The sequence below is a fragment of the Lygodium microphyllum genome, chromosome 1, assembly GCF_053477565.2.
Source record: "Lygodium microphyllum isolate KBCC chromosome 1, Lygodium_microphyllum_v1.1.10, whole genome shotgun sequence".
NCBI lineage: Eukaryota > Viridiplantae > Streptophyta > Polypodiopsida > Schizaeales > Lygodiaceae > Lygodium > Lygodium microphyllum.
The window spans coordinates 10,501,056-10,642,128 of record NC_141135.1 but is presented as its reverse complement, the minus strand read 5'-3'; the positions used below and the strand labels follow the sequence as shown (position 1 = coordinate 10,642,128).

Here is a 141,073-nt window from a genome sequence, read left to right as displayed (position 1 = left end):
CATGATTGTGCCCATTTGTTGGTGTAGCACTACTATCAGTGCCATCATTGGAGTGTGAGACTATTGCGTTCTGTGACATTCCATTCTATGTGGCTGTCATGCTTTTTGATTTTTAAAGCATTAGTTCATGTGCATTTAGATATGTGGTTGTTTCAATAGTGTTTCTTGCATCTTGATCCCGTCTCATTCATGTTCTGACTTGAGATGGGGTTTCTTCAGTGTTGATTAAGTGCTATGACTGAACTCTGTGTGATGTTGAGCCTATTCTTATTGTATGTGTATAATAACTAAATAAGGTCTTGCCTTGTTTGACATGCTGTTTTCATTAGGATTGCTGAAAAGACAGTTGAGTGTTGGCTCATCATGGACATCTCAATGGCTGTCTTTGAAAGCTAAAAGTTTGTTCAGCATAATGTGGTCTTAAGGTGCCAATGCTCTTCCTTTTACTTGGACCAGGGGTCTTGACTTTACAAATCTCTTCAGCATCTTTATTGTTTTTAGAGGCTTTCTTGAAGGGTGTTGGTTTTCAATACAGGAAATTGAGGCTTTTTGATGATGCTTTTTCAATCATATTGGTGGGGTACCTAGGCTATGGTGATGAGTTGTTCCCTTGCTTTGTTTCTAATCATGCAACTAGATCAACAATGGTGATCTCTCTATAGAGCATCACTGGTTTTCTTAGTTTTGTGTAGATGGTGGATAGATTATTGCTACATCAAGCATTGACTTCTCAGTTGGACTTGGGTGCTTCTTGTTCTATGTTAGTGCTTTGTGTCGTGGTGGCTTCCGTGATGGTACATCTCCTATGGCATGTCGATGTGTGTTAGGAGCTTGGACATCTTGGTGCTATGGCGAGCATGCTTTCTTGATATCCTGTATGATGACTTTAATTCTTGTTGGATTGGTCCCTTGGATGGAGGGGATGCTCTAGTCCTATAGTAATCAAGTTGTGCATTTCCAAGCCAGTGAGCGGATGGTGGGTGCATCTATTGGTGTGGTCCTATATGCTATGATGTTGATGGTTTCTAGTGGCTATTGTGGTAAAAGACATGGTGAATATTTTGAGGATCTTCTTTGGTGGCTTATCTTGAGTGTTACATCATTGTTTGTTCTATTATATTAATCACCCATGACTTGAGAAGCGATACAAGTAGTGGGCATATCATGTGTACAAGGTTCTTTGTTCACTTGTGCTTGGCATGGGTGTGGCTACCTTATGGACGGCCTTCACTAGGCTGACCATGGGTCTTCTTAAATGGCATCCCATTCTTTCACACACTATATGTGTGCACTCCCTTCTCGATCCATCTATCGGCACCGCTCCAATGCCAAAGGGAGAATAGAGGAGGAGGAGAACTAGGCGAAGGAGAAGAATAATAAGAGGACAAAGCTTCTTTAATTGGTCCCTCAGTCTCAATCTCTCTCTCACTTTTTCATGCTGTCTTAATCCTTGACTCACATGCTCTCACCTTCTCATTGATTGGATAGCAAGAGGAGAGAAGAAGAGGAAGAATGATGCCTAGCTTGTTTTTTTTAGTCTTGCACCTACTTCCTTACATTCCTGGACTCTTAAGCTTTAGTAAAGCAAAGCAACCATGAAGATAGAGAAGATAAAGAAGAAGAAGCTCTCAATAGCTTACGCACATAGGAATGAACTTACATATTTTCACACACTATATACATAGGGTTTCCTTTTGTGTGGGCATCCTCAAGCCCTTGGTCTTCCATTTGTCCATTTACAATACACAATCTTTAGGCTAGGCCTTTGTAGCTTACTTATAAAACACACCCACAAAGTTTTCCTTTTTAGCCTATGGGATACTTTGCACATATACATGCATGTTGGAATTTTAGTGCATTCTCACATTTTTATAATTTCCATGGAAGTTAGCCTAGTGCTTGGACTTTAGAATGACCATTCTTAGCATGCATGTATGTATTCTATGATTGATTCTAAAACATATTGGACTTGTCTCACATATGCAAAAATGAGTAGATATAGAGCTTTAAGAGACTGAGGACTCAAATAACTTTGAAAGTTACTTGACCATTTTTCTAGGGACTTTCTTGATCTCTTCTTACTATTATTGGCTCTTCTAATCATGAAATATGATGTGGTAGTTACTATTATGGCAGTTGCTATTTTTGGTAGATTTTAAATTTGATACTTTAATCAACTCCTAATCTTCTTGGTATGTCAGAGAGCTTTCCTCCACAAAGCTATGTACATGCAATTAAAAATCTAATGTACAATTACTTATTAGGGTGAGTGTTGGTCTCATTAATGTTGAATTGGGAGATGGGTTGAATTGCAAGGGAGCTTAACTTGCCTTCCCACACGAGGGCTTAATTTGTATATAGGTTATCGTATAAATAATACCTAACTACACATGCTTATGTAGGTAGTATGAGTATTTCCATTTGTGGTTTGTCTTGGTGGTTGTTATTCTAGATGAAGCAAGGGGATATCCTTAGTTGAGGGATAGGAAAAATTGTTGCGTGTAATGAATCATGGATCCTTCCCAATATACTTGAGAATGCATATATGCAATTTGATGTAATCTACTTCTCCTTGGGACCTTTATGTATCCTTTATTATCATAAGGACATGCATTTTTAATGCTTAGATTTGGCATAACTAAGATGTGCACATGTGAGTTGCACGTGTGAAGTGTAGTTCAATTAAGTCATGTTGACAAATTAAGTACCCCAAGTGATAATGGGTGACATTAGCAAAAGTTGTACAAAGTTATTTTGGATAAGTACTTGTGGGTGCTTGGAAACAATTGGGGTATAGGCCATTAATTGGACCATTAAAATGTCCCATGGTGACATTAGGGGACTAGTCATTAGTTAATGTTGGCATAATTAAATGTTCTGTGGAGGCTAGCACAATAGTTGTGAATGGACACTAGCCAATTCTTAGGTAGGGTCAAATTAACTAACACTGAAAATGAAATTAGAGTACTACCAAGTGGTAAAACAAGGTACCACTTGTCAAAATTGCCTATGCAAAATGGATGAGGAATGTTTGGGGATGCAGGCCGTTATCCAACCATTCAGTGCATTGTGGAGAGAAATGAAAATGAAATGATATACTAACGTCTACAAAAGGCCAAAATGACCTATGAGAGCATGAGTTACAATCATGTGTATGATGGTACAACTGTTTGGGCAAAATATGTAGCACAAAGCAAAATAAGAAAGGAAACTAACTATGGCTATGTGTAAAACATAAAGCTCTATCTAGTAACAATGAGCTCCAAATGGTACAATCTCATGTGGGTATGGAGGGCTTAGCTCTAGCCTGAGAAATAATCCCATTTATCCACCTATGAAGGTGTCATCCGTGTCCGTGTGGAGGCCTAGGACGTTTGGATGGGCTAAGCTAACAGCTCAATCAATCAGTACTCCTTGTTTGTGTGTGGATTGTGGCGGTGAGAGAGGCTCTCGTGTGGACTGTGGCTGTAATTGTATTGAAGTCCTTCGAGTCTCCTTTGCAAAGAGGTCTGTGAGCTACCTCTGTGAAGGGCCTTGATGTCCTAGAGCAGTTGTACTCTTGAGGCACATGTCATGAAGTTGTCGTATCTCAAGAAGAAAGAGGCCAAGGCATCGCTGATTGGTAAAATCCATGGCTTTGGATAGTGGTCCAAATCCGTCTCTAAAGAGACAGTGGAAACGACCACGGACCTCATAATACGCTGGCCAGCGGCAAATATAATGCTCCTCTATCTCTGGCTCTAATTGGCATATTTGACATGTGCACTTCTCTGGTGGGATGGATCTATATCTGCCAGTCTCAATCTCTAGCTGATGTGAGTTGCGCAACTGGCCAATAGTACATCTGATTCCATGGGAAAGGTGGGTGTCCATGTATCTCGGGCGAACAATAAATCCGTCATCTGTAGTATGAAGGAAATGCTTGCGGTAGAAAGCCATCTTTGTCCCTAGCTCCTACCATGGCATCAACCATGTCCGCTTGATATCCAATTGGGTAAGATCCATCTTGATGATCTTGCGGATCTCTAACCTGCTCAGATCAAGGGATGGTGCATCAAGGGAGTACTGGAAGGGGGGTAACTTGTCCATGCTAAAGCCATGTAGCTCAAACCAGGCCGACATCTATGCATACCAACATGAAGTATCACCCTCTTTGGCAAGCTGCCTCGAGGACTCAAGGGCCAACCGTGCATATTTATGTTTGGGTAAGTCCCATAGGCTATGTATGTATGCGATCGATTGAGTGAGGGCCTCTACCACAATCGGTGTAGCTGCTAGCTCCGACTCTGATGATCTCATGTGGCACTGAGGTCTTACATCTAATCATCCTAGATATCATGGACACTAGGGGTTTCTCCATCGACCTCCATCCGTCATAAGTGCGCCCTAATCTACTATGGTGGTCAAGATTGGGCCCCCATATATGTACTCCATAAAGTAGTGTGGATGTGACTGTGGATGTGACCGGTGTATTGAAGAGCCATAGCTTGGTGCAGGGTTCTTGGAATTGCACCTATGAGCACATCCTCTCCAAACCACCTAGTGCTGTGTATCCGCGAGTCAGCAGTCTAGTGTTTGCTACCTCTTGCATAGAAAAGGTCGGCCCTGTGAATAATACTACCATGTATGTATAAGAATCCACATACTCCAACTCCTCAAAGCCATATGTGAATTTAGGTGCTGATCTCATGACCCATTGTGGTGTAGTATTAAATACCATCACCTTGGTTTTAAGTATAGGAGTGTAATTCATCCAAGTGTCTCTGTAGACCCTCTGGAGAGTCAATTATCAATACAATGCCATTTGCATACAATAGGAAAGGTATCCAAGTGCTAGCTAGTGGAGCTCCTCTATCTCCTTCTTGTGAAATGTAATTAGCAATCCCATCAACGTACATGCCAAATAATGTCGAAGAGAGGGGGCATCCCTGCTTCACCCCAATGGTGGAGTAAATAGGCGCCAAAAGGCGCTCAAGTGTCCGGAATCTGCCCACAACTCTCTCATACAGTGCCAAAATACCCCAATCGAGCTCTTTCGGTACTCCCATGGCATGCAATCTATTTATCAGCCTGTCTCTCGGAACTGTGTCAAAGGATTTGCGGAAGTCCACAAAGCAGCAGTAGGTCCATCAGCCATGGGCCCTTCCCTCCTCAATGATCGCTCTGAGTGTGAGGATGTGATCCAATGTGGAGAAGCCTCTCCTAAAGCCAGCCTGTCCCTGTGCTTTAAGCCCCCACATCTCTGCCCACCTGCTTAACTCATGCTCGAGGATGGAAGCATATAACATAGCCAATGTATGCCCAACCATGATCGTCCGATAGTTGATGGGTAGAGTAGAGTCCCCTGACTTGAGGATAGTCACAATAGTGTTCATGCTCCAGCTTTCTGGTAGGCCTTCACATATGGCTCTGTTAAACATGTAAGCTAGGAATTGTGCCACCAAATCTTTAGCATGTATCAAGTGCTTGGCTAGTAATCCATCATGATCTTGTGCCTTTCCTTTGCTAAGTCTGTCAATGGCCTCTTGGACCCTACTTTTTGTAAAGAAAGTGGTGGTCTCTGGACAAGGCTCAAGTGGGTCAAGAAGAGGTGGTTGACCCTCCACAATATAAAGACTAGTTGCATACTCCTCCCATACAGCGGTGGACGTAATAGGATGCTCTCTGAAAAACCTCCAAGCCTCTCTAGAGTCCTGGCTCAAGAATAACTGATATAGGTCTCGCTCTAGCTGAGGCCAAGAATGTTCTCTTCTTCCACTGTGTGAGGCGTCTAAAGAGTATCTGTGCATGTCTGTGGGTAGTGGACCCCAGTGCTATCTCTCTATGTAGCCATGCTCTGGTCTCACGGCACTCATCATCATACCAGTTGTTCTGAGGTGTCACCTCGATGGAGGCTCTCTGTGTGGGTCGTGAGTGTGGGAAGGCTACACCTGCAACGATGTGTAGGGCCTTGTTGAGTCAGCTTCTGTAATGGAACGTTAGGTTCTACATCATGTAACAATCTAAGGATCTCCGCCTCATAGGTATCCTCTGTCTCTTTGGAAAAGAGGTATCTCGAGTGTCGGTGAGCTGCATGATGGGTCTGTGTGTCAGTGAATTGGAGGTCGATGGTGAATGATAGGTAGGCATGATCCACTGCAACTCTGAGAAGGCGTGGGGATACTGAGAGGTCCTAGATGTGAGACATCAGCATCAGTGGGGCAAGAACATAAACTACTGTGATGGCACCGTGTCGGTGAGGATAACATGTGAAGGCGTCGGATAGGGGGTATCTAGCCACGCCATTGAGAATGGCCAACCTGTGTGCTGCGCCCATCTCCACAAGGTATCTCCCATATTCGGTGACTTCCCCCATATCCTGAGATGTCCTCTCCAGCTGTAGCTCTAACACATCCTGCTCTTGTAGCATCTCCTCAGATGCATCAAAGAAAGACACCTGATGGGAGGCTGTCCTGGCATTAAAGTCTCCTAGTAAGATAACCTCTCCCTCCTTTGAGAACTCCCAAATATCCTCATCCAAAGCCACATATGGTGATTGCCCCTTGGGTGGGGCATATTAGGACATCATAGGGGGGAAATAGCATATGGCAACATATAAAGTGCGTTCCTTACCACACACTCTCACCCACATGTATCTGGCCTGCTCATCTCTACGGACTACCTGGATCATCTGTTGTAGCTCCTCCCCGAATAACACTGCCACTCCTCCTAACCCATGATTATTGTGGTATGTGCATGTCTCCTTCTTGCAAGCTGACTCCCACCTATAGCCTGTCACCTGTGGAAGTGTAGTATGTGGTCCCTGATGTGTCTCTAAGTAGAACGTTATATCTCTCCCTTTGAATATCTCCTCAAAAGCTTCCACATCCAATCGGAGGGCTCCATTACAGTTTCAGACTACCACTGCAAGGTTGGTCCCATAGGTCTCACACTGTCATTTGTGGCACCTCTCCATGACTACCACTCTCCCTCCTCTATAGAAGGTGAGTTTGCCCTCCTCCCTGCCTTAATTTTTGGCATGCACTCCCTCACCCAAAAACACACCGGTCCCCTTCAATGTATGCCGTTGAGCTAGGAAGTCTCTCCTAGCCTCCATGGTGGGGAAGCGGAGAATGAAACTTCTCTCCCTACATGTTTCTCTATCATCTTGTGACAATTCCTCAATTGTTCTTAGCCATTTCTAGCTTGGGGTGAAGAGCAATTGATGAAATTGCTGTTGAAGCCCTAATTTATAGGAGACATTAGGGTTTACCATTTCAAGATCCTACCCAATTTTCGAGACCCAATGTTTGATGTAATAGTTGGGGCAAGAAATTTACAATTGAACCAATGGGTAGTCCATTCTCAAATTTATTGTGGCTCACAAGTGCCCATGTTGTAGTACAATCATTGGGTGAATTGATTTTTATGAAGTGTGAGTCATTCTTGATAGAAATTGTGTTGAATAACAAAGGACATCAACCCATGTCTCAATGTACTTCAACCTTATAGTAATATAAGATAAAGGAATGCCACAAAGGGGCACTAGTTGTTAGGGCCAATCTGGTTTGGGTATCAAAGATTAAGTGGTAAAGTTCACATTTTCATATTTGTATATTTATTGCATGTTGTGACTTGTGGTGAATTAAGTTATTTACCACATGTTCCAAGAAGGAAGGCTAGTTTCATGATTACATTGCTAGGATACATCAACGTAAGTAGTGGGCTCGAGATGCTTGTGTGCAAGCTAGATAATTTTCTTTCTTATTGAAAGTGTGAGTAGCTAAGTATATTATAGCAAGCATACCATCGTAGAATGGTTCATGATCATGTTTCACAATCTCAAAGTGCACAAATCAATAGGAAATGCAATGCCTAATTTTGGCACAAGCTCTTTGCATGGGCAATAAGGAGAGAATGTGGGTTTAGAGCAAGAAGCAGGTCCATCAAGGCACAAAATATTGATGGACCAACAAGGAGTTGAGGAATATGATGACCAATATAAGGATCAGTTGAGGACAACAATTGATATCTTTACTTAATTAGCCAAGGATCCTCAGTTTACGCATTTCGTGAACTCCTCAAGAAGAAGGACAACAAGGGCAAGAAGATGAGTGTGAATGAACTAGAGGGTAAGGGAAACCCTAACCCTCGACATCCAGAGGCTATTTTTAAACAGCCCTAAGGGTCACTCTCAGTGTGTGTGAGAGTACCCTAGTTGTACTTTAGAGCAACTTATTAAGTAAAATTTTCTTCTTGTACTTTGAGCTCTCTTCCCACTCTTTTACATAATTTCCCATGCTATTGCTGCAATATTCTAACATGGTATCAAAGCTATCTTTGATCAACAAGCTTCCTTCAGCTCCATCTCATACTAAGTGCACATGAGTGTGTCATTTCTTCATCATACCTCTTAACCTCCATAGCTACCTGTCATACCACCCTCTATTCGAGAACTTGGGGAGAACAAAAGAGAGCATATCTTGCCTAGCTTTCTTCTAGAGAGTTGTTTCCCAACTTAGGGCACTTCAACTTGTCACATCAAACCCCAGCATTGGGCAACTAAGAAGACGACATTACATGTTCTCCAAAAATGTCACAGATTTGGACAATGTGGGGTTTGGTCAGTTGTTGCTAACTGGGGAAGGTGCAATCATGGTAGCGATCATGGGGTTTCATAGCCTCCCATGAGGGCTATCTACACTTGAAAGGGTGTAAAGAAATTCCCTCTCTATTACTCATACAAAGCAAAACCCTAACTGCGGTTTTTTAATGGTAGCCATAGCCAAAGCTTCAAAGCTTGGTTTTTTGAGTTTTTTTAATTCACTGAAGTCATCAACAATGATTTTAATCACTAATTAAGATTTTGTGCAGTTGATTACAAACATGAAAGCTCTAAACTTAGAGTATCTTCAACCAAAAGTGACTCCTCAAGCCGAGTACAATCCTAATAATATAAGTGCTTCACCTATGCTTGGCAATGAGTGCTTCTTAGCACTAACAATAATTTTTTTAATCACTATCTATTGATTATTTTCAAAAATTTAAAAGTTTCAGACCTTAAGCATGATTCCGTAATTGCTTAAGTATCACCATCCAATTGACCACTATAGGGCTATGTGTTAGTTATAAACATATAGACCATTGTCATAATCTCTTATCTCATATTGTAGAGCATCACATTGAGCCTGGTACTTATTAATGTAAAGGTCATTTCATTTGCTTCCACACTTATTGGCCATTGTGTAAAGACATTGTCATTGCCTAGTGCAATCAGTAAAACCTTAGTATTATGGCGATGGCTTATGTCGATGTTAAACATCAAATTCATAAGTTCAATGGAAAAGACTTTTATCCATGGCAGGTATTACTGAAGTACAAAATGATGGAGTGGGGTTATTGGCCCTTTATGATGCCAGGAGGCATATTCCACGGTGGATTCCGTGATGTTTTGCAGTGGATTGTGTAAAACTACATTTATTTGCTGGGGCTCGTACACAAGGTGGATTCCTTGTGTGAGAAGTTGACGGGGATGCTTCTCCTTTCCGGGCATCATATTAATTCAATGTGCACGTGGGTGATTTCGCAAAATACATATTTAAATTAATGGATGTTTGTAAGTTTAGAGTGCATTTGTATTAAATTAAGATTAGAATAGAGTTCCAATCTATTTATTTATTTTGTAGTTGAAGATTGCTAGGTATTCACTTTTGTCAATTTAATTTTATTATTTTTTAACAATTGTGAATGCTTCAATTTTTTATGTGTAGAGTAGGTAGCGGTGGCATTGGGAAGCACTAGGCGATAGCATGTATTCACATTATCTAGAAGAAATTATCACTTTTTATGGGCGCATGTCTTATCATTAAAGACGTGACATTAATATTTATTTAAGCATGTTTATTTATTAAAACGCTTGATAGACATTTATTATTTTGTATGCTCATAGACGCTCGGTTTAAATATTTCATTATTGGACATTGTATTTGGGTACATCCTGACTTTTGGACTACCCAACTGCTTTATTCTTTATTTGGGCAAAAACAAACACAAAAGCTAAAAGCATGCTAATTGTAAATTGGGCTATTTTTTAGCTTTGAGATGAATAAATTTATAAATGCATGCCTTGTGAAGGGCTCACACAAGGTATGGGGGGAGATTGTACCCAATTGGTCTCTTTTCTTCATGTTATGCAAATCTTTCTTCTTGTTTTATGAGCTTTACTAGAATTCTTTTGTTCTTGGGGACCTTCCGGCACTTGCTATGCGTGCATTCTTTTGTTCTTGGGGACCTTCCGACACTTGCTATGTGTGCATTCAACATCCGATTTGTGCACCAGTGGTATCAGAGAGAAGCTGAGATCAAGGGCTTCCAATCGCTTATCATCTTGCACGAAGGCGAATCTCTTAGAATGAATGGGCTCTATAGTCCATCTTGTGATGAACCGTCAATACCAGTGTGTTCCTCGCGGCGAAGGACCCTCTGCTGTGCTATTGGATCGCGAAGGACCACTCTCTGGCGATGGAGGACCACCTTCCAAGCTTCCTTGCAAACTAGTCTTATTGATAGAGAACAGTTGATTAAGTGTGGGATTATAAAGCTTAATAAGATTAATAAAAAGCTTAATCTTCCTAATTTCAACGAATCATTGCGAAAGGATATACTCATCGCAATCAACGTCGTCAAAAAGCCACCACCGTCCTATCGCTCAGTTAATGATTACCTTAAGCTTTTTAAGCTTTACTAAGGCTTAAAATTTTCAAGCTTAAATCTCCTCCTTAGCGGGCATTCACACCGAGCTTACCCCAAACTGCTCTTGAAAGCTTCAGCAAGCCCCTATTCGTACCTGCACCTTGATAGAGACAATTTCCAGCAAGCAAATTGACACGCTATAGTGATGTTATGTGGACACAGTGTGAAAATGCATGGAATGCATCATCATCTGACTTTCTTATTGATCAAGAGAGTCAATGTCATTTGAGTGATTAGTACTAGTGTGAGTGGTATAAATGATCTAAAAGTACTAGATTTTAGGGCAATTTTAGTAGTTTTTTATATTATTTATTGTAAAAATCTAAAAAAGTTAAAAAAGCTTCTATATTAGGATGGCATGCAAAAAGCAAGTTGCTTTTTCAATCAGTTATGAGATTTTTCATAAAAAGGACAGATTGGCAAAATCGTGCGTGTCACGATCACTGTTGACAGGCTCAAAATTGCACTTTGAACTGGAAGAAGAGGAAGGAGCGAACTAGGAGATCCTGGGTTAGGCATCCTGGAGTTTTACCCCTCTTCGAAAGCCAATGGAGCCATCAGATTTGGGTTCCAAGCAGCAAAGAAGGAGCTGTTTTTTTTAATGCACGTTTTTTAATCTACGAAGGAGCACGTCAATACATATTGATTCAATTCATTGTGCTTTTTCTTTGTTATGTTTACCTCTTGTCTATTCTTTTTCTTCTCTTTTATCTTCCATCTCCTATCTCTACTTCCTTCTATCTCTGATCCCCGGTGGATACAACCTTTCAACAAAAACCCCTCCGACATAGGTAAACTTGACATGAAAGGTCATCGGGAGAAGGAAAGACAAGATGGGAGAACCTTCAAACACAATCTCCAATGATGTTTTGCAACAGTTGGTGCAAAATATGAATATGCTTATGCAAGTACAACAACAACAACAGGTGATGCAAGCTTTTGCTCAAACAGAAAGTGTTGTGATGAATGCTCTGCAAGCAGTTGAGCATAATATGAAGTTATTCAATGGCAAGAATGTATCTGCATATGTACATACCTATGCTCATAAGATGGAATTCTTTGGGGTGGTTCAACTTGCATGGAGCCGGTATTTTGTATGTATTATTGTACATGAACTGAAAATGTGGATTACTGAATTATACATGGAGGATGCTGACTGGGTAGCTTTCAAGAAGACACTTAGGGAAGAATTTTACATTGAAGATACCAGTTTGATTACACGCAAGACTTTTCAAGAGTGGGTTTTACAACCCAATAAGGGTCTTGTGGCTACATAATTATTAAGAGAATTTGAAAGTCGATTTGAGCAGTTGGATCTTGTAGAACATCAAGCTCTTGCAAGCCAAAAAATTGAATTGTTTTTACAGGTTGCTGATCCTGAGCTTCAAGAGGAGCTTGATGATTTGCTAGAGGATCAGACTACAGAGACACGTTTGAAAATAGAGTGGAGACATGTCTAGGAAGCTGTTATTGCACTCGTAAAAAAGCATAGAAGAAGAGAAAGATTGCATGTCTCTAGCTTGCCCAATATTACGGGCAAGACAATTGATGTATCTAGTAAGCCACCCACTTCTGTGGTTAACCCTATGATTGTACCTACTATTATTCCCTCTGTTAGGGAAGATGTCTTAGATGAATTGGTCAAAGGTATGCGGGATCTTCAACTGAAGGTTGCAAAATTGGATGAAAAAGGACAAGAGAAAAGGGATGGGCAGCAGCCCCTAAGCCAAGAAAAAGATGTATATGGTATGATAGTTTGCAGCATGAGAGAGGATTGTGCTGCCTATTAGGAGGCCTTGGCACGACAGCTCATCTTTTGGAAAGATGGCAAGATCCATGCACAAGAAATGGGATTGTGTCTTGCTTTGAATTTTGGAAAGGGAGGCATGCAGAAGTTGTTGGAAGACTTGGCTATTCGAAATGCTTTTGCGGTGGTACATGCTTCTACTTGTGGTCTACAATTGGATAAATGCATGGCCAAGTGATCCAAAGGCTGAAAGATGGACACATGCTTTACATGCAACTGAAAAGAGAAAGATCACTGATAGTGAAATGTCTCATGCATGGCAAGACATTTCTGACATAACTGGTTGGGAATCACCGGTAGATGCACATTCAATGTATGAATATTTAGCAAAGGTACAAAACATGGATGTACTTGTGGAAGGAAAACGAAAGAGAGATGAAGATAATGTAGGGATATCTAAAAGAATGACAAGAAGGTGTGGATCATCCTAAAGCTACAAATCAACCACCTCCCGAGCATGTTATGGAAGGGAATTCAAAGACCTGGATTTTCATTAAGCACTATTGTAATGCAGGGCTACAGTAGTGCTGTTTAGAGGATATACTCGCCTCTTGATGGAATGAAGCATGTATTTACTATTCGTTATTCTTAGTTTACAGTAAACAGTTCATGTTGGTTTAAGCCTATGGAAGCTATGTGCAAAGCTGAACACATATATATGAAATGGGCTACTAAGGAACTGAAAGCATTGGGACTATTAGCTAAAAATGAAGGTATATCATGCATCTTTTATGGGTTGAATATTAATGACACTATGGCTGAAATTTCAACAACTCTACATGCAGAAAACGAGGCTAAAAACAGAGTGTTATCAGTGTGTTCTTTGGACATGTATGATGTTATAGCATTGTTTGCCCAGCAGGAAGGATTACAATGGGCTGAAGTACTTGTGGTGACAAAGTATAAGACACTTGACAAAAAGGTGAAAACAATTGCTTTGCCACTTCCACCAGAAAGTGAGGGTTTGTATGAAAAAGTGTCAAGACAGCCAAGCTTACGGGATCCTAAAGATATAGGTCATCAGTTTACATCTGAAACATTACAGGGATTGAAAGTTGGTGCAAAAGGATTTATTTTGCATGCTGAAAGAGACTGTTTTATGCAGATGTTAGCTAGGCATGGAAAGGAATTTGCATTTCAGCCTACTAAAATATGTTGTGTGGATCCAAATGTTGTCTCTCCTATGGTAATATTTACTGTGCCACATGTACCATGGAACTTGAGGCCTATTCCAGTGCCTAAAGCTTACTTTCCAAAGTTGATGGATTTGCTAAATGAAAAGATTTGCATGAAGATCTTGGAGCCCTCTTCAGCCCTATACTCAAATCATTGGTTTACTGTGCCCAAAAAGAATGGGGCTTTTAGATTTATTCAAGACATGCAACCGGTCATAAAGTGACCATAAGAAATGTGGGTGCAACTCCTGTGGTTGAAGAATTTGTAGAGGCTTTCTTTGGGTGATCTTTACTCGGGGTATGATAAGTTTCAGCTTGCAATTGAAAGCAGGGATATCACAACTATGAAGACACCTTTGGGATTAGTACGAATGTGTACTCTCCCACAAGGTACAATGAACTCAGTGGCACACATGACAAATGCTATAAATAGGGTACTCATGGATATTATACCACAATTGATAATGCCCTTCTTGGATGATGTTCCAATCATAGGTGCAAACGTTAAACCCAAACATGCTTGCTCCCATGTGGAAGCGTGTCAATAAGGTTGACAATTGTAGATGCAAGTCCATAATGCATGGAAGGCAATCACCTTTAAGGGCATGGTCATAGTTCTGCTCTCGCAATTACCACCCCAATTTAGTACTTTTTACTTTGCCTTGATTACTTCAAGGCAGATAGAAACCCTTAAATGGGAGTTGGTTCCTATGGTTTTGGAGTAAGAGGAATAACTAAAGGGTATGGGCCCAACAATTTTGTGAGTGAGTTGTGGATAGTGGTGCTTCTTGCCACATGACTCCATCTCCATATGGTATTGCCCATATGCTACCAATGCATGGGCATATTTTGATTGGTGATAGTTCTTTGATTCCTATACAAGGTAAGGATGATATGTAGATGATTTTGGATGGGCCCAATGGTGCTCACTTTGAAGATTCTTCATATCCTTGGTTGAGATTGACAAGGGCTCCTTTTGAGTTCTTCATGGTGGAAAGTTGAGACAAGTGATTTTCCAGGGGCATAAGGAGAATGCTGTCTATAAGGTGCAAAGTAGTAGAAGAATTGGAGCGCAATCAAGATGATGCAAATAATGATGGAGCATTGACGAACACCATAGTGTCTCTACACAGAGGCAGTGGTCATTGTGGTCCACATCTTGAATCACTCATCTACATTTTTCATGGTTGCTATGACACCCTTTGATTCTTACTTTGGTCTAGAATTGGATATTTTTGGTTCAGGGTGTTTGAGTGTGATGCCTATGTTCAAATCCCAAAGAAATAGAGAGATAATTTTGAGGCAACTTCCAAAAGATACGTCTTTGTGGAATCTAGCTCACAATCACAGGGATAAATGCTTTATGGTCGTGTTTCATGGAAGGTCTGCACAAGTTGAGATGTTTGGTTTGGGGAGTTTCCAAGTAGAGGGGGGTGAGGAGCACCCTATACTTGGAGATACGGGTGATGATTGGGCACCTAAACCAATATCTTTGGAGCTGATGTCTCTTAATGCTCCACTATCAATAGAGGAGGAGATTGCTTCACCATTGGATTCACCCATAGAGTCTTCTCATCAGTGGAAGTTCTTGAGACTTCAACAAAGGCAAAGTGAAGAAGGGAGTATCAGCCTCCCCCTCATTGGGCACGTGAACACTTTGTGATGCAGAGTTTGAGGGAATTCCTAAGGAGTGGTATTTGTAGGATGGCATGTGGCAATCTCAAAGAAACCATGCACACTTCACCAAGCTTATTTGTACTCACAACTTTTTATTAATGACTCATGCCATATAGGATAAGGATCCAATCTTCATGAATGAGGCCTTGCAATCAAAGCATTGGTGGAAGACTATGAGCATCCATTGCTTGGAATGGCACTTGGGATCTTGTGCCCTGATCCATTCATAAGAAGGTGATTGGAGTCAAGTGGGTCTTCAAGACCTAATACCACATTGATGGCACCTTGTGTAAGCACAAGGCACACTTGGTTGCTAAAGTGTTCATGTAGTGGCAAAGAGTGGATTTCCATGACACCTTTGCATCTATAGCTTGGATGGTTTGTGTCACAGCTAATCTTGCCTTATCCAGCCATAGGAGATGTCAACTAGATGTGAAGTGTGCCTTCCTTAATGATGACTTGAAGGAGGAAATCTATGTTGAGTTTCCTCCTAGCTTTTCCTCATCATATGGCAAAGTTTATAGAATAAAGAAGGCCCTTTATAGGCTTTGCATGCTTGGAATAAGAAGATAGACTCATTCCTCCAAGGGAAGTTAGGGTATCAGTGCTCCACTTTTGATTCCTAGTTGTACATCCATTTTAGCTAGAGGGTACACTTTGTATGTGCTTTACATGGACGATGTCATTTTGATAGGTGACCATGCCTAGATGGTCAAGTAGAGAAAGGAGGTACTACATGAGTAGTTTAAGATGATGGACATGGGACTTCTCCACTTCTTTTAGCTATTTGGTATACTCTGAGGGGGATTTTCATCTCTCTATAGCAGTATGTGTAGGAGCTTTTGAACACCTTTGAAAATGGAGGGATGTTAGTCTATTTTCTACTCCCATGGATCTGAACTGAATGGCCATGGCCCACCATACAGATTCGCCGGTGTGGTAGATACTACCCACTACAGGCAATTGATTGGGTTGTTGATATGGCTCCTAGAAAATTGGATTGCTTTGTGCTTTGCTACTGGTTTGCTTATGGGATTCATGACTGAACCAAACCTAGTTCATTGGCATGTTGCTACAAGGATTTTGCAATTATCAAGGGGGACCCACGGCCAAAGCCTTTTATCCAACTCAATAGGAGGAATGATTGTGCTATCAAAATCAAGAGGAAAGGGGACCCATTGGAGCAAAAGAACAATACAAAGGTAAAAGAATAGTGAATTTGATAGGTGTGGAAGAAGAGGAACCAATGTAGAAGTAAAAAAGGACATAGGTAGGTGAATGAGAATCTAGTGGGAAGAAAAAGAGGAAACCCAAAAGAAGTCAATACTGAAGATTTTCTTGTAGGAGAGGGTCAAGAGAGGTATGACTTGAAGAAGAATGGATTGAACAAGAAAGTGAATGTGACTTATCAGCAAATAATGGAACTATGTATAGACTACACATGGCATGGAAGTAACTAGTAAATCAACCAAGTCTTGAACCAAAGAAAGGGGAGGTGCATGTGTACAACATAAAGATCTTCTAGATATATGTCCCATTTTAGAGGCCCAACATTTCAATAAGAACATAGGACAATCATACATCGATGGTGGAGCACAAGTATGATAATAACTCAAGCTTGCATATAAAGGCTAGATCTACAGATGAACAATATCTTAAGTTTCAAGATCAAGGTTGCAAATCATGCAAATATATGATGTTTGGGGATGATCCAAGAATTGAGGTAAAAGTTTTTATACGTCTATTAAAGCAAATTGTCATGTAATAATTGTAGATTTGGAAGCTTTTTGGCTAATCCTAGAAAGGCCTTGTTTGAGGGTCTATAATTGCTCCATAATGTAATGTACCCACCTAGATACCTTAGATATTATGTAATAGTTAGTCTAAGAAGTCAATCAAAGAGGAAAATGTTGAAAAGGAGGAAGGAAAGAAGAGTGATTCAACCTTGGCATACACAGCTGTACTGCCTGCATGAGCCCAAAAGCTCTGTGGTAGGCCTGCATGGCTAAGCATACTGCATACATACTCCTAGATGGTTCTATTCATCCGCTCAGCCAAATTTTCTGGGGGGGTGTAGGGGGCGGTCAACTGATGCTTAATACCCCTCTCATCACATAACTACTCAAAAGAAAATGAGACATACTCACCCCCATTATCTATCCTTAGGCATTTTGGCCTATACCCAGACTAGTTCTCAACCAATGCAAGCCATCCCTGAAACACAGGCAAGACATCGGATTTCAGCTTAATGGGATAAGCCCAAACTTTCCATGAAAAATCATCTATGAAAGTAATAAAATACTTGGCACCACCCATAGACTAACAAGGCATAGGCCCACAAACATCTAAATGTACCAATGCCAAGGGCTCACTCATGCGTGGCCTACCAGACTTCTTATGCGTAGACCTAGTCTGCCTACCATAAAGACAATGCTCACATGAATCAAAACATACATAATCAAGGGGCGGTAAGTACTGCAAACTAGAAAGCATTTTCATTCCCTTCAAAGACATATGGCCCAAAAGGGCATGCCAAAGAGATACATGTGGGATACAACCCACACACAAAACATGATTAAGGGAAGAAGCGGATACAATCAAGGGATAGAGGCTACCAGCCTTGGCACCTCTCGTTATCACAAGTCTACCACAAGTGATCTTCCATGCAGAGTCTCCAAAAGATACGTGATAACCTGCGTCATCAAGCTGTCCAACTGACATGAGACTGCGTGTCAAAGCAGGTACATGATGTACATCCTGCATAACAAAACTGCTGCCAATAGGAAACTGCAGTCTAACATCACCAATGCCCACAATATCAAGAGAGTTGTCATCACCCAAGCGCACAGAACCTGAAATAGTACGGTATGAATGAAACCACTCTCGGCAAGGTGTCACATGGAAGGACACACCTGAGTCCAAGAGCCAACACTGTGCATACATAGAGTGTATCTTTGTCATCTGTGAAGCACTAGAAGAAGTTGCAAGGATATAATCATCATCAACATTCTCAGGCTGCATAACATTGATCTCTTCAATTTTAACACTGGACTTTGCAAGCACTATGCTGCGATCAGAAGACTTATCTTGCACTTTGTCTTTCCCCTTATCTTTGCGCCTTTCATTGCGCAGTTCATTGCATTGTGGCCTAATATGGCCCTTTCTTCCACGATGGTGACAAGTAACATATGTATTCCTGCCACGGGATTTGCTACGTGACTTCCCACGAGACTTGGACCGAGATTTTTGAGAATCCCGTCCACGGCCTACCATTGCCATGCTTTCCATATCCATCATTCCTGCCTCTAACTCTCATAGCATGCGACACATGAGAGGCTTCCAAATTCTTACGATTAACCTCTTCCTACAGAAGAGCACTCTCAACATCAGATAATTTCAAGGTAGCAGTAGAGGCACATAATGCAGTGCGGAATACATCCCATGACTCATTAAGAGTACCAAGCAAGAAAAGAGGAGTGACATCCTCTACAAAAGTGATGTACTGCGAAGTCAAGTTCTTGAGTATAGCATGGAACTGACTCAAGTGAGCAGACATAGTCACATTCTTCTTCATGTGCAGATCCATAAGCTGCTTCAGCCACAATACATCTAACTCATTGGACTTTTCTTGTCATAGAGATTCTTGATTTTATCCCACAACTGTCATGCACTGTATTCTTCCTCAAATACATTGTAATGAACATATTCTGTGAGAGATAATACAATATTGGACTTGCATAACTCATCAAGCTCAAGCCATTCCTTATCTGGCATAGTTGTAGGCGGATGCCCACTCAACCTCAATGGTTTGATCTGCAATTTCTGCACCAACACCTGCCAAATCTGGCTCTTCCAATAAGAGTAATTCGTACCATCAAACTTAGTGATGTTGAAAATAGCATGATCAGTGGACGAACTCGCCATAACGTAGGCTGGAAGACTGTAGACAGTTCAAAATTGCTTGCTATTTAATGCAGAAAATGACCAAAAAATCACCAAAATCGAGAGAAAATGGCGAGAAAAGTGTAACCAAAGCTGTTGCCCGCCAAGTACTAGTGAAAGTACATCATTTCAGAATATTTAAGCATGAAAAATCCATGTCGATCCGAAGTTATATGCTTGCTGTAATAAATGACAGCAGGGTACTGTGAGAGGCAATTGCTGACCAAATTACTGCATAAAGTCAAGAAATGACAGCCAAGACATGACCAGCCAATGAGTAGGCATACCCCCTGGACAGTAGGGCAAAGTATACATAACACTGGCAAGACCTGACACCAGTAGGTGTATGCTCACTAGAGTGCAAAGCCCAAGCTCACGTCAAAAGCTATTCCAAGATATCAGTGCTGCATGAACCATACAACATGTAAGTGTAAGAGATCCCAATGTCTCAAGTATTTGCAAAAATGCTCAAAATAGCATAAACCTCCTGCTCAATGTCGGTAAAGCATACAAGATGCTCCCATTGGCACAAAAGGCAGATAAACAAGCTCAACAGCTCAATCAAACCAAGTCAGAGTACCAAAGACAGGTGACCAAGACAATGCCTCAATAGCATCCAAGGTCATAATGGAAAAAGCCAAGTCGTAATGGAAAAATCCAAGTCAATGTCCAACTTCTAAAGGGAATACTCAAATAAATATCAAGACGAGCTCAAACAACTGCCATCCATAGCCAAAGCATAAAGCATTCACCAAGATATCATAACCCGTACTGGGTAGCCTAGTTATAAACCATGTCATAGATGAAATGCCAGCTACAAAGAAGTAACAGTAAAACCCAAATCAAGCTCTAATCTCAGCTCAAAAGCATTCTAGAGCATAAACAATACATGTGATATAGTCCAAATACATCATGACATCATACCGAGTAGCCGAAAGCACCCCGTCAATAGGCATAACCCAACTGTAGCATAAATAGCTTCAGCCCTGAAGTTTCCAGCAGCATATAACCTCTGTAAACTAAGCAAATCAGTGCTCAATCCAAGCTCAAATCCATAGGAAAACCATAGGCATACATTCCCGTATGTATTGACACCAACCGGGCATAATTGGGCATCAAATGCCAAGACCTGTAAGCATAAAATTGAAGTAACAGGTGGCTACCCTATTTTGGAAAAATCTAAGATTATTCAAAATAGTCAATGGCTAAGCTAAATCAGCTCCAAATACGTCTCACATAAGAGGCATAACATCCACAAGTGATCCGGTATCAGTAGACATCAGTAGAAGCATCACATAAGCCATAGGCATACAAATACATTCTGTCTTAGACCTGAAATCTATTGCAAAATATTCTGACATTAGAATTTGGCAAATCTGACATCACCATCACATCTGAAAAGTGCCAAAACTCCAACTTAGACTCTTACCTTGCTTGAATCGGATTCCGAATGCCCGAGATATGACAAAAATAGTGATTTTTGGGCCAGATTTTGAAACAGCCGTAAAAAAAACGTGAGCTAGCTGGGGGGTCTGCTGTCCCATGTGTCAACAATGGGGCCCAAAGGGGGCACAAATGGGGGCCAAAGAAGGCCTACACCAAGCCTCAGCAAGCATTGATAGGCTGGAAGCAAGATCCAAGTGAAGGAAGCTCCAAGAGGTGTGAGCTATGGCTGCCCACAACCTGTAAAAACCCTATTTACCTAGACCTGTGGACTGAAGTAAAACTCTGAATTAATGAAGCAATACCTCAATGTCAATGCCCTGATGGTGCCTCAATAGGTTGGGAAGAAGCTCGGGAAGCCGGGGAGTGATGGGAGCTCAAGAGAATGAGCTATGGCTACCGGGAAGGAGACCCAATGCGAGTGGGGAGTCAATGGGAAGTTGAGAATGCCATAAGCCAAGCTCAAGAGTTGGGAAGCCGTGCTCTGATACCAGTTGAAAGGTGAGAAGGATCGAAGCTCGCACTTGAGAGCTATGGCGGGAGAGCAAGAGCAAGAAAGAGAGAGACAAGAAATGGGAACTCTATGGGAGCTTTCGCTCAACCACCAAGACCCACGGACCGCTTATTGTTTCAAGCGTTCCAAGCGAGCTCTAATGACTATTTCTCACCTAGCCGACGCACCATCGATCCTACAAGTGTAGTGAGCTTACCTTGATGCTTAATCGAGTACCCTCCTCTCTCTTGCACTCCGGTAGCTCCACGATTCTTGATGCTAGCTCAAGCATCCTCAATCCTCCTCCATCTCCAAGCTCCATCCTCCATAGCCGTGCGCGTAAGAGAAGAGAAGAGAAGAGAAGAAGAGAAGAGGAGATGGTGAAGAGCTTCACCCTCTTGATCCCTCACTCCCACACACTCACTCCCTGACACTCTCACGCTCCCTCTCTCAAGAGCACACACAAGCAAGAAGGAGAGAAGAAGAGAGGAAGAAGAAGACTCCTTTTGCCACACACCAAAAGAATGAGCTTCTCATTCACTTTTCAACTTTATATACAAAACCCTAAATCCCTTTTGGGTAGTCATCCCCTTTTTCCCTTTTTTACATGGCCGGCTGTAGCTAGGCCCTTTTTCCCATTTTCCACCATTCTAATTTATCCTATTCCCAACTAATGCGTACAATGTGCACAGGAGCGAGCCTAGCGCTCTTTTACAAGGATTAGGGAGTGCTTCCACATTTAATGGTGCGCCTTTTACTCTTTTGTTGTCTCGAGGCGACATTGAGACTTTCTGAGGGTCGTGCCTGAACATTTAAATTTTTCAGGGTCTGGTTGCCGGTCAAGGTGCATTTTTTTGCTTTTATCCTGCGCCTTTTTTGCTATTTTCTTTTTTTCATTTTCTCGCTCCTCTGTGCTACGATAAACACGATAAACATTACCCCCCTCCTAGCCAAGTGCCAGTCCCATGGCACTGCGGTGGGAAGTAGTGGCTAGTTAGGTCTGCTGCTAGGCGGAACTAGTAGAGAGGTGATGGAGTTTAATGACGATGACCAGGAGAGATTCCGGCGTGCTTTAGGCTTCATGAAGATCCTCGGCATTTCTCACATAGTTGTGGCTTCCATTCTGCGACGGCTGATTGGGTTCCAGTTGGCTGGTGGAAAATATGTAGCCGGTCATCCCTTGAGCATCAGAAACGCTTGATCAATAAGCAATCCCTTAAGAGGATGGTATTGGAGGGATTTATCTTGGAGAAGCCCCCCCGAAATCTGCCTTGACAAAGATATGCTTTGTCTTTGCATTGAAGATCTGTGTCTTTGATTTGAAGATCTTTGTCTTTGAGTTGAAGGTCTTCAGTGCTGTGTTGAAGATCTTCAACCTTGCATTGAAAATCTTCAGGCTTGTGGAATCAATAAGCAATCCGTAGATCTTGAGGCATTAGGCATGCATCTTTGGAAGATGAGGTTCCAAGATCTATGCCAATGTCAGATCTATTACTGAGTACTCCTTTTTCTTGATTTGCTTCAATCATGGTAGCCATCAGCAGGCAGATGGTTGGCGACATGAAGCACGTTGGTCCGTCCACTCCAATGCAGAAAAGCTCCTGAAACAGCAGCAATGGTGTCATGTCCAGCACATGAAAAGAATTTTGGTCATTAAAGGATGCTGTGGGTGATCTTCTTCAGCTGAGTAGCCAGTTCTTGAAACTCAAACATAACCTGCAAGAAAAGTTGTGCACTCCCTAAGGGGTGTGTCTGCCTCTCCGTGTAGTGCGTGGTACCTGTGGCAGTGGAATTGGGAGATGGATCGAACCTTAGGCAGAACCTTAGGCAAGCCCTTGGTAATGTCCCACACTTGAGGACCCAGTTCATGTGTCATTGGAGGTGTGGTGCAAGTCTTAGGGCGATAGGTCTAAAAGTCGTGCCCTTGATGTGCCCTAAGTGTGAAGTGGGGAAGGGGCTAGGGAGAACCCTAGGTGTAGTGACTGTGGTGCACAACAAGGTGAAGGGAAGTTGCAAGCGGGTCATGTGAAGTCCTCTGCATTCTTTGACCCTAACACTATTGACAACTGCGCCATGGCTAGTTGTCAATAGTGTTAGGGTCAAAGAATAGTGTTAGGGTCAAAGAATAGGGTCAAAGAATAGGGTCCTACTTAAGGAGTAGCCTAAGTAACCTAAGATAATTACAGGTTGTTACAAAGGCAGGGTCAGGGCATGAGGAGAAATCTCCAAGAAAGCGTGTCATAGAATCATCTAGGCTTTTGGAGGTAAAGAGAAGGCTGAGCATACTGATGTCGCATACTCGTCTCCTCCACAGGGGTTGGCTTTTGTAGCCCTATACAGTGTGTGGGACTTCGAAAACTTTGTTCTACTAGTAATCAGCCGCTTCTATGCCCCAAGAGGTCGGGGTTTTTTCTCACTCTTCTAGCCATCTTTGCCCCAACTGGCCACTGACCGCGATCACCTCATCCATCACCTTGAGCGGCAAGAGCCTCCGCAGACTATTGGGTAGGAGAAAACTAAAGGTGAATGGATCCTTTCCTTGTTCTTGTATCTCCCACAACACCAGTTCTGCGTGGAATCCCGCGGGGAGATCATCAGGGCACGGTGGGAGGGGTGCGGACGGCAGCACCACTGGTTTGGCTCTCAGCTGTTTCCTGGCTTCCTTCACTAGCTTTCAATGTCTTTCCCTAGATGTGGCTTTTCTTTCCGCAAATGGGTCCTCTTGTGGTGGCTCTTGAGACTGCGGCGAGGGGGGTTGTGGGACTATATCCTCCCTGAATTGGTTCATGTCGATTTCAAGTTCTGCTTCCTCCCCCTACCGTTCTCCCTGTGGTGCTTCTTCTTCAAATTCGAGGGTGTCGATTTCCTGGGGGGTTAGGCTAGCCAGCAATAGGTATTTTCGTTGCTCGTCTAAGCTCAGCCTAACCTTCGTAGGTAGGGGTGGCATCTGCAATCCAGTGTGTAAGGCTCTACATGCTATGCCGAGCTTTCTTTGCATCACCTCCAACGACTCTCCTTGCGCTGAGTGGGTGGTGTCCAAGATGGTGTCGAGGAAGGCCTTCTGTTGAGTGCCGAAGGCCACTTGGGCAGCTTCTGTCTTGCTCTCTGCAATGATTTTCTCTTTCTCTACCAGAGCAAGGCACCGTGCCAATGTCTTCACCCTCTTTTCATTGTGCACAGCCCACTCCTCTGCTCTTTTGTTCATTTCTTCCAAGCTCTCTCCTTGCTTTAGGGTTAGTATCATGAGTTTCTGCTCGTGGTCTTCCAACTCCTTGACCAGCCTCTCTTGCTCTTCTTTTTCAGAGTTTAGCTGATCTGTCAGGTGCTCGATCTTCTCTTGCTGCTCCTTTATGCCTTGTTTCCTCTCCTCGTCCCTAGCATTCAGCTCGGCCACAAGCGCATCAACCTGAGTAGATTTCGTAGCGAGCTCTTGGTATTGCACTATCAGGAGCTTGTGCTCTCTTTGCATTTTCACTAGCTCCTATGTCTCGTTTTCAAGCTGCTGCCTCCAGTGCTCCTCCCTATCGTCCTTAGCCTTCATTTCTTGTTTGAGATCTGCGATCTCCCTCTGTTGCATGGCTATCAACCTCGTTTTATCCAGCTGGAAGGCGGCCATTGATTCCTTCTCAGTTGCCAACTCAGCCATGGCTATCTTGCGTTCCTCCTTAGCTTTCTCCAATTGGAAGAGCAACTCGGCGATGTACTCGTCCTAATTAGTTGATGGCGTCATCGTTGCGTGGATGGGTGAGGTTGAGGCTTCTACCTTCTGCCTTTTAGGCTCTTGCTTGGATTCCGCATCAGTAGCTAGCCTCTTTTGTCCTGTGGCCATGGTTTCTGTGCTCTATCCCTGGCCCATCTCTTTGTTGATGAAGTATTGCATCCACGCCACGAAGTTTGATACATCGGCACTAGTCGGGATGCTAGGGGTGATGGTGGTGGGTTCAGTGGAAGGCACCAGGAGGGTAGGAATTGGATGAATCGGGGCCTTGCCCTTGCCCTCAGGGACTGGAGATGGCACAAACTTCGGCACCTGTGTGCTAGACCATGGCCCTTCTTCTCTATGCGGGCTTCGGTTCCCCAATCATCTGCTCGGCTTTGTTGCTCAATGGACCGGCGTGTGACTTCCGCCAGGTCCTCTTCCTCCTTCCTTCGTAGCTCTTCCTCTTCCTTATCCGCCTTTCTTTTCCTTTCCTCCTCCGCTTTTCTCTCCTCTTTCATCTTTTTTCCTTTTTCGTCTTTTTCCTTTCTTTTATTCTCCTCTGCTTCCTGTTTCGATGCCTTCTTTGCTTTCTGTAATTCTTCTTTTTCCTTCTCCTCCTCTTGTCTCTTCATCCTCTCTCTCTCCTTGGCCTCTTTTAGGGACTCTTTCTTTGCCCTTTCCAATTCTTCTCTCTCCTTCTTTCTGCCTTCGTCATCCTTCTTTTTTCTCTACGTTGTTTTCTTCTTGGGTTTCTTGGTTGTCTTTTTGCTTATCTGTCCCTCCCCTTCTTCTTCTGTCTCAGTTCTATCGGTGAACCTATCCTTGTCCTGGTGAGGAGGTGACCTTTCTGGAGTTTCTCCTTCTCCTTCTTCCGCATCCTATGCTTCCTTCACTGCCTCCTGGATGAGCGCAGTCAAGACACCTCCATCGCCGATGAAGGAGGCTTTGGAGGAGGCTTTCTTTCTTTCTGTAACCTTAGAGGCTGGAGATTCTCCTCCTGCTGGTACACTTCCTAGGGCCAATGCTTTGGCTGCCTGATCGATCATTTTTCGCACGTAGTCGTTCCAATCTACTTCATCTAGGGTATGGGCTGCTACATTCTCCAGCACTGGTATGCTAATTCGATGCATCAATGAATTGTAGCGTTGGCTGGAGAAAAGCACATGTATCAGCTTGGCCTGCATCCTGGCTTCTGCGTTAGGGATATCCTGGATGCTTACGCCGTCATTTGTGAGCACATCTTTCTTCTTCATTTTAAGCATGGCATAAACATCCCTTTTTTGTTTCCTCTCCATCTTTGGTACCAATCCCAAAGCCTTCTCCACCAAGGCTGGGTCTAAACGGACCTGTACCTGCTTTGCATCTTCTCCTCTGCCCAGTGTCACAGTACCACATTCTTGATCTGGGTTGTATGTTCCGAGGAACTCCATGCACTTCAGGTGGTCCGGCTCCTGCGAGAACTTTTCAAGATACTTCGTGAGGTTGCATTGTTCAACCACCCTCTTGGCTGCTTCCTCCTTGGCCACCACAATTTCTATGTTGTGGATGGTTCGAAATTTGAGCTGGCTGAAGGCGCGGTTCTCTAGATGGATGTGGTATTGCTCCCTTTCCTCGTTTGTGAACGGGAGTCGATGGGCGCGGTCTTGCTGCGACATTTTATGCTCCTGCCATAAATCGTAACTTTCATTAGTACTTTCCACATATCAATTTGCTGATTGCTGGAAAAGAAAAACTCTATGCTTTTTGAATGAATTCATTAGGAAGCCATGTAGATTTTCCTTTTTAGACTTTGACTTTTTGCCCTTTACTTCAAAGTTTTCCTGCCCATTTTTCTACCCCATCTGTTTTTTCATACTACATGTTTATGCTTTTCACTAATTTTATTTTGGTTTATCCCCTTTGATTCATTTCTCATCTGATTCATTTCACCTTACCCCCTCCCCTTCCATCTTGAGAAGAATCCTTCCTAGGATTGAGGGTCAAAAGGTTAAGGGCTTTCAGCATGTTGGGGTAGGAGTTACTTGTGAAGGAGCCAAGTATAAAAATTTGGATTGTATTCCAGTTGAGCTGTGCGGTCCAAATCAAAGTGTCGAATTCCCACGTGTGTGATGTATGTGAGAACATCTGTGAGGAAGTCACCAGAGTCGACACAGCTAGCAATGTGTAGCTCTTCCTCGGTCAACAAGCAATCAAGGTAGGGGTGTCCTCTGAGGTGTTCTTCCATGGGTCGGCCCCGAAGAGTGGTTAACACTCTATACGAGGTGGATGTGACGTAAGTGGGATCATACTCTGCTGTTTTGATGGCGCGGTGTTGCTCGGTGGCGTTGGTCATTATGCGACATCCTTCAACTTCCCATTGAAACCTAAGAGCATACCACTGCCTCAAGAAAGGTGATCCAGTATCAGCGATGTGTGATAACTCCGCGATTTCTTGGTCAATGATAGTAGAAGTGGTTCATGGATCATATGACGTGATAAGGCGCTGTTTAATGGCTTGCTCCTTGGAGATTTCGTTGTTAATCAACTCAACAGCGAAGCGAGAAGCTTTTGTGAACGCAAATTCAAAGGTTTTCCAAGAGCAAGGCATATTTTGTACTTCTGTTGCAAAGGATTCTTCTAATAGACCTAGGTCCAAGCGGTCATAGCTTAGCGCGAGTAACACAAAAGTGTCATCTAGTCATTTAAAACAATCCACCACGTCATCCCCAGTGTCCTCAGCAAGGTTAGCAGCCAGCGCTAGGAAGAATTTTTGTTCATAGGAGAGCGTAAGGCCGACCAAGTGGTCGAGATTTGACAGAACAAGAGCTTTTGATAACGAAGATGGGCGGTGGAGGGGATTTGGAAGTTTGTGGTTGGGCCGCTTGGATGTTAAGTGGATTAGGAGCAGCCACGACGGACGGGCTGCTGCATCCAGGTTGGAGTTGGGGAGGTGGATTGACTTCAGCAGGTGGTGACTCTTGTGGCGGAGCCGACGGTTCGGTAGCTTGTGGGACTCTCTTGGGTCTAGGTGTGGATGAGGCGGATGGTTGAGGTTCAGGAGAGCACTGCGGCTTGCGGTTTTGAGGGTTGATGGAACATGGTTTGATCAAGCTTGAGGGTGGTGTATGAGTGGTGCCTCTGGCCGTGGGGGCCTTAGGGATCCACAACCAGGTATTTCCCTTGTAGTAGCCTTGCGCACGTAAGAGGACTTTAGGGACCCATCTTTGCTTGATCATGCGGCGCTTCCTGTGATTGTGTCTTGGCCTCCTAGGTTTAGAGTTTTGGGTCTTATGAGAATAGGAGCGTCAACTCCTAGGCGGTGGTTGCGGATGTTTAGGCACCCATTGAAGGTGAGGCTGTTGGGCCTTAGCTTTGGCTACTCTGGGTTGCGGTTTATGGAAGTCTGGGTCTTATGAGAATAGGAGCGTCAACTCCTAGGCGGTGGTTGCGGCTGTTTAGGCACCTATTGAAGGCGAGGCTATTGGGCCTTAGCTTTGGCTGCTGTGGGTTGCGGTTTATGGAAGTCGGGGAGTGGTGGCCGCGCACTACCCCCCTCCTTAGTCTTGCCTACGGATGTTTCTACCGGTGGCTTTGCGGACGGTGATGGTGTCGCGCAGCCCTTGCTGAAAGCTGTGACAATGCACACGTTGCCTACTGCTAGGTGGATGCGCTGCGACCCATAATCAACATTGCAGTGAGTCTGCTTTTTGAAGGTTCGCCCCAGCAGTGACTCCGTGCCTACGTCTATAGCACTTGGCAATACATAAAAAAGCATTGGAACAGTCTCAGACTCGATAGAAACGGTGACTCTGCACTTGCCGAGAAGTGCGTATGAGTGGGCCCCATATGGGTTTAATTTGGCAGTTGTGGGTTGAAGTAGTGGTTTGCTAAGTTGGATCCAATGACTGTGGGTGAAGATATTGAAGTCTGCTCCCTCATCGATCAAGGCGTTGAAAGCGCATGCTTGCTTGGTAGTGACCGTGATACGGAGGTAAGCGGGTTCTACGGCTTCCTCCTCCTCTTCGTTGATTTCAGTGATTGTAGCTACTCATACTTTGACCGGCAGTTCTAACAATGGTGGCTCATGCAAAGGATGCGTTGGGAGGGTAGTACTTCTTGACACGACTGCCATTGAAGAAGCCTACTCCCTCACCGTCTAGTGTCTCAAGCTCGACATTGCTGGTTCAGTTGATTGCATGAACCTTGAAGGGTCCGAGATCTCTGAATTTCATTTTTTGCTTATGCTCCTTAACTGAGTAAAGGAGCACTAAGTCACCCTATTCGAATTCGCGCTGCTTGACATGCTTGTCGAACAAGCTTTTGCGTCGGGCTTTCTCACAGATAAGCGCGTGGGTGGCTAGAAGACGAGTCTCTGATAGGCGTTCAAGTTCGACCAGGCGTTGCTTCCATGCCTCCTTCCCTTCCCATCGTTCTTGAAGTGCTATTCTCAGGCTAGGAACGAAGAATTCTAATGGTAGAATTGCCTCAGTTTCATAGGTTAGCCTAAAGGGGGTTTGGTCGACAGCCGTTTTATAAGCTGTGCGGTAGGCCCACAAGGCTACCATCAGCTTGTTGTCCCAGTCGCTGCGTGAGGCTGAGACTACTTTAGTCAGGACATTGATAAGAATCTTATTAGTTGATTTTGACTGGCCATTCGCCTGAGGGTAATATGGTGAGGATTTGCGATGGATAATGAGAAAGGTGGACAGGAGATGTGCTATCACTTCGTCGATGAAGTGTATGCCTTGATCACTAACCAGTTCGATGGGGCAGCCGAATCGCGAGATCACTTGCTCCCATAAGAACTTGGCAGTCATCCTAGCGTCGTTTTTTCCTGTGGTTCTTGCCTCTACCCATTTTGTGAGGTAATCCGTGGCCACAATGATATACTTGGCTTGTGAGTACTGCGTCGTAGGACTAATGGGTCCTACGAAGTTGATTCTCCATTTTTCGAAGGGTTGGCGAGCAATAATTGGGATCAACTCCATTTGATCTTTGCGAATTGGGACTTTTGTCCATTGGCACTCGTCACAATGCTTGACGAATCGCTTGGCGTCGCGAAAAAGCATGGGCCACCATAGTTGAGACTACAACACCTTCCGTGCTGTCGTGTCTCCACTAAAGTGTCCTCCCGCAATGCCACTGTGCGCCTCTAAGAGCACATCGTGCATCTCATGCTCACACACGCATCTACGCAGCAATCCGTCTTACCCCAGCCTATAGAGTTGGCCTGCAATCAGCTGGTAGGGCTGGATCTTCAGGATCAAGCGCCTAAGTCATGCTTTTTCTATTGGTCGCTCAGGTAGTCCGTGCTCAAGCACTTGGACTATGTTGTCCACCCAATATGGCTTTAGATCAGCCTTAAATAAATCTCTCTCCTCGCTGGACAAGTGGAATAGGTGGATGTCGGGTAACTCATCAACAATGCCCTTGTCTAGCAGCTTCTCCCGTGGGGATGCGTGACATGTGATCAGCCATGTAATGTTGTTTTTCCTTTCGTACTACCACGAAGAAATCGAACTCTAGAAGCAGGAGGAGCCATCGAGCTATGTGTCCTGTAGCACAAGGTTTGTTTACTAAATAGAGCAGGGCTTGATGGTCCACGAAAAAGATGGTGTGGCCAATAGATAATGCCGGAATTTCTTCACAGCGAACACCATGGCTAATCCCTCTCTTTCTGTTGTCGAGTAGTTCATCTCCGTCTCAGTGAGTTGTCTGCTAGCAATGCTCACTGGATAATCTAAGTTTTGCTCACCAGGTTGGCACAATACCGCCCCCACGGCAAACTTAGAAGCATCGATGTGCACGTGGAAGGTAATGGTCCAATCTGAGGCTCGTAGAATTGGTGCCGTTGTTAGAGCCTTTTTCAATTCTTCGTACGCTCATTAGCATGCCTCGGTCCACTCGAAGACAATCAGTAGCTTGTACAATGGTCTAGCGATCAGCGCATAGTTCAGTATAAACCACTGATAGTATCCTGTATGGCCTAAGAAGCATTGAACTCCCTTGTAATTAATTGGGGGTGGAAGGTCAACAATAACCCTAACCTTCGAGAAGTCAGTGGCAATGCCGTTCTTCGACACCATGTGTCCTAAGATGCATCCATGCTTTACCCCAAACTGGCACTTCAAGGGGTTCAAGGAGAGACGATATAAGAGACACCATTCAAAGACTGCGCGGAGTTTGTCTAAGTGTTGTAATTGATGCACACTTGGATTTTTCCGTTCTTCTTCATCACAATGACTATGGGCGATACCCAGTCTGTGTGCTCAATTTCGTAAATGAATCTAGCTCTCATCAACTTGTCAATTTCCTCTTTGATAGCATGAGCTGTTTTGGATTCATAGGGTACAGTCGTCCTGCTTGACCAGCGTTGCGTTCGGCATCATGGGTATGTTGTGAGTCACGACACTCGAATCTACCCCCTGAAGCTCCTCTAAGGGCCAAGCAAACACGTCTATATACTCTCGCAAGAGAGCGACAAGACTCGTTTCTTCTTTACCAGTCAAGTCGTCGGTAATGAATACTGGTCGGGGTGTTTCCCCTTCCTGGGCTAAGTCTACCTCCTTGACTTTGGTTGGTCCCTCGATTGGTTCGTTTGTCTGCCCTTGATGTTTGGCACCTAACAGAACTACCACCCTATCCCCTTTTTTGAATTTCGTGAAGCGTTTACGGAGGTCCTGCGGCCTTCACTGTTCTTCTGTTCGTGTATCCCTGGGTTGTTGAGAAATAGACAAATGATGTATGCTCCAAGAGGAGCTGTCCTGAATCCCATATGCACAGTGAGGAGAGTGGAACAACTCAAAGCCTATAAAGCATTGTACTTGACTATGAAATGAATACAATATCATGATGCTTTGTACTTTCAGTTAAGTGTCTGTCATTGTCAATTCTACACAAGATTTTGTTTATGAGTCCAAGCTAATCTATCTTGGAACCTAATTCACTTGTGTAATAGTTTATCTCTACTTGTCCATGTCATTATGAACTTGGTCTTCATCTTTGATCCACCATAGCTTGTGTTATGTCCTAGATCCGCATCATTTAACATGGTATCAGAGCCCAGTTGGGCATGGCACAGCTCATACTCTGAATCTCTAGTCTCTCTTCACCTCTGGTGTTCTCTAACTAGCTCACATTCAGCTCACATCTTCAGCTTCAACTTCAAATCTCAGTTGGACCTTGTGGCAACCATAGCCAGACTGCACGTACCCACCTTGGAGCTCTTAGATCTCTCTCTACGGGCCATATCTTCAGGTGATTCCTTCTGGAGGTATCTTCCCTTGCTCAAGACGCTTCATCCAAGCACTTCAATCAATGACATTACTGCTTCCTAGCTCCAGCATTATACAAATCGAAACGCGCTGTCCTGTCTGCGCATGTTCACGATCGTACTGCTGACGCGAATCTCACGGTTCGAAATCGACCCTGTGAGCATAGGGCTTTTGAAGCTCACTATGCAAGCCTACTCCCCATACAATATATTGGGCAATGGTGAACTCGTTGAGCTGCACGAACTGAAAGAACAGTCGGCTGTCTGAAACCCTAGAGGAAGCCATATCCAGAAATTTGAAAAGCTTGGTAACCTTGTTCTGTTTCTCATTACCATCATCAACAGTGATTTTGATCACTGAGGAATAATCTCTGAAGCTCATTACTAGTCTGGAAGTGTCCAAGGAAGCTCAGAAGCCACCCACGAAGTTCCTGAGAGGAAGTAGATCAAGTACCGACTAGTATCCATTAACACTCAACTAGTGTCAATTTGACACTGATTCTCTTGTGTCTCTTGACACATTAAAATACAATTTTTTACTGGTTAACTGAAGATTAGCAACATGGCAGAGCTTGAGCAAATAGCAAAGTTCAATGGAGAAGGCTTCCATGCCTGGAAGGAAAAGACCATGTATCACCTAATGCGGAAAGACTTGTGGGACCTGTTTGAAGATGATGCAGATAACAAGAAGGAAGATGATGAAGACGGGTTTGTTGAAGAAGACCAGTTCAAATCCAAAGAATGGAAGAAGATGAATAATAAGGCACTAGGCATCATTGCCTGGGGATTAAGTGATGATGTGTTACATCATATATCTGGCATTAGAAATGCTAGAACCGCCTGGGAGGAACTTGATAAAATGTTTGGTACTCAAGCAAAGAATTCAAAGGTAAAACTTCTCATGCAGTTTTATAAACTGGATATCAAAGACAGTGCTTCTATGACCATACACATTAATAAGTTTAAGAGTTTAAAAACTCAGCTTGCATCTCTTAAAAAGAATATTGAGGAAGATGAAGCAGTAGCCGTACTGCTTGCAAGTGTAAACAAGGATCCATATGAAAATCTTGTGTCCACTTTGAGTAATGTTCCAGGCCTCACACTTAAAGATATTGAGCACTCACTACTCGATGAAGAAGGTAAAGTAAAAACCAAGAATGCAAAAGACAATGTCTCATCATCTAGGGAAAATCTTTTGTACACCAAAGGAGCTGTTGGACCTAAAGGAAGAGGTCGAGGATTCATCAACAACAATAACAAGGATCGGATTACATGTCACTATTGTGGTAAGACTGGTCATGTAGCCAGTGAATGTTTCCACAAGAAGAGAGCCCAACAATTGCAAAGTGATCATCACCAGAACCAATACATGGAAGAAAGAGAAGAAGAAGAATATGCTTCCACTACCATCAACAACTCTGACAAATTGTTTTGAAGAACTTTCATTGTATCCTTCATATGTTTTTTCCCATAGTGGATCTTTCTTAGTGAATTTGATTTATATAACCCTTGCCAAGATGTAAAGTCTCAAGCTTTAAACTTGACTAGGCTGCCTATGAGCTAGTCTTCCCGGCCATGTCATCATGAAGGGGGGGCAAAAGCCAGCAAGTGTAGGGACTCATCATTTGAGGGGGGTGTTGAGAAATAGACAAATGATGTATGCTCCAAGAGGAGCTGTCCTGAATCCCATATGCACAGTGATGAGAGTGGAACAACTCAAAGCCTATAAAGCATTGTACTTGACTATGAAATGAATACAATATCATGATGCTTTGTACTTTCAGTTAAGTGTCTGTCATTGTCAATTCTACACAAGATTGTGTTTATGAGTCTAAGCTAATCTATCTTGGAACCTAATTCACTTGTGTAATAGTTTATCTCTACTTGTCCATGTCATTATGAACTTGGTCTTCATCTTTGATCCACCATAGCTTGTGTTATGTCCTAGATCCGCATCATTTAACATGGGTTGCTTTGCCTTTTCCTGCCTTCACCGTCTGTGCCGCAGGTGGACGGGTAGGTCCCCCTTGGTACGTCTGGTCATGGGCGGCCTAGGGATCTCTGGGTCACTATCCGAACTAACTTCCGATTTAGAGTCAAACCCTCTGTCTTCGCTAGAAGAGGTGGTCTCCCCTGGTGGCCGCAGTTCAGATGGTGATTCAGTCCTAAGTATTGATGTCGTTCCTGGCTAGGCTAGGCCTGCTTGCTCAAGGTCTATGGCTCCTATGCGTTCCAACCAAGCGCGATTACATTCCATGAGCATGACTCCTCGCTCTAGTCTAAAGGTCTGCCTTTTCTGCGGCTTGGCGTCTGCTCGTATCTGCTCAATTTCTTGTTCTTCAGTGTCGTATTCTACGGTATCTACTTCACCCTCGCTCTCATCACTGAAGGATTGGCAGTCTTCGTATTCGTCTCTAGAATCTTTGTCATCCGACTGCTCGTCGTCTCCTAGGGTTTGGTATGTCTCATGTCATTGGTCAGGAACTAGGGCCTGGTTATACATGAGGTTTAAATCATGCACCCTGGTCCATTGCTACTTGGATTCCTCTAAGAGATCCTGGAGTGGTTTGAAGTTTGCAGCTGGATTACCAACTAGCTTGTCCGTTAGGTATTCCAGTATCCCCTGGAGTTCCTTTTGTTGGATAGTACTTGGAAGGTGACAGGCTTAGGCTTTCCACGAAGGCTTCCTGCCATCATGGAGACTGGTGTATAGAGTGTTTCGTTAGACTTGCCGATCGTTTTGATGGCTTGCCCATATGCCTCATGATCTGAGAATGGTAGGTCCATTGTAGCAAGAATGTGCATCCAATCTCGCTCATCCTTTGGGCATGGGATATACTTGGTCAAGGGCCCATAGGACTTCTTGACCTGAGTATTCCCCTTGAGCATAGCAGAGATGGCGTCTAGGTCGACTGGTGAGGTCTTCCAAGTGTCCATCTCTATTCTTACGGCATCCATTCTATTGCCAAGGAAGATCAAGCCGTTACCCCAATCTTCGATGACTCTAGCATTGCACATCCAGGGTCGGCCTAATAGGATATTGTAGTCCACTCCCTTCATGACTATAAAGTCAACAGAGAACTAGACACCTGCGATCTTCATTGGCCAATTCTTAAGTACCCCGAATGGCTTCACTCTCATACCGTTTGCTAACGTGACATTAAACCTAGCAGTTTCGATAGGCGGGTTTCCCCAAGTCTGGAGCACTGCGTGGCTAAGCACACTAACCCCAGCTCTCGTGTCTACGATTCCCTTTCTTGTTGTGTCACCTAGGGCTAAAACTGGCAAGACCGCATGCATCTCGGAACCTTTCTAGAAGGCATTGACGTGTAACGATTTAGACACAGAGTGCAGCGTCAAACTCGGTATTTGTGTTTCTGCATCATGGTCTTAAGGGTCTGTCGTGACCTGCTCTCGTGATCCTTCGACCCAATGCTTAAGATTTTGCCATAGGGCAAGATGCCGCCTAAGCAGATCTCCCAAGCTAAGTGTTACAAGGGTAGTCACTAGCGTGGTCAGGAGATTGTTGGATACTCGCCTCTCCCTTAACCTGGATTGTCCTGGCCAATGGCCGTGACTGATTTGCGGCTTTGTAGCATCAAGGCTTGGTCTTAGTGGCACTACTTGTGGCGCGGTTGCTTCTGCCGACTGAGGTTGAGGCGGTGATATCGCAGTGCTTACACTGGAGAGATCATCGATCTCGTCCTCTATGATGGGCTCAGTGTCCTTGAGATGCTCTTGAGCCTCCTTCGCCCATTCCTTCACCTTTTCTATGGCCTCTAACTATCGCTTTGGATGCGGGTATTCCCCTACCTTAGCACTTCCCTTTTCGACTGTCTTAGGGGCTGAAGTCTCTGCCTCTGCGTCTGAAACCTTCTTTCCAGCAGGCAATGTCGTAGCACTCTCGGTTTTTAGTGCGACCTTAGCTTTCGATCTCTTCTTTTTCCACGTGCAGCTTTTCTTCCCTATCGAGGTTGCGTCAAGATTACTAGGTCCTGGCAGAGAGATGCCGACCTGTTTTGTTTGGGCTCGAGTCATGACTCGCAACGGGATAGATGTGGCCTCCCCATCGATGGTACGCTGGCTGAGCTAGAAGATGGCTTTCGCTTTGGGCAGTCTACGAAGAGATGGGTGATTCTGCACTCTGCGCACCTTTGATCAACCTTGTCTCTGTTTTGCTGCTCTTTTTCAGGGCAGCGTGATGAGACATGACCGCGGTGACCACAAGTCCAACAAGTGACTGGATCTTGTGGTTGCCCTCCTAGGCCTCTACCTCGTCCTCGTCCTAACGCCATCACCAACACGGGTCGATGAGGACCGCGTTGCCCTCGTCGTCGTGCGAGACGTAAGGGTATATGTAGGTCTCTTCATCATTCGACTCCTCCACGTAGTGGACTGGAGCGTCGCTCGGTGGGTGGTTCACGCAAGGACCAGGCGGTCTAGGAATGCCGGTAGGGTTTATGTCCATTCTAGGGACAGCTGGTTTCATATCGTTAGGCGTGGGACGAGCCAATGGGGCTCCCCTTCCGAAGAATGGCTGCGGCCTGTTCGCTAGGTAAGGCTGGCCGTAGGGTTGCGAATACGGAAGTCTTCTGGATAATCTGCATTGTGCGACGTCATGGCCAAACCTACCACAGTTAGCACAAGGTCCTGACCTAGGGTCTTGACACTCGGCCGGTAAGTGGTTTTCGCCACAGTACACGCATTGGATGTGCAGGCGCGTTGGTCGTCTCAACATGTCTTGCAACTTGGCTAACTCCATCTTAACATCAGCCAAGCCTTGGTCTGTCTCGGTGGCCTTCCCCTTATCTTGGGGTGATGTGATTGATCGCTTACTAGAGGCTGATGTTCTCTCTGAGCTTCACGAGTTGGTCTCCTCTAGATTCGAGCTCCTGGAGCTCCGCTCTTTCAGCTGATCATCGACTCTGATGGCTTCCTCAAACACTCTAGCTACCGCATCTCACTGCAAGCTTGAATTGCCTGCCAAAGCCTTATATAACTCCTCGTCTCGAATTCCGCTGATGAATACAATCAAAACTGCTCTTTCAGGTCACTCGCCCAGAGGGATTCTCTTGAAGAGACTCCTCACATGGGTTATGTAGTCGTGGATGTCCTCCTTCTCTTTTTGCTTGATATTCACAAGCGTACTAGTAGGTTATCGGAGTATCTGGGCTCGGCGAATCTCTTGACGAAGAGATCCTTGAGGTAATTGAAGTTGGCTCGCTCTACAGCATCTAGGCTCGTGTACCATGTCCTACCCTTGCCACCTAGGCAAAGCCCGAACGCTTGCGAGCGTTGAGTTAGGTCGTTGAGGCCGTTGGATTCGCAAACTTGCTCAAACTGCTCAACAAAGCTGTATGGGTCGTCATAGGGTTGGTACTTGTCGAGTTGCTTGGCAACGATCGGTATTTTGGACTGGCTCTTTGAGCCTTGGTTCGCCCCTAGTCCTGCGAGTAGCGACGTCGCTAGTGCGGTGGCACTCTGCTAGCTATTGTTGCATTATCGAGCAGCCCCCCTTCATGAGAAGCTCGCTCAATGTCAAGTCTCCCTCTAGTGCTCTCTCCTGGTTCGTTTGGTTTCGGCCAGCTAAGTTCAGCACTCGCTGCACCTCATGCAGCTCCATGCTTTGCCTTTGGCTCTAGCTTGCTGCTTCCTATTGTACTCGGCTATGCTCTGCAATGCTTTGCGGGCTAGCCTTCTCTCCTCTTCTAGGTCTGTGATGATTGCGTCTGATGTCCTGCCGCAGTGCTCGTACCGGGCATGCGTGTCGTAACTGCTCACCAACTGCTGAATAGCATCTGGGAAGACGTTCAAATCGAGTTCCTCATTAGACCCGTGGTCTGAGCCTTCCTCTGCCATTGTCGCGTTGTCTTGCTCCACTAAGCTGTCGCTTAGGTTCAGTAGACTTGTTAAATCCACGTCGTTGGCGCCCCTTGCTTGGTCCTACTCTGATCTTTGATGGTTTGTCTATATCTTGGGTCCTCCCCTATTGGTGGGTTCCTTGAGTGGTTTATCTAAGTGAGCTCCTTTGGTTATTGAATACAGACCTCAATTTATGATCACTCAGTGCATGTGTCGTTTCTCGTGCACTTGTGCCCAATCAGGCTTTCAGCTTTCTTAAGTGTACTCCAAGTGCGAAAATTCAATGTGAGTGCAGCAAGCAATTCCTTAGCGTCTTACACACTCTCGCTTGTTTCGGGCCTAATAGGGTTGTAGATCCACTTTCTGGCCATTTTGTCAGGGTTTAGGATTTTCTCATGTGTCGCTTTGTTCATTTTCGATCAATTAGGTTTTGCAGCTCAGCGATTTGCGTCTAAGACCTTGGGTCTCGCAACTGCCCACTTCTAGCTGCCAAGCAGCTGCGCACTATGATTTCTCCTATTACGTGCGCTAGAATCAAGTTCTAAGCGCCCGAAGGGTTTCAACAGTTTGCGCTGCTGCGTATTTGCCGGGTCGGGTCAAATTTCTGAAAATTTTGATAAAAAGTTTCACTCGGACCAACTGGTCCGAATTGTAGGGTCCAAGTAGGTCACTCGAACAGGCCGAGGCACAGGGCTGAGGGCCGAATTTCAGGGTTAGACTCGGATGGTTTTGACTCAGACGGGCCGAGTAGCAAATTCGGACAAGGTGACTCGGACAGGCCGAATGGCACTTGGGCCAAGGGCCGAATATGGAGAGTGGCCGAGGACCGAATTGGAGGCTCAGATGGGTCGTTCGGACGGGCCGGAATCGACGGGCCGGGATCAAATGTGCCACATGGCAAAAGTTTTGACTCCGATGGGCCGAATGGGCTCACTCGGACAGTTTTGTAGGGCCGGTCCAAGGGCCGGGGTCCGAGGGCCGACCAAGTGGCCGGCTGGCAAGGGCCGAGGGCCGATTCTAGGACTCGGCCCAAGCCACTCGGATGGGCCAAATGCGGCGCGCATAACCCGCGCGAACACGATTTTGATCGATTCACCAGATGTAGGCCAGCACCATGGCCATGCACTTCCAGATCCTATCTACTGGAGTAGAGGTAGAGATTCATATACTTGAACGGGCCGGTAAGTGCATCGGTGATGCGATCGAATCGATGCGGGCTGGAGCTCTATCTCTCTCTCTCTCTCTCTCTCTCTCTCACACACACACACACACACACGCACTCACGCACGCACACTGAAATGGCACAAATGAGCTTTCCCTTGGCCTCTTGGCTCTTATACCCCCTCCCAAGTGTGGCGTTGATGCCCCCAATCACTCACTTGCCGATCTTAGGCATTACTAGCGAGCATTTTACCCATTTTTGCATAATTTTTGCCCTGTTTTGAAACAGTAAACCCTACCCTTCTCTGGTTCGATTTCCTAATTCTAACCTACGCTAAATGCAATAAAAATCGAAGGCAAAAAACTAAAATAGATTCTCCATGCTTTCCCATCATCAAACAACCAAAATATCCCAAAATACTTACTATTTGAAGATCAAAAACACCCAAACTTCCTACCTATCTCAAGCTCCGTTTCGGGGATGAATCCTCTACTTTGGTGCTTGATATGAGGAGCGCAAGTGATCAAGCTTGAATCCGTTGGTCCCGGCAAAACGGAACCAAAATGTGAGAGCTTTTGCTCAACTGCCAAGACCCACGGACCGCTTATTGTTTCAAGCGTTCCAAGCGAGCTGTAATGACTATCTCTCACCTAGCCGACGCGCCGTCGATCCTACGAGTGTAGTGAGCTTACCTTAATGCTTAATCGAGTACCCTCCTCTCTCTTGCACTCCGGTAGCTCCACGATTCTTGATGCTAGCTCAAGCATCCTCAATCCTCCTCCATCTCCAAGCTCCATCCTCCATAGCCGTGTGCGCAAGAGAAGAGAAGAGAAGAGAAGAGAAGAAGAGAATAGAAGATGGTGAAGAGCTTCACCCTCTTGATCTCTCACTTCCACACACTCACTCCCTCACACTCTCACACTCCCTCTCTCAAGAGCACACACAAGCAAGAAGGAGAGAAGAAGAGAGGAAGAAGAAGACTCATTTTGCCACACACCAAAAGAATGAGCTTCTCATTCACTTTTCAACTTTATATACAAAACCCTAAATCCCTTTTGGGTGGTCATCCTTATGGAATACAAACAAAAGAATGGAATAGAAACAACAAAAATGTAATGTATTGGTTGTTTGCAATCATTGAGAACCCTATGCTAGGGCATATCAAAAATGTAAAAAATTCACATGCAACTTGGACAACCTTAGAGAATATGTTATCAGTAAATACAAACGTATGGAAAATTCAACTCAAGCAAGAGTTGAATACTTTGAAGAAAGGGAAAATGTTTGTAAATGAATACATTTTAAAGGTGAGGACCATTATAAATGCCTTATCAACTACTATCGATTCAATGCTTGATGATAATGATTTGGTTTTTTCTACTTTGGATGGCCTTAATAATGAGAAGGCTTAGAAATCTTTTGTTACTTCTATATATGTACGAAAGTCATTTCTAGATTTTGGTAAGTTAGTCTTTCTTATGATGACTAAAGAGATTACCACGTAGGGTGAGTTATTTGAAAGAAGCAGTGAACAAGTCCAAGCCTTTTACTCAAGTTTAGGAAGGGGACATGGTAGATTCTCTTCGAGAGGTTGTGGCATAGGTTGTGTTGGTAGTAACTAGCAAAATTGGTTAAACCAATGGTTTGGTGACATGCAAATTTTGGAAGGTTGTGGTAATGTTAGAGGTAAGAAGAGCTCTAGAGGATGAGGTGAATGACAGAACAAACATTCTAGTAATTTTGGTATTGCTTGCCATTATTGTGAAAAAACAAGTTATATTGCAATCCATTGTTTTGATAAGAAGGATGAAATTCGCAATGGCAAATTGCAGCAAGGAAATTATGTATTGTCTTCAAGACAGAATGATGATAAAAATGAGTGTTTGCTTGTCATATAGCATATGCTGAATGTTGTTATAGGAAATGCAATATAAGGTAATGTATGGTATGTTGGTTCATATGTTTCTAATCATATGACTAGCCATGCTGAATGGTTTGTTGAGATATAAGATTTACAAAGTCCAAGTTATGTAGATACAGGTGATAATTTGTGTCATTTGATTTCACACATTGGAAAAGTTATTTTGTCTTTACATGATGGTTATGAAAAGTATTTGTTAGATGCTTTACATGTGCCATCCATAATTAAAAAGTTAGTATCTATTGGTCAAATGGTAGAGCAAGGGATGCAAGTTAGACTTAATGTGAAGGGTTGTTTTGTTGAAGACTTCATCAATAAGTGCAAGTTGGTTGTAAAAGGACGTAAAGTTAATTACATGTTTACTTTGGATGTTGGAATTATTGTTATAAATGCTACTATATATGCTAAAGGTAAAGGTGTGGTTTTGTAGACATTGAAATATGACACAAATGCATTGGATATGCAAATTTGCAAAGGTTGAAATTAATGCAATTGAAAGGGTTGGTTACACATTTGTCTACATTCACAGTTGTAGAATTAAAGTTTGTGAAGCATGCAAAGCAATCATTTTTGCATGACAAAGATGTAAGCAAGAATATACTTGATATTGTGCTACATATATATATTTAGGGGCTTACACAAAAAATATCTCTTGGTGGCAGTACGTATTTTGTTACATTCATTGATGCTTACTCTAGGAAACTGTAACTATGTATCACGAAGGACAAGAGTGAAGTGTATGAGCACTTCAAAACTTTTAAGATTGTTGTTGAAATATAACCATACTTGAAAGTTAAGTGCTCAAGGTTAGACGAAGGTAGAGAATACATCTCTAATGAATTCACCGATTTTTTGAGGTCTCATGGGATAAAGTGACAGCAACTCTTCTTAAACATGGCAAGAGGCCTCTCCTCTCTTAGTGCTTTGATCCATAGATTCCATAGGGCTTCAAACCCTTGGTTAAATTGTTGCATGGCTAAATTCTATTTTTGCATGTCGAAGAGTAGCTCCCTCCAGACCAAATTGGCATCAGTTTACTGGCTAAATTCTATTTTTGCATGTTGACGAGTAGCTCCCTCCAGACCAAATTGGCATCAGTTATCTTTGTAAACTTTTTGATCAATGTGACCTTCATATCTTTGTAACCCCATTTGTTTTTTTGCTAGTTTGCAACTTTTTGTGCCATTTACTCTACCAACCATTTTATAGCTACTCCTTGCACCTTGTTACAAAAAATCTTTAGGTACTTGTATTTCTTCAAATCACCACACATGTAGTCTCAAAGTCTTCAACAAACCAGATTACATCCTCGTCTATGTTTCCATACAATAGCTTGAACTTTGTGGCCATACTTTTTCTCTTTTGAGTCTTACAAGAAAGTTCTTAGACAAGGGTACCAAAAAGATGTAAAGCTAAAAAGAAAGGAGAACAAATGCACTACCCTAGGTTGTCATACCCATGAGAACATTAAATTCAAGATAAACACACAATGCATTGAGATAAAATAATTATAGACTAAGACCAATGTATGAATACTAACATACATACAAGCAACTTGGATATTGTAGAAGGATTTAGTATCACTTTTTTATGGGCAACTCCTGTAGACCCAAAGTTGTCATTGCAAGAACCATTTTATGTTCTTCGGTCTTAGATATGTAAAACCATATTCACTATCTCTTACCATGGCTAAGTCCATGAGTTATTTTTGGATCCGCGGTCCCAATTAAGACTCTCTAAAAAGTCCTCAAAGTACTTTACATATTGATTTGATCACATAGCAAAAGTGGTGGCAGTAGTTGACCAAATCTTTACAACATTGGCATCATTTAGTGCATGGCTCTTTAAAATTGAGCCACGATGAAAGTGCTTATTACCCTTCCCAAGTGGCAAGAAAACTAAGGAGGGAACTCATTGTAGTTGTTGAGCTTTTTGTTAGATTAGTTTTGTATTTTGGACACCTTATTAGCACATGTTCAAATAAATAGAATAAGGATGTTGCTTGCCAACCAAGTAGATGAAACCAATCTATTTGGCATTTTTGTGTTAAGTGTTTAAGAGTTTAGTACAACACCAACTAGGTCTATCTAGTTATTACATTTCTCGTGGAGTTTATGAGTGCACGCAAAGGAATGTTGAGTTAATAATTTGATACGAGGGATGGTAGATGCTCATAGACAATAAAGGTTGCCTATAACTTTTATCGACTTGTAGTAAGTACAAGTGAACTTATTTGAATTTACAACACAAAGACCTTTACTGGGCTTCTAGCTCATTGCTTGTAGGTCATAGTTTGTTGACATGGAGTCCATTCCCATGGGGTGAATGTGAACTTATTTGAATTTACAACACAAAGACCTTTACTGGGCTTCTAGCTCATTGCTTGTAGGTCATAGTTTGTTGACATGGAGTCCATTCCCATGGGGTGAATGTTGTGACCCATTGCCTCCACATTGCAACAACAAAATTAGAAGAGCTCAGTAGAATGTGATGCTTGATAATCCAACTACTAAGTTTGCCATCAAGTTCAACCTCCCCAAACAACACAACTGCGTGACCCCAAAAGGACAATGCTTGCATGCACTAGTGTGCCCTTGTTAAAAAACTTTATGTCACCATAAGTCAAGCATTTTAAGTTGCTTTTGTAATGCAATTATTTGCTTTTCAACGATGATTATTAATGGATCTCTTGTCTTTTCACCCAAAGGTAGTGCACCCTAGAGTTGTCTAGATGCGGGATTCGATATTTAGACCTTCCACAACTCATGTATATTAAGGTGGGAGTATTCACGTGATGGTTTGCACGTAAACAGGATTCGAACGCATGTGATGGTTTTGCAGGAGATTTCGCAGCTTCTGGGAATTCCCGGGCGCCGGAAGCTGGAAATTGAAGTCTAATAAGAAATCTCTTTCGAAAAAATTGTTTGACACCAATCGCAATTTATTCACGTAATGTTTTTCTCTTTCTTTCCTTTCCAGTATTTCGGCATAACTTGTGTAGTTCGAATTCCAGTTCCGAATTGTTGGTGCGTATTTTCATCAGCGTACAGAGATGGAAGATATGGCGATGGGAGGTGCAGAAATGGAAGAACGGACTTCTTTCGCTCCTTCGTTCTCATCTCCACCATCATCCTCGTCATTGTCCTCGGATGATCAAGCTAAGCAGGCTTTTGCACTCCTCCAGCCTCTTTGCTCCCGCCTGCTGGAGCTTCCTGCCCGTGCCAAGGATTCCAGTGCGGAAGACGTCTCTCTCCTCTTCAAATCCCTGCTTCAGGCCCTGCACGACGCTCCCGTTCTTGGTCTACGCATCTGTATGGAGTAAGGATCAAATGCCTTTGCACCTGCTGATGGTTGTACTCTGTTTGGATAGCATAAAAACGTGAAACTTTTAGTGGATGCTTGGTGTTATAAACGCTTTATAGCTTATGGTCTCACTTGCTGCTCGACAAGTTGAACTGCAAGACTTGTACCTGCGCAAGTAACGTGCTCCATTCCCATCACCAGCTTTCTTTTTGTGTGTGCATGAGTGTGTGCATGCATTACATCTGTTGAAGGTGACAAGAATAACATCGTGTGTTCTTGGGGAAGAAAAATAAATAATATTTTTAGTTTACTTAAAGCCAGAAGAAGATGGAAGTTGGGCGTGGTTTACAGATCAGCATGGCAGGTCATTAGAACACATAGCTAAATTGGAAGAGTTTGCGAAAATTTGAGGCAAAGAGTATTTCTGTAGCAATGTACCCAGAGCTACTCTTTGTTCGATTTAAAAGTATTTCTCTAGCAATGTATCGCTGGGCTACTTTGTTCAAATTAAAGAGTATTTTTCTAGCAACGTATCATAAGGCTACTCTTTGTTCAAATTGACTGCAAGACTCATAACTACAAAGGCTACACAAGGAATGTGTTCCATCCGTATCATCGCCATTCTCTTCATGTGTGCACAAGCGTATGCATGCATTGTGCGTTTTTGTTTGAAATGATCAAAATGCTAGTGTTAATACTAACTTGGATCTCTTGAATTAAGAGTGTGCCATGAGAAAATGGAACCATGAGAGAGAGATCAATAAATGCACACATATAGCTTATCCCATGGATAAGGATGCCTAGAAATATGTAGAACATAGATTTGTAGGTGTTTCCAAAGGGTAGCCTGCAATCACTTTTTGTCCTCCCTAAAGTGGGTATGCCCCTCTTGATTATTTGAATCTCTTGGTGACTTTATAGTGTCTTATTTTGGCTGAAACTCTTCATTAGTTACATCATTGGCTTAGCATGCTAGTGTGCTTTGGGACTTAAATCGAGCTTAAATCTTAATGAACTCTAAATGGATGTATCAAACCCTAGTTTACTCTTGTAGTTTCAACATGAAAGAGGGATAAGATCTATTAAGGATGTCAAGAAATAACTTGACGTTCTTGGGAAAGAAAAAGAAGTAAATAGTTTCTTGAAGTTGGACAAATATGCAAATTGGGGATGCTTGCAAATCAACATGGCAGGTCATGTGCAATCCAAAGAGTTTTTAGAACTATCTTTGAAGCAAAGAGTATTTTGTAGCAATATATCATAGGGATACTCTCTTTGTTGAGAATTTTTGGCAAAATGAAAGGTAGTAATTGCTTGCACTTAGCAAGTTTTACAGTCGTTACAAGGGATAAATGCTTTTCTTACATTAGTTTTAAAAAAGCCTTTGTATCATCATAGAGATCAACATCAACTCAGTTTATAATCAGAATTGGTTACTTGAAAGTAAGATACGAGATGATGGTTTGTGGGACTATGCTTACATGCATGTGTACTTGTATGGGTGTATTTGTGAGAGTGCACAACGGAAGAAGAACACGAACACAGAGGAGGAGAGAGAGAAAGCAGGGAATGAAGGAAGAAAATCTGCACTGACTGAAATGAATGCTGAATACACTGAAATGGACTGATTAGTCCCTGCACGCAGCCCGAAGAGTCAGTGAGGGCACCAGATCAGGCTGATGATGATGGTAGCACCGAAGACGGAGGAAGATGACGGAGTCGGAGTGTGCACCTGCCAAAGAAGGAGGGAAGATGATAATACAACTGACTGCCAAGTGGGAAATGGCTATAAATAGCCAAAAAACCCACAAATTGGCCGACCTGAAATTTGAGGCCATAAATATGTCCGACCAGCATTTAATGCTGGTAAAAATGCCAGGAATGCTCAGAAAAATCTCGGAAAGGGTGGACAATGTCCGGCAGGTGAGGCAGGCTGAAGAATGCAGAAACTGCCCTGGGAAATGCACATAAAATCCTGACTGGAGGAGAAAATGCACTGAAATGCAATAAACTGAGTGCTCTAGAATGAGCTACCTCCTCCGTCAAAACAAGTGATAGACAAGTCAGGGCTCCTAAAGTCCTCGTCTGACTCAGACTGAGGCTCACAGGCAGGAGATGACAAGGCATGACAGACATGACTGCTAACACCCCCTCTCAGATCCTGGATGTGGCAGAAGGCCAAGGGAGAAACGGATCCTGGGGTGGCAAGAGGAATGCCAAGGTCAATGAAGTCCGTCGATGTAGACTGCTGCTGAAGGAGCTCCTCACGATCTTGGGAATCCCCCTCTAAAACACTAGGGAATCCACAGCCGCATCACCGAGATCGTCCCCCTCTGAAAGGGATGGGGGGTACGAGGGAACCACCGAAGGAGAAGATGGGGGATGGGAAGGAACCTGTGGAATAGAAGGTGCACAAGCGGGAACGGGTGTAGCAATAGACTGCCTCGGAGGGCCCTGCATCAAAGAAGGGGAATGGAGCCTGTAAAGCCCGCTCTCCTGCCAACCTGTAGATAAGACAGCTCCTGTAAGAGAATCCTCAATAACAACGGCATGCTCGGTGAAGATCACGCGTGTGCCAAGCCTCGTAAGGCCATAAACTGAGAGGAGGGGAAGGCCCAAATCCGGAACATGTAGGGCCTGGGAAAAGGAGCTTGAAGGTCAGTCGGTAAACAAAGGCAATGTGCCAACACCACTAATAGGCACCGATAAAATGTCACCAACAGTGTGACTGATGTGAGAGTGCGCAACGGAAGAGGAAATACGAACACGGAGGGGGAGAGAGAGAGAAAGCAGAAAATAAGGAAGAGAAATCTGCACTGACTGAAATGAATTCTGAATACACTGAAATGGACTGATCAGTCCCTGCACGCAGCCCACAGCGTCAGTGAGGGCACCAGATCAGGCTGATGATGATGGCAGCACCACCACAGGGGAGGAGTGTCGGAATCTGCAAGAAGACAACTGACCAAGTGGGGAGGGGGGCTGCCAATAAATAGGCAACAGATAAACCCTAACCCTAACCCTAAAATGGGCGCAAACCCTAAAAGTGCCCTAAAATGGGTGCCCCACAACAGTGACCAAAAAGTGGCCGGGCAGCCAGTGGCTGCCCACTAAAAGAGGCCAAAAAGAAATACACATCCTAAGACAGCCAATCAAGAGTGACTAGCCTCCCCCATCATAACACATGACAGACATGTCAAAGCTCCTAATGTCCTCGTCTGACTCAGACTGAGGCTCACAGGCAGGAGATGACAAGGCATGACAAACATGACTGCTGACACCCCCTCTCAGATCCTGGATGTGGCTGAAGGCCAAGGGAGAAACGGATCCTAGGGCGGCAAGAGGAATGCCAATGTCGATGAAGTCCATCGATGTAGACTGCCGCTGAAGGAGCTTCTCACAATCCTAGGAATCCCCCTCTAAAACACTAGGGGCCAGGGAATCCACAGCCGCATCACCGAGATCGTCCCCCTCTGAAAGGGATGGGAGGTACGAGGGAACCACCGGAGGAGGTGGGGGATGGGAAGGAACCTGTGGAATAGCAGGTGCACAAGCGGGAACGGGTGCAGCAATAGACTGCCTCGGAGGACCCTGCATCAAAGAAGGGGAATGGAGCCTGTAAAGCCCGCTCTCCTGCCAACCTGTAGATAAGACAGCTCCTGTAAAAGAATCCTCAATAACAACGGCATGCTCGGTGAAGATCACTCGTGTGCCAAGTCTCGTAAGACCATAAACTGAGAGGAGGGGAAGGCCCAAATCCGGAACATGTAGGGCCTGTGAAAAGGAGCTTGAAGGTCGGTCGGTAAACAAAGGCAATGTGCCAACACCACTAATAGGCACCGATAAAATGTCACCAACAGTGACTGAACCCTCTGATGAACGGAGATCCTGTAACAAATCACCTCGGGGAGTCATATGACTCGAAGCACCACTGTCCACTAACCAAGGCTGCGCAGAAAACACTGCAGCCACGGAAGAAGGATCCTCCTCCAAAGCATGGATATGAAGGAACACTGACTCATGGGTAACAACTGGTGTAGAGGTAGAAGAAGGCTCCGATGTAGATCCATCCTTCGCGCTCGGACGAAGGTGAGGGTACTTCTTCCAGCATTTCTCCTCGGGATGTGTCCCTTTCCCACAGTGTGGGCACTTCAGTCTCTTTGAATCTGAGTCAGAGCCTGAAGAACTGTCCTTCGTCTTAGCCTTAGCCTTTGACTTCGTCTTCTTCTTCTGCTGTCCTCCCGAACCTGCAACAAAGGCTCTAGTGGAGTCGGATCCACTAGCACTGACCTCTCTGAGTCGCTCGTCATGCTCCAAGACAAGCGGGGATAGCTCCTCCCATAGAAGCTTCTCACAGGTCCTCGATGTAAGAAGGTTGGTGTAGAAGACATCAAACCGAGGCGATGGCAGCTGAGTCAAAAGAATCATAGCCATGTCTTCGGAAGATATCGTCCGACCGAGGGATGCAAGCTCATCCCTCATATCCTGTAATCTGTTGATGTGGTCCTTCATGGAAGGACTATCATCAATAGCGAGCATCCGCAACTTCTTTTCAAGAGATATCTGGTGGGCAAACGTCTTCTGCTGATAGAGAGACGCTAGCTTCTGCCACACGTCCGCTGCAGTCTTCAACCTGTGAACATGAACAAGGACAGAATCCTGCAAACTCAGAAAGAGGAAAGATCGGGCTCTAGAATTGAGTCGATCCCATAAGGCTGCACGATCCATAGATGTCCCATCTGCGGGATCCACCATAGGCCGGGGAATAGGAACAGAAACAAGCTCCCAAAGATCGAAGGAGTCCAAGATACACTCCACCTTGCAGGACCATAGAGAAAAGTTGGAGCCATCCAACCGGTCCTCTTTGGGCAGCTGAGGAAGTACGGGTACCTGTACAAGGGGTACCAAAGGCTGCATCTTCGGCCCACTGGAAGGGGATCGCCGAGATACATGAATAGAAGGGGGACGAGAACGAGGAATAGACTCCGGACGACGGTCCTCGTGATAGAAATCACGCCTCCGTTCAGATGAATGTCGAGATAAAAGCTCATCATCTGAGTCATCAAAGCCTATAAACTGATGATAAGACATCTTCCAATCTGCAAAATACCAAACACCAAAGAAAACTGTGCTGATGCCGAAGAATGACCACGAGAAGGGTCACCAACCACCAGAAGAACCACCAAACTCCAGGAAATCAGGTCGCCTATCACCAGGAGGTGAAAACGCAGCTGTGTAGGGCACAAAATCCGGAGGGAAAGTTGCCAGGCACCAAAACGCAGCCAAGAAGAGAAGCGCCAGCTGGAGATGAGCCGCCAGGAGGGTAGACGACCAGTGTGGATGCAAAACGCAGCCTGTGTTGAAGTCGCCCAGCTGAAGAGAAGGCCGCCCAGCTGAAAACGCAAGGAAACAGGGCTGGTTGATGACGTGGCAGCCTCTGGAAGGGGCTGATGCAGCAAACGCAAATATTCAGACCACCTGGAGGGGCCGCCTGGCTGTTGGAGAGAAGGGGGGCAGCAACAGATGATAGGTGTGGTCTCTCTCCAGTCGATGAAGACCTCAGTGCTCTCAGTTTGGCGATGATACCATGTGAGAGTGCGCAACGGAAGAGGAAATACGAACAAGGAGGGAGAGAGAGAGAGAAAAAGCAGAAAATAAGGAAGAGAAATCTGCACTGACTGAAATGAATGCTGAATACACTGAAATGGACTGATCAGTCCCTGCACGCAGCCCACAGCGTCAGTGAGGGCACCAGATCAGGCTGATGATGATGGCAGCACCACCACGGGGGAGAAGGAGTGTCGGAATCTGCAAGAAGACAACTGACCAAGTGGGGAGGGGGGCTGCCAATAAATAGGCAACGGACAAACCCTAACCCTAACCCTAAAATGGGCGCAAACCCTAAAATGGGCGCAAACCCTAAAAGTGCCCTAAAATGGGCGCCCGACAACAGTGACCAAAAAGTGGCCGGGCAGCCAGTGGCTGCCCACTAAAAGAGGCCAAAAAGAAATACACATCCTAAGACAGCCAATCAAGAGTGACTAGCCTCCCCCATCATAACACATGACAGACATGTCAGAGCTCCTAATGTCCTCGTCTGACTCAGACTGAGGCTCACAGGCAGGAGATGACAAGGCATGACAAACATGACTGCTAACAACTGAACCCTCTGATGGACGGAGATCCTGTAACAAATCACCTCGGGGAGTCATATGACTCGAAGCACCACTGTCCACTAACCAAGGCTGCGCAGAAGACACTGCAGCCACGGAAGAAGGATCCTCCTCCAAAGCATGGATATGAAGGAACACTGACTCATGGGTAACAGCTGGTGTAGAGGTAGAAGAAGGCTCCGATGGAGATCCACCCTTCGCTCCCGGACGAAGGTGAGGGTACTTCTTCCAACATTTATCCTCGGGATGTGTCCCTTTCCCACAGTGTGGGCACTTCGGTCTCTCTGAATCTGAGTCAGAGCCTGAAGAACTGTCCTTCTTCTTAGCCTTTGACTTCGTCTTCTTCTTCTTCTGTCCTCCCGAACCTGCAACAAAGGCTCTAGTGGAGTCGGATCCACTAGCACTGACATCTCTGAGTCGCTCGTCATGCTCCAAGACAAGCGGGGATAGCTCCTCCCATAGAAGCTTCTCACGGGTCCTCGATGTAAGAAGGCTGGTGTAGAAGACATCAAACCGAGGCGATGGCAGCTGAGTCAAAAGAATCATAGCCATGTCTTCAGAAGATATCGTCCGACCGAGGGATGCAAGCTCATCCCTCATATCCTGTAATCTGTTGATGTGGTCCTTCATGGAAGGACTATCATCAATAGCGAGCATCCGCAACTTCTTTTCGAGAGATATCCGGTGGGCAAACGTCTTCTGTTGATAGAGAGACGCGAGCTTTCTCCACACATCTGCTGCAGTCTTCAACCTGTGAACATGAACAAGGACAGAATCCTGCAAACTCAGAAAGAGGAAAGATCTGGCTCTAGATTTAAGCCGATCCCATAAGGCTGCACGATCCATAGATGTCCCATCTGCGGGATCCACCTTAGGCCGAGGAATAGGAACAGAAACAAGCTCCCAAAGATCGAAGGAGTCCAAGATACACTCCACCTTGCAGGACCATAGAGAAAAGTTGGAGCCATCCAACCGGTCCTCTTTGGGCAGCTGAGGAAGTACGGGTACCTGTACAGGGGGTACCAAAGGCTGCATCGTCGACCCACTGGAAGGGGATCGCCGAGATACATGAATAGAAGGGGGACGGGAAAGAGGAATAGACTCCGGACGACGGTCCTTGTGATAGAAATCACACCTCCGTTCAGATGAGTGTCGAGACAAAAGCTCGTCATCTGAGTCATCAAAGCCTGTAAACTGATGAGAAGACATCTTCCAATCTGCAAAACACCAAACACCAAAGAAAACTTTGCCGATGCCGAATAATGACCAGCAGTCTGGTCACCAACCACCAAAACGCAGGCTGTGATAGCCTACAAACACCTGGAGCTGCAAAACGCAAGGGTATCTAATGAAGATCACCAGAACAGAAGCCGCCAGCACCAAAACGCAGCCTGGGAGTGGGTCGCCAGCAGGAGATGAGCCGCCAGGAGTGGAAACGATCACCAGATCAGGAAAACGCAGCCTGATGATGTGTCGCCCAGCTGAAGGAGGGGCCACCTGATGGTAAACGCAAGCAGGAGGGGTCGTTTGATGACGTGGCAGCCTTTGGAGAAGTCGTCTGCAGCAAACGCAAGAAGAATGGCCACCTGGAGGGGCCGCTTGGGCAGTTGGAGATGAGGGGACAGCAGCAGAAGAGGGGTGAGGTATCTCTCCACAAGGTTAGGTCCTCCGTGCTCTCAGTCAGGCGATGATACCATGTGACAGTGCGCAACGGAAGAACACGAACACAGAGGAGGAGAGAGAGAAAGCAGGGAATGAAGGAAGAAAATCTGCACTGACTGAAATGAATGCTGAATACACTGAAATGGACTGATTAGTCCCTGCACGCAGCCCGAAGAGTCAGTGAGGGCACCAGATCAGGCTGATGATGATGGTAGCACCGAAGACGGAGGAAGATGACGGAGTCGGATTGTGCACCTGCCAAAGAAGGAGGGAAGATGATAATACAACTGACTGCCAAGTGGGAAATGGCTATAAATAGCCAAAAAACCCACAAACTGGCCGACCTGAAATTTGAGGCCATAAATATGTCCGACCAGCATTTAATGCTGGTAAAAATGCCAGGAATGCTCAGAAAAATCTCGGAAAGGGTGGACAATGTCCGGCAGGTGAGGCAGGCTGAAGAATGCAGAAACTGCCCTAGGAAATGCACATAAAATCCTGACTGGAGGAGAAAATGCACTGAAATGCAATAAACTGAGTGCTCTAGAATGAGCTACCTCCTCCGTCAAAACAAGTGATAGACAAGTCAGGGCTCCTAAAGTCCTCGTCTGACTCAGACTGAGGCTCACAGGCAGGAGATGACAAGGCATGACAAACATGACTGCTAACAGTATTGAAGGTCTTTGAGGTGTATAAATGAAAGTAGAGACAATAAGGTCTCAAAGACTTTAGCACACCGATGCGAAATCCCTTCAACAGAGAACTATACTGCCTAATGATTACATTGAAGTCATTGATGCCAAGACCATTTTTATGGTAGCTTGAGGTGAAGTATAGCCTAATGGCCTCTATTGATGGCCCATTTCTATTTTAGTTAACTGGCGAGCACTCCAAGTTTTAGCGCATATATTGCTTGATTGTGGCCAAGCCAGACTTTGGCATTTTAGGTTAGGCCACCTTTGGTTATGACTTTCTTGATGAGTTATCGTGACATCAAATGGTTGTGGGCCTTCCATGCCTAAAACTATCAAATGATTTTTGTCAAGCTTGTGAATTGGGAAAACAACATGGCATATCCTTCCCTTAGCACTCCACTCATAGAGTTGAGGAGCCACTTCTTTCTCATCATAGATGATTGTTTGAGATATGTGTGGATGTGCTTTCTAAAGGAAAAATTTGAAGCATTTAAGCACTTCTCCATATGGGTGCATCTTGGCACGTATAGGGACAATGAGGAGCAAAAATGGTGGTGAGTTAGTCTTCAACGAGTTCTCATAGCTCTTATAAGAGCATACATCTAGCACAAGCTCATCTCCACCAACTTCCCTGCCAAAATGGATTAGTGTAGGAACAAGGATATCATCAACATGGCACACTCCATGCTGTTCATAGCTAAGCTACCTATTCACTTGAGTTTAGTGGAGTGCAGGAACAAGGATATCTCGCACACTCCATGCTGTTCATAGCTAAGCTATCTATTCACGTGTGTTTATAAGCTATCAATGCTTTAGTATACTTTCTCAGTTGGTGGTCCCTAGAAGGACCTCCTTTGAGGCATTTAATTGCACTTGACCTTCTATCTCCATCTTTGAGTCTTCAGGTGTTTGTGTGTAGATACACATGCCAGATGATAAGATAGGTAAGCTCGAGTATAGAGTGGAGCTTTTGATTTTCGTAAGCTACTCCTTTGAAGCCAAGGTCTACCATTTTTATGATCCCCATATGAACAAGATCTTGGTTAGGGGGGACATTGTCTTTGGAGTGGGAGATTGTGTAGCTACCTATGCTTTTTCCTTAGGTCCCTCTCCATCCACATCGATGCTACACCATCACTTATTGTGGTGTCTAAGCTTGGTTTGCTTCCAACTTCTAACAGATCTATAGAGTCTTCAATTCCAAGACAACCTTCTAGGGACCCGTTACTTGGGTGGTACTAGTAGATTATGCAAAATTTGTGATAGTGCATGGTAGAAAATAACAAGAACTCGGAGTGAAAAGAGAAGATTGAGAACTGACTTATCGTGAAGGTACACGGTTGCAACTAGTCAGCCCCTTCACATAGTATGGAGTATCAGTGAGGGTGCTAGATACAAGGTAGGAGATGGATGATAAAATGATGAGGGAAGCTGGACAGAAAGGTGACTGACACGGTGGATAATGGGGTGGGCATCAATAGCCCAAAGTTGAAAAAATGGCTGGCTGACCAACCTACATTTAATGCAGGTCAGGCTGGTAAAAATGCAGCCGTCTAGAGAAAAAATGATGCCGAGGTCTATTGGTTCATGAAGTGCTTGCCCTGCCATGTGGCATAGATGTTGGCCCACAGCACGATGAAATAGTTACCCTGCCATTTTATTCAGTCGGTCATCTCCTGCTTGTGAGCTCTATTTGAGTCTAACAGAGACATTGGAGCTCTAACTATCATTTCCACTTAGTTTTGTGCACATTTCTTTCTTGGTCAGTGTTAGGTGTGTTCACACCACATAGGCAGTCACTTTTTCCTTGCCCTGTTGGAGAACATGCAGCCTCAAATGATTGCAATTTGCCTAGCATATGCTCAGCATTTTGGTTGCCAGACTAGGCTGATCGGCCCAATGTTGACCAGGCCAACTGCATATATGTGATGCGAGTTAGCTGGTTGGCCAGATTTGGGGGCAGTTGGCTATATATAGCCCACACTTGGGACTAGACAATGGGAAGGATACTTTGTGAAAGTGTGCAACGGAAAGGAAAGTGAACACGGAGAGGAGATAAATAGAGAACATAGGTGAGAGAGAGAACAATTTAGATTCAGTGCAGAGTATCACTTCATTCTCATCTCTCTTGCTTTGTCTCTTTTCTCTTTCCTCTCCATGTTCCTATTTCCCTTCGGTTGTGCACTCTCACATGGTATCATCACCTAAGTGAGGATGCGGAGGATTCTATTAAGGAGACCACAGTTGAGTGATCTGTCAAGTGTAGCCTCAATGCTTTTGAACAGACTAACTGGAGCTGAAAACACAGATTTTCAATGTCCTATTTTCAGAAAACACAGGTTTTTTGCATTGTTCAGGGTGGTTTCGACAAAGACAGGCCTTCTACGACTGCTGCTTTGCAGGTGTAGCTGTTTATTCCTTCCATTTGGGCTTCGCAGCATTCAAATGTAGAGATTCAAGTGTGTTTGCAAGTTTATAGGAGTGATGGAGTACCAATGGTTCAATGGTTTTGATGACTTAGAACCAAGAGTCGGTCTATTCTTTTGAAAACAAGCGTTTCTAGCTATCAAATCGGCACAATGGTTGCAATGAAGATAGATAAGTAGAAGTAAGAGTAGGTCTCAAAGATCAAAGAGGAATTCTCCCCCTCCTGCTTCTCTCCATGTTTCACATCGACGCATTGCCATGATGGCACCCTCTATACAGGTGCTAGTTCTTCCTTCTTTATCCAAAGAAGATCGACTTGATGGGTGTCATGCAAAGTGGAGTGTACTCAACACCTTTGGGATTTTGTTACCACTCTTGTTCTTCAACTTGTGGAGGATCTTGCCATTGGTTCTATGATGGACCAAGTAGCTCTATGGGATCGGCTCAACTCTTGAGCTAGGTCCCTTCTTTTTATGAATCTATAGGATTTTGTCCTTGTTCATGTATGCATGGTACAATAGTAGAGGAGCTATGAATGAAGCTCTCCTCCCTTTACCATCAGAAGACAATATCATCCTAGAGAAGAAACTCAAGATGCTCTCAGTTGATGACTCGCCTTCCATGAAGGATCACATCAACAAGATGGAGGACATGCATGATAAGCTTGCATCCCTAGGTCGGAGGTCGTATTCGGAGGACCTAGTTGCCATCTCCAAAGTACAATGTCTTTTAGATGAGCTTGCTTACCTCTAGGGTATGTGAGACTCTTTTTTGCAAAGAGCTAGCTCTGCTTGTCTTAGAGCATGATGAGTGACTCAAAGAGATAGGAGCTAGTGGATTTGGCTCTATAAAGGCTTTTACCTTAGGTGCAAGAGGAGGGATCAAGAAGGCTAATAACAAGAAGTAGGATAAGAAGGATGAGACGAAGTGCAAGTCCAAATCCCCACATTGTGGGAAGGGTACTCGTGTGGAGAAGTGTTGCTAGAAGTACCTCCATTTGAAGCCAAAGGACGGTTCCAAGGGTTCGAAGGCCATCATGGCTACTATAGAGTCAATCTTCATGCACTTTTTTGAGGTTAAGGCTGTACTACTTGCTTCTTCCACTAAGAAGAAGACATGGCTCATTGATAGTGGAGCCTCTTCACATATGATCTATCGATAGGATTGGCTTTAGGCTTTGTTTTAGAGGGGATTTGTCACCATTGGTGACAACTCTTCCGTACTAGTTCGTGGAGTGGAAACTATTTCCTTGTTGCTTGATAGGCAAATTTTTTTGCCAAAGTTCTTTATGTATTGGATTTGGGTTCTAACCTCCTTTTGTCCATGGTTTGATAGAGCTAGGTACAAGCTCACTGCCCTTGCTGCGTGGACTTCTCATGAGCTTGGGCTTCTTTGGCATGCCCATTGCCTATTATGGGCATCTGAACATTGACTCCATTAGACAAGCTTTTCAGAAGAAGTTAGTGAAGGGGCTTCCACATTCCATCATCCCCCCCACCCCCCCCAAAAGAAAAAAATCCACATATTATGCCTTAGCTGCTTACAAGGACAAGTAGCATAGGGAGCCTCACCCACAAGTTGCGTCTCAGGGGGCTATTACTCCACTAGAGTTGGTGCATGCTGACTTGTGTAGATCTATGGGCATGGTCTCCATTGGGAAGGTCAAATTTCTAATGCTTATTGTCGATGACTTTAGGAGGTAGATGTGGCCCTACTTTTTGGAGTACAAGAGCAAGAGCAAGGCATATTCCAACTTTTGTGAGTGGAAGGCATTTTCTGAAAAGCAAACTTTTTTCAAGATTTGAGGTATACAAGTTGATCATGGTGGAGAGTTTTGCTCCAAGGCTTTTGATAGGTTTTGTAGGGAGTATGGCGTTTGGATGGAGTACTTCCATCTAGACACACCGTCGAAGAATGGTGTGATGGAGGGTGCCAACAAGATCATGGTTGAGATGGCCTTGAGCATCATGGTCTTTGTCATTCTCTTTGGGGTGAGGTGGATGCTACAATGACTCATATCTACAACAGGTCTTTTGACTTCGGCATTATAGGACACGACTTTGTATGGGGCTTTCTTTAGGAAGAAGCCTTCCATCTCCGAGTTTCATATCTTTGGGTGTGTTGTCTATGTGCATGTGGACGAGAAGAAATGGGGCAAGCTCAACTTGAAGTCGAAGAAGCTTATCTTTGTTGGTTATAGCATGACCACGAAGGGCAATAGGCCCTATGACTCGAGAAAAAGAAAGATGCAGGTGAGCAAGGATGTGGTATTTGACAAGTTATAGCCGTGGATGTTTCGATTGATGGTGATTCTTGGTCATGGACCGATCTTCTATCCTCCCCCCTTCCCCCACTCTTTTCTCAACAACCATTAGTCCCTTCCCTTCCTTCTAGGTTACCCATTGGCACCCCTTCGTCGTCAGTGATCCCTCCCCCTCCTTCTCCTCCACCTTTTGCTTCCCTTCCATTCTTCACGACTCCTTCCTCTTTTTCTTCCTCGAGTATTTCCACTCCTTCCCTATTCCCTTAGGTTTCTCTAGGGGATCTTGAGTCGTTCGAGGGGGAACCCTCTTCTTCTGATGAGCAGAGTGTACCTTTACTTAGTGAGGGAGAGTCCCTATCCTAGATAGGTGCATTATAGGTATTGGAGGCTTCTTGATCTCCCTCGCAGTAGGATCAGCCCATTGTCGTTCCGCGGTGGTATCGACAGCTGTGCAAGATTCGGGAGTGCTTCACTTTCTTGAGACACCACTAAGACTTACATAGATCAGCCAAGATGCAGTCCGAGCAGGGTGGTTCACTATGGGTGAACCATGCTCTTATGTCATGCATTTTACAGGATTGTGAGCCTACCACTATTGATGTGGCTCTTGCATAGGACAGCACAAAGTGAGGCTTTTTGCCAAGGGATTTGCACGTAGGACAGGTTTGGACTATTCAAAGACCTTTGCACCTACCACTCATATATCTACTATTTGGATTATTTTGGCTCTTGCAGCCCATGACTGATGGCTGGTTTACTAGATGAATGTGAAGTTTGCTTTCTTGAATGGCGTTTTAGAGGAGGAAATTTATGTCCCGCTTGTGGCTGGTTATTACTTTGTCTTGCAGGTGGACAATAGACTTTGTCTTTGGCCTCTTGTCCATCTCGGTGTTGCTGTTGTCATCAGCGTGATCAGGTGCCCTCATTGATGCCTTGGGCTGCACATAGGGAGTCGGGAGTGATCGGTCCACCATTGTATTCATCTTTCCATTCAGATTCAATGCCATTCAGATTCGGTGCATCTAGTGCACATAGTCTTAATATAGCATTAAGTGCGGTGATTGTCCATCTGCATGGATGGTGCGAGTGAAACCTTTGTCAAGCAAAAAGATGCTTTATGGCTGATTAGCATTTTTAGACAGTCCCAAAACATGCTTAATTAATGAAAAATGCAAATTTGGTGCGCAGTTCAAGAGATTTACAGTGGTCCCCCAAAACCCTAATTTTTTGGGGCACCTTTCAACATCTATAAATAGACATGCTGCCCACCATTTACCCTAATCCTTTTGTGCAGGTTTCTCACTCTATTATGCAGATTTCAGCCATTAGCCACCTACCATCTGCTGTCTAACCATCATCGACTGCAGCCCATCCCTATCTAGCCCTAGGTGGCCTGTTTTCAGTTGTTGCCCTACTATTTCGAGGTCTCCATGTCTTGTGTCATCATAGCACTTGATCAGCTTGCGTCTTCAGCATTTGGTGCTAAGCAAGAGGCTACTGCTATCTCTCCCACCGAGCGATTGGTGTGGTGTCAAAAGTAATAGGTATGCTTTGATACCATGTCAAAATCAGGGACCATGCAGAGAAACAATAGGGTTTGCACGGAGTAACATAGAGTGTGTATGACAAACACTAAGAGAGGAGAAAATTAGAAATAAGAAGAGCATAGTGATGATGCATTGAATCATGCTATGAGAAGAAAAGTTGATACAACGGAGCCGAAGCTCAAAAGATAACTGCACTTTTGAATTAGGTGGGAGCACCTATGGGAAATCTACACAGTGAAGGGAGCGAAATGGAAGTAATCATTGGAAGGTGAAGGACAGCTGTCAAGGGAGCAAACTGTAGTCCTTTGATGCTGTCAAAGATGTGGAAGATGATCACTAGCTATCGAGGGAGCGAACCATAGTCCTCTGATGCCGGGGAGTGACCTAGGTAGCAAAACGCAAATCCGAGTGTCGGAGCTGTCAAATGTAGGGAGAGCAGCCTAAATATTGATGCCAAGTGGATAATGATGACGCTAGATGATGGAGGATGAGCCAGGTTGCAAAAACGCAGGTCCTAGCAGTCTTTGTGATAGATGAATGATACTAGGTGATGGAGGAGGAGCCAGGCTGCAAAAATCTAGGTCCCAGCAGCCTTTATGATAGATGAATGATGCCAAGTGATATAGGAGAAGCCAGGTTGCAAAAATCTAGCAGCCCTTGAGATAGACGAGTGACACCAAGTGATGGAGGAGGAGCTAGGCTTGCAAAAAGGCACGTCTCAGCAGCCCCTATGATAGTCGAGTGATGAAATCATTGACGCTCGGTGATGTAGAGTGTCGCCAAAGGCTAGGATGCTGATGCCAAGCTAGAGATGATGATGCTAGGCAAGGAGAAGATCTCCACATTGAAAAACGTAGGTGAAGGTGGAGCCTGATGGAAAAGGGTGTTGATACCAAGCAGGTGATGGTGACGCTAGGTGGAAAATGCTCCAAACGCAAGGCGTGATACTGGAATAGGATGCCTGAAGCAGAAGAGGAAGGATGAAGGCAACTACCAAGCATGAACCGCAATGTCCTTCTAAAGGGGTGTGAGGACAGTGGAAGGGGCTGGTGAGAGAAGTGAAGGGTGTTTGATGACGGAGGAAGAGGGGTGAAGAATGATTGAAGAGTGGTGGGGTGGTAAAGAGTGAATGAAGTGACTGCCTACTGATAGGCATAAGCTATCTCGGGTGGTGTACCACTATGTGGGCGCCCACTGAAAAAGTGGCCAAAATGTGAACACTTGCCCTTTTTGGGGCTGTCAGTATGAAACCCTAAATGAAGTGTGTGAACTAGAGAAGTGGTTTCTCAACATGTAGTACCCGTGTTTTTGCTGCCCAGTAGGCCATCTACATCAGCAAACCCCTCTCTTATTGCTGTTTGACTGTTCTTTACCTCGGGTGATCAGTTTTTACCCTTCCTCTGGTGGTACACTGTTGTGTTTACTAGATTTCAGCCTTCGACTGCTGTGTTTTGGTGACCAGCCTGCTGCCCTTCATTATTCAGCACTCTCTCATCTCTTACTGGTGGTTACTGCACTTGGGATCCGTCTCTAGTGGACATCACTCTTCGACATTGCATTGCTCTACCCTTGGGCATTCTATACACTCTTACATTCATTTACAACATTCATTCACTTCAGAGTTTCTTCTCTTTGTGTTTGTCTGTGTGTTTGAGTTTTTGTGTTTTGTGTTTACGGTTTGAGTTTTGCTTATCTTTGTCTAACTCTTTGTGTTTCAGCCTTGGTCGTACATGTTGTGTTTCCTTAGTGAAAACCCTAGCACATCTTCACAACCTTTAGGCGCAAAATACATATGGGCATATAGATGTCATGTGGATGTTAAGTGTGTATGTAGATTCACATTAAGTGAGCATCCTCATCTCTCTTTACAACTTGTACAACAAGCATTAGATCCTCCTTGTAAAGGACTGTGATCTTCTAGTATCTATTGGTGATCAAGCTTGAGAGCTACAAGTTAGACTTCCATTTGTAGCCTCTCACCTCTAGTTAGTGGGTTAGTGGGGCTTGGTTTATCTTTGTATACAATATGATGTATTTGCCTTTGAGAGTGTCCTTCGACAAGCCTACATTTGTCCTCATTGCTCCATTGCAGTTTTAGACTACTAATCATCAGACATGTCTCATAGGCCATTCACATTGAGTGTTTTCTTCTTTAAAAAATAAAAGGTTTATAGTTCTTCACTAGGTAGTCAAGGATACTAGATTGGCATGTTCGCCTCTTCTTAAGGTTTATGGTTAGACTGCCTTTTGTACTCTTGATTCTTCTTCAGTATGTCAAATATTACACAAACAAAAAGGCTTTTCTTTCTGCAGGTATATCCTCTTTCCATTGCAATTGCTGTTAGATGCATCTGTACAGTGCAGATTTGATCGGTCATCTACATCATCAACCAGTGGGTTACTAGAGCTTCGAATTAGTGACAAAATTGCTGAGAATGTGCTATTATGCTTGGAGAAGATTTTACAATCCTGCCCCCTATCATCTGCTAGCCAAGTAAGAAATTCTAGTTTTTGGGGCAGTGCAAGGGGATGGATTATACATGTTTTTATACAAAATCTCTTAGTGTTTCAGTTCAGCGAAACATCTATTTGAGTACTACAATGTGGGACTAAATCTTTAGTTGGCTATTGAGAACTTTATATTGTCATTTGTTTTTAATACCAATGGAAGTATCTTTTGTTTGTACATGTATGGAGTTTTATACAATAAATTATACTTCAACACAACAAGTAGGAAAAGGGTACTTTTGAAGTTTTAATTATTTTTAACATCTATGCATGTTTATATTGGCAACCATGATATCAAAGCTTGATTCAATGTGTGCGTGGCACCACAAGTTAGTGGAGTTGTGGTAGGGAAATTGGGAGATGATATGCTATTGCATGTCAAGAGAGGACATGATAGAGTGAGGGGGAATGTTTGATGCTAGGGTGTGGTGCACATGCGGAAGTGGAAACACAATGTTGAGAGAGAGAGAAAAAAAGAAAGAAATATTAACGTCTGTTGAGACCAAAAACAGCCTATGAAACAAAACCGTGTACCATGATAATAGTCTTTTGCATATCATAGTCTGATGTGCTAAATGGTAATCAATGATATACAATGCAAAGCAAAATGTAAAGTGATGTACAATACAATGCCCATATAGGGATACATAAAAAGAGAGTGTATGGGTGGGGGGAGCACTACATGACCAATTGTGGATCGAATAATGATATGATGCCCTGCTACTGCACCATCTTGTCTATCTTCATCGGGTTAGGATTATGGGTATGATATGTTGTACATTCTTGATGAGAGAGTGTATGGATAGCATGTGGATTGGACCCTCAGCTCTGTCAGATGTTGCTCATTTCGCCAATTGATCTCCATCTTTCTCTGGTATAGTTTGTGTGGTACCCATGCACCCTTGGTTGGTGTGCAGGTTTGATCTTTTCAGCTCTCTATAATATCACTTCTCTCTATGTAGTTGCAGTGTGTGTGGTCATTGTTTGGAAAAAATCAATGAGTTGTGATTGTTTGCGGACTCTTTGTTGAATGTTTGATTGAGTGATGATGTGCGAAGCCTTTGGATCTCAAGTAGTAAATGGCACAAGCATCATTGATTTGGGGACTCCATGACTAGTCTCTTTATTGATGTTTGCAAGAGGCCAAAATGACCTACGAGACCATAAGTTGCAACTTTTTGTATAATATTACAAGTGTCTGAAAATAGACAATACAATGAGAGAAATCTAGAACTAAATGCTAATAGGAGAAGACCTAATTGGTAGTGTCATAAATGACAAGAGTGGATCTAGAAGGGCCATGAGGGTACATATTATCTCAAGAGATCCCTCATCAATTGCTGAAGTATAGCTCGAATCACCTCCCATGTAGAGAAGAACGTGGGTGGTCTAGCTCTAGAGTCTAGCCCAAGCTCTAGCCCAAGCAATGATAACTTATATCCTCTTGTGCATGGATGGGGATGTATATATTGTGCTCTAGGATGCTTGGATCAGCCAAGTTGAACTGCTCAATCAATCAATGTCCCTTAGGTAGATGAAAGGTGAGGTTGTATAAGTGAAACTAGCCTTCCTTCACATATAGGGTGGTAGATGACCTGATTCGACAAAAATTACGAGCAGCAACAAATTCACAAATCTGAAATTACAAGCTTTATTGATTAATCTTGGAGGGCCGAGACTTGATTGGCCCTAACAACTAGTGCTCCTTGCGATATTTGTTTATCTTCTATTGCTCTAAGTTGAAGTACAGTGAGATATGGATCGATCTCCTTCAATCTTCAATACAAATGGCTGTTATAAATGACTAGAAGCACTAAGAATCGATTTGCCCCTTGATTGGGTTACAATCTGGGGACAAATGGGTTCCTCAAGCTCTATGTGTGGGGCTTTTGGAAGTATGCCTCATGGCACTGACTCTTGGGACTGGCTGGTGCTGCATATCCTCGTGTGAGCTGATCTCTGTCTGCTTGTGCTGTGGTGAATCTCCTGATGTGTGTGTGTGTGTGTGTGTTTTTGGGGGGAGGGGGAGGGAGAGTTATATTAATGTCTTCAAAAGGCTACAGTGAGATCCAAGTCATGGTATGCCTGACACCTCTCCATGATCATAAGTTCATTAAGTGATGTATGATGTTTAGTGAAAAGAAAATTTAAGCAATGTCTATGACTATCCTAAGGTACAATAAAGAGCAGAGTGTAGATGCTTAATTTTGGCAAAAGTTAAAAGGGTAAGATTGGGATATGATGCCAAGTAGAATGGTTGGAATGATTTAAACATACAGAAGTCTCACACATCCATGATTCACTTGGTCAGTGGGAGGGAGGGAATGGTCACTAGGAAGGAGGGAAAGATGGAGCACAAATTCATGTAGACAGTCAAGAATGTGCACAAGTCTCTTGCATTCACAATTCACTTGGTCATGCATGTACAGAGGTCTCCTGCACCCACAATTTACTTTTATCTAGGGTTGGAAGAAGTGAAAGAACATTATCCTTATAAGCACACTTTTTTCATCAGATGAGTCTGCTCTTGAGAAAGTTGACAGCAGCAGCAATGTTGTCCCCGGATGAAGCATCTGAAGAATTTCGTCATGGAGCTCTTAGGTGTCTGCAACAGATGATAACTGGTTTATCTCCATGCAACAACTCACTTTGTAGCTGCAAAGATAATTCTCTTCCTCAACATATAGTTTTGGCCAACGGATGCTTAAGTGCTGATCTAGGATCTGTCGTCAATTCTCCATCAAAAAAGATGAAGAAATCGGTGGGCAAAGAACATGTTGAAAACACTGAAGATTGCTTGATAGAACTTCTCCGTTCCAAAAGCATGTCAGCTGCTGTTGGTCACTTGCTCTCTCTTTTCCTTCAGGTAGAATAAGCCACTCCCCAAAGCTTGTATTTTGCTTTCTGTTGAATACGTGCTACTTTAGACTTGACAGATATGGTCTTAAATTTGTTATTTCAGATTTCGGAGGTGGAAGCACAGCGAGGGAGTTATGGCAGTGCAAAGCTGAGAATTGATGCCCTCACTACTCTTCGTACCTTGATGCTGAAGGTGAATAATTATCAAAGTGCAATTTCAGTTCCTTTTTTTGACCGTAGGATTACTTGCGTGATGGTTGATTTTAATAATTTATTCTACTAATATGTGTCATAGCATGGTTGAAATGAGACTCTGTATTCTGTATAGTACTTTGATGAAAATAAAGATGCCATTTCAATAAATTCAGGAGATTATCCTTTGTAGTAGTTTACCAGTGGGAGAAGTTTGACATCTTTATGTTTGTGTGCAGATTAATCTAGGATTTTATTGTTGGGTTTTATAAATGGTACAACTCAGCCGATTTGAATCTGTTTTGTCTTGTTTATGTCACCATATGTTTATGATTTGCAAAGTACCATAGCCTTACCAGAGTCTGGGTGTGATGGGTATGCTCAGTCACTTTTAAACTTCACTGTATTTCTAATGAGATTTGGCATCAAGGAAAGCTTCAGTCTCACTGATAATGCGAACTTGTGTGAATGGATAAGAAGACTTTCACATTATTGAAGTGAGATAAGGTTACAATTTTGTTGGGTTATATCCTTTTTGAAAATGGAGGTTGCAAACATCAGCAGAATTCAGGGTAGAGAGGTGGATAACTCTAACCACCTCTGTTCACCCTAGAAGGATATAAGGAAGCAGTGGTGATTGTAGGAAACTGGTTCAAGCTGAGGATGCAAAGTGGGAGGGCAGACATAATTTCTGCTAAGCGTTATGATAATATTTAGGGGCCATGCTCAATAATTTGATCGGAGCCATTTTAGCTGACAAGATTATCTGTTGATTGACAAGAAATTCAAATGTCTAGTATGATTTTTCCAATCTGTTTTAGCTACTGCTACTTTTCCCCTTTGGTAAACGGAGTGAGCCTTGAAGGGAAGCATGGAGTGGAAGCAAGAGCTATGGTGGAAGGAGCAAGAGCAAGAGAGAGAGAGACACAAGATGTGGGAACTCCAATAGTCACAATGTGTGACCGGCCTTTCTTTTATTTAAATGTCACTAAAAGAATAAAGAATGAAGTGACAATGATGGGCGCCCCCCACTTGCAGTGTACAGGTGTGCGGGTACCGCGAGTGTAACTAATACACGGGTAGCTAGGCATAGATGCCTTTATCCCTACAACCTCCCACTTAAAGGCAAGTGTGCTCCTAGTGAGGAGAGAACAAGAATAAAAAGTGACAAAGTATAAATGTAAGTATAACAAGATGAGGAAAGACATCATCTCATCCAATGTCCATCAACTTTCTAAGGAGGAAGGCAAAACACTCCGCTGAGAGGCTTTTAGTGAGCAGATCTGCAGGATTTTGGTTAGTTGAGATCTTGACAAGCTCAATAGACTTGTCCTCAACTATCTCTTGAATAAAGTAGTAACGCACCTCAATGTGCTTGGTCTTCGCATGGAAGACCGAATTCTTGGCCAACTGCATAGCACTCATAGAATTCGAATGGAGTGTAGGGACCACATCACGAATGCCAAGGTCTGCCATCAGATAACCTAGCCAGAGAGCCTCCTTGCAAGTCTTAATAGTTGCAACATACTCTGCCTCTGTAGTAGATAGGGCCGTGCATTTTCGCACCCTGGACATCCAAGAAACAATGCCTCCAACAAAGGTGAAGACATAGCAAGAGGTGGACTTCCTATTGTCTGCATGCCCTGCATAATCAGAGTCAGTGTATCCCACGACTCCTGTATCCTAGCTACCATAACAGGTGCATACAGTTGTTGTGCCAGGAGTTTTGAGAGAGCCTCAATGCTGAGTGAGAGAGTAGAACCAAGTACTCAGGACAAAGGAAAGGGCACTAAGTCAAGACAAGAGCTAGCAGAGATTAGGATGGATATAGCCAAACTGCAGGAGATGATGAGACGACCGATGCGCCCACACGTCCAATGTGTGCATTGCGGCGGGAACCACTTGCCAGCTGAGTGTCACGACCCTAGGTCACGACCTTGTGCTAATTGTGGTAGGTTCGGCCATGACACTATGCATTGTCAATTACCTCAGAGGCGCCCATACCCGCAGCCTTACGGCCAACTCCACCTTGTGAATAGGCCACCGAATTTCTTTGGAAGGGGAGCCCGGTTGGCTCTTCCAGCACCAAATGACACTAAGCCGACTATCCCTAAGATGGAAATCAATCCTACAGGTATCCCTAGACCGCCTGGACCCTATGTGACCCATCCACCGAGTGATACTCTAGTCCACTATGTGGATGAGCCTAGCAACGATGAGTCTTATGTAAACCCATACGTGTCATACGATGAGGAAGGCGATGCTATCCTCATGGACTATCGACTAGTGCCGGTGATGGCGTTGGGTAGAGGGAGAGGTAAAGGCCTAGGAGGGCAAGCCCAAGAGCCAATCGTGTATTGGACTTGCAGTCACCCAGGACATATTTCTTAGCACTATCTCGAGAGGGAGCAAGTGAAAAGAGATAAGGATGACTTGAGATGCGCTGAGTGTGAAATTACTCATCTCTTTGTCGATTGCTCTAGACGAAGGCCATCCTCTAGTTCAACGAACGAGACATCGGTTCCATTGGGGTTGTTTGTTAGATAGTCATTTCCTGGACAGTTGGTATACTGCAGTCCGTGTCAGTAGTACGGCAGGGCACTGGTACAGTCAGTCAAATTTGCTGGTACAGTCGGCCAGATTTACTACAGTCGATTGCATTTAATGCAGCCGATCTGCTCCAATTATTGCCTATTTTATCGGCTATTTATAGCCGGTTTCGTGGCTCACTCCATTATTCATTATTCAGATTCTGATCTTGAGATCTGTTGGCTGAGACAGACTGTGCTTGGCTTGACAGAGATCGAGGTCATCAAGTTGGAGACATACGCAGATATTTCCTTTGCCCCCTTGTGTATTTCTGCACTCTTATATAGCATATTACACCGCAGATTTTCTGCATTTACACTGTCTCCTTTCTCTCTCTCTCTCTTCTCTCTGTGTTCACTCTCTCTGTCTTTGTCCTACGCTTCTGCATCGTTGCACTCTGACATGGTATCAGAGCGGTGAAGATGGACTGACTGAGGGCTAAACCTATTTGAAGAGGAGATTTCATCGCGACACAAGGTTGCGCTTCCAGGTTTCGAGGGCGAGCGGGAGGGTTGCGTATCGGATCAAGGTTGAAGCGAGCGTGGGCATGCGGGAAAGGAGTCTAATCGGTGAATTTATTGCAGGTTATTGCTGTTCGAAGGTGAGGAAGGCTGCGTTTGAGGCCTTCCATTGCAGATTTTACTTTTTCATCGCCTCTGGCGGGTGAAGAAGGTTTGGGCAGTAGAGGAATCAGTCCTAGAAGGCTGCGTTTTCACAGTTAGAGGGGGCTGCTTTTGCGTTTGTGTAGGTATTGTAGGTTAACATGTCTTTAGAGACTGATTTGGAGTTCTAGGCGATCATGGACAGGAAGGTGCCTGTCCTACCGGCTCTTCCAACGGATCAAAAGCTTGATGATGACAATTACCGCATCTGGCGGGTGATGATATTGGCCATTTTAGAGTCTTATGATTTGGCGGAACTAGTGACGGAGGAGATTAACAGGCCCTCGGTGAGGGATGAGTCCAAACTCTCTTCCAATGCTCGTGCGGAGCTCACCAAGGCCCAGTCTCATTGGGACAAATTGAATGCCAGGATTCGATTTTTTCTGTTTCTGTCTTGCACCACAGCCGTGATAGCTCACATCGAGCACTTGATGGTGGCTCGTGAGATATGGTTGGAGCTCGACTAGATGTACAACCGGATGACCTTGATGAAGAGGGTTTCTTTGGAGGTGCAGATGCGGACTTTGTTCGTGAATAAGTCTTCTTCGCTTTGGGAACACATCAACAAGCTTTGGCAGCTTCAGATGCAGGTTCAAAATGCGGGGAAGCCTATTTTCTCCGAAGACATGGTGATCACTTTACTATTCTAGTTGCCGCCACGATTCGGTACTTTTTATTCCGCTCTTATTGCTTCAGGGTGGTAGTCGACTCTTCGGTGGGAAGAGTTGGTTCCTATGGTCTTGGACCAGGAGGAACAATTGAAGGGTTAGAATGCTTCCAAATCGGAGGCATTGGTTTGTCAAGCCTCTCAGAAGAAGAGAAAGGACCAAAAGAAGGAGGAGGACAATAAATCCAAGAAGGACAAGGAGAAGGAATCAACTTGCCATATTTGTGGTAAGACTGGTCACTGGAAGAAGGATTGCCCTGACAAAGACAAGAAGGATACCAAGAAGAAGAACACGAAGGACTTTGGAGCTGTGGCTGCACCCTTATCAACTGCTTTTCTACACTTAGCAGTCATTGAGGACTCTACACCGACAACTTCTGATGCTGCGATGGCAGCTCCCCAGGCTCAAGAGTGGATTCTGGACAGCGGTGCCTCACGGCACATGACTCCTTCTTCCGTTGGTGTTGCCCATTTGCGACCTTCGCGTGGGCAGGTTCTCATTGGAGACAGCTCTTCTGTGTCTATTGCTGCGCGGGGTGAGATGCAGCTTATTCCACATCTCTGAGGTGTTGCATGTGCCAGGATTGGGGTATCATTTACTTTCGGTTCATAAGATTTGTGCTCTTGGCCTCTTGGTGGAGTTTGACAGTGATACTGTTCGAGTCCTTGATCGTGGATCGAGGAAGGTTCTCCCTGCAGGGTGTGGGGAGAATGGAGTCTACAAATTGAAGTCTTTTTTAGCTCTTACTTCTCAGACACAGTCCGAGCTATGGCATGCTCGGTTTGGCCACCTCAACTACGAGTACCTTTGGAAGGCATCGTGAGGGTCCTTTGTCCGAGGCTTGCTGGACATAGTGGTGAGCCATCAGCCATGTGTCTTGTGCATTCGTGGGAAACTACATCGAGATGCGATTTCCAATAAAGCTTCTAGGCAGTCTACTTCACCCATGGAGCTTGTATCTACGGATTTTTGTGGCCCGATGAGGACCGAGTCCCTGAAGGGGAGCTTGTACTTCATGTTGATCGTAGATGACTACAGCAGGATGACTTGGGTCTATTTCTTGACTTTGAAGTCGGAGGCTTTCTCTCATTTCAAGGATTGGCTTCTCTTTGAGAAGAACCGTTCTAGTCGGCGACTGAAGACCTTGCATTCAGACAAGGGAGGTGAATTTATGTCTAATGAGTTTGCTCGTTTTTGTGCAGATCGGGGCATTCACCAGGAGTTTGCTAACACCAACACTCCCCAAGAGAATGGCATTTTGGAGCGGAAGAACCGAAGTGTGATCAAGATGGCACGCACCATGATGGAGCACCGCAATACACCTCAGTTTTTGTGGGCCGAGGCAGTGGCTACCGCAGTTCATATCCTTAATCGATCTCCCACTTTGGCCGTTGATAGGATGACACCTTTTGAGGCTTACTTCGGGACTAAGCCTGATGTCTCTTATTTCAGGATCTTTGGGTGTGATGCTTATGTGCACATTCCGAAGATACAGTGTGATAGGTTCGAGGCGGCTTCCCGACGACAGGTTTTTATTGGCTATAGCTCTCAATCCCAAGGTTATCGTTTGCTCGATCCTGTTAAGCGGGATGTCTACACGAGCCGAGATGTGCGGTTCGTGGAAGTACTGGCCACAGAGGGGGGTGAGGAGCACCCCATCCTTGGAGATCCAAGGGAGAGTTGGGCTCTCGAGACAGTTTCTTTGGAGCCAGAGCCTCTTGATGGAGATTCTTCTTCGGATTGAGAGTCTTCTCTTCCACCGGCCACCCTCGAGGAGCTTCCGCCGGTAGATGTTCCCGAGTCTTTAGCAGATGGAGAGCGACGGGAAGAGCGTCCTCCTCCTCGTTGGGCCCATGACACCCTCCGAGATTCAGGGATCGAGGAGGTCCCTGAGGAGTGGGAACCGCAGGATGGACCGCGGCGGTCACGGAGGAACCAGGCACATTCTTCGGAGCTTGTCTGCTCCAACTATTGTTTATTGACCCATGTTATGCAGGATCGAGAGCCCACTTCAGTGAAGGAGGCTTTGCAGTCTGATCATTGGCGGAAGGCCATGGAAGCTGAGTTGGAGGCTATTGAGAGGAATGACACTTGGTCTCTTGTGCCTCGTCCCTCTCACAAGAAGGTGATTGGTGTCAAGTGGGTCTTCAAGACCAAGTATCTTAGTGATGGTTCTTTGGACAAGCACAAGGCTCGCCTTGTTGCTAAAGGTTTTGCTCAGCGCCCAGGCATTGATTTCCATGATACTTTTGCCCCCACTGCTCGTATGGCGACTATTCGAGGTGTTCTTGCCTTGGTTGGCCATAGGAGATGGCCTGTTTATCAGTTGGATGTGAAGTCGGCCTTTTTGAATGGTGACTTGCAGGAGGAGATCTATGTTGAGCAGCCTCTTGGCTTTGGTTCCTCGGATGGAAAAGTTGACAGGTTGAAGAAGGCCTTGTATGGCCTCAAGCAGGCTCCGCGTACACGGAACGAGAAGATTGACTCGTTTCTTCAGTTGAAGTTGGGATATCGGTGCTCCAAGGCCGATCTGCAGCTTTATGTGCACACTTCCGAGGTTGGTTGTGTGTTGTTTGTGTTGTATGTTGATGATTTGATTTTGACAGGGGATCATGCACAAAAGGTCCGCGAGACCAAGACAACTTTACATCAAGCATTTGAGATGACGGATTTGGGGCTTCTTCATTTCTTCTTGGGTCACGAGATTTATCAGTCTCAGAGGGGGATTTTCATTTCTTAGCAGAGGTACATTTAGGAGCTCTTGGCGACTTTTGAGATGGAGACTTGTCGGCCCATTACTACTCCCATTGATCCGAATTGGAAGGCCACTTCACACTCAGATTCTCCCGTGATGGATGCTTCATGCTACCATCAGTTGATTGGATCCTTGATTTGGCTTCTCAACACTCGTGTTAATTTTTGTTTTGCTGTGGGTCTTTTGGCAGGGTTCATGACGGAACCCAAACAGGTGCATTGGCAGGCTGCCCTGAGGATTCTTCGGTATTTGAGGGGGACCTTTGACTTAGGGATTTCTTATCTCGCAGGTACAGATGCTTCCGATCTGGTTCTTGCAGGTTGGAGTGACTCAGATTGGGTTGGAGATGTGGACCACCGATGGTCTACTACAGGCTACTGTTTTATCTTGGATACAGGTGTTATCTCTTGGAGTAGCAAGAAGCAGCCCACGGTAGTCCTTTCTTCTACTGAGGCAGAGTATCGGGCTGCGTCTTCCACATGTGGGGTTGTGTGGCTTCGGAGATTGTTGGAGGAGCTTGGCTGCCCCTAGACTTGTCCTACTCTTTTGTGGCGTGACAATGAGAGTTGCATTGCCTTGGTACGGAATCCAGTATTCCATGCCCGGACGAAGCACATTGAGATCCAGTATCACTTCATTCGGGAGAAGCTTCTGGATGGGACCATTGAGTGGAGTACTGCAAGACGGAGGATAATCTTGCAGATTTGTTTACGAAGGCACTTCCCTAGGCCCTTCTTCGGCAGCATTCCAGATCCCTCAGTCTTTTGACCCGTCCAGGATCTGAGAGGGGGTGTTAGACAGTCATTTCCTGGACAGTTGGTATACATCAGTCCACATCAGCAGTATGGCAGGGCACTGGTACAGCCGGCCAGATTTGCTGGTACAGTCGACCAGATTTACTGCAGTTGGCTGCATTTAATGCAGCCGACCTACTCCAATTATTTTCTATTTTATCGGCTATTTATAGCCAGTTTCGTGGCTCACTCCATTATTCATTATTCAGATTTTGATCTTGAGATCTGTTGGCTGAGACAGACTGTGCTCAGGCTGACGGAGATCGAGGTCATCAAATCGAGCATAACCAAAAGCTCAATGTAATCTCCAAATGTCAAGAAGTGGCTCCCATTGGAACGAAAGTTGAATGCTAGACAAGCAAACAAAGCTCTGCTTTCAATGATAAAATAGCATTCAGCCCTGCTTATTACAACAGTAAAAAACGTCTGTAAAACTGAGCAAAAGAGTGCTCAAATCAGTCCCATAGCATTCGAATACATTGGCATAACATCCTCAAATGATCCGGCATCAAATAGACATCTCCGAAAGGATAAGTGACCTCCAAACAATGAATGAAGTGCTGTCCTAAATTGTATGACAGCAGATTGCCACAAATTGTGAATCAATGGCTGATCTTGGGAGCTTCAAAGGATGTGTAAGATGACAAGACCAATGTCAGGGAAGATTCCAAAGGTTGCCAAGTGCCAAGAGTTGGGGGATGGGGCAGACTAATCAGGAATGAGGGGTAGCAACCAGGTGCAATTCACGCTGAATTGTTGGTTACTCCTATTGCCTCCGTTGGGTGGAATGGGGCACTGGGGAACTCCATCAGTCACAATGTGTGACCGGCCTTCCCTTTATTCAAATGTCATTGAAAGAATAAAGAATGAAGTGACAGTGATGGGCGCCCGCCACCTGTAGTGTACAGGTGTACGGGCATGTGGGTACTGTGAGTGTAACTAATACACGGGTAGCTGGGCATAGGCACCTTTACCCCCAACATGGAGGTCAAATGGTTATTCTCCTGTTACTTTTGGCCTTTGGTAAATACAGGTCACCAGACTTTGGACTTTGGGTAACATATATTATTTTGATCTCTTCAAACTGATGTTTAATGTTTTCTCATCAGGTTGTCTTGTTGACCTTCGTAATAAAAAACAAGTAACTGTTTGTTTGCAAAAGTTTGTGCACAGGATGATGTGTTTGCTTTTTCTTTTGTTTCTTGTTTTTTGCGTTCAAAATTTTCACGTCATACATGAATCTTTCTACAGGTCAGGACAGCAGATGCATTGGCTTTCTTTTTACCGGGTGTTAGCAGTCGCCTTGTGACAGCCATGCAAGGTTCGAATAAATTGAGACGACAGGCTGAAGTATCAGAAGTCTCTTATCCCAGTGGTGCAGCTGGAAGTTCTGGAGCTGTAGAGCAGGCTGTGAGGGCTCTATCAGAGTTACTTGTGCTAGTCTTAGCCGATGGAAGAAATTTAGAGGGGTTACCAGCAGAATCACAAATTGGTCAGTCACAAATGTCAATGCAAGGACCTGGAGCCATTGAGGAGGCTTTGGCAACTCTTTCTGAGATCTCCAGCTGTCATAGAAAAACTGAAATGAATCAGTTTGTTCAACATACTGAGATGGAACCAAAGCTGCTACCTGAGAATTCCATTGTCAATAAGTCGGATGAAAGTTTAATTGGAGGAGACATGGCACAAAGCAACATATTTTGTGTTACTAGAAATGCCAAGTGGCTGCAATATACTGTGAAACAAATAAATATGTTACTCTCCCTTTCCTTTCCTGCTGTAAGTGGTCCTAATGATTACTGCAACAATGCATGACTTGAATTGTAGTCTACAAATTGCATGTAAGGGCTTAGAACAATGAATTTGATATTGTTTGCAACTGGCAGTTATGTCGCCATTCTGTGCCATCAGTCAGGCTTGCAGTTATACATGGTGCTACAATGCTTATTATAACCTGTGGACACACATTGGAAGGTTCAAAATCGACTCTTTTAGTAAGTATAATTGCATCAATTAGGTCATGAACTGAATGTTAAGCTAGGTAACTAGGTGACATAAACATAATGTTTTTGTCAGGAATGTCTATTGGCAATGGCGTGTGATGAGTGGCCGTCTGTTGCTTCAGCAGCACACTTGTCCCTCACATTTCTTGTTACCCAGTCCAAAGAGTTGAAATGCAATCTCAAAAGCAACATCTGCAGGTATAAAGTTGATACACCTTATAGTTAGTACTTACACATTGATCATCATGAATGATTTTAGTTTTTCTAATTATGCCAGTGAATACATCTTCTGGTCAGTGAAGCATTTTCTCATTCAGGTTGATGGAGAGGTTGCCAAAAATAGTATATTCTGGCAATGAAAGTGCACTTATCTTCTTCTGTCGCCAGCTAGTTGCAGCCATGTTTTTTGCTGGCCCGGATGGTGTTTCTGATTGCCTTTTTCAATCCCCGGTATGTGCACCGGTCCAGTATGACTGGTTGGATATTATATTGAGTTTGCTTTACCTGTCTTTGAATTCCATTTCTGATTGATGAGAAATTACACATCCATTGATAACTATGAAGGGGCTTGCTGCACTTGTTGCCTGTTGCTAGATATAAATCCTGCTTGTGAGGTCATTTCAAATTTCTGTGTGTGTTTAATTCAATGGTAAAGGTTTTTTCCCAAATATAAAAGGCAAAAAACAACAATGTACATCCTGGAATGGCTGCTCTCTGGGTCACTGTACAGCAGGAGGTGGATGGAATAGCCCTATTACACCCTCATATATTGTGGAGGAATAGAAGAAGACTTGGTGATTGGCTTACCTGAAAATCACTTTTTGGTGGGCTTCTACAAATGAAGATCACCTTGAGAGGCTAAACTGTTGCTTTGGGGTTCTTATGATGTGCTTCAGGTTAATCATTCACAATGATTTTATGACAGGTTGCAACTGGAAAGTTTCTGATGGTCATGGCACAGTGCTTCAGTTTCAATTCAGTTATTGCGAGCTCCTTTAAACAGATGAGCTTGAGACAGGGAACTCTGGGCTATATTCCTGGAATCTCTGAGCTGAATTCTGAGAAACTGCATGAGAAGGAGACAGATGATATGGTCAAGGAGGATGCATGTCTATCTGACAGAGATCTAGCCTTATCACAGGAACAACCTACAAAAGATATATTTGATAAAAATAATAAGTTTATACAGCTGCCACAAATGCCTCCATGGCTGAGGACTGGTGGAAGAAGGGTATACAAAGAGCTTTCAAAAATTCTTAGGCTGGCTGGTCTCTCCTCAATTGATGGTAAGCTTTAGAAATTATTAAAGAGATTTCAATCCTGTTTGAGCTGTACACATTTCTTGGAATCCTAGGTTTAATGCATGCATCTGTAGCTTGTGTATAGATTCATTAACTGAATGGGGAGATGTCCTGATTAAAAGTATTTGAGCTTAAACTTTCTAAATGGAACAGTCTGACTCTAAAACAGGATGTCTTCTGAATGAAGGTACATATACACTGTATTGTTATATGCAAACTCAACCAAAAGCAAGTACTATTCCCACTGAGTTTTATGTTCTGATTCATAACATTTAAAAAGATCCAAGACTCTGCAGTGCAGTGTGGTGATCATATTCTCGAAGAAACCCTTCCAAAACAGACTTATGTTACATGGGTCCCTGCCATTGACTATAGACTTTGGCATGCCATGATATTTAAATATTTGTATATAAACACCCTTGCCATATCATCAGCTTTGATCTTCTTTTGAATAGGGAAAAAATGTGCCTGTTCACTAAACCTCCCAGTGATAAAATGTGACCCACACACACAAAAAGAAGAAGAAGAAAAAACCAACAACAACAAACTAAACAACAAAAAGGCCCCGGGGGGGAGGGGGGAACATGCAGTACAAAATGAAAAGAAATGGAAAAGCCAGAACCTGATGTTGGAACTCATTTGGCTGCCTTTGTATGTCTAATAATCTCTCTATTGGTGAATACACTGATGAGCTTCAAGTCTCTTATGCTGCTAAAAAACTGCTATATGCTCTTTTAGGGGACGACGACTGTAGTCATCTATTTCGTGTTATTGAAGAACTTCTGGATCCATTGCGGCAGATATCTTCTTTGACACACAAAGAGCTGTACATTCATGAAGTTGGACAAATGTCTGATTATGTTGTCCATGGAAACTGGCAGAGAACAGCTGCCACAGCAGTTTCTCTCCTCACTGAGGTTTTCTATGGGGCATCTGGTCAGTGGGTTCACACTAAGTTTTTCCTATTTGAAGGATTGGATTCTTCTAGGATAAGAAACCAATCAGCCATGTACTGTCAAGAAGACCAAGACAAGTTGCCGACAACTCTGTGGGATGACTGGAAAAAGTTGGCTCAGAAGAACATGTCTAGAACTTTATGTGAGTTTGTAGGTGATATTCTGCATGATTATATGTCAAGTGAAATCTGGAAGCTCCCAGTAGAGGGCATTGCCGATTTATTGGATAGAAATAACCATTATCGGTCATCACAAGCATACATACTTAGAGATAATGCAGCCCTCCAACAGGTATCAAAGGATTGTTTGTTGTCTGAATACGAACTGTTATACATGCAGAGAATAGTTGACCCACAGTCAATGAGTGCTGCTAATTTCTCCTCAGGTTGTACTGGAAAGCATAGGTGTTTTAGCCCAATGTCTGGGAAAATACTTTGAAGAACAGGGATTTCTTGGTTCTGTGCTTTTTATTGTGCTAGAGCAGCTTGGAAGTTCACATTATGAAATAAGCAGCTCAGCAGATCTTGCAGTGCATGCCATCTCATCAGCATGCGGGTATCCATCGGTGAGCCTGTTGATGAACTTATAGATCAATTGTTCTTTTTTAGGTCTCTGTTAGCAGTTCAGCCCTGTGAACTGTCCGCCATAACCATGTTTTGATTGTTATGTAGGTGAAAGCATTAACTAGTGCCAGCACAGACTATATTGTGGATTCTTTGTGCCGAGAGTTGCGTCATTTGGATCTATATCCCAGTGCACCAAATATGCTTGTTGCCGCATTACGATATACAGGAGCATGTCAAGATCTGCTACCTTTGCTGCAAGAGCCTGTAAGCAAGAATGCATTTGAAAATGCTATCATTGTTATCAAAACTCTATGTGCAACCACGATAAGGTTTCTCAGATTAGACAGTATGAATAGTGTTTGAATTTCGTGTAAGTTTTTGCTCATAATTTGTATTACATTTACATGTATGAGTTTGGCGATGCTCATGTGTATCATGTATATAGAATAACAGAATACCTGGCAATGCATTCATTTGTGCTATAATGCTTGTTAACTTGAAGTGTCTCTATAATATTAAGCCGATTTTTTTCAATATTGTATCTTTGTACAGCTTCCTGCTGCCAAGCCATTGATTGATGCAAGAAGTGGGAGTACGTGCAAACCTATCGTTTAGGGAAAGGAAAGTCACGTGACCCAGTTTGTTGGATTTTATAATCTTGGTGTTCAAATTGGTTCAACCTTCTAGAACACAAAACCTAGTAAAGGGACTGAAGTTTTCAAGAGAGCACATATATTTCTTTGTCAAATTGCATGGTAAAAGGCCAAAAACAACAATGGACTAGGGTGGATTGAAAGGGGAAAGGCAATGTAGATGTTTGTTTTCTAGAGAAAGATGGAATGATCTCTCTCTCTCTCTCTCTCAATAGAACACAAAACCTAGTGAAAGGACTGAAGCTATCAAGAGAGCACATATATTTCTTTGTCAAATTGCATGATAAAAGCACAAAAACCACAATGAACTAGGTGGACCGAAAGGGGAAAGGCAAGGTAGAATGGTTGGGCCCATGACCATGATGGATTAGTAGCGGAGCACCTATCACATGCCAAAGATGTCCTAGCACCCCTTCTAGCCCACCTATTCCACAGAGCCCTGCGTGAAGGCTTTAGTTGGTCAGCTAATACTACAGTAGCAATCCTGAAAGTTGAAGACCCCATGGTTCCCACGAACTACAAGATGATCATGGTTGGCCATGTGCTAGCCAAGCTTTATGGATCAACACTAGAACATGAGTTGAGCAAATGGGCAGAGAAGCACCAACATTAGGCATGTGGATAGGCAAGGTTTAGGAGGGGCTACTCCACTCTTGATCATATCCCCACACTCTGAGCCATCATTGAGAAGAGCACGGCATAGGGGAGGTGAGTATACTACTTCTTTGTGGATTCTCGTAAGGCCATTGGCAGAGTACCATGTGTGTTTTTTTTTTGCCAAGTAAAATGTGGCTGATTATATTACTCAAAAAAACTGATTACAATGGAGTGCTCATGCTCAACAGACTAGCTGGAGCTGATGCAAAATCACAAATACATCATGTATACAAGCTTCTCAAAGCGGTCTGGGGGGGATGGGGGCAAGAAGCCATTGGGGGGGGGGGTATATCGCCGATTGGGGTTGCCTGCGTGCATCACGAAAAATAGGTCCTGGCCGCCCCAAGTGCGCATGAAGTGACAATGGAGCTCCTGACGAGCCCTGGACTTGCCCTGCACCTGATCCCATCGACCGCGGAGGGAGTGGATGATGGAGGTCCAGAGCTGTGCAAATATCGCCTGTGCTGAAAGTCTCTCTCCGCTGAAAGCCTCCTGACACCGCGCCTTCCTAATATGCCATCCAGTAAGACTCCCTATGATCTCCCATACCTCCGAGTGGTTTGCTGTGGGATCCAGTACTTGGCGGATGGGTAGAGCCTCCAGGCCCACCACTGTGCATGACCGTGCCTCGATAATGAATATCGTGTCTTGCATCCCAGCCTCATACAAAAGGTGACGGCCCTGGCTAATTGCTTGCCAACAGAAAGCTCCCCATGAGATACATCCAAGGCTGGGTGCTATACGGTGAAGGATACGGCATGCTCCTCTCCACACGAGCTACGCCTCCTCACAAGACCAAAGGCAATGCTTTGGGGTTCCAGAGGCTGCTGTGTGCAGCGCTTACAACCTTTCTCCCTCATCTGGGTAAGCCAACTTCCCACCCCCAAGTCTCCATGTGCCACTAGCCATAAGAAATACGACACCCTCCTTGGCCTCCAGCTATTTCATAGGCGGTGCCAGAAGGTCCGTTGGAAAGGCTTCATGATGCTGTGCTTCGCCTAGTGCCTGCTGTGTGATGGCACCCAATCCATATCCTCTTGCATCACTACATGTCTGCCAATCCTGGCAATGTACTATACGAACCTGGGTGGCTTCTTGGCGATTGCAGTGGCCGACCATAGCCTCTCTGTTGGATCCCACTCCAGCTCATCAAGTGGTTTGCCCTCCCAGATCCAAAGGCGCCACTCCGTGAGCTTCTTCCGGAAAACATAGTGGTCTAGTCGCCATGTCTTCCCCTGAAGGCCCACCACTCAAATCCTCCTCCACGAAAGGGCGGCTATATCCTCATCCTATTGTTCTCTGTCAAGGGCCAAATGCCCCCCCTCTTGCACGGCGAAGAAAGTTTCCTGTGGGGCGTTGCCCACTCTACCTGCCACTTGTAGGGGGATGCGTGCTGGTGAAAACCTAGCTGCCTATACCTCCCCGGGCTCAATCGGCTCTCGTATTGGGGGAGCAAGCCACTCCAGAGGTATTGCTGCGTCTATCTCCCTTCTCCTCAACTCCACTCCTCTCTGGCAACTTGATATACGCTGTAGCACCTCCTCGTCCGCCATCCTGTACACCTCCTGCTATGTCCTGATGGTACGATCCGGGCTGGCCTTCCAACCAGCCCACTAGATGTGGAGGCGCTCGCCGATCTGTGCCCCTTTCGGATCTTTGACCTAGGGGTTCCAGATCACCGGTTGATGGTCTATTTCCTCTTGGCAGCTTGGGGGGGCTCTGGATTAGGGTCTTACGGAGGCCCTGCCACACGTGGAGTAAGCTGTGTAGGAAAGGTGATGGGGGGGGGTGATTTGGGCTGACGTGAAGATCCATCTCAGGAACGGCCTCCACTCACCGCCAAGCCTCGGTCTACAATCTTGAAAACCCTCCTGCAATAGGACCTTCTAGGTTTGCCCTCCTAGTGTGAGGCCACAGACTACTAACTTGCCCAAGAGGGCCATACTCTGATACTCTGGGTCTATGATCCCAAGTCCTACCTTTGACCGATGCCATATGATGGTCGCCCACGTCACCTTGGCCATGGAGTCCCTGGAACCATCTAACCCTGACCAAAGGAAGTTTCGCACTAGGTGGCGGAGCTGCACTACGCATGATGAGGAGAAGCACCAACACGAGGCGATGTACCAGGCCATCGCTAGGAGTACTTGGTTGACCACTAGGGCTTGGCCGACTAGTGAGAGGCGAGCCGTGCTCCAGTAGGTTAGTTTCCTATGAATAGAATCAAGGACAAGAAGAAACTGCTGGGCAGGAGTGATGTCAAGTCCCACTTGGAACTCTAGGTACCGGACGGTTTGCCCTTTGCTCCCCCATCGAAATCCCAGGTGGACATTCCACTCCGTACTAGAGTCCGGGTCTGTGAGGAAACCAACTGAATTTCGCCAATTGATTTTCGCTCCCGCTACAGAACAGAACACGTCAAGAGCTAGCTTCACTCTCTCCAGCATCAACTCATCGTCCTCTATGTAGAGTGTTGTGTCATCTGCATACTCTGAGTCCAACAAATTAGTCTCCTCTCTCACTGGAAGTCGGAGGCCGCGTAATCCGCTCACACGTGACCTGAGGAAGCTTCTTCTATGGCTTCCAAGAGATGTCGAGATGTAGAGCGAGGTCATGCTCAGAGAGCTCCCCAATGTGAGGAAGTAGTCGCTGTACTGTTGAAGTGCAAGCGAATGTTACCCCCGAACCCACTCAACCTGAAGGACCGGTTATTCCACAACAAACCGAGGTTGCAGTCATAACTCATAATCATATCAAGAGAAGCAAACCGCCCCCTCTCAAATTGGAATTAAAAGTAAGAGGGAAGCATCCTCTCCTCGTCAATTTGAAGAACAAAGGGTGTGCCCAAGCTAATCCGTGGTAGAAGATACTGTAGAACTGGCCGGTTAATTGCCTTGGTCAAAATATCTACAAAATTGTCATTGGACAGCACAAACTCTAGGCGAATAGTACCTAGCTTAACCTTCTCTTTGGTGAAGTGGTAGTGAACTGCTATGTGCCATGTTCAAGGGGGTGATGACAAGATTGCTCGCAAGGGCAATGACACTTTGGTTGTCGTAGTAGACAAGTGTAGGCGATTCACAAGGAAAGAAGTGCGGCCAGTAAGTTTCTCAGATAGATAGTCTTTGTAGTACCATCAAAGAGAGCGCGATACTTTGCCTTAGCAGTGGAAGCCTCCATCATCTCTTGCTTGTCGTTAGCCCAGGTGATGGGTGCAACGCCCAAGGTGTAAAGTAGCCACCATGGGATTGCTAGGTATCAGGATCTCCTGCCCAGTCAGAATCATGTATCTCTTCGAGTATAAACCATGACCATAAGTTAGTTCATAATTATAGGTATACCTTAAATATCTTAACACACAAAGACAAGCAATCCAATGAGACATTCTAGGTGCATTAAAATACTGACTAAGCAAACTAAGTGAGATTGCAAGATCAGGCCTAATATGAATCAATTAGAGTAATTTCCCTGCAACAACAGAACGATAGGTATGAGTATCAAAAGACTGACCTAAGGTATCCTTGTGGGGATGGATAGTGGGATTGAGAGGCGTGGCTATGGGCCATGTCTACTTAGTGCAATACTGTTCCACGAATTGTAGGGCGTACTTATGCTGTGACAGAAATATACTTTTCTTGGATCTAATAGTCTTTGTTCCTAAGAAATAAGACAAGAAGCTTAAGTTTATCATCTTGAATGTAGAGCAAAGTTGTGCCTTAATTTTTGCAACAGCCGCAAAGCATAGAATTTTAGTCAATGAGTAATATATCATCAACATATAGTAGAATATAGCTAATCTCCACACTAGTGGTGCGCATATATAGATTTGGATCACAGGGAATAGAATGGTATCCATGAGTCTATAAGAACTCGTCCATCCTGTGGTACCAAGACCTCAGTTCTTACTTCAACCCATGAAGGGCTTCCCACAAGTGAAATACTTGATTAGTTTGATCAACAGAAGAAAAGCCAAGACATTGCTCCACATAGACCTCCTTCTCCAAATAACCGTTCAGAAAGGTACTTTTGACGCTCATTTGAGAGATTGGCCAAGCATGGTGAGCAACGAGCACAACCAATAGGCGAAATGATGTCAACCACGCAGTAGGTGTGAAGGTTTCTTCATAGTCATTGCTGTACTTTTGCCCAAAACCTTGCAATACAAGGCGAGCCTTTAAAAATTCTAGGATGATCCACCAATGTCCAAGTCCCATTTCGATCGATACTATGTAGTTTCTTCTCCATGGCCTCACGCCACAAAGGGTCTTGGAGAGTCTCCTCCCAACTATTCGGCTTAGAATGTGCAATGTGATCAGTTGTAAACAGTGATGCATATAAAGCTTGATGGTGGGCGAGCTAGGCAGGCCTTCCAGGGCCCTTTGGAGAGAAATCTTGTGGAAGAATCCCCGAATCACACATGGCTTGTTGGTACCAGCGAGGTAACGGGTCTCGCAGAGGTGGCTTGGGAGCTCAAGTATGTGCAGGAAGGTCAAGAGCGGGTAGTAGACCCGGCTTTGTAGGCACGATCTCAAACGATGTGAGTAGAGGTGAGGACGAAGAGTCCAGTGCAGAGGACTGTACTATGTCTCTCTCATCAAAGATGACATTTCTTTAAATGATCACCTTGTTTGTCTGAGGATTGAACAAACGATAGGCTTTCATTTTGGAAGAATATTCCACAAAGATTAAGAGATCTGCTCAAGGAGTGAGCAGATCCCTTAATCAGGAGCGTGCGTATAAGCACAACTAGCGAAAACTCCGAAGTGGAAAATAATAGGTCGAGAGCCCAAAAATACCTTGTATGGAGTCTTTTTAGGGACCGCCACAATCGGGTATTGGTTAAGAATGTATACTGAAGTGTAACAGCCTCTACCCAAGGGGCCTTAGGGAGCTCTGCTGCGAACAGCATAGAGCGTACAATATTCACGACTGTCCGGTTTCTACACTCAACGACTCCATTCTATGCAAAGGAGTTGGTAGAGGTGAGCTAGGGTGCAATGCTCCGCCCTTCTGGAAACTCAAAAAAGTCATGGGAGGTAAACTCCCCATCAGAACCACTCCTCATAATACTCACATGATGACCAGTTTGGTTATGAACTGGTAGCACCCAAGCACTGAAATAAGTGAAAACATTGGACTTGTGCTTTAGGAAGTACATCCACATGTATTTAGAGAAATAAAGTTTTAGGTCTGAAATACCCTCAGCCATCCCTTGACGTGACAACTTATAAAGAAAGTCATAGTCAAGATGTCCTAAGCGAAAATGCCAAAGGTACTCAGAGTCCGTAGGCTCTCGTGTGGTGACCAAGGCTTGGAAGCGATGAAACTTTGAATAATTGGTAGTAGGCTCGATAAGAAAGTGTGTCATGCGGTAAAGGCCATTAGGTTGTGCCTTGCCACAAGCAATCACTAAACTAGGTTGAGAGTTTAGGACCTCGACTGTGGTTTTGGTGAAGAAAACAACTCGTCCCAACTGGCAAAGTTGCTGAATGGACAAGTTCACCCCAAGCTAGGGGACATGATAAACATCATCCAGCAAAGCGAGATTTGGACCCAAGTTTGTGGGAAAACTAATGTGACCCTAGGCTTGAATCTTGATCAAGGAGTTGTTTTCTATGTGAACACTCCCAGCTACAGGGACTCGGGAAATTAAAATATTTGCTATAGGAGTCATGTGATGGATAGCTCCACTATCCGCAAGCCAAACAAGTGTTGAGGTGCTTGGATGTGATAAGTGGGCCTTTGCAAGTACCTCATCATGACTCAACTCGCAGATGTGAATGAGACTCGCATCCGATGTCTTCAAGGAGATGATGTGGGCCTTTGCAGAACAATCAGACAAACCCTCTAGAGTCGAGTAGTTCATCGACTATGATAATTGACTGGTGATAGTGTGGGTTTGGCCTTGCCACTTTCCTTGATGTGGGTTGCTACCACCTTGCTTCCCTCGTTGGGGGTTACCCGATTGGGGTGCGGGGGTCTGATTCTTGGATTTTGGCTGTGTGCCTCCTTCCTTAGATCGACATTCGTTGTCATAATGGCTAGCCTTTTGACAATGTTGACAATACCTATTCTTCTTAGGTACATTCTGCCATCTAGATTTTAGATAGATTGAGTGGTTCCTTTTTCTGCCATGTCTTTTGCGGATGAGATTTCCGATCAAAGGCTAAGGTTTCTCAAAGAGTACCTAGCTTTGGTGCCACGTGAAGAAATGCTCTAAATGCAGAAAACACAAAACCAATCGTATGACAAAGCATAGATTGATAAACATAGACCATAATTAGGGTTAGGGTTAGGGTAACTCAAAGACAGTGAACACGATAAATAATGAAGTGAATGAATAATGAATATACAATGCTCATGTAGCAAACACACTATGCAGTGAATATTGAACCTCGAACTCTCATGTCTTTGAGATCAAGGTAGAGGTTATGAGTTGAAGAGTGTGTCGTACTTTGAATGGATCCCGAATCACAGCAAAGGCAACCTCCGTGTGTTGAACACCAACAAACATAGCTAGGAAAGGTTGTAGATGGCAATGCAGGAGAGAGAAAGACTAAAAACACAGGTACCTGAGGGGAGAGAAAGACTGGGCAATAGTTGGTAGATGCAAACGCAGCAGATAGAGAAGACAGAAAGTTAGGGTGGCAGCTCTAGACTGATGTCGACAGCATCAGATGATGACATTAGCAACAAATGCAACAATTTGTTTGTAGGTGACAGCTCCAAGGTTCTAGGCGACAGTTGTGGACAGGTAGAAACGACAGTAGAATAAAGGCAAAGGCTGGAATCAGACACCAGATGGTAGCAGAAGGTTGACCATGATGTCCTCCATGATCAGGGTATGGGCAGTAGAGATAGGGCTCTTGAATGCAAAACTGAGAATAAGGGAGAGTGGTGGGCTGCATGTCTATTTATAGAAAGTTTGGGAAACCCAAATTAGGGTTTTGCATGTGGGACACAATAACTCTCTAGTATTGTGTTTCTTTTTAAAATAAGGTTTCTTCATTAATTAATCATGTTTTAGGGTTGTTTAAGTCAGGCTAATGCATTTTTAGCTCAACAGTGAGGCCTTGCCTGTCTCTATCTCTAGCTAGTGTGAGGATACTTAGAGTTGGTCTATGGCAACACGCATGGCCTGTGGCATGTAACAAAGGTTTAGTAATGAACCATGGTAATCGTGAAACGTGTTTTGTTGGCATTTAAATGTGAAACGCCTCAAATCCTTGAAATATTTCATGAAACACAAAATGCCTTGAGTGAAACTGTTGACAGAAATGTGATTTTAAATGGAAAAATATGGTGTTTTCTTATTTTTTTGAGGATTTTTCCACACTCATTTTTTAAATATGTAATTGGATCCTTGGATGATGTTCATCACTTGAGGATTTTTAGATGCAAAAACTCATTGTTTGTAAAGAAAACCTATATCACATGTATTAATAAATTATTTCACTTGGTGTTTTTCTTAGAACGTGCCCGGAGGTGAAACATTTTGGGGTTAAATGCAACATTTCAATAGTGAAACGTTTCGCAGTTACCTTTAATGAACCCATCCTCGCACATCTTTACTGAAATTGTATCTCCACTATATGCTTTGCAGAAGAAGGGTGTGCCTCTTAAGTGGACAACAGTGGAAACTTCAGGATTTGAGAAGCTAAAAGAAAAGACGACTTCAAATCTTGTGGTTGTGTTGCTTGATCTAAGGAAGTCATATGTTGTTCAATGCTATGCATGTGGGAACAACACAGGGGTTGTTTTAATGTAGGATGGCCAGTTATGGTATATGAGAGTCGTGTTCTCCATGGTGCAGAAACGAATTTGCAGGTTTATGAGAAAGAGCTGCTTGTTGCAATTCATGCGCTTTTGACATGGAAATACTTTCTCTTAGGGGCTGATTTCATCATACATTGTGCTACCTTTCGACTCAAACTAAGTTGCTTGAAAAAGCACATGAGATGGGCAAACTTCTTATCTATATTTCACCTTTAGATTGTGCACATAGATGGGAAAAAGAATGCGGTAGCTGATGCATTGTCATGTAAGCCTTGGATTTTGGTGTCACTATGGTATATCTCATTGAATTGGATTTTATGAAAGATAAGTATGTTGTTGATTTGGATTTTGCGAATGTGTATGATCAGCTTTGCAATGGCTAGAGGCATGAACACTTTGTGTTTAGAGATGGTTTTTTGATGATGCATGGATGACAATGTCATAAAGCAATTTAGACCTAAGGTGATCCCTAAGAGGCATGCTCCTTATGCAGGGCATAGAGGTATTGATGCTAGAGTTAAAGAAGTGGAATATTTCTTTTATTGGCCTTCTTTGAGACATGATATTGAGCAATTTGTTAGGACATGCATCATATGTCAAAAAGTGAAGTATGATAGGAAAAAGATGCTAGGTTTATTTCAGCCCTTGCCTATTCTTGATTGGCCTTGGCAGAGCATTGCTATGAACTTTATCTTTGAGCTTTCTAGGACACCTACAAGGAATGATGAGATATGGGCCAATGAGTAGGTCCATTTCGTGCCGGTGAGGAAGAAGATAAAGGTTGATCATATGGCATGCTTATTTTTGCATGTGTTTAGGTATCATGGCATTCCAGAGTTAATCATTAGTGATGGAGATCCTCGGATGACCAGTAACAAGACAAGAGAACATGTTAGTTTTTTATAGCAAAAGGGCATTTTAGATTTCTATAGCATAAGAAGGAGAAAAACAAGCTTAGCTCCATTTTCTTATTAGCATTCTTTCCTAAAACTAGGTCACTTAACCGTACCATTGTAATAGCATATGCCCTAATAGGCAATGATTAGAAGATTGGTGTAGGTGTGGAACTAGAAAAAATGGCAGCATGAAAGAAAGGAATATCTATCAATGTCTACAAAAGGCCAAACAAACCACATAGTGTGGCTGAAATTTGATGTTGGTCAAATACAATTGTGAAAGAAAATAATTTGGTGTAGGTGTGGAACTAGAAAAAACTGCAGTAAGACAGAAATAAAGATCTATTAACATTTGTATAAGGCTAAGGTGGCCTGTGAAACCTAAGGATACAGTACAATCGAGGTGTCTCATCATAGACTGCAGAATTATCAAACTGGCTTTCTAGAAGGAATTGTGAGATTGTTGAGAGTATGATATCTAAAGGGGCTATGGAAATCTAGATAAAGATGTAAATATGTGAACATGAAAGCTCTTATGTCTATGAAAAGGTCAAAAGTGAGGAATATTAATTTAATCTTGAGAAAGATTCCAAGAAAAAATTCCAGCAATGACATCAGGAGGTCAGTTTGGCCTCTAATATCCAACTCATGGGCCGTCACAATATCTGTTCCATTCCGTTTGATGTCAAAGTATCAATAAAAGTTGTGTGTTTGTAGTTGAATCAGCAGCCCTTGATTTGTACAACATTGACTCAATCTCTCTTTTTTATGTATTGATAGATGCGAATTATCTCATTGGAGCTGGAGATCCCATCACGACAACGCAATTCTCAGAACATAGTGCCCATGCTAAGGGTAATCATCTCACTTGAAAGGTTTAGTTTGGACTACTCTTTAGTTTTTTCAAAGACAAGCGCAGAGTCCCCCACCCAAAAAGAACTTTGTGAGAATACACCAGGGTTTTAGAGAAATCAGTGTGTACAAATAATGACTAACACAATGAACTCAAACAAAAGACAAATGAATAAAATATAAATTAATGGAAGCAGAAAACACAATGAAAAAAACGATTTTGGATGTATCGCAGCGGATGCTCAAGGAGTGGTGGGCTGTCCATTTTTGCCTTCCTGTCAACTCCCCTACCATCTTCTCTTCCTCCTGTCTTGATTTCTTCTAGCCAACCCTCCTCTCTCCCTCTTCAGCTTTAAGTGCCTAGGCGCTGATTCCCATCATAATGTGCCTGACCTCGCACAAGTGTTTCAACAACCAACCCTGGTGTCACTATCACTATCGGCTGAACGTCAACCCCTAGAGGGCATACACCTTTGTTTGCAGCATGCTGCTGTTTACACAGCCTCTGGAGTTCCCAGACCCTGCTTTTTCTTCTTCTTCATCAAGGAGCCGCTGCCCTTCCCCTCAACCTGCTGCATTTTGTCTAAGATGCTGCTGCCCTGCAGTCACTGCTGTTGCTCATCATCAAGGTGGCTATGCAGCCTCTAGAGGTCCCAGCCCCTGCCCTGCTTATTCTTCTTCTCCATTACCAGGAACTGCTGCCCTGCCTCTCCACCTGTTGTGTTTTTTACTGGAAGCTGCCTACACTCACTGCCGTCACTCATCATCCACGTGGCTGTATTTGGCATCCTGTTTCCTTTTGTGGCTGTGTTTGCTGTTTGCCCCTGCCATACCGTCTCTGCTGCTACTGTTCTACCTTGTTGCTTCATCAACTGCCCTTAAGACAGCTGTGTTTCCATTGCTGCTGCCATCACTAGTGTTGGTTGACATGCTCAGGATCAGTTGGACTGCTTCAAAGTCATCTGGCTTAGTGGCTTGCTTTACTCGGGATGCATCACGGAGGACAAAACTCTTTGACATTCTCCCTCAGCCTTCTCCCACGGGAAATATCTATGAATGCTTGAGAATCCTTTTGTTATATGTGTATTATTTATTGCAAGGTTTTAACTGCCAGAAAACTTAAAGAGTCCCCAATTTTACTATCATGATACGAGTGTTTTTAAATTTTTTAGGCTTTGAAAGAGATCATACATGCAGCCAAAGGTGAAGGCCAGATTATGCAGGACACTAATTTTTCTGGTTATCCAAGTCTCCTAACAACAAGTGAAAAAGAAGGAAACAAAGCAAGAAAAGGTAGTTTTAAAAAGTATTTTCATTCTGGTAAAGGTCTTAGCCTCATGGTTTGCCTTGATAGAGAGAACTCAAATGGTATTGTCAAGGATTGATTACTTACTGATGGCAATAATGAAATTACATGTGCTCACTTCTAAAAAGGATACATTGTGCCTGTGTCTTCTCACCATTCTCATAGTGACTAAACAAAAACATAACAAGCATGTCAATGCTGTTAGAAGTATAGCACGGGAACCTTGAGTAAGCAAGGGTGCATGAAGGAAGGTGAGGTGTGAATGGATTGAAGGGCAAGGGAAACCCTAACCCTAGCCCATAGTGAGGCTATATAAACAGCCTATAGGTTACTCTGAAGTGTAGAGAGAGTGCGTCTTAGTTGTACTTGAGCAACTTACTAAGCAAGATTTCTTTCTTGTACTTGAGCTCTCTTCTTCCTCTTCTGCACATAGTTTTATACTCTCGCTCTGATTTCCCAACAAGGTATCAAAGCCATCTCTGATCAAACACACTTCCCCTAACTCCATCTTGACCTAAGTGCATAAGAAGATCTCATTTTATCTTCTTCTCCTCCATAGCCAGTTCTGACCACCAGCCAGTGGAGGACTTGGGGAGAGGAAAGGGGCCAATATCCTTACAAGGTCTCTTCTACGAACTTTCTCCCCACCTTAGGGCACAGTAGCGTGCACATCAGAGCCTGACATTGGGCATGCAAGAGCCCGGCATTGTAGAAATACCCGAATCTGGCGCATTTTTCACAGCTACAGAGGCGACTTGCAAATACTCTCTTTGAGCCCCATTAAAGGGGCTTTCATAGGGCATTTGTAGCCCCTTGAGTAGGCTATCTCCACATAGAAGGGTTTTGGAAAATTCCCTCTTGATTGGCCACACACAATGAAACCCTAACTGTGGGTTTGGCTTGTAGCCATAGCTAGAAAGCTTCAAGCTTTCTCAATTCAACTTTAATCATTCTGGAAGTCACTAACAATGATTCTAATCACTGATTAATCTTCTGTAGAGTTTATTGCAGATCTAGAAACTCGCTCTTCGGGCTGGGGACACTCAATGGACATCAATGAGTCCATCAAAAGATTGACATTTCACATTTCGAGTGAGGCATAAACTGTGAGATGAGTGCTTGTAAGCACTAATGCTCCATTTCTCAGTCATGATCTTAGTTCAAAATCAATTGTGAAATATATTTTATGTCTTGAGGAGATTACGTTTTTCATCTTAAGTATATTCCCTAAATGCTTAGCTCTCATAATCTCACTCTTGACCATTGTAAGGTCATGTGTCAAATATAAACAGGGGATGTAGAAGATGATGAAAGAGCCCAAGCCATTATAATATTGCACCTGGATGAATCCTTAATCCACCATATTGACCAGCTTGCAATTGCAAAGAAGAAGTGGATGAGCTTCAGAAATTGTATGGTGCAAGAGGAAAGAATTCCAAAATCTTTCTCAAAATAGAGTTCTTCAGCTTGGAATACAAGCAAGGAGAAGACCTGGGAAAGTTCATTACCCACATGAAGGGATTGATGGCTCAATTAGCCATTGTTGAAGAAGATACCATTGCAATACTTTTGAAAGCCGTAAGGAAAGTCTTTTCAACTCTTGTCACTACCCTAACAAATGTACCAAATCCTACACTTGAAGGTATTAGTCAATCTTGTTTGGATGAGGAGAAAAGAAACCAAAAGGAAGGTAGCACCAATTCAACGTCTATCTCAACAAATCAACTCTTAGTCCATACTGTGACTACTAAATGTTTCTTTTGCAACGAAAAAGGACATATTGTAAGCAATTGTTGGAAAAAATATCCCAGCAAGATGAAGTGCAACAAATGTAAACAAACATGGCATATCACACTAGTAAAATGTTCAAACTCTCTTGAAGTACCAAAAGAGTTGGAGGCCAACTATGTCTCCAAAGCATCTACTGACCAACTTTTCTAGTATTTGTTGTATCATCTTTCCATAAACATCCATGTAGCCTATTTTATAAAGGCATCCCATTGATTCATTCAGGGGGAGAACCATTTACATGCCATGTAATCCAATGCCACCTTGGCATGTAGGGGGGTGTTAGAAGTATAGTTGGGAACCTTGAGTAAGCAAGGGTGCATGAGAGAAGGTGAGATGTGAATGGACTTAAGGGCAAGGGAAACCATAACCCTAGCCCACAGTGAGGCTATATAAATAGCCTAGAGGTCACTCTTAAGTGTAGAGAGAGTATACCTCAGTTCTACTTGAGCAACTTACTAAGCAAGATTTCTTTCTTGTACTTGAGCTCTCTTCTGCCTCTTGTGTGCACAGTTTTATGCTCTTACTTTGATTTTCCAACAAATGATACTATCTTAACGAACAAAGTAATTAGGAAAAATATAGGGGAGTCCAGAAAGAAACATCTTAGGATCTCAATGATTGCCTAAGAAACAAAAAACTCATAAAAAACTCAAGAGGGCTGAAAATATAGAGAAAAGAATTATGTGATATCAAATGCAAAGACTAGGAAGAGATGGAAAGATCAGTAGTACAATAGTTTGACATATCTAGAATTCTGGGTTCAAATAGATGATTAAGGAGCACACTCCTATATCATGGAGCATTTTATAGATTTGACCTAAGAGATTGTTTGGGAAGACACAAGAAAGATAACAAAGGGGTGTCCTCTTTATCTTTGTATGTTGAGCTTGTGTTTAGGAGTTTGGTTTCATTCTAAACCTTTAGTATCTCTATAAAGGAACATTATAGTACAAACAAATAAAATAAAAAGACACTCGTTTTGGTCGGCCATGAATCGATGTTCGTTCCATCACAGTCTTTCTTCTCCCCTTAAAAGAAATCGGGTTGGAACTGAAGAGGCAACATCCTAATGGCTGCGGACACAAACAAAAAATGGAGAGTATACAGCTTGGCCAATTGCCATTGCATTTCCTTGACTTGAGTTTGGAGAATTGCCACAAGCGACAAATCTCCATCACATTTGAAAGAAGAAGATTCGGGATGCTATTCGTGTGTTATTGGGTTCAAGAGAAGCTAGACAAGCATCCTTTATGTGTTGAGGCTCATTGGGAACGGGTGCATCAAAAGGAGATACCTCGTGAGAAGTCATGGTATCAATAAGAGAAAGGAGCATAGAGAAAGAAGGAAGTTTTGGAGAAAGAAAGAAAGAAAGAAAGATATATTAACGTCTACATAAGGCCAATGTGGCCTATGTGACAAAGTCCAGAGTACATCCATGTCTAATGTCATCCCATCAGTAAGGAAAAGATAACATTACAAATAAGTGGGTGGCCTATGAAACAATACTGAAAATAACTATACGATGGGACTATTCTAGGGTTGAACCATGTGTAGTGTTGTTCCATCGATAGAAAAGAAAAGGAAAGGAAAGGAGAACCAGATCTAATAGAACCATGTACAAAAGTGTGGTGGGGACTATGGGTTGTAGGTGATCTCAAGATCTGCACATGATCTTAGCTATGATGCGGTCCCTAGCTGCTTCACTGATATGCCTAGTGGTGAGTCTGCGGTGTCTCCTGATAATGGCTGTAATCCGATTGTGGTGTGGCCTCCTCGGACATGGTCGTGGTAGTCGGGGTCGTCCTACTCGAAGAAGGGAAATGGCTCTATCCAATGTGACTCCACGGTGTGGCCCATAAGGTGTCTGGTGGGGCGGCTCTGTCTCTGCTAGGCTGGTAGTGTCAGTAGGGTCGGCTCTGTAGAAGTCTGTCATTGCTCTCCGTGTGTGTTCCTTTGGGTGAGCTGACCTCCTGTCTCGCAGTAGTGCAATTTGGCGCCTCTCGAGCTTCAGGAGGAAGAGACCTAGGCATCTCTGGTCCTCGTACTCCATGACACGACGAAGGGGTCCAAATCCATCACAGAAGAGGTAGTGGTGAGGCAGTGGTACCATCCAAATCCATCACGGAAGAGGCAGTGGTACCGTCCTCGTATGTCATAGTGTCTACATATGTAGTGCTCCTATGTCTCAAGCTCTCGACCGCAAAGCTGGCAAGTCCTATCCTCTGCTAGGGTATTTGTCCATCTGCCTGTCTCCATCTGAAGCCTATGTGAGGAGGTGCGAATCTATCCGATAGCAACCCGTACGCTATGGAAGAGATGGGTGTCCATATATGCTGGCCGAATAGTGAAACCATCATTAGAGAGACACAAGAAATGACTCCTGTAGAACTCCATCCTCAATCCTAGAGAGAGTGCTTCAACTCTGATCACCTGGTTCAACTCTGATCGGCTGAGAGAAAGTGTAGGGCAGTCAAGGCTATGATCCAAAGGTGGAAGACAGTCAATATCCAAACCATGTAGGCTCATCCAAATAGTCATTTGTGAAAACCAACAATTCTTCTCGCCTCCTGCTGCTAGTTTTCTAGATGAGGGTAATACACGACGGAGTGATTATAAGAAAAAGATAGGTAAGTATTTTTCTACTTTCCCTTCTTTGAATTATGCTTCTCAAAGTTAGAACGAGTTTGATGTTTCCACTTCTATGCATTTTGCATCATCATGATTTCATTTCCCATCATTAAATCAACAAATTTTCCATTGCATCACCATTACCATTACATTTCCATTTCAGACACCATGTATCTCATTGAGGGATTCTTGAAACATAGTCATAGGCTTTAGGATCTCTATACCTTTATTTCTAGGTGGTATTCATCCACCTTTGGGGGAGGTGCAGCCTCCACCTTACATACCTTTGAGATATTTATAACATGGGGTCTCCATTCTTACTTGCCCTAGTGTAGACTAGTTGATACCACAGTTTGCCACTATGGCAATTCCTAGTAGACCATTTGGTTATGCTACTATGCCTCAACAAACAGTCACCCAAGGTTTGAGAGTCCTATTGCCTTCTCGACAAGTACTTATGGGTTCCTCTCAAGCCTATTCTTGCCTACTCCTCTACCCCCCTCTCCCTATTATTCTCCTTAGTCTTTTTTTCAGACATCTCATAGTTCTTTATCCTCATTAGTCAAGGATGCCTTTATTGATAAGACTCATTTTAATGGGTCTAACTATACCGCTCAGTCAAATCTGATGAGACATATACTTCATTCTCAAAACATGTGGAACCTTGTCTAGAGATGGAACCCCGGCCCAAACCCGCATCTTGTTCCACTAGAGGTTATCCACTCACAGAAGGCTAGAAATACCTTCGTCATGGTCAAGCTCATGCAAGGTCTACTTGAATTTCACTCACAGCTACAATACTTTGACCTAGCTTTTGAGTGGTGGAAACACTTGACTGACCTCTATGCAGGTCGAGAGAGGTCTTGTCATATAAACCTCGACCATGAGCTTTAAAACTTCAAAATCACTTACAGGGATGACCTTAAGGTCAAGTTGGTTGAGTATTAATGACTTCTCGTTGAATTCTCCACGACAGGGGCTCATCCCTTTCTCATTTGATCTCTAACTATTAAAGCTGTCTCATCTAGTCCCAATAACAAGAATTTGGCAATTGGATGAAGAATAGAGTTGTGACTCTTAAGTTCCGTTGGGATTGTGTGTGTTAGCACATGTGGAGACACTCTATTGAGGTCAATGTATGTCCATGTAAGTATTCCCTAGAATTCTTTAAGTAGCTGAATGAGCCTTTTTTTGTCTTTTTTTGCAAGGTTGTCAGGTATGAACATAGGTTCGGGGGTTCCCCTTTCTTGGCAAGGTTGACTTTTTTTTATCTTGGTAGGTCCTTTGATTAGTTTATTGGAATTTTCCTCCCTCTTGATGCTAAGCTCTCTCTCATTTTTTGAACTAAATGAACATCTTTTGAAGATCTTGGGTCTTTCTCTCACTATTAGTGTCTTGATTATTTTTAGTATCTTGGGGTTTTCTATGAGTATAATTGTCAAAGTCTTGATTATCCCAAGTATCCTTTAGCTTTGGTTTACTTAAGCATATAAGTGTACCCTCTAGGGACTCCCAATCTACTTCTATATGTCTTCTCAAACTCAAATTCCTCTAGTGGGAAAGAGTGGTGGATTCCTAGAATATCAAAATGTAGTCCAAGATGTTGCACTCTCTATCAAGAATATTTGAGTGAGGTAGATGATATCCAATACCAGAAGGGACAATCTTAGGTTGATCGCCCTTACAAGATTCTTATAAGTAGTTATAAGCAAGGAGATTAGCCCTACTGAGGCTACTCTTTACTTTCAACACTAGGGATTTGATTTTATCATTCTTGTGCTTTATGTTTATGACATGCTTGTCATTGGGACCAACGCTGGGCAAATTGCAGCATTTAAGGCTGATTTACAACAAATCTTTGTCGTGATAGATCTTGGTCTACTTCATTATTATTTGGGTATCCAATTTGGCACCATTGAGGGGGGGATTATCATGACATACTCCAAGTATATTGAATAGCTTCTTCAATGCTTTCAGTTTGAGGATTGCAAGTCCATGTCTACTCCCTTGGAGCTTGGTTTTAGATTCACTTTTGATTATGGTAGTGGATTCTTTGATACTACTTTATATCAGCAGGCTATTGAATGCTTGGTTTATCTATGTTACACAAGGTTCGATCTTGGCTTTTGAATGGTTTGAAAGACTAGTCCTAGCAATTATGCCAACCATAGTTTTTATCATACGTATATGATTGTTTCAGATTCACTTTTGATTATGGTAGTGGATCCTTTGATAGTACTTTATATCAGCAGGCTATTGAATGCTTGATTTATCTATGTTACACAAGACTCGATCTTGGCCTTTGAATGGTTTGAAAGACTAGTCCTAGCAATTATGCCAACCATAGTTTTTATCATACGTATATGATTGTTGATGCAAATGTATGAAAAACTTTTAAAAAAAGGAGTATGCTATCCTATTTTAGACTTGACTACTTTTGGGGGGCAGAATGCCTTATTAATAGTGACTATTTTGTAGAATCTAAAGTTATTGAAATAATGAAATTCTACTTTCATCCAACTTGTTATCTTAGTTAGTCTAGATATATTTTACTAGTTTTTAAATTTGAAACTAGGGCAACATATGATTCAGCCCAGGGCGTGAATCAAACTCCAATCATACTTTTATACCTGTCTGTGTATGATGTATGATTGTCGTATGAAAAAACTATGATGCTAACTAAACCATCTATCACAAGCCTAGTCATACGCATAAGACTTGTCAATCCTAGAAAGGATCCTAGCTTTGGATATTATGTCTATCCTAGATAATTGGAGAGAATAAGTCAATTTGCCGAATTTTGTTATGAATTTGGCATCTTGTCACCTAATGTAGAAAATAAATTCCTTTGAAGGTACTTGCTCTTCTTTTCTAATGATTTGTGTGGATCTACCCCTCCTATCCTCCACCACATTGAACCACAATGCCATATGCTCAACAATTATAATATTCGTTTATTTTCAAGGCTTAGTATTTCAAGACATGGAAAAAGCAAATACTTAAAGCTGAATATGACAATTATTCAGAAAATTACAGCCATGGAAAGGTAAAAGTAATGGAGATAAGATTGAGGGTTGAAGGTAGGTCAACCCCCCCCCCCCCCCCCCCCCCCCCCCCGCCAAAAAACCTGTTGCACCCCCCGGGTTAGAGTATAGTGAATGTAGAGGCATATGGATAAGATTGAAAGAAGTGAACACTAGAGAAGAGGAAGAGAGAAAAGAGATGGTAGAACACAGAAATTTGCAGTAGATGAATGCTGAAATGAAGAAGGTAAATGTACAAATGGGCTGTCAAAGTATCTCCGCGAGCCGATCTCCCTCCCCTCCTGAAAACTAACAAGTGGAATGACCCAAGCAGGCTGCCTATAAGTAGGTATGCAAAAAAGCCATAAAATAATCAGCTCAGCCAATTTTAAACTAGTCGACTACTGCTAAACAGCAAGCACTAAATCAAATAATTCAAAACATGTTGTGTAATAATTTGAGCTGCCACATGGCAACCTGCGCAATCTACTGAACTTACTCGATTGTCCAGTGAAGCTGGTAATCACCTGTAGAATGCATAGAACTGCCCGACCTAATGAAAAGCAACCACGTAACTATGTCCGAGAGAACTAACTATACAACAGCACCTTGACAATGCATGTCCAGGGTGAATAAATCTCTTAACACCGCCTCTCAGATCTTGGACGGGTCATAAGGCTCAGGGATCTAGAGCGTTGTGGAAGAATAGCTTGAGGAAGAGCCTTCATAAGCAAATTTGTCAAGTTGTCCTTTGTTTTGCAGTAAACCACATCTAGTCTCATCCAAGATCTTCTCCCGAATGAAACGATATTGTATCTCAATGTGCTTCGACCTAGCATGGAATAAAGGATTCTAAGCCAAAGCAATGCAACTCTCATTGTCACAATGTAGTATAGTAGGACATGTCTGAGAACAGCCAAGCTCTTCTAACAATCATTGAAGGCACACTATCTCACATGTGGTAAAAGACATTGCTCAATACCTTGCCTTTGTAGATGATAGGGCAGCAGTGGGTTGCTTCTTGCTACTCCATGAGATAGCACCTATACCCAAAGTGAAGCAATATCCTATGGTTGACCTCCTATGGTCAACATCTCCAGCCCAATTTGAATCCGTCCAACCTTGTAGAACCAAGGTTGAATCTCTTGTACCTACTGCATAATAAATATCTAGGTTGGGGATCCCTGTTAAAAACCACATAATCCTCATGGCAACCTTACAATGAACGAGCTTGGTTTCACTCATGAAATGTGCAAACAAACTTACAAGAAAACACAAATCAATTTAAGTGTTAAGGAGCAATAACAATGACCCAATTAATTACTTGTAGTGGGTAGCATCTGCCATCGAGGAATCTACATGAGCCATGGTCTTCTAGTTCAGATCCATAGGAGTATAAATAGCCTTACACTCCTCTATCTCAAACATAGTCAAAAGCTCTTACATGTACCCATAGTTGTCAGGTACAAAAGGTACGATACGATATTGTACAATAAAATATGGTACTAAATGGCACCTTAAGATTTTGTAAGGTACGTTACGATATTAGTACAAAAAAAAACTTGATTATTTTGGACTAAAGATAATAGAATAGATATTTCAAGTCTAAATAGCAATGCTATTAGAGTATATAAGATGAGTACTTGAGGGTAACATGCCAAAACCTAATGTTGCATGCGCAACATATGCTACTACTACCTACAACTTATAACTACATAGATGGAAGTGGATACACCATACATGCATAATCATACAAGTAAGAGAAGAGTGGGCTTGAGAGAGAGAAGGTTGAAAGAAATTGTTTGAAGCTCAAATAACCTAATCTCATGGGAGAATCGTATTAATATAAGGAGCATTTAGCTCGTCCCAAAGTGCAGCTCGAATGGGAAAGATGTATCCATTAAGCTGGTACCTTATGGTACTAATACATAAGGTACGGTACCTAAAGTATGATATAGTATCAAACCTTTCGTACGTGGTACTAGTGCAACTATGCATGTACCATTGTTAGAAGATCAAAATCCCCCCTAGAGTCTGCCAAATCTCATGACTTGGAAAGAGGTGGAAAATGCCCATATTTGTCATCTCGAACATCTCGTGCAGTGCCTCATTTGCTTGACCTTCTAGGCATGATCAACTATCAAGATGAGATCATCCTTAGAGTTTGTCAAATCTCATGCCCTAGAAAGAAGTGGAGAAGGCCAATATCTATCATCTCAACTGCAGTGGCTTCTTTGTCTTGCCTTTGCCTATGGCTAGCTAAGGCAAGAATGGCCCTAACGGTAGCCATCGGAGCTGTAGGTGCAAAGGTGTCATGGAAATCAATCCCTGGTTGTTGTGCGAAACCCTTTCAAAAGCCACGCCTTGTGTTTATTTAGAGTGCCATCGCTATGGTACTTGGTCTTAAAGACCCATTTGACTCCAATCATCTTCTTATGAGCAGAGTGAAGCACAAGATCTCAAGTGCCATTCCGGTCGATCACATCCAACTCCTGCTCCATAGCCTTCTTTCAATGTTGTGATTGTAAAGCCTTCTTCACGAAGGTAGGCCCTCTATCTTACATGGCATGAGACATTAAACAATACTTGGTATAAGTAAGCTCAATGGAGTATGCTTGGTTTTTCCAAGATTTCCATGGGCTGTCATGCGGCTGCTGCACCTGAGGAACTCCCTCAATCCCTGCACCACGGAGTGTACCACATGCCCAATGGGGAGAAGGCTAATACTCTACTCACCACTCTGCATTTGCCGAAGTCTTTGAAATGTCCACCAATATCGACACAAGGAGTAAATTCGGTGGTGAAGCAATCTCCTTCTCCATTGATGGTGGGGCCTCAATAGACACAAGCTCCAAAGGCATTAGATCAAGTGTCCAACTATCACATCTCCAAGTATGGGATGGTCAACACCCCCCTCTGTAGCTGGAAACTCCACAAACCAAACATCTTGACTCGTGTATATCTCTTGTGAAATGGGATCATAAAGATTGTATCCCTAGGATTGTGAGCTATAACCCATGAACACATATTTTGGAAGATAGCTAAAACTTATCCAACCATTTCTTCGTGATATAAATATAAGCATCACACCCGAACACCTGGAAATAAGACACATCCAGCTTTCGACCAAAGTAAGCCTCAAAAGGTATCATACTTACCACTACTTTTGCCCATAGACATTGAGGTGTCTGTCAATGCTCCATCATAGTTTGTGCCATCTCGAGCACACTGCAATTCTTCCACTCCAATATGGCAACTCTTGGTGTTTGCCACGATCTGCACAAAACCTAGCAAGCTCTTTGGAGACAAACTCCCCTTTCTTATTGAAACACAAGGCCTTGAATATGCCCAAGTTATCTTACTAAAATCATCAACAATTAGCATAAAGTATATAACTCCTCTTAAGAAACTCCATTCTCATCAGTCCATATAAGTCCGTCGAAACAAGCTCTAAGGGCTCCTTAGCCTTATGTGAAGCCTTGTTGGAAATAGCATCTCTATGTTGCTTGCCACATATGCAAGATACACATGGTGGGTGGTTCACACCAATCTCTAGCAATCCACGCACAAGTTGACCACAAGTTGCCTTTTGAAGGTACTCGTAGTTGACGTGGCCAAATCAAGCATGCCATAGCTCAGTCTGAGTCCACGTCTTGTAGACTCCATTCACCGCATGACCTGCACAAAGAACTTGTTGATAAGCTCCATCAAGAACTCGGATGGAGTCCTCATTAAACTTGACGTAAAGAACTTTTGATATGTAGGCACCCATCCAAAATCAGCTACTTATCACCTTTGCCTTTGATCGAAATTAAAGAGTTGTATATAAGTGGCCGTCAAAGGAGCATCCTTAGTCACCTCTAAATGGAGGAAGGCCGCCAATGAAGAAGCAACCTCTACTCTTGAGTCCTTTGTAGTATTGTTCTCCTTGGTGTTCTCTTTGTCAGGGCAATCCTTCTTCCAATGACCTATCTTGCCATAGATATGGCAAGTAACCCCTTGGCTTTATCTTGCTTGGTCATTTCATGATTATGTGATCTTGTTGGTTGTAACTATTTGTTTTGACAGATCTAGCCCCACACTTTAAGGCATTAATTCTTTTTTTGCGCAAGCTTAATCCTAATATGCTTAAGTTTTGATCACATGCATTCAATTGGGTCATAGAGGTGGAAGTGTATATAAATGTAATTGCAAAGGTAACAAATGTAGTAAACAATTAATATATGCAAAATAGTTAAAAGGATACAAATTCTCTTTTTGTTATAATATGTCAATCCTTTGGCTTTTATTCAATTATCTTTAGTTGAAGCTCTTCACATGGCTGAAAAATGACTAGGTAATCCTTTATAAAATTTTCATCTATCCACTTTGCATCTATTGGGCGGGTAAAGTTTTGAATTTTAGCAAGAATTTTTAATAGTTCAATCCTTATTAAACAAAATCTATTTAAGTTTCAAGAGTTGTTTTATTTCTTCGACCTTTGTGGGATCTTCAATAATGGGTTTCTCTAGTTCTTATCCTATGTAAGGCTTTAGCAAACTTACATGGAAAACATTGTGTATTTTCCTATGAGCAAGAAGCTTAAGTCGATAAGAAACTTTATTTATATTATCAATAACTTTGAAAAGTCCAATATATCTACTAGAGAGCTTTAAAAAAGATAAATTTTGTTTAAAACCTTATTTTAGTCTCTTTTTATCAAATTTCAATAAGACATATTGACTATTTGTAAAAGCAAATTGTTGTCTTTGTTTATTTACTTGCTTTTTTATCGCTTTTGGGTAACTTTGATAGTGGCTCAAACTTGACCCATTACTATTTTTTAATCTGAAGTAAACTCATTAATAGAAAAAATCTTATATTTAGCCTGAATAATTGGATGAGAAATCACTTTACTCTATATTATCGCATTTTAAGCTTTTCTTGTGGATAAGTATACACTATTGTCGTAAGTAAACTTTAGCAATGAAATATGCTTTTTTCATTGCAACTTATGACTACTAACATAAGCTTTCAACATATTCAAAAGAGTGAGATTCATCACATTTATTTGGCCATCAGTTTGAGGATGGAGAGATTAGAAAAATTTGAATGTAATTCTATAGTTCTCAAATAAAGCATGCCAAAAGTTACTTGTGAATTTACAATCCCTGTTAATGATGATTTCAGAAGGCATATCATGTAATTCAAAGAGATGTTGAATGAACCACAGCTAAGAACTCCTTTTCATATCTTCAAAGCACGAGCCATAGCTAAGAGCTCCTTTTCATAAATATTATATTTTTTCTTCATACAATCACTACAAGCATCCTCTTCGACCACAAATTTGTTTAACTAATTTTAGAATTATAAAAATAGGTCCAAAAGTAAGGATTGTTTTCGACTTTCTAAATGTTGCATTCTCTTTCTTCCTCCATTGGAAGGAGCTCTTTTTTTTTTAAAGGTCATGAAGAGGAGAAGCCATAAGTGCAAAATGCTTGATAAAGCAATTGTAATAGGAATATAAGCCAAGAAAATATAACATCTCATATATATCATAAAAATCAGACATTCTTGAATTATCTTGATCTTTTAAGGATCCATCTAAATCCCTTCAAAAGAGATAATATGCCGAAGATAATTTATTTTAAGCATGAAACATTCACTCTTTTTACCATTTATCAAGAGTTTATTTTGTTGAAGTAGTTGAAGAACGATCTCCAAGTGTTGACGGTGCTCCTCTTTAATTTTTCTAAAAACAAGAATATCATCAAAAAATGTATTGATATATTATGGATGATCTGTAAGAGTATGCTCCATCATTAGATTGAAAGTGGATGATAGATTAGGTTAATCCAAAAGGAATCTCTAAATTTTCATAAAGGCCAAATGAAGTGCAAAAAGAAATTTTTTGTACATCTTGTGGTATTACCATGATTTGGTGATAACCATTCTTCAGATCAATACAGTTGAAACCTTTGATCCTTGTAGATTATTCAAAATGTCATCAATTTTGGGAATAGGAAATTGATTTTTTATAGTGATTTTATTGAGGGCTCGATAGTCAATGCACATTCTAAGTGCATTAACCTTCTTTTGAACAAGAAGAATCGATGAACAAAATGGTGAGCTACTTGGCATGATTAGCCCACAATTGAGTAGGTCTTCGACTTACTTTCAAATTTCTTTTTGCAAAGGGTGGCTCACATAATATAGTGCTATATTAGAAGGAGAATTGTCCAAAATAATATCAATATGGTGGTCTTCTAGCCTTTGTAGGAAAATCTTATAAGCAAGATCTTTTGAAAAACAATCTTTTTACTTTTTCGAGAGTTTAAGTTACTCCGGGTTTTCAATATTCATGTTATCGTTCATATCATTGACATATAAAGTAAAAAACATTGAACACATTCTTTCATTGCTCTAAAGACTTCACATCAGTCATATTTTGACATGGTTTCTCCCTACAAATCCTACTCTCTCTAGTTTGCTTTCACATCAGTCATATTTTGACATGGTATCAAAGCCTAAGGCGTTGAGAGAGTCAAGAAGAACCATTGTATCAGAGAAGGCAAAGACAAGTTGCGGGAGCGGCAATAGCTTTTGATTAGCACTCCATTTCCATTGCATCATGGGGAGTTATCCTTATCTTCTTCTCCCTCCCACCCTTCCTTTTACAGGTTGATATTCTTGTTGAGAAACCAAGTCATTAAGTACATTTCTCCTACTTCATTCCTATTTTAGTTTCCATTTACAACCCCAAAAAGACTTTATTTGGATCATTATTTAGTATAAGGGAGCACGCCCGAGAAAGTTGGGGCGACACCCGAGAGACTTCAATGGGTGCCACTCGAGACAATCTATGCCTGATATGGCACTAACTTCCCTTATTCTTCATCCCACACATTCATTCCTTCTGACACTCTATAACTCTCTTCCATATTTTTCTCTCCTTTCTCCATCCTCTCCACTACCGTTCACACCTTGCGAGGAGGACATTACAGTTCATGGCTTTGATACCATGTCAAAACATCACAGCTGTGAAAGAAAACTAGAGAGTTGTGAAAGCAATCTAGGATATCACAGTTCATGGCTTCTAGCGTAAATGATACATGGCATTCTTAGCCAGATACACAACACTCTGGCTATCACATCCCAAAACTACAGTACCCATAGACATGATGAGATCTTTGCAAGTCTGCTCAATCATATAGCTTCCTTAGAAGCTTCAATAGCTAATATATATTTAGCTTCAGTGGTACTGAGTGCAACGATGTTCTGTAACTTGGAGCACCAAGACACAGCCCCACCAGCAATTGTGAAGACATACCCATTGGTGGACCTACGAGTGTCCAAGTCACCTGCCATGTCTGCATCACAATAACCCTATAAACTAAGTGCATCTTGCCCATAGCAAATACACTTTCTTTGTGTACCCTTTAGGTATCGAAAAATACACTTGATAGCCTACCGATGTGTTTTGCCAGGATTTGACATAAACGTGCTAACAACTCCCATTGCATGAGCAATGTCTGGATGAGTAGCAACCATAGCATACATAAAAGAGCCAGAAGCTGATGCATAAGGGACTCATTTCATAGCATTCGCTTCCACGTCATCTTTTGGGCTGTTGGCTTTTGCTAAGCTTAAGGTAAGGAGATAAGGATACCCCAAAAGGCTTAGCTTCAGCCATGTTAAATCTTTCTAGTATCTTTTCAATGTATCTTTCTTGAGATAAAAACAACAATTTTTGCATTCTATCTCTACGAATCCTCATGCCCAAAATATGCTATGCATTCCCCAAATCTTTCATGGAGAAGGCGGATTTCAACTGAACTTCGAGAGCATCCAAGCTAGTCTTTCTTTTCCTAGCTAGCAACATATCATCCACATACAAAACAAGTATGATAGGGCTGCTATCTGTATCCTTTTTCATGTACAAGCAATGATCTGCATGGCTGCGTGTAAACTCATGAGATAGCATAAAAGTGTCAAACTTTTTGTACCACTGCCATGGTGCTTGCTTCAGCCCATACAGGCTGCGTTTTAGCTTACACACCATCCGCTCTTTTCCAGGAACTACAAAGCCCTCGAGCTATTTCATGTAGATTTCCTCATCAATGTCACCATGCAAGAAAGTTGATTTTACATCCATTTGAAACAGCTGTAAATCTAAAACAGCAGTGAGAACAAAAAGCACACGTAGAGTGGTCATCTTCACAATAGGTGAAAAGACCTCTTGGAAGTCAATCCCTTCCTTTTGTGCATACCCTTTGGTAACCAGCCTTGCTTTGTACTTGGGTTTCCCATCAACTGTCTTTACTTTGTACACCCATTTATTTGGAAGTGGCTTCCTTCCCTTGGGCAGAGACACAAGATCCCAAGTATCATTTGCATATAGAGATTTAATCTCTTCCTGCATAGCTAGCTTCCAGTTACTGTTGAACTCACATGACTTGGCCTCTTTGTATGTAAGAGCCTCACCCTCATCTGTAAGCATCACATAATGCAAGGAGGGGTCAAACTTATGCGGTTGCCTTCTTACGCGTGCAGACCTACGTACCCAATGATTAACATTTTTAGGAATTGGGTCTACATTTGAAGGTATATTATTTTCAGCATTTATTGGTTGTTGTAAGCCATTTTCAGCATGTTGTTCACACTGTACAGTACCTTCATTTTCATTACCAACACCTACATTTTCATAATCAACAAGCCTATCTTGTTGTCCGTGGCCTCCTTGTGCTCCTATTTGCTGTCCATTATCATCTGGCTCAAAAATAACCGGCTGATTATCAGTTTCAGCGTGTGGTATATCACCGCGAGGCTCATTTTTTTCTGAAGTAATAGGTGGCTTCAAACTTTGAAATTTCACCTTTTTCATATCTTCATTAGAGGCTAAAGTACCTTTCAGCAATTTTGCCTCATTAAACACAACAGTACGGCTACGAATAATTTTCTTGGACTAAGGTAACCATACTTTGTAGCCAAATTCATCCTCATCACCATAGCCCATGAAAATGCCTTTGGTGGATTTTGGGTCAAGTTTATTCCTTAGCTCATCCCTAACATGCACAAAAGCATCACAACCAAATATGTGTAAATGGTTATATGAGGCCGATTTGTCAGACCAAACCTCCTTAGGGATGCCATTATTTAAGAACCTATTTGGAGAGCGGTTGCAAATGTGAACCGCGGTTTTAAGTGCCTCTCCCCAAAATGCATGAGGAAGATTAGCAGTGGATAGCATGCACCACACTCTTTCACATAAAGTCTAGTTATATCTTTCAGCCATCCCATTTGAAGAAGGGTTGTAAGGGGTCGTAAGCTCCCTCTTAATACCATGCAAGTCACAAAAGGACTTGAATTTAGTCGATGTGAACTCACCCCCATTATCAGTTCTCGAGCATTTCAGCTTTCTACCTGTCTGAGTGGTCACAAATGCATGAAAAGTTTTAAAAACAGAAACACTTCACTTTTCTTTTTCAGCAAGTATACCCAAATCTTCTTGGAACAGTCTCCAATAAAGAAGACAAAATATGCAGCACCACCCAAAGTTTTTACGGGCATACTACATGCATCAAAATGCACTAAGTCCAAAATATTGGACTTACGAGAGATACCAGAGTAAAAGGAGTTTTTTATTTGCTTTCCAAAGTGACACTCTTTATAAAAGTCAAGTTTAGAGTCTTTTTCAACAACCCTCTTCAGAGAGGTAAGGACATTGAGTCCTTTTTGGCTCATATGGCCTAATCTCTTATGCCATAACTCCAAGTGGCTACAAATTTCAGCAACTGCAAGAAACTTGCCATTCAATGCTTTACCGTGCAAACAATACAAAGCGCCCTTCTTGGTTCCTTTGCAATCAGCATGGAACCCTTTTTCACTTTCCACAAGCCGCCACCAAACAATGTGGTGTAGCCATGCAAGTCAAGTTGACCAAGAGATACTAAACTCTTTTTAATGCCAAGCACATATCTGACATCTTTCAACACAAGCCCTTGACCATTGTCTAAAGACAAGTGTACAATGCCAATCCCATCAATGCTGCAAGCATGGTTATTTCCAAGATACACCTTTCCATAACTGCCTACATTGAACATAGCAAAGCACTCCAAGCAAGGAGTTACATGGAAAGAGGCACCAGAGTCTACAATCCAAGTTTGAGTGACACCATCATCAATTGACAAAAGTGCATCAATCACATCAGCCTTGGTAATCTGCATATCCTACATGTGACATATAAGGGCATCATAATCAAGTGCACATAATGCATCAACCTCTATATTTGAAAGCTCCTCTATGACCACACTAGAGGCCACATTGGCCTTTTCTTTGCCTTTGGTTGCCTCAGATACATCTATCTTATCTTCCTTCTTCTTTTTATCTCTTGCATTCTTCTCTCTCTTGTTCCTTCTTATAATAGCTGCAATCAAGTTTCTTGTGGCCCTTCCAACCACAGTGATAGCAAGTAATGTCACTCTTATCCTTTCCTTTGCACTCGCTCTTGTTTCTCTGTTTTGCATTTGCATTTTTCTTTTCAGCCCTGCCTCTTACATTATAAGTTGAGTTATTGCCTTCTCCACTAGACATACGTCTAATTTCTTCATTCAAGATAGAACCCCTCACCCCATCATATGAGAGATTGGGGTTATTGCTTAGTGAAACCACCAAGGTCTCCCAAGAGTTAGGTAGTGTCATGATCAAGAAGATTGCCCTCAACTTATCATCAAAGTCCTAATTTGCATCTTTGAGCTGATTTAGAATCCTTGTAAATGCACTCATGTGCTCAACTGCAGGCTTTGACTCATCCAGTTGCATATTCAACAACTTGCGCATTAAATGCACCTGATTAATAGGTGTGGTGATCTCATAGGTAGTTTTCAGCTTTTCCCATATTGCATAACCTATATCTAAAACCTTAATGTCTGTCAAAATGTCATCAGTGATACCCATCTTTATGTAAGCCATTGTCTTTTTATTTACTTTGGCCCAATCTGCATCAGACATTAGTGTGGGTTTATCTTCTTGCAAAGCATCCTCACAATCCTTTAGAAACAAAATGCCTTGTATACGGTCTTTCCAAAGATCAAAGCCGTGACCATCAAACTCTTGATGTTTGAACTGGAAGAAGTTACAGCCATTCTAACACAAACACAAGAGTAAATGCACTAAACTGCAGAAGCACAAGCTGAACCAACAAAATATACTGCTGTTCTTTCTCAACCAGAAATAAATCTCTGTTGTTTATACCAGAACTAGCCACCACACAGGCAAAAATGCAAAAATTTACCGAATTCTGTGCAAATCTCCAAAATTTCAAGTCCAAAATTGCATAAATGTCAACCAATCTGACCCAATTAAGCAAAACTTTTCCAATACATGAAAAGCCCTAAATTTCAGGGATCCAATGTCAAGAAATTTTGCTCAAAGGAGCAAAATTCTGACTAATTTAGCACAATTTCCAAATTAATTGAGATCACCACACGCAATGTCTGCAATTCCTAACTTCAAAATCACTAACGGGCATAAGCAATGTCAAATCTGGGAGAAGCCCCAATTTTTAAGGCCATATTTGCACAGATCTGGAAACTGCGCTTCCATGCGTGAACCCCGTCAGAGGAAGGGGATAAAAGGGATTTTAAAAAAAACTAATTTTTTTAGAAAAAAATGACAGGGACGGGGGTCTGTTGACCCGCAGTCCTGTCACGTCGCGACTAACACCACGCCTATCACTGGGTCGCTTACCGGTCACCAGCCCGTGACCAAGATGCCTGGTCGCTCCCTGCACGCGTGGTCTTCTGCCTGCCGACGCGGCACTTGTGCGCTCGGTGGGACTCTTGTCCATCACCACACCAAGTCGCCTGAACTACTGTTTGCGCTGGTCCACGCCTGCCTGTTGGATGATGTCCTTGATGGAGACTGTTCACGCTGGTCAGCAACATGGTCGTCCGACAGTCTGGTCACTAACTCCAGTGGACTCCCTGCACGCTTGACGGTCTTGTACCGTAAGCTTTGATACCAGTTGTTGGGGAGCTTAGTTGAGAGTGATGAAAGTTCAAGGAGTGAGCGTGAGAGTGTGACGGCTGGAGAGAGGGAGAGAGAGAGAGAGAGAGAGAGCAGAGTCAAGTACGATTCAATAAGAGTACCAACAATGTGTTGGTACACAAAGAATAAAGTGTATTCATACTTAGGGCATGTAAGGATGCATTCACGTGTACAATGTGCATGTACTATACATGGGGGTTAGACCGGGCTTGTATCCCAATAGTTGAGAGAGCCAAGAAGATTGTTTGCATCAGAGAAGCCAAAGAGAAGTTGCAGGAGCAGCAACATCTTTTGATTACCCCCCCATTTCCACTATATCATTAGGAGTTCTCTTCTTCTCCCTCTCCATCCCACCCTTCTTTTTACAAGTTCACTATGTAAATTCCCTATAGGTGCTGCCACCTAATTCAGAAAGGACAGTGCAATTATCTTTAAAGCTTCGGCTCCACTATATCAACTTGACTCACTCGGCATGATTCAATGATTTATTGTTCATCTTCTTGTCTTCTATGTTTTTTGAGTTTCTCTTCTCTCTCAATGTTTACTGTACACACTCTGTGTTCCTCCCAAGAAACCCTACAGTCTCTTTGGTTTCTTCCATAGCAGTCATATTTTGATATGGTATGAGAGCCAAAGATGCTTAAAGAGCCAAGAAGATCCTCTGCATTAGAGAAGGCAAAGATAGGTTACAGGAGCCGCAAATCATTTGATTCCTCCCCATTTTCATTGCATCATTGAGTGTTATCCTTATCTTCTTTGTCTCACCCTCCCTTTTACAAGTTGACACTTTGGTGCTATGGCTTCTCCTAACAAACAGCCCATAGGTGCTTGTACTGTGGCAAGAACGGTCATGCCATCGAAGATTGTTAACTTCAACCTTTTCTCCCCACACTACCGGCAGCACTAAGCACTCCTTGTGCCACATCTTCCTTCTGGGCCATAGAGATCATTTTGCATCAGCTATCAACGTATTATGCTTGAGGCAATAAGACGCATCCAATGCGCGCTAAGTTCTTTTAAGCAATAAGAGGATCATCAAGCGCCACAACCTCCTAGAGACCGCGGCAATGTGCTATGGCAATTTTCCCCAACTATTTTCAGGTCCAATGGCTTTCACAGCCATGGCTTGCAGTTTTGCAATCCGCTCCATGGAGAGACAATGATTGTTAGATACCGTCGTCTCATTAGTTCACTTCTTTGAGAAACAGAGGTGGTTCAACTCCTTCCACTGCTTCGGCTTTGCAATCCGCTCCACTACCGTTCACACCCCATGAGAAGGACATTATGGTTTGTGGCTTTTGCATCCATCTCTACTTGGCATTTTACAACCTACATCATTTGGCATCAACCCTCCTCACTTGGCATCATCATCAGGCTTCGTTTGCAACAGGTTTAGGTTGTTTACAGTAGGTTACATCCTCTTTTCCAACCCTGCATCAAATACTTGCATTTTTGTGTTTTCTTCACTCTCGAAGGTCTGCCCAGCAATCGCCTATTTGTAGCTACTTACACAAGGACCTCGCCCAAGGGGAGGGATATATATATATATATATATATATATATATATATATATATGACAAATGGTTACTTTAAGATTTAATTGTCTTAGCCAACTCTTAAGAAAGAATCTTTTGAGCAATCTCTTAAATGACTTGTCTATTTGCAAAAGGAGGTGATGTTAGTGCCATCTCTAAACTAGGAACAGTCTTTTCCCTCCATCCGTCTATTGAAATAAGCCACTTAAGATCGAATCTTGGGGGGCTGGCAGCTAGTGCTACCTTTGACTGCTCACGCAAGTTAAACTGAGCGCTAACACATTCCTTTTCCAAGGGTACAACTGTGAGAGTATGCAGTGGAAAGAGGAAAGTGAATACAGAGAGGAGGAGACAAAGAGAATGCAAGAGAGAGAAGGAACAATGTGACTACAATGATTGAGGGTACAAGGTTGCAACAGTCTACCCCAACATGCAGCTCTACGTATCAATGTGGGCACCAAATGGTAGCAAGGGGGATGAAAGAATGAGGAGGGTTGGCTGATCACGAAGAATCAATGATGGATAATGGATAATGAAAGTGGAAGGGTAGACTACCTACATATAGGCAAAAAAGTGGGAAAATCTTAAATGTGGTCAAACCCCTGGGGTACAAGGTTGCAACAGTCTTCCCCAACATGCAGCTCTATGTATCAATGTGGGCACCAAATGGTAGCAAGGGGGATGAAAGAATGAGGAGGGTTGGCTGATCACAAAGAATCAATTGTTGGAGCGCGCGGGTAGCGGAAGCGTGAAGATTTGCAGCAGAGGAAGTGAACAGGTGAGTGAGAGTGAGAGTATTGCCTAGACTTTTAGTGAGAACATCTGCAGGGTTGTCCTGTGTTTTGATCTTGGTCAATGTGATTAGACCATCCTCCAGAATCTGTCTGATAAAGTGATATCGCACATCAATATGCTTTGTGCGTGAATGATACATGGCATTTTTAGCCAGATACACAGCACTCTGGCTATCACATCCCAACACTGGAGTACTCATAGACATGCCGAGATCCTCTGCGAGTCTGCTCAACCATATAGCTTCCTTAGAAGCTTCTGTAGCTGATATGTATTCAGCTTCAGTAGTACTCAGTGCGACGATGTTCTGCAACTTGGAGCACCAAGAGACGGCCCCTCCAGCAACTGTAAAGACATACCCGCTAGTGGACCTGCGAGTGTCTAAGTCACCTGCCATGTTTGCATCACAATAACCCTGCAAATTAAGTGCACCCTGCCCATAGCAAATACACTTTCTTTGTGTACCCTTCAAATATCTAAGAATACTCTTGATAGCCTCCCAATGTGGTTTGCCAGGATTTGACATAAACCTGCTAACAACTCCCACTGCATGAGCAATGTCTAGACGAGTAGCAACTATAGCATACATAAGAGAGCCACAAGCTGATGCATAAGGGACTCCCTTCATAGCATTGGCTTCCATGTCATCTTTTGGGCTGTTGGCTTTACTAAGCTTAAGGTATGGAGGTAAGGGTACTCCGAGAGGCTTAGCTTCAGCCATGTTAAATCTGTCTAGTACCTTTTCAATGTACTTTTCTTGAGATAAGAACAACAATTTCTGTGTTCTATCCCTACGAATCCTCAGGCCCAATATATGCTCTGCATTCCCCAAATCTTTCATGGAAAAAGCTGATTTCAGCTGATCTTTGAGAGCATCCAAGCTAGTCTTTCTCTTCCCAGCTAACAACATATCATCCACATACAAAACAAGTATGATAGGGCTGCCATCTGTATCCTTTTTCATATACAAACAATGATCTGCATGGCTACACGTAAACCCATGAGAGAGCATAAAAGTGTCAAACTTTTTGTACCACTGCTGTGGTGCTTGTTTCAGCCCATATAAGCTGCGTTTTAGTTTACACACCAACTGCTCTTTTCCAGGAACTACAAAACCCTCGGGCTGTTTCATGTAGATCTCCTCATCAATGTCACCATGCAGAAAAGCTGTTTTCACATCCATTTGGTACAGCTCTAAATCCAATACAGCAATGAGAGTAAAAAGCACACGTAGTGTGGTCATCTTCACGACAGGTGAGAAGACCTCCTGGAAGTCAATCCCTTCCTTCTGTGCATACCCTTTGGCAACCAATCTTGCCTTGTACTTGGGTTTCCCATCAACTGTCTCTACTTTGTAAACCCATTTGTTTGGAAGAGGCTTTCTTCCTTTGGGCAACGACACAAGATCCCAAGTATCATTAGCATACAGAGATTTAATCTCTTCCTGCATAGCTAGCTCCCACTTATTGCTAAATTTGCATGACTTGGCTTCTTTGTATGTCAAAGGCTCACCCTCATCAGTAAGCATCACATAATGCAAAGAGGGGTCATACCTATGTGGCTGCCTTCTTAGGCGTGTAGACCTGCGTACCCAATGATCTACATTCTCAGGAATCGGATCTACATCTGGAGGCATGTTATTTTCAGCATTTATTGGCTGCTGTAAGCCATTGTCAGCATGCTGTTCATGCTGTACAGCACCTTCATTTTCATTTCCAGCACCTGCATTTTCATAATCAGCAAGTCTATCTTGCTGTCCATGACCTCCCTGTGCTTCTATTTGCTGTCCATCATCATCTGGCTCAAAGATAACCAGCTGATCATCAGTTTCAGCCTGTGGTACAGCACCATGAGGCTCATCATTTGAAGTAATAGGTGGCTGCGAATTCTGAAATTTGACCTTTTTCATGTCTTCATCAGAGGCTAAAGTACTTTTCAGCAACTTTGCCTCATTAAACACAACATTACGGCTGTGAACAATTTTCTTGGACTGAGGTAGCCACACTCTATAGCCAAATCCACCCTCATCACCATAGCCCATGAAAATGCCTTTGGTGGATTCCGGGTCAAGTTTATTCCTCAGCTCATTTCTAACATGCACAAAAGCATCACAGCCAAATATTTGTAAATGGTCATATGAGGCCGGTTTGCCAGACCAAACCTCCTCAGGAATGCCATTATTTAGGGACCTGTTTGGAGAGCCGTTGCAAATGTGAACCGCGGTTTTAAGTGCCTCTCCCCAAAATTCATGAGGGAGATTAGCAGTGGAGAGCATGCACCACACTCTCTCACATAGAGTCCTATTGTATCTTTCAGCCACACCATTTGAAGAAGGTCTGTAAGGGGTTGTAAGCTCCCTCTTGATCCTATGCAAGTCACAAAAGGACTTAAATTCATTAGACGTGAACTCACCCCCATTATCAGTTCTCAAGCATTTCGACTTTCTACCTGTCTGAGTGGTCACGAATGCATGAAAAGTTTTAAAAACAGCAAACACTTCACTTTTCTTTTTCAACAAATAAACCCAAATCTTCCTGGAACAATCATTAATAAAAGAGGCAAAGTATGCAGCACCACCCAACGATTTCAAAGGCATGCTACATACATCAGAATGCACTAAGTCCAATACATTTGACTTATGGGAGACACCAGAGTAAAATGAAATTTTCATTTGCTTTCCAAACTGATAGTCATTACAAAAATCAAGTTTAGAGCCTTTTCCATCAACCCTCTTCAAAGAGGTAAGAACATCAAGACCTTTGTGACTCATATGGCCTAATCTCTTATGCCATAACTCCAAATGACAGCCAATTTCAGCAACTGCAAGAAACTTGCCATTCAAAGCTTTACAGTGCAGACAATACAGAGTGCCCTTCTTGGTTCCTTTAGCAATCAGCATGGAACCCCTTTTTAATTTCCACAAACCACCACCAAACAGTGTGGTGTAACCATGCAAATCAAGCTGTCCAACAGATAGTAAACTCTTCTTGATGCCAGGCACATATCTGACATCTTTCAACACAAGTTCTTGCCCATTATCCAAAGACAAGTGTATGGTGCCAATCCCATCAATGCTGCAAGCATGATTATTTCCAAGGTAAACCTTGCCATAACAGCCTGCATCAAAAGTAGCAAAACACTCCAAGCATGGAGTCACATGGAAAGAGGCACCTGAGTCTACAATCCAAGTCTGAGTGACACAATCATCAACTGACAAAAGTTCATCAATCACATCAGCCTTGGTGATCTGCATATCTTGCATGTGACATACAAGGGCATCATAATCCACTGCACATAATACATCAGCCTCTGCATCTGAGAGCTCCTCTATGACAACACTAGAGGCCACATTGGCCTTTTCCTTGCCTTTACCTGCCTCAGATGCATCTATCTTTTCCTCTTTCTTCTTTTTGTCTCCTGCATTCTTCTTTCTCTCTAGTTCCTTCTTGTAATACCTGCAATCAGGCTTCTTGTGGCCCTTCCGACCACACTGATAGCATGTAACATCACTCTTTTCTTTTCCTTTGCTCTTGCTCCTGCTTCTCTGTCCAGCATTTGCATTTTTCTTTTCAGCCCTGCCTCTAACATTATAAGCTGAGTTGCTGCCTTCTCCACTAGACTTACGTCTAATTTCTTCATTCAAGATCGAACCCCTCACACCATCATATGTGAGATTGGGGTTATTACTGAGAGAAACAACCAAAGTCTCCCAAGAGTCAGGCAATGTCATGATCAAAAAGATCGCCCTCAACTTATCATCAAAATCCAAACTTGCATCCTTGAGCTGATTTAAAATGCCAGTAAAAGCACTCAAGTGCTTAGCTGCAGGCTTGGACTCATCCAGCCGCATATTCACCAACTTGCACATTAAATGCACCTGATTAACAGGTGTGGTGATCTCATAGGTAGTTTTCAACTTCTCCCATATTGCATGACCAGTGTCTAAACCCTTAATGTCTGTCAAAATGTCATCAGTGACACCCATCTTTATATAAGCCACAGCCCTTTTATTGACTTTGGCCCAATCCGCCTCAGACATTTGTGTGGGTTTATCCATTTGCAAAGCATCCTCACAATCCTTTAGGAACAGTATGCCCTGCATACGATCTTTCCAAAGATCAAAGCCCTGACCATCAAATCGCTTGATTTCCATCAAACTTTTAATGTCAGAACTGGAAGAAGTTGCAGCCATTTTTCACAAGTACAAGTGTAAAAGCACTGAACTACAAGAGCACAAGCTAAATCAGCAAATACACTGCTGTTCTTGCATAACCAGCAATAATCCTTTGCTGTTTTGACATAAACCAGCCACTGCACAGGCAAATAATGCAGAAATTTATCAAATTCTGCACAAAATCCCAAATTTCGAGGTCCAAATGTGCGCAAATGTAAGCCAAACTGACTCAGCTGGGCAAAATTACATCAATACATGAAAAGTCCCAATTTTTCTTGGTCCAATGCCAAGAAATTTTACTCGGATGAGCAAAATTCCAACAAATTTTGAAAAATCCCCAAATTAATTGAGGTCAATGCGCACAATGTCTGCAATTTCTGACACAGATGTCACTGTTAAGCATAAACAACATCAAATCTGGGAAAAGCCCCAAATTTCCAGGTTCAAATTTGACCAAATCTGAGAACTGTGCTTGCGCGCGCGAACTCCCGTCAGTGGCAAAGGGGTTGCTTGCAGTAAACCTTAGAAAAATTTTAAAATTTTCTGGAAGGAAAAATGTGTCGAACTGCAGCCGTTGACCTGCGCTGCCCGTCAGATGCCACGTAGCCTTGCATGAGCTGTCGCCTATCAAAAACGACATGTCCTGCTGCCACTAGGTCAAAAAACGACCTGTCCTCGCCTGCCAGGTCAAAAACGACCTGTCACCTGACTATCAGGCTGTCGCTTGCACAAAACGTGACGTGCAACACTGTCGCCTGACTGTCCAGCACATACACGTGCTTGGAAACAATGACGACCTGACCTGTATGAGTGACGACTTACTGATTTTTCGCGAGCGAAGAGCTGGTGATGTCTCACTCGGACTTCGAGGAGCGCAAGTACCTTAACCTCAGCTCTGATACCAGTTGTTGGAGCGTGCGGGTAGCGGAAGCGTGAAGATTTGCAGCAGAGGAAGTGAACAGGTGAGTGAGAGTGAGAGTAAGAGTGAGAAACAGATTTTTGGGTGTACCAACAATGTGTTGGTACACAAAGAATAAAATGTATTTATACTTGGGGCCCGTAAGGGTGCATTCACATATACAACATGACAATACACGTGTAAAATACACGGAGGTGAATAAAGGACCTTTACATCCCAACATCAATGATGGATAATGGATAATGAAAGTGGAAGGGTAGACTACCTACATATAGGCAAAAAAGTGGGAAAATCTTAAATGTGGTCAAACCCCTGAAAAATAGCCAAAAGTGCACAAAAAGAAATGCACTAATATGCCCTCCTTCTAAAATGTCTAAAACACATGAAATGACAGACAAATACAATGTCCAAGCTCCTAATGGCCTCATCTGACTCAGATTGAGGCTCATGGGCAAGAGATGTGTTGGGTATTTCACTCACGCCTCACTTACGCCTACGCTCACATTGGAGTGTCGGTGATCAGTAGGACACTGGGGCACTTTTTACTCTCGGTAGGAGAGGTTTTTTCCCCCATACTTATGGTATTATTTCGTATGTGCTTATGACACACACTTAGGCGGGCACTTACTGTGTTCGGGTGTAAACACCCCCCTACAACCCCAAGGTTTAAGGGTTGTACCTTGTACTTTCAGTTTACACTCTTTCAGTCTATAGCATTGGGTGTCGTGCTTCACTCTCACATTGTCTACTGTTTTCTGTGCTGAGCTTTGATCCTACTGTCCTCTCTCACATTTGGTATCAGAGCATTGGCTCTGCTCTGCTCAGCTCAGGTCCTGCCCAGCTCCGCTCAGCCTCTAGGAGCTTCTTGCTCAGTCCAACTCTGCCTTGGCTCTGTTTAGTCTCCAGCAGCTCATGCCCTTTCCTTGCTCGCCAGCACCAGTGCTGCTAGTCTCCAGCAGCTCCTCGTCCAGTGCCACTGCCCTACGCCACCAGACTACAACTTGCCAGTCCGCCAGGAAGCTCCTCGCCCCTGTAGCTTCCTGCCCTGAGACCAGCGCCCACATGGAGCAGTGCACACCCCCTGTGCTGTGCCACCTGCCTGCGACGCCTCTGTTCAAGCATCGTCAGCAACTCCGGCTCCTACCACGTCAACGTCAAGCGTCAAACGCCTCCTGTCCGTCCCTGTGCCACGTCTATTGTTGCGCCGCCTGTCACCCATCAGCACCACGCTGACCACCCGTCTGACCTGACACACGCCACTGGTCAACAACAGCCCGTCACTATGTCAAGTATTTTTTAAATTTTTTCATTATCCTTTCATTCGAGATAAATTTCTGGAATAGGGGATTCCTACGCAGTAGGCACAGCATTCAAAAACATGTCTAGGACACATTGAATGCAAATTTCTGGCCAAATTTATCAGACATTTTGGGGCTTTTATGTTTTTTGAGGACATTGGCATATGAACTGCAGCTACAGTCACAGAAAGACTGTTTTGAACGCATTTGAGGCAAGAAATTTTGGGGATTTTGTTGATACAGTGTTGCTGAACACTGATTGCACGTTGTACTGCATGCATAACAGACAGTTTTGACAGAGTGCACCTTTGTACACTAATTACAGAAAGTTATTTCCTGCAATTTCTGAAAATTTTCAGATTTCCAGTGTAGTCCTGCTTCGACATTGCTCTTTTGCATTTTTTGGTAATTGAACATCATGGCAAATCAGGGAGGAGATGTTTTCACCTATGTATCCAAGGAGGACAGATTGGATGGAAATAACTATTCACTTTGGTCCTTCATGATGAAGAATGTACTTGTGGCCAAAAATCTTTGGGATTATGTTAGTGGAGAAGAAGCTCGACCCGGAGTTGTGGCTCCAGCTACTCCTCCTCCAGGAGGACGTGCACCACGGGCATCTCAGCCTGCTCCACTTCAGCCACTTCCCCAAAGAACATCAGCTCAAAAAGCATGGGATACACGGGATGCACTGGCTTTGTCGCTGATTGCATTGGCAGTTCAGCGATCAATCATCCCCCACATTCGTTCAGTATCTTCTTCATGAGAAGCTTGGCTAACTTTGGAGCAGATGTTTGCAGGCAAGAATGAGACTCGCATCTCTTTCTTAAAGAAAGAGCTAGAGACATTGAAAATGGATGAAGGTGATTCTATTTAGGATCACTTGAACAAAATTCAGGACTTGCGAGAGCAACTCATGAATGTCGATGAGTACTATTCGGATGCATAGATGATATCTACCACTTTGAACTCATTACCTCCTTCGTACTTAAACCTCACAATGAGGATTGCCGCGCAGCCAATCACTTTTCTTCAGTTAGTCAGTTTGCTTCTAGAGGAGGAGCAAACACGGAGGAATAGTGGTGTGGATGCTATAGCCACTTAGCAAGCTTTTATGGCAAGACAAAAGGGCAAAGGCAGCCAAGTGAAGAATGCTCCCCAGAGTTCTGGGACTTCTAACACATCAGAAGCAAACAAAAAACAAGGGGGCATGCAAGCCAAAAAGGGTAAATGCCATTACTGCAAGAAGCCAAGCCACTACATTACCAAGTGCAGAAAGTGCATTGCCAAAGAGAATAAAAAGGAATCAGGAATGTCTATTTCTGATGCTCCTTCCATTGCTATTGAGTCCGCATCCTTTGTTGCAGACAGGGACTATTGTTTTTACACATGCAGTTATGACACCTCTTGGGCAGATCGAGCATTCAACTCTACTGAGGATACAGGCACTTGGTTTTTTGACAGTGGTGCTTCTAGGCATATTACATCTCGCAGAGATTTATTTGCATATGTTCATGCAGCTCCAATTGGCAAGTCTGTACAGTGTGCCAACAATGCATCATACCCTGTTAGAGGTATTGGGGAGATTGTGCTCACAACCATTGATGGCTCTCTTCTCCGCCTACAGGATGCTTTATTTGTGCCAGGCATAAAGAAGAATTTGCTTTCTATCTCTTCTTTGGCACGTTGTGGATTGCATGTCACATTTGATGATGACCGATGCATGGTGAGAGACAAAGAACACATGACTTTGGTCTTGACATGCACTTTATGTCATGAGTTATACGAGTTGGATGCTCTTTCAGTTGATTAGTCAGCGTGTTTGACATCCACTCTTACTCCTGCTATTACAGGCAGAGTTATGGCATGCTAGGATGGGGCATGTGAACTTTGGCAACTTGATGCTCTTACAGCATATGCAGATGCTATATGGATTACCTCTACTGGAGAGACCTCCTGAGCACTTGTGCGAAGGATGTATTTTGGGAAAAATGCATCGCTTTTCGTTTCCCCGTGATGTTGCTTTTAGAGCAACAGCTAGGTTGCAGTTAGTGCATTCAGATGTATGTGGGCCTATGCAGACGAAGTCATTGGGAGGATGTTACTATTTTGTGACTTTTATTGATGACTTTACTCGATTTTGTTGGGTCTACTCTTTGGTCAAAAAGTCAGAAGTATATGATGCATTCTTGGCTTTTATTGCACTTGTTGAAAACCAGTCTGGTTGTAAAATTAAGACTCTCCGTTTAGACCGAGGGGGGGAATACATGTTCTCTATGCTGAATTCTTTTTTGAAGCAGAAGGGCATTGTCCATCAGTGCACTACTGCTTATACTCCACAGCAGAATGGGGTAGCTGAGAGAAAGAATCGGTCACTCATGGAGATGGCCAGATGTATACTGAAGGCAAAGAGCTTGCCTCACAGTTTTTGGATGGAAGCCGTCATGTGTGCTTGCCATGTTTTGAACAGATGCCCTACCAAAGCTTTGAAGGAAATTACACCTTTTGAGGCTTGGAACAGCCGGAAACCTTCTGTTGGACACTTTCGTACCTTTGGGTACCTTGCATATGCACATATTCCAAAGGTACTCAGGAAAAAGTTGGATGACAAAGTTGTTAAATGCATTTTTATGGGATATAGCAGTGAGAGCAAAGGCTACATACTCTATGATTCTGTTTCTAAAAAGGTGTTTGTTAGGAGGGATGTACTATTTGATGAAAAATCAGAATTGTCCCTGGCTGGTTTAGATACATATCAGGCTGCCCGTGATGTATTTGAAGGGCTGTTGCCCATTACATTTGGTGATTCAGCTGGAGTTTCGGCAAGTGAACTCAATGTTTAGCCAGCTACTCCTTTTGAAAATGCAGAAAATCAGCCATTGGGTGATCTGAATATTCAGCAAAGTGCTAAAACTGAAATTCAGCAAGAGCTTATGCACAGTCAGGAGGCAAGACAAATGCCTAGATGGTATTTACAGACTATAAAAGATAGTCATCTGGATGCACCCTTGGCTGGTCGTACTAGAAGGCAAGCTCGTATGCATGATACTACACATACCATGGAGTTCGTTATGGCAGCAAGCACCCTTGATGATGAGGAGCCTGAATGTGTTGAGGATGCACAACAGTGTGTGCATTGGATGGCAGCAATGAAATCTGAATTGCATTCTATCACTAAGAATCGAACATGGGATTTGGTGTCTTTGCCATTTGGGAAGAAAGCCATTGGAACAAAATGGGTCTACAAGTTGAAACGGAATGCAGATGGATCCATTGACAAATACAAGGCAAGGCTTCTAGCTAAAGGCTATGCACAGAAGAAAGGCATTGACTATGAGGAGACATTTGCTCCTACTTCCCGCATGATGACCATCAGGTCTATGGTTGCTTTGGTTGCCCATTATGGATAGACTGTGCATCAGTTGGATATTAAAACTGCATTTTTACATGGGGAACTTCATGAGGAAGTATATGTACAGCAGCCCATTGGTTTTGCAGTTGAGGGCTTGGAACACTTGGTCTGCAAGCTGAAAAAAGCTCTATATAGTTTGAAACAAGCTCCTAGAGCTTGGTATGCAAAGATCGATGCTTTCTTGCTTAGCCAAGGGTTCATAAACAGCTCATCTGAGTCTACCCTTTACGTATGTAAAGAGGGGGGGTCCATGCTAATCATTTGTCTTTATGTTGATGATCTCTTGCTTACAGGGACACATGTTGATCAAATTTCAGCATTTAAACACAATTTGCAGCAAACTTTTGACATGTCAGACTTCGGGTCTTGTATTATTACTTGGGCATTCAGTTCATACATGATGCTACAGGTATTGGGTTATCACAGTCAAGATACATTGGTAAACTTCTTGAGAAGTTTGGCTTACAGGATTGCAAACCTGTCTGTTCACCAATGGAACTTGGACTTAAACTGCCATTACATAATGACAGTGATTTGTTTGATATACACATATGCTCCAGTAATTGGATGTCTTATTTACTTATGCAACACTAGGCCAGACATACAGTTAGCAGTTTCAGCCCTGAGCAGATATATGCATCAGCCACGCATGTCACATTGGCAAGCTGTTAAGCGTGTCTTCCGTTATTTGCAGGGTTCTAGATCTCTTGGATTGCTTTATGCCAAAGGGGGACCACTGCAGTTACATGCTTACAGTGATTCTGATTGGGCTGGTGATTATGATTCACGTCACTCCACTAGTGGCAATTGTTTCTTTCTTGGCTTGTCTTGCATATCTTGGCTTAGCAAGAAACAGTCCACTGTTGCCACATCGTCATGTGAAGCTGAATACAAGGCACCTTTCACTACCACAGTTGAATGTATATGGATTAGATGCTTGCTTGCTGATCTGGATGTATCTGTTATGGAGCCTACTCCTTTGTTCACTGACACTCAGAGTGCCATTGCAATGGCACGAAACCCAGTGTTTCATGCACGCACGAAACACGTTGAGATACATTATCACTTTGTCAGAGAGAGACTACATGCAGGTGATATCAACCTTGTCTATTGTCCTACCACCAATAATGTAGCAAACATCTTCACCAAAGCTCTTCCTCGTGACAAATTTGAAGCATTTCGCCATGCTTTAAATTTGATCTCCTTTGGTGGCGGATGATTCTTGTACTCTTGATCACTCTTCACTCCAGGGGGGTTTGTTGGGTATTTCACTCACGCCTCACTTACGCCTAGGCTCACATCGGAGTGTCGGTGATCAATAGGACACTTGGGCACTTTTTACTCTCGGTAGGAGAGGTTTTTTCCCCCAGACTTATGGTATTATTTCGTATGTGTTTATGACACACACTTACGGGCACTTACCGTGTTCGGGTGTGAACACCCCCCTACAATCCTAAGGTTTAAGGGTTGTACCTTGTACTTTCAGTTTACACTCTTTCAGTCTATAGCATTGGGTGTCGTGCTTCACTCTCACACTGTCTACTGTTTTCTATGCTGAGCTTCGATCATACTGTCCTCTCTCACAAGATGACCACACAAGACACACGATTGCTAATACACCCTCTCAGATCTTGGATGTGGCGGAAGGATAAAGGAGATCTGGATTCGAGGGTGACAAGAGGAATGCCAATGCCAATGTAGTTTGTCAATGAAGAAAGCCAACCAAGGAGTAAGACCCCCTCTCCATATAAACATCCGATCAAAAAGAAAGCCACCAAAGGGCAATGGAAACAGAGAGGCCTCGAACGGATCAGTCTTGAAGACTCCAGTCGGGAATGGGTAAACCAAGCCTCTAATCCAACTATGAGATGATAGCGAGGAACTATCAAAGGCACCATAAACTGCATAGCAACACTAGGGACCAAGGGCCAAGTAGCAGGGAATGGTGGCTTGATGACAAAGAAAAGGAGTAGGTCCGGCACCTGCATAGGAGATGCCATCAATGCCAATAGGGGACTAGAAACCCCGAAAGAATATAACGGGAAAGAGCAATAAGATGGTGGTCGGTCTGAATTGTCCCAAACCACACGAGCCCCCATAGCATACACGTCGGCCATAGATGTCCTTCAATAAAGTACAGGTGGAATGTCCTCCACCTGTACGGGTTTGCTTAACCTATGAATGAGAAAAAACTGATGGAGACAAGGAGTATCCAAGGTAGGAAGGGAGAACTAGATGTGGAAAGGTATGCTGACTGAAAACACAGGCTGTAAGGTCTGCAGATGATGACATCAGCACCAAAAAGGGGTTCCCTGCCCAAAACAGAGATGGATCCAGTATATGCAGCAATAGGGGAGTCTGTCCACCAGATAAACAAGTTGTCCATCCTGCAAAAGGTGCTATCAAGAGTGCTGAGCTCCTGTCCAAGTTAGGGAACAACCCGTAGCAAGAAAACACTGCAAACACAGAGGATGTCCAGCATAAACGCAGGTCTGTCAGCCTGGAATGAGGCTGCCCCTATCTACAGAAGAAAGTACCTAGTCTGGAAATGGAGTACCCTGCACAAAACGCAGATCTGGCTGCCTGAAAACAGGCCGCCCAGGCTGCTATGATGCCACCCAGCTCAAGGGAAGACTCCCAGCTGTCAAACGCAAAGACTACATGTGTCAGTCCACCTGGAAATGGGCTGCCTGCACCTGGAAATGACCTGCCAGCGGTTAGGAGCTATCGCTTGCCTGAAATGAGTGCTGGGCTGAAGGGCTGCCTGCAAAACGCAAAGGGCTGACCAGTGAATAGACCTCCCACCAGTCAAATGGATGCCCAACTTGTCAAAAGGCCACCCAGCAGTGTATGAGGCAAATCGCAGATGTGTTGCTCCCAAAACTGGCAACGAAGGTGACTAGAACCGCAAATAGAGTGCTCCTCTTCATAGTCTTTGGCTCCCACGCAAGGCTCTAATATCATGTGAGAGTGCGCAACAAAAACAGGAAAGTGAACATGGAGAGTAAGAGACAAAGAGAATGTAGGAGAGAGAAGGAACAATGTGTTTGGAAGTCTAAGGTTCCCTATCAGGGAAAAGTCTTCTTGTGGAGACTGTTGATTGGTGGTCTTCCAACTGAAGAGGTGCTACGTGCCCGAAAGATCTCTGTTGGTCGTTGTGTATTTTGCACTACATGTGATGAAACATTGCTTCATCTTTTTGCCTCTTGTCCAGTAGCGCAACAGATCTAGTGTTTTATTTCTAGATCTCGGCGACTCAGCTCCGGATAACAGCCCGGTCATGGATTATGGGAAAGCTACCCTTCGGGCCTTCTTTGCATTCTGATTATTCCTGCCTGTTCCAGTTCCTTAGATGGACTGCCTTATGGCATATTTGGCAAACTCAGAATGCCTTTCTTTTTTATTCGGTCTTGGGCATTCATGGTCATGTGGCCCGTATTCAAGGTTTAGTGCTATGGCAGATTTCTTCTATGATATCAACTGACCTGGTTCTTCCTGACATTGCTGCCCATTGGTTGGCCATTGTTCGCTCTACACCAGCAATGTGATTTTCTCTGTGTCATAGTCCTGATAGTCTTTCGTCACTTTCTTTGAGGACCTAATGGTTTGATGTAACAGAATGTAAACACACACACACACACACACACAGAGTTTCTCGGATGACCTGATGGTCTAATGTAACAAAAAGTAAGAGATACAAAGAGATTTTTGACCTGATGCTCTGATGTAAATATTTACTACTTAATTCAATTGTCTTTACGAAAAAAAAAGGAACAATGTGACTACAATGGCTCAAGGTACAAGGCTACAACAGTTAGCCCCAACATGCAACTCTATGCGTCAATGTGGGCATGAGACAATAGCAAGGGGATGAGAGAATGAGAAGGGCTAGCTAATCACGAAGGATCAATGATGGATAATGGATAATGAAAGTGGGAGGGCAAGCTACCTATATATAGGCAAAAAAGAGGGAAAATCCTAAATGTGATCAAACCCTTGAAAAATAGCCAAAAGTGCACAAAAAGAAATGCACTAATGTGCCCTCCATCTAAAATGTCTAAAACGCATAAAATGACAGACAAATACAATGTCTAAGCTCCTAATGTTCTCATTTGACTCAAATTGAGGCTCGCAGGCAAGAGATGACTACACAAGACACACATGACTGCTAACAACTACTTATTAGCCCTGGTTAGGGTGCCTATGGGAGCTGCTTGGATGGAGTCTCCAAAATATGGATTGGAGGATCATAGCTTCCAAGAAACCCATTTCATAAGGTTAGGAAACTCCTTTCATACCTAGGCATTTCATAAACATATGAAACACCTATTTTAAACTTTCACAAATGCCACACCCTAAATGTCTTGGGACGTTTGTAATCATTGTCTATCATGGATTTACTTAACACGTTGACATGAATATTGGTGATTGCTAGAGTTTTGTTTTGAGTTGTTATCCATGATAATTGCATTATCGATGGCTCCTTTTATAGCTAAAGTTGATGATGGGCATGGATAGTGACCATGATGCATGCAAATATTGATGCTATGCTGAATGTTCATTGGCATTGTGTAGAATAATGAATAATGTCAATCTATGTTTTCTACATCACATGACTCATACAATATATGTGTATATAAAACTTTCATACCTTTTTATATCTCAAATGAAACCCATTTCTAATATTTTATGAAACTCGTATGAAACCTATGAAACCCATTTCATACCTCCCATTTCAGAAACCCTTGGCAACTATGTGGAGGATTGTCTTGAACCAGCCTAGGACAAAGATGATGCCTCAAGGGCCATCACTCTATATCCCTATGGTGAGCTCTAGGCTAGGAGGAAATAGGATAAGTAGGAATGCATCAGCCAAAGGTGTACAAAGGGATGCACTGGTGTCCCCTGGTGAATATGGAGGACCAGCTGCTGTCTCATGAGTCTTGCTCGCTCCTTCGTTTTACTGGCTGGTAATCCTTGAGCTGAGTGAGTGTCCAAAACCTGTCCATGCTGATGCTGAAGGAGAATGGAAAACTGGGGAGGAAGAGGAGGAAGCTTGAGAGATAAGGCTGGAGGAGGGCTGCAGGGGGTAAGGGGTGGCTGTCATAGGGGAGAGGGAAGAGGCATCAGGAGAAAGAAAAGAAAGCAGAGGATTACTGTGAACACACAGCTGCAGCCAAAAAGAGGGGTACAGACTGAGAAAGGGTAGCACAGGAAGAGTAGGTGGTGGAGTAGGCACTGGCTGAGAGTGGCTGTGGAAAGGGGCAATCTGGGGGGCAGCCTGTGCTGGCTGCAGGTACCAGGCAGGGGCAGCACACTGGTGAAGGCAGCTGTGGGCAGTGAGGGAGGGCAGAGAAGGGCTGACTGGAGAGGGAGAAGGTGGCAGAATCATGGCTGGAGACCTAGCAGGTTGAAGCGTAGCTTCTCCCCCACATGGATGCAACGATTTCACCTTCTGCTATTTGCGTAGCTCTTCTGCCAATGTTTTTCTGAGCAATATCAGTGCATTTCACGGCAGTGTCCTGAACCTAGTCATGCATCAATGGGCTGAACACTTTTTCCTCTTCTTTGTAGTTTCCCATTTGTTTCCTTCAACTAAGTTATTTCAATCTGCAAGATGAGAGAATCCCCCCTCGTCCTTTCCAACCTAGAATTCCACTAGCCTTGTCTCTAGCTGAAATATTCAATGATCATTTGGTTGTGGCTTTGCCTTCTGTGCATTTACACCCTGCAGAGTTGCATTTTGATCAGTCTTTGTAATTTGTTGCAGTTGTCTTGAATATGTGTAACCAGAGTTGCATCTCACATTTCATCTTCTCTATCTTTTATGAAATTAACTCCAATTAAGATATGGTTTCCTTCTTGTCTCGATATCTATTCAGGGCTACATCTTGTGTTTTCTGCTTGTAGTTAATGTCCTTTCTTATACTAGCTTTGATGATGTGCCTATATTAGCTTTGATGATGTGGTACCCATTCTTATTACTGAGTAGCAGAGAGGTCATTTTTTGAGGCAAAAAATCTCAATTTAAGAAAAGGGCTTGTAGACATGGATGTAATCTGTCATGGATTTTACCTCCTGTTGGGGTTTCCACTTCTAATACAAAGAGAACATGCAGTTCGTAAGGTTTCTGCAAGCTGAAAAGGCATGGCTTGATGTTGGCATTGGTGGTAAAGTTGCTGTCAAGGCTTGATAACTGTGGTTTGAGACCTCAGCAGGCTTGACAATAAACCCATGGTCTCAGCAACCCAAAATTAGGTCCAGCACAACAGCTTGAATGAGTCTGACAAGCACAACATGTCAATGTGATACATGACAAAGGACATGGTGACAGTTCCATGCATGATGTGAAAATGTTTGATAACATGGTCTAAATCTATACTTTCTAGTGATGATGCAATGCTACTGGTAAACCATATTTCAGTTGTGCTGGTTTGGAGGATAGCTTGTTGCAGCATAAGGGTAGGTCCAATGGAATTAACTTGTCCAAATTGTTTTCACTGGGTGAGCAATTACAGATAGAAGGATGATTATAAAGGATGGGTGCTATGTGGAATGTTACGTACTGTTTTCATGATTAACTGGAAATCGTAGAGAAGAATATCTCTGTGTTTGCTGTTGATGTTTTGAAAATGCACAAAAGCATTTTGTAATGTGCTCCCATAGGGTCCAAGCAGATGGCCTTTGATAGCAATCAAAGTTGACTTCTATAATACTGCTTTGACACGCCAATCATTCTGTTAATCTGCAGATGCCATGGAATATGAACTGCCAGGTGATTGTACCGAGTTTAAAGATGAGCATGAGCAATTCATTACAAGGCTAAAAGAAAGTCAAAGGAGTCGCCAAATAGTTGAAGACATTACTGTCATGTGCCTTAAAGCCTGTGCTCCTCTAATGGCTTCAAGAGACCAGCATGCATGTCTTTTATCTCTGGAAATTATTAAGGTGTGATGGACATCATATTAGTATTAAACAACATAATGATGACAAGCTTTGATCTACATTTAAATAGTTACAGTTTTAGATTTTTCAAATGAACATTTCCATTTAGCTCTTATTCACAATGGCATCCAATGCCCATTTAGTAAACTTCAAGCTACATACTAGAACAACTCTCTAATCAGAAAGGTAAGCAGGTTGGATTCAAAGCCCTTTCTTCCATGGATGATGCAAGAAAGAATGAGAAAAAACAAATTGAGAGGATGAGCAGACTGCTGGCACATCAGGATGAGCTGACAAGCTTGGATGACATGGAGGCTGCAAAACTCCTCCCAACAATGCACCAAGTTTGGCCCCACATAGCAGCTTGTCTCAAGCACACAACACCTTCGGTTTGTACTTTCACCACATATTCAAGGCAAATAAAGATTAGTAACCATAGATTGATAAGTTGGACTTTGTAACTCACCTGCAGGTCCTTGTCCAATCACTGAAAGTGATTGCTAGTGTAACTTCAAGTTGTGGGGGTGAATTCTTCTCGCGACGGCTTCAAAAAGATGCTGTGCCTAAGATGCTGACACTGCTATGCCGAGGTACTGCATTACAGAGCAAGTCAAAGGGTGGACAGCATGCTATTGATAACAGAAAAATGCTTGTTCATCTTCAAGGAAACAATCCAAGTGCTCCAAATGAGTTTGCCTCAGCTTCTCTGCATAAAGTACAAGAAGCAGTGCTTGATTGCATCACAGAAATTGCAAGAAGCCAAAGGGCTTCCCCAGCTTTGCAAGGTGCTTTTGAACAGGTTGCTGCAGTTATGGTTGGCATAGCTTGTGCTGTTCCAAGCTTGCAAGAATCTGCAGTCCAAGCTCTGATTGCTTTGAGCTCAATCGATGCAGACCTTATTTGGATATTGATTGCTGATGTTGCTTATGGAAGCAATTTGAAATTAAAGAATGAAACATCTCCAGGGCCAGGGTTTCCTGAAGTATCCAAACTTCTCCCACCTGTAAAATCCGATGAGGAGACATTGTGGAAACAGATCTCTGGCAACTGTAGTTTTAGCATTGACAGTTCTATGGCATGGGGAATACTTTCCAGGATTGAATCTTGTAGATAAAGTATAGTTCAAAATGTTTACGAACTGCACTTTTGCATAATGGTCAAGACCACAGCACTATTGAGCACATGGAGTTACAAACAACAATGCTGACCATGTTATATAATCTATCGAGATGTCAGAATTCGATTTCATCCACCTTACCTATGCACTACATTTTGCCCCTTTCTTGAGCAGCCGCTTCAATGAGAGTATATTTGGCCACTTCAGCCCCTAAATACATCACTGAACATTCCACTTTACCATATATAGTATCTCACACTTCTGTTTTGTACAGTGTTGCTCCATCTCTTGTATCATATGTAGTTTTGTCTTTATGCTTTTGTGCTATTATTTTTCTATTGCCGTGTTCTCTGATTTTCTGGAATTACGTCAGAGCAGAGTGTGTGATCCAAATGACCCTCGTTGCTTTTGTCTCAGGTTTTCACTACCTGCCCAAGAAACACAAATGTCTATCCTGTTCCAAAAGCAGCAAAGACAAACACAACTACGTATATTAGTGAACATTTCACTTCACCAGATATTGCATCTCGATATATCATCTCACACTTATATTTTGTACAGTGTTGGTCTATCTCTTCTATTTGTTTTAGTTTTATCTTTATTGCCTTTGTGCTGTTGTTTTTCTACTGCTGTGTTCTCTCATTTTCTGTAATAGGATCAGAGCAGAATGTGTGATCCAAAGTCCCTCATTACTATTCTCTCTCAGCTCTTTCCTCCTGCCTGCCCAAGAGACAAATCCCCTCCATCGCCAGCTGCTGGGATTCTTTAAGGAGCTGCCGTGGACATCTTCAGGGTTGACAGTTACAATGCATGTGAAATAGTTTGCAACATTGAATCGTATCAATAAAATATTACTCAAAACGTTTATAGACTGCAATTTTGCATGATTATGCGCAGTTGCAAACAGCATTGCTGACCACAGCATATGCTCTACCGAGTTGCCAGATGTCCATTTCATCCAGTGCACATATGCACATCTTGAGTAGCCACAAAGCAATGCCATGACACTTAGGATTCTACCTTGTTCTCTCTTTCTCTCATGAAGTTTGAATTAATGCATATAAGCATTTACATCAGGCCTTCAGGGGATCGAGAATTTGGCACAAGGGTGGAGCCACCACTATCCATGCATGGAGTAGCCATCTCTCCAAGTATCAAGCTAGGGGAAACTATAGAAGTGATTTGCATAATAGTAATTCTCACATGACCACGGATGCTCAAGATTGAATTATAAATGAAAGTATTGCAAGCGCAAGTCCACCAAATATGTCAAAGGCCAACTCATTGTATAAAGTGAAAGAGGCAAGGATGATGGGATTGTAGCATGGCCATGGATGGCATCTTGCCCAACCCAAATTTATGTGGTAACAATTGGGCAATAGATGAAAAGACGAGTAGGGTTTCATCACATGTAGTACAAAAGATATATATGATATGACATCTTGCAACCAATGATACATCCCTAGTGGAAAGACCCCCAATATGAAGGCTCCACATGAAAACTTTCCTTGATAGGGAAGTTAAGACTTCCATAGATGTAGTTGATCATGTCACTTAGCTTTACTATCACAAATAGACCAAACTTCATTCGCTTCTTAGTGACCTATCACTTATCTCAATCATTTTGAAGTAAGCTTGATTGGTTGATTGTTTTAAAAAGTCATTTGGTTTCACCAAAGCCCATTGCAACCATGGCAATAAGAGTTGAGAAGCAGCGAAAATGCCTCCAAAGTCAGTTTTCCAAGGTCAACCAATTCAAGATGTAATCTTGAGGCACTTGCAAGTATTCATGGATATGACAAAGAATAAATCTTGGACTAACTTAGAATTATAGCATCTTGAATAGTCTTGTCAATATATATATATATATAACCTATTAAATTTATCCTTTGTATGTGCTTGTTAGGCCAATCGAGTAACTTAAATAAAGCCAAAACCTCTACTTCTAAGAAGTTGGCTTCTTTTCTAGAATCAAGGATACCAAATAGTGAAGTGAAGAATCTTTGCCATGATGCAACAAGTGGATAAGAAAAGACTTTGAAGTTTTGAATGGTGGTGTTGAATTCAAAACATTCCACCATGGGGCTTGGAAAGCAACACATCTATGCAAAATGCCAATATCCTCGATAAAAGACTCAGCAATATATGTCGATGATGAGCACGTGAGGATTGCAAGCACAAACCAAAAGACCATCATATGAATTTTAACATCCAACAAGGCAGCACCACTTAATACATTCCTAGGATACCCACAATTAACCCATCCAATTTGCTTGCTTCTTCTAGAGCATAAAGGAAATGGGTTGCACTAGTTCTTACAATGACTTACATCCAATGAAGCGAAGGCAAGAAATAAAAGATCATGCTAATCATGATTATTTGTGCAACTTTCAATCGCACATATAGAGGCCATCCATTATATAAACATATTATGAATATGTGAAGACATCCATTCAAGCAAAGCATGAGGAACCATATGCACCCCAATGGGATAACTTAGATGTGTCGAGTTCTCTTGATAAACAACATCCTCTTGCCAACCCAAATCACTCTTTATACAATTAATCAGAGTGAATCTTGGTGCATTGATATGTAACCTCAAAGTGAGACCAAATAGGCTCCAAACAATCATTGCCCTATCCAAATTGGCCCTCTCAACCTAAAGAAACATGGACAAATCATCAGTGAGATTGCCCCGAAAGGTTTAGATCCACTTGGAAAAGCTAGTACAATGGTCTCACCATCAATAGTCAACTTATCTAGCAAGGAGACCCATGGGATGTGTTGCCAATGCAAACAGCAAGGGATTAAGTGGCCATGCCAAATGAATGGGGTGAGTCAATCTCATTGTTTACTCTCCCATTCAACACAATACAACTCTCTCTCTCTCTCTCTCTCTCTCTCTCTCTCTCCTCACAAAAACTTAAGTAAACAACACACTTCATGTGCTACAAACAACTCTCTTCACACACTACAAATAAATTGTGCCATGCAAAAGATTGTAGTTTTTTAAGTCACATAGAGCTATGACATAAAGACGCATATACTGAACGCAGGTTTTACGTGAACAAAACAATACTTGTGAAGCTCTAAAGTTACAATTTGAAGTGTCATCTACATCAAGTTGTAAATAAGTAACTATATGTGCAACAATTTTATACCCAAATATAGCAATATTTATTCATCATGTTGAAAAGAGATATATATGGACCAATTCAAAAATATGCACTCACTATACTAAAATGAAATAGATAGGGACCAAAAGATATATATAAAAAACAATGTGCACATGATAGAAATAACCCAATCCATATAAATGGTACATATGTGGCACCAATAAGAAAGATACATACTTCTCAAAGTGTTGACCATGTATATCAACCACACACAAAAACACATTTAGCAATTACTTAATGCAATGCTAAGAATGCACAAAGGTCTACCTTACATCAACCTTGCTTGTTTGTTAGAGCATCTTGACGGGCATTATGGTGATCAAACACTTACTTACATATGCTATAGAAAATTGAAATATCAAGGCATTCACATCTTACTTTGATAAAATGAGAATGGAAGAGAGGAAAATACATGCTTGATACAAATAAAAACAAAGCTCACATTTATTGCTTAATGACACTATAATTCTCCTTGGCTTTTGAAAGTTAAGGTAGCTAAGATTGAGAGTTGCCTTTTGCCTCTGTGTGTGTGTGTGTGTGTGTGTGTGTGTGTGTGTGTGTGAGCACCTTAAGAAGACTACAATATTAGAGTGTGTTAGGTAGATTAAGGATATATCACGAATCACATGGTGGGGAAACCTACTTAATCTACTTCCCTAAACACACACAAGAGAAAGCTCACTCAAGAACACAAGAAGAGAGATGGAGGCCAAAATGTTTTCTAGCTGGTTTTTCTTCTTTCTTTCTCTAAGAATACAATGTACACAAAAGTATAGATAATATACAATATATAGAGAAGTTGTATGTTAAGTCAAACAGCGCATAACTAACTATACTAATCGATTGGTGCTATAACTATGTCAATCATAGGTAGGTGTAACAAACCAAATATAATAAGTGATAAGTCAATGGCCATGTGAGGATCATAATAACCACCAACGTGCTAAGTGTAGATGTGCGGACCTATCTAACCAAGTGGTCCATTATCAATGTCTGTACATGTTGAGCTTGCTATCTCAACACTCTCCCTCAAGCTCAACTGCATCTCTGCAACTCCAAGTAAGCTTTGAAATTTTTGAAGCTTCTCTACACTCAATACCTTTGTGAAAATGTCACTATTTGATCCTGTGTGGTAACATATATCAAGTCGATCTCTCCTTCAAGTACATTCTCTCTCACAAAATGATAATGCACCTCAATGTGTTTTGTCCTAGCATAAAACATTGGGTTCCTATCCAACTCATGTTGTCACAATGAATGACAACTTGACCATCACCCTACACATCCAAATCACCCAATAGCTTTTGCAACCATACCACCTCACATACTACCATAGCAGTACCTCTATACTCAATCTCTGTACTCAATAAAGCAATTGTTTGTTGCTTTTTGCTACTCCAAGTAACTACTACGCTACCAAGGGAAAACATGAATTCACTAGTAGATCTTCTATCGAACTTCCTACCAGTCAAATCTACATCTGTGTATCCAAACACCTACACATCCTTACTTGCCTCATAAAAATTTCCATAATTCCTGGTGGACTTCACATACCTCAAGATGCGTCTAACGCATCCAAATGAGGCTTTCTAGGTACCTACATAAACTAATTCACAAGTCCAACAACATAGCTCAAGTCTGGCCTTGTGATAGTCATATAGATCAAACTCCCTATTATCTTCCTGAACATAGTAGGGTCTTCTATCTCATCCCCAATATCAACACTCAACTTTACATTTTGCTCCAATGGCACTGAAAGAGGCTTACATGCCATCATACTATGCTTGCATAATATATCTAACTCAAACTTTTGCTTCAAAAGGTCCTTGACATTAGCAATCCCACGACCATTATCACCTGTAATAATCAAGTCATCCACGTAGATAACTATGACGACCAAACCTATATCACCCTTTCTCACATAAAGAAAGTGATTTATATTTGAAACAAAAAATCCAATGTTGATGAGATACTTTTTTATCTTATCAAACCATGCTCTAGATGCTTGTTTCATCCCATAGAGTGCCTTCTTTAACTTGCACATATATGTGGACTGCTCTACATCCTCATAACCTATTAGATGTTCCATATACACCTCTTTTTACAAATCACCATGCAAGAAAGCACTCTTTACATCTATTTGCTATAAACTCCAACCTTTGGCTACTATCAAAGCAATTACACATCTAACAATTGTCATCCTAGCAACTGGATTGAATGCCTCTTCATAATCTATGCTATACGTCTATGCATAGCCTTTTGCAACTAGCTTCACCTTGCATCTACTAATAGAACCATCTACATTATGCTTTATTTTATAGACCCACTTGCAACCAATAGCTTTCTTGCCCTTAGTAAATGGTACAAGATCCCAAGTCCTATTGGCCTCTAATGCAACCATCTCCTCATCTATTACTACATCCCAATGAGCATGACCAGCAACCTCCTCAAAACAGGTGGACTTAAAATCCTCAACTACATTTACCATATAAGCATAATGATGAGCTACATAACTCTTAAAGCCTAATCTTCTAATAGGGTATCTCACCCTACCTGCATACCACTGGATCACTCAACAGAGCCTTTGCATTACCATGTGCTCTTTATACATCTAGTGTCCTGATTGAAAAAATATCAAGCTCATTATCCAAGCTCATTGAGCCACTAGAGTCTCCATTAAGAACTACATGATTGATAGATGCATCATTACCATTTGACACTTTCTTCTTCCCTTTGACATTACCTACAACACTACTATATACACCTAAATATGTGGGACTACCCCTTAGTCTCCTAGACCAAGGACTAACTATAGATCTACTACCATATGATATATTTGGTCTACTAAGACTCCATGACTCTTGCTTTTCTATCTGTATACGACTATCATGGTCATCAGCATCATCTAATGCATCTCCACAAAATGCATACCAACTACTCATCTTACCAAAAACAGCATCCCTACACTACCCAAAACTTACCCACTATAACAACAATACCCTTTTTACTCAATAGAGTATCCAATGAAAATACATTTTTCAACCTTAGGGTCCAACTTCTTCCTTAACTCATCAAACACACAAACATATGCAATACAACCAAACACTTTCAAATGTGATATATCAAGTTTCTTGTCCATAAAACATTCTTCAGGAATCATATCATGAACTACAACTATGGGAGACTTATCCATAAGGTAGATAGCAATATGAACAGTCTCATACCAAAAATGCTTAGGTATATTCTTTTCAGCCCATCAATACACATGTAACTTCTATAATATGTCTTTTTCTTTTTTGCAACCCCATTTTATTGTGGGGTATGCCTACATATAACTATATATTTATCCCATGAGACCTCAAAAAATCACTGAACTCGTTAGAGAGGCATTCTTCTCCCTCCATCTGACCTAAAGCACTTAACTTTCAAGCTTGTTTCTATTTCACCAATAGCCTTGAAAGTTTTGATGTGCTCAAAACTTCACTTCTTTCCTTCATAAAATATACCCATAATTTTTTAGAGCAATTATCCATGAATGTAACAAAATACTCACTATCACCGAGGGATAGGCCCCCAAGCATCTATGTGCATAATATCAAGTATATTCTTGCTTACATCTTTGTCATGCAAAAATTGTTGCCTTGCTTGCTTTCCAAACTAACATGCTTCATAAACTTCATGTAATTATGCAACCTTGAATATACGCAACAACCCTTTGGACTGTACTGATTTTAGCCTTTGTAGTTTTGCATGTCCAATTCGTTTGTGCTATATTTCAATGTTTGCAACCATACCTTTTTCTTTAGCATACATAGTAGTATTTATAGCATAGATTCCATAATCTAAAGTAAACATGCGGCCAAATCTACTTCCTTTTACAATCAACTTACACTTATTATTAAAGTTTTCAACAAAACATCCATTTGCATTAAATCTAACATATAGCCCTTGCTCTACCATTTGACCACAACACATACCAAATTCTTTGTGATGGATGGCACATATAAAACGTCTAACAAACACGTTATCTAACTATCATGTAAGGACAATGGAACTTTTTCCATATGTAAAAATTGGATAACATGAATTATCACTTGTTTCTACATAACCTAGACTTTGTAAATCTTACATCTCTCCAAACCATTCAGCATGGCTAGTCATATGATTAGATGCACCTGAATCAACATACCATACGTCATCACATATCCCCTTTCCTATAGCAACATTCATCATATGTTGCATGATAAACAAATGCTCATTCTTATCTTCATTATGTCTTGAAGACAATGCATAAGTTCCTTGCTACAACTTGCCATTGTGAATAACATCCTTGTTATCAAAACAATGGATTACAATATGACCTATTATTTCACAATAAAACGATAAACAATACTGAAATTATTAAAAACTATATTATACTATCCACCTCTTTCTTTAGATATTTCCCTACCTCTAGAATTACCACAACCTCTTGAAATGTGTATGTCACTAAATTGTTAATTTAACCTATTTTTCTGGTTACCACTAGTATGACCCATACCACGACCTCTTGAAGAGGATTTGCTATGTTCCCTTCCTGAACTTAAGTAAACTACTTAGTCTTGTTCACCACTTCTTTCAGATGGTTTACCTTGCAAGCTGAACTCTTCAGTGATCATGAGAGAGACCAACTCGTCAAAATCTGAAAATGACTTCTGTACATACACAGAAGTACCAACGGCCAACAAAGTCGAAATTACAATATGACTTGAAATTGTTGTTTACAATCCTATGGTGCGGACCCAAAATGATCTCAAATGGCCAAAAACACCAAATATCACAACAATCTAAGATTTTTGCTCCATCTTGCTTCATGTGTCTCCATAGGCACTATCTAAGGAAAAGAGAGAAAGAATAGGAGAGCTTCTTACCAATTGCTTGCTTGCTTGAATCCTTGCTCCTCCTTCACTCAACCTTCGAAACCAACCTCTCTCAATGGTGCCGCTCTAATGCCATGTCACGAATCGTGTGGTAGGGGAACTTGCTTGAGCTATTATACTCAAACACACACAATGCACATAAAAGGAAGCTCGCTCAAGAACACAAAAAGAGAGATGGAGGCCAAAATATTTTCATATTGGTTCTACTTCTTTCTTCCTCTAAGAATACAATGTAAACAAAGTATAGATAATATATGATATATAAAAAAGTGGCCTACCAAGTCAAAAATGTGCATAACTGACTATGCTAATCAATTAGCGCTATAACTATGCCAATTGTAGGTAGATGTAACAAACCAAATATAATAAGTTAGTGGACATGTGAGGATCGTAATGACCACTGCTGATGTACTAAGTGTAGATATGTGGACTTATCTAACTAGGTGGTCCATCATCAATGTCCACACATGTTGAGCTTGCCATCTCAACAAGAGAAACAATAGAGTATGATGACAAAATAGCAGCACTATTGGCACCATTGGATGATATCCGAGTGCAGTTGCATCAAAGACATCTACCTATGTTATTCTTTATCAAGCTAGTTGATTAATGGTGCAAGGATCTCGTAAATTGGCATCTTTGTCATCTTAAATCTTGATAGACTACTTCTATACCCATTTACATAGATAGTTAAGTTTGTACCTTATAGTTTGACTCCCAAAGGGGGTCAATAGACTCAATGCCAGTTTTTGGAGTGGAGATTGAGCAAAATGAGAGCAAGTTAAGGGCAATAACACATGATGAACTAGTAACTATGTAGATATGTAGAGTTGACTTTGAGGCTTTCTTGAAGGTTAATTCAATTACTCTAGTTCATTTTAAATCACAAGAAATTCCTCCTTAATATGTGCCTCATATCTACCTTTTTTCCACATAGATGTTTGTGTACTTGTTGAGAAATGGAGACCCAAAGGTGGGCCTCTAAAAGAATGCATCTACCTTTTTGAAGACAATATCAATAACCTTGTTACATATTGTTAGTAAATTTGAAATTAATATGTATGTTGATCACATTAATAATTGCCTTCATGAGACCCTATTATGAGGAAACATATCCCCATTGATCTATCTAGAAAGACATGGCCCTTCGATTTTGAATACTTTTGATAAATTGATCAGCTATGCAATTCTTGGAACAATCAATAAAAGTGCAATGAATGTCAAGGAGAAGCTCATCCCTTAGAACAAAAAATCGAATCATTCCTTACATCTACATTCAACGAAAGCTATTTTATGCTATGTCATAAACATTGGTATTAAGATGTAATAGAAGGGAGGGTAAGAGAATCGTCCCTTGTGTCTAAATTCAACAAAGCTATTGAATGCTCTATTGTAAACATTGGCATTGAAGATGTAGTACAAGGGAGAGTAAGAGCCCTACCACACACAAGCATATAAACTTGCAATGGTAGGACCATGAACTTACTAGTGTACAAGCCACCCACAAGTTATACACTTAGAAGACCTTTTTACATAAGGGAGGATATTCCACACACAAGCACATAAACTTTCAATGCTAGGACTATGAACTTACAAGTGTACAAGCCACCCACAAGTTAAACATTTAGAAAAGCTAGCTATATATAGGTTGAATGAACTAGAGGAGGAGAGGGAAGATCTCTTTGCAAGCTTGGAATGGAAGCACAACCAATGGTTGAGGAACACATCAACCGTACTTGTGCTAGTTAATAGATTGTTCACTATTTTTGAAGTTACTCCATTCACTAGAGCAAGTTCCATTTTTTTAAGGAAATGAAGTAAAGTTGGGTCAACTTAATAGGCCGTGCTAACTATTTTGTAAACTGAGTTAACTCAAACAAGTCAATTGACATGCACATGTCTTGGAAATGCATCTCTATTAGAGGTTTTGTGCCATAATGGTTATTAAATTATATTATATATTTATATGAATCTTTGTTTAGTGTTCATCCATTACTTTTTAATGCTCGCCTATAACGTGTAGAATTAAGTGTAATTGAGTTTGCCTTTAAAATTCTCACATAGAGGTGGTTTGTTCAATCCAATATATTTCTAGTTTCAAATTTCAACTACTTGAGTTAGTGAGAATCATCTATATATTTCATGAACATAGAGACATTAGTCCTGGTTTTTCTTGAGATACAGTATTTGCAAGAACAAAACAAGGAGAATTAATAGTAGAGACTTTTTTAGCAAATTTTATATATTCGAATTGCAAACAGGGACTCATTGTTTGTGTGAAAATTAATTATACAAATACAATAGGACTTTTGCTCTCTCTCTCTCTCTCCGACAGTCGAGCATGAAACCATGCAGCAGACTACTGACTGGGAAGCCATTGAATGTATCGTCATTTCACATCTTCTGATCATGGAACAGTATTTTAATATGTCCTGATAATCAGAATCGACAGTCTAACTGATTACCGCAAGAGATCGGGCTACCCGAAAGCACTTAATTTCTGCAAGTCTCGATCTACAATTTCTGTGCAGAGAGGCATTTTGAAAGGCGTGGGTTTGATGTTGCTGCTACTGTTCTGCTCCTTGCAATGTCTGTTGCACTCCTAACTGCTCGCATTTGGAGAGTGTCTTCCTGCAAGAAGAAGCCTTTCAAGGCGCCGCCGCTTAAAACCCGCATTGTACTTGGTTGAGCTCTGACCTGCCAAGACTGAGACAGTTGTGGAGAGTGCATGACTGAGACTATCGTCACCAGCAACAGTTCTCAGGAGAATGCATAACTGAGACCGTTGCGAAGAATGTACTGGGACTAAGAACGCAACCCTGCTCTCTCTCTCTTTCTTTTTTTTCGTAACCCTCTCTCTCTCTCTCTCTGTGGCTCATGGAAGGGACCTGGATAGCGTGTATAAGGCACGCGTAAGCAAAGAGGGTCTGTGACACTGACGGTATCTCCAAGCTGCCCTCAAATATATGATAAGAGGGGTGCCCTAGACTGTGCTGGTGCTTAAAGTCGTAACCCCAACCTTTGCAGTTCAAAGCACACTGCCCTATCTTCTACAATTCATCTCTGCAAGTCTGCGGTTGTGCCTGAAGAGCTGGACTGTGTGGCAGCACTGGCAAGGCTGAACTGCTAAGCAACGGACATGACTATGATTGGAGATACTAATGAGCGCCTTTCCCAGGGTGGACGATCTGTCGCACGCAACAAAGCCAACTCGACAACCACATGTTCACCTCTCTCTACTAGCATGCTGGAGTAGCCATGTGTTGGAGAAATCTCACAGGATGGGATATGGAATTTTTTGGCAGCACCTCAAGCATCAGTCAATGCACAGAATCAAGAAATCACACGCTTGGCTCTCCAGTGTCAAGTGTTGGAAAGCAAGAATACACACTTGGAATAGACTGTGGAGGAACAAGCCAAGAGAATCATAGACTTGGAAACAAGTATGACGACATGCACATGCATGGAAATACCAAAAACATGGGCCAGAGTAGTAGCACATACCCCCCAAATGGAGACATGCATGTACTTCATGCAGAGGGTGGTGATGCAGTGGTAGATGATGTGGATGCACGTGAACATAAAGAAAGAGAAAAGCGGGCCCAAAACCTAGTTATTTGGGGATTGCCTGAAATAGATGATGAGACTGCATTGTCTCTTACTACGAAAGTCGCGAAGTTTTTTGGTAAGCATTTTGCCATGGCAAATGTACTTGTCTTTGGTGCTCGATGTATGGGCAAGAAGAAAGACGATGGGAAGGCAAGAGCCATTATATGCACTCTATTGGATGCACGCACGAGAACTATACTTTTAGACAATAGTCGAGTATACCTCAAGGGAATAGATTTTTATGTAAATGAGGATCACACCCCCATGCAACAGGAGGAACGTCGGAAGCAATACAATAAGCAAAAGAAATCTAGTGATAACACTTCAAAGGATGCATAGGGATGCACGACCCATGGGAGCTGTACGCTTGTGAAGGTGTTGTTTTGGAATTGCAGAGGATTTCCATGGCATAAAGGTGAAAGCATTAATGCTATGGTTGGTGATGCTGACATTGTGTTTCTCGTCGAGACATGGGAGCGG

At 42.9% G+C, this 141,073-nt stretch overlaps 1 protein-coding gene across 3 annotated transcripts; it reads left to right on the top strand.

Moving 5' to 3' along the window:
• Positions 1–43,963: 43,963 nt before the first annotated feature.
• On the top strand, positions 43,964–129,185 carry LOC148040837 (ARM repeat superfamily protein). 3 transcript variants are annotated; one of them, XM_087669044.1, is made up of 17 exons: positions 43,965–44,483; positions 61,549–61,729; positions 64,259–64,609; positions 64,706–64,795; positions 73,514–74,041; positions 74,149–74,256; positions 74,339–74,463; positions 74,583–74,715; positions 75,191–75,551; positions 76,305–76,813; positions 76,908–77,087; positions 77,194–77,352; positions 87,851–87,925; positions 89,095–89,215; positions 127,579–127,775; positions 127,967–128,161; positions 128,245–129,184. In XM_087669044.1, the coding sequence occupies exons 1-17, from the start codon at positions 44,218–44,220 to the stop codon at positions 128,884–128,886; spliced, it is 4,221 nt and encodes a 1,406-aa protein (XP_087525170.1). In that variant the 5' UTR covers positions 43,965–44,217; the 3' UTR covers positions 128,887–129,184. The 3 variants fall into 3 exon arrangements, with proteins under 3 accessions (XP_087525240.1, XP_087525170.1, XP_087525092.1); XM_087668966.1 differs by having other exon boundaries at positions 74,568–74,715; XM_087669114.1 differs by lacking the exon at positions 87,851–87,925 and having other exon boundaries at positions 43,964–44,483; positions 74,568–74,715; positions 128,245–129,185.
• Positions 129,186–141,073: the final 11,888 nt, after the last annotated feature.

Coding starts and splice junctions, on each gene's coding strand:
- LOC148040837 (XM_087668966.1), top strand. CDS start 44,218: ATGGAAGATATGGCGATGGGAGGTGCAGAAATGGAAGAACGGACTTCT. Junction 61,730..64,258: donor CCCTATCATCTGCTAGCCAA/GTAAGAAATTCT, acceptor TTTTTTCATCAG/ATGAGTCTGCTCTTGAGAAA. Junction 74,464..74,567: donor CTCAAAAGCAACATCTGCAG/GTATAAAGTTGA, acceptor TGGTCAGTGAAG/CATTTTCTCATTCAGGTTGA.